Source organism: Gopherus flavomarginatus, chromosome 8 (genome assembly GCF_025201925.1).
Source record: "Gopherus flavomarginatus isolate rGopFla2 chromosome 8, rGopFla2.mat.asm, whole genome shotgun sequence".
NCBI classification, from domain to species: Eukaryota; Metazoa; Chordata; order Testudines; family Testudinidae; genus Gopherus; species Gopherus flavomarginatus.
The window spans coordinates 21,524,009-21,668,187 of record NC_066624.1 but is presented as its reverse complement, the minus strand read 5'-3'; the positions used below and the strand labels follow the sequence as shown (position 1 = coordinate 21,668,187).

The following is a 144,179-nucleotide window of genomic DNA, read 5'->3' as shown; positions in this document are numbered from 1 at the left end:
GGGTCCCCATATTGAGATGCCTTGTAAAGGGATCTGATTTTCAGAGGGTGGGTGCACTGTCTGAAAATGAGTCTCCTACCAGGTCTGTAAAGCTGGGCATCCAAAATCACTAAACACTTGGCAAATGTATACCAACCTTTCAGTGTGCAGTACTGTAAGCTCCAGTCCAGCTTAGTTATCCTTTCTGAAGTATTCAACTGGTCTTTTATGATTTTCTCTTGATTTTTGTGAAACTGCACATAAAATATCATTTCATTTATGAATTTCTGAAGTGGGTCCTGGAGCTGTTGGCTGAAGCATTTACTGGGCAAGCCCCTCAGGAACTAGAGACTGAACTTTTGCTTTGGAACCATGTTGACTTAGATACAAGAGCTCTGGCTCAAAGGAGGCTGCAATCTCGCTGTCTAAATTGCAGCTAAGGCCTATTATAGAGAGAATAGAATGATTTGAAACACATAAGGTCTGGTACAGTGTTGACAAGATCTTAGATGGCAGTGTCAGTAACAATGATAATCTTACTCTTGTATTGCAACTTTCATTCAGCTACATCCCAAAGGAGATTTACAAATAGATGTTCAAACAACTAAATAGGAATCTCTGTAAGCAACCACTGGAGTGCAATGTGGTTAAACATTGTATGGCAGCCTACAGGTTAGTTCCACACGGATCTGCTACATCCCTGATGTCTATCATGGTTTTGTGCCCAAAGGACAAATTCAGCTTGGTCCAGTTTGTTCCATAATGACAACAATTGGATGGCTGGAGAAACTCCAGGTCATTAATCAGGGTCTCTCAGTGCCATGCACGTTTTGAGTTACAAACTCTGGAGAGCAAGACATAAACTGAAAAGACATTACAAAGCTAATACACTAACAGATCTGTGCTCTATCACTGCTTCACCCTGGAAAATGTGGTTCATATTAAACTGCTTGAAAGCATCACTTTACTCCTGATGGGGCTTACTTTTATATTTAGACAGATCACACAAGTGTCACTTCATAAGGCCCAAGCAATGGCTTGTGGACTGTTTGAAATTATTGTTTGTCACTTGTGAAATTTTCTGACAGGCCACAAGAGACACAGATGACTACAAATGTCAGTCACTTTCTGGTTGTGGGAACAGGAGTTTTCCACAGAAGACTGGATGAAGATAATCTAGACTCAATAATCCATGGTATAGGATCCCCCATGGATCTGCTCTCAAGGCTTTAAGTGTAGGTGTCTTTCTGTGTGACTTGTCTGTCACTACTGACTGTTTTCCATTCAGACAGAGAATGTGAGGATATGTGCAGTGTTTCTTTTAATCTGTAGAAGGAAACCCCAGGCAGAAAGAGCGAGAGGAGCTTTAGAGGTAATACTGGGTTTTTGATTCTAATTAAGACACTTGTACACTATTAGAACCATCTTTTTCTTCTGTTTGTACAGCATCTAGCACAACGGGGTCCTGGTCCTCAATTCTGGCCCCTTGGTGCTACAGAAATACAAATAATCATAAGAAAGTGATTCATTCTGTGATTATTTGAGCCTGTCATATGACAGTAGTATTGTTCTAAGCTTCCATACAGCATGACCCAAACCAAAGAATCTGTAAGAGAGGAGATAGGTGGCAGCACACTGCCTACAACAAAATAGGCATTATGCAGCTGAGTCTCCTGAAATGACAGTTACTCCAAAGGACTGGGAAATACCAGATGATTTGTGTAATTCCCAGAAGGAAGAGGATGGGAAGCTACACACAGGTCTTGAATCTGCCAGCTGAGATGAAATTACTCATGAGTTGCAAAGCCAGAAATGAATTATGCAGGTCATCCCAAGCAAATGCCTATAAATCCTGCAAAACACATTGCCACACCATGTGTCCCGCATGTGCCACCTACTTGACAGAAGAACTATTAAAATGTTTAAAGAGTCATATAGAAATGTGTTGCGGTATTGCTTTTTGCATCCATCCACTTGTAAAACCCTATTGGAAATTCTGGATGGCTCATTAAAATTCTTTAACAGTTTGAAGAGTTTCTTTTGGAGAACCAGTAGTCACAGAAACCAGAAGTCCAATAGCCCCTCCATTCCAATATCTAGTTGGCTAACTTGAACTACCAGAAAGCGTTCACTAGAAATTTCTGTTAGGGAACCCAAACTGTCTTAATACCATGATCTTAATGGGATGAAATCAAGGGGCCCAGATAATCTTCATCCAAGAATATTAAAGGAACAGGTACATGAAATTGTAAGTCTATTAGCAAGAATTTTTAATGAATCTGTAAACTCAGACTGGAAAATTGCTAACATAGTTCCTATCTTTAAGAAAGGGAAAAAAAGTGATCCGGGCAACTACAGGCCTCTCAGTCTGACATCTTTATTATGCAAGGTCTTGGAAAAAATTTTTGAAGGAAAAAGTCAAGGACATTGAGGTCAATGGTAATTGGGACAAAATACAACATGGTTTTACAAAAGGTAGATCATGCCAAACCAATTTGATCTCCTTCCTGGAGAAGGTAACAGATTTTTTAGACAAAGGAAATGCCGTGGATCTAATTTACCTCAATTTCAGTAAGGCATTTAATACAGCTCCACACAGGGAATTATTAGCTAAATTGTAAAAGATGGGGATCAATATGAAAATTGAAAGGTGGATAAGGAACTGGTTAAAGGGGAGACTACAACTGGTCGTACTGAAAGGTGAGTTGTCAGGCTTGAGGGAGGTTACTAGTGGAGTTCCTCAGGGATCGGTTTTGGGACCAATCTTATTTAGTCTTTTTATTACTGACCTTGGCACAAAAAGTGGGAATTGTGCTAATAAAGTTTGCGGATGACACAAGGCTGGGAGGTATTGAGAAGGACCGGGATATCACACAGGAAGATCTGGATGACCTTGTAAACTGGAGTAATAGTAATAGGATGAAATTTAATAGTGAAAAGTGCAAGGTCATGCACTTAGGGATTAATAACAAGAACTATTGTTATAAACTGGGGAGGCATCATTTGGAAGTAACAGAGGAGGAAAAGGATCTTGGAGTGTTGGTTGATCACAGGATGACTATGAGCCACCAATGTGATATGGCTGTCAAAAAACGTAATGCAGTCTTGGGATGCATCAGGCAAGGTATTTCCAGTACAGATAAGGAGGTGTTAGTACTGTTGTTATACAAGGCACTAGTGAGACCTCATCTGGAATACTGTGTGCAGTTCTGGTCTCCCATGTTTAAGAAGGATGAATTCAAACTGGAACAGGTTCAGATAAGGTCTGAGGAATGGAAAACCTGTTATATGAAAGGAGACTCAAAGAGCTTGGCTTATTTAGCCTAACCAAAAGAAGGCTGAGGGGAGATATGATTGCTCTCTATAAATATATCAGAAGAATATATACCAGGGAGAGAGAGGAATTATTTAAGCTCAGTACCAATGTGGACACAAGAACAAATGGATATAAACAGGCTATCAGGAAGTTTAGACTTGAAATTAGATGAAGGTTTCTAACCATTAGAGGAGTGAAGTTCTGGAACAACTTTCCAAGGGGAGTAGTGGGGGCAAAAGACATATCTGGCTTCAAGACTAAGCTTGATAAGTTTATGGAGGGGATGGTATAATGGGATAGCCTAATTTTGGCAATTAATTCATCTTTGACTACTAGCGGTAAATATGCCCAATGGCCTGTGATGGGATGTTAGATGGGGTGGGATCTGAGTTATTATAGAGAATTCTTTCCTGGGTGCTGGCTGGTGAGCCTTGCCCACATGCTTAGGGTATAGCTGATCGCCATATTTGGGGTCAGGAAGGAATTTTCCTCCAGGGCAGATTGGCAGAAGCCCTGAGGGGTATTCGCCATCTTCTGCAGCGTGGGGCATGGGTCACTTGCTGGAAGGTTCTCTGCACCTTGAGGTCTTTATTGAGGCCTTCAATAGCTCAGACACAGGTTTGATACAGGAATGGGTGGGTGAGATTCTGTGGTCTGCATTGTGCAGGAGGTCAGACTAGATGATCATAATGATCCCTTCTGACCTTAGAGTCTATGAGTCTCAATGCAAATAGCTCAGAAAAAGAAGAAAATTTTAACTAGTTTAGAAATCACTAACTGTGACCTGTGGCATAGTAGAGAGAGCATTGGATCCACATAGGAGAGCTGGGTTCCATTCATGGCTCTGCCACTGGCCTGATGGGTGACCTTGGGTAGGTCACTCGCCTCCCTATGCCTCAGTTTCCCCATCTGTAAAATGGGGATAATAATTTATTTCTGTGGTAAAGCACTTAGAGATCTACAGGTGAAAATGTTACATAAGAGGTAGGTATTATAATTATATATGAAACTGACAAAGTATCTGTATCTTGGGATCTTCCAGGACTAGACCCAAGTGCTATACCATTAAGAAGCTGGGAATCTCCCCTTTTAAATGGTCTGAAGTTCCTGTACACTTGAGGCCTGATTCTCTGTTGCTATGCACCTTGTATAATCATTGAGACGAGGGCAAAGTAGGTATAAAATATATTCTACATATTCATATAAATCAATTTTCATATTATAACAGCAGTAATGATCTTTGTGTAGGGCACTCCCTGGGGTAAATGGTCCAAGGCATTGCACTCCTTCCATCTAGTAACAATTTCTTGGGCAATTATTATTTTGTTTTTTATATTATGGTAGCAACTAGAAGCATTAAACAGGTGCTTTTGTGCTAGGTGCTGTGCAAATACAGCCTTGCCAACTCTTGCAATTTGCAGGTCTCATGATATTTGGTGTTTTTTTTAAAGCCCCAGTTCTTGGAGTCATGTTATTTCATAAGAACATTAGCTTTCGCTTTTGAAAAACAAAGTTTCTAGCCACTGTTGTTACAGAGACAAGCTATATAATGTGTCACAATCCTATGTTAATCAGAAGATAAGTAAAATATTTTTAATCTTATGATTTTTAAGCCAATTTCATGATTTGGGAGGGGAGAGGGCTGACTCATGATTTTTTAATGCTCAGGGTTGGCCATACTGCAAATTTTTAATAAATTACAGTTCTGGTCTCAAATAGCTTACAGCCAAAGTCCCCAATCGTACAAATATATATAGATATATATACATGCTTAACTTTAAGCACAATTAGTGCCACTGACTTAAAGTTAAGCATGTGAGTAAGTGTTTGCAAGATAGGGGCCAGAATTCACTGTGCTTTCATAGTTATTTCTCAAACAATGGTCAATACTGATTGATAATTCTGAACCAATGAATCCTAAATGCAGTTACACAGTGTGGCCCTGATCCTGCTAGTGGAAATGCCCTACCAGATCCTTGAATCCTTGTGAAGGCTTGATCAATTTCAGGGCTCCACATGGGTACAAAAATCCATTGGTGTGGAGCTTCTTGCAGGATCTAGTCCTTACATAAGAAAGTCAGTGGAACTATTCATGTGTCCAGATACTCATGTGTATTAATATTGGCAAATTTGGGCCGATTGATGCCAAATGCCTCTTAAATTGTAAGCTCTTTGGGGGCAGGGACTGTCTTTTTGTTTTTTTGTGCATACAGTGCCCCCCAGCAGGATGGGGTTCTGCTCTATTATTAGCAGGGGCGGCTCTAGACATTTTGCCTCCCCAAGCACGGAGGGTCCACTGGTCCTGCACGCCGGCAGGAGGTCCACCGAAGCCGCCAGACCAGTGGACCCTCCACAGGCAAGCTGCCGAAGGCATCCTGCCTGCCGCCCTGGCGGCGACCAGCAGTGTCCCCCGCAGCTTGCCGCCCCAGGCACGCGCTTGGAGTGCTGGTGCCTGGAGCCGCCCCTGATTATTATCCCCCCGCCCCCAATGTGCTTGGGTGATTCCAGCTGGGAATTCTCTTTCCCCAGCCCGCGCTGCACAGCGCGCGCCCCGTGGCCTTAGCAAGGCTGCGCTCCGGGGACTGGGTGGCCAGGACCTCCGGGACGGTCCTCACCCAGCGCGCGGGCTGGGCCCAGAGGGACACGCTCCCGATCTCTCAAAGCGCCAGAGCTGTAACCTCCCTGCCGGCGCGACCGCTCTCAGCCCTGAGGCTCGAGGAAGGGACCAAGCCCCGCCCCGCACATGCCCAGAGCGAAGCTAAGCGCCAATGGAAAATTGGCGGCACGAAAATAGAGGGCACAGGCGCTTCACTGTGGCTTCACTTTTCCCACTGCACAGGTGCTTAATCTCCGCGCATGCTCAGTAGGAACGCTGGCCGCCATTTGCTCATGCGCAGTAGCAGACAGAACGCCGCTGGTTTGGGATGCAGAACGCCTTTTGTTGATCCCGCGGCGGGGCTGGGCGGCGCTAGGACCCGGCGGATCCGGCTCGCACGCGGGTTTTTCTTCCTCCTCCTCCAGAGAAAGAGCGATGGCGGCCCGTTAGCGGCGCGTGCAGGCGGCGGGGCTGGGACTGCGCCGAACGCACCGGGGCCATGGGGGGCGGCGCGGCCTGGCCCCCTGCGTGAGGCGCGCCGGGCCCGCGCGTCCCCTCCGAGCGCGGCGCGGCCCTGTGGCGGCGAAGGCCGCCTGCCCTCCTCCCGCCCGGCCGGTGCCGGCGCATCCCCCGGGCCAGGGCGCGGCGGCCATGGCCACCGAGCTGGAGCCCCCCGCCTCGGGCGCGGCGCCGCTGGAGGCGGAGGAGGACGAGGAGCACTGGTTGTACGGGGGTAGGTAATCGGGCGGCGGCCGTGCCTGCGCCGAGTCGCCGCGGGGGATGCGCTGGGCGAGAAGCGCCCAAGCACCCCTCGGCCGGCGGGCGGGCGGGCAGGGTGCGGGGTCTGTCCGCACTGCACCTCACCCAGGCCCGGCTCGGCTCTGGGCCCAGCCCGCCCACAGTAACCAGCCTGAGTGGGGCCAGCAAGCGCTCATGACCCTGCCGGGGGGTGGGTCCCAGCCCCGCGGTGACTGGGGTCGTTCGGCAGTGTGGACGCAGCTCAAGCCGCAGACCCGAGTCTGTAAAGTGCAGTGTGGACATGTTAGCGCAGCTGTGAGACTGGGGTCTAGCTAGTGTAAAGCCAGGCTTAACGATACTGTGTGGATGTACAAGTGCAGGCTTGGAAACACAGAGTGCATAGACCCAGGTTTGTAACGCTGTGTAGGCATATCCTAGGAAAGCCCTCACTAGTCAGAAGGCAAAGTAAACTAGGATAGAGCACAGGCGCTCTCCAGATTATGGTCTGCCTTCCCCTGAGCTTCTGAGCAGCCACATTCCCTTCGCCTCCTGGAGAGGTGATGGAGTTGACTAATGGATTTGTAGGTTAATCAAGGAGCCTCTCCATATCCATCAGTACATGCCTATGTGATGGTCTTGTATTAGATTCCACTGACCATTGCAAGATGTTATGTCGGGAGTGGAATAGGGATCGTGGGAATAGGGTTGTGGCACTGCTGATAGACCACAATCAAATGAAAGACTCTTACCTATTTAACCTGTCTAATCTATCATAGTTTTTTTTTCTATAGACTCCATGGGGTTTCTGTAGATTTTTCTCCTTCCCTTTGCTGAAGTTTGTGTGTATGTACACACATATACCCTACTAATTTTCCTTACTTTGTTGTCCTAGCCATTGTGTGTGATACTACTGTCATCCTTTACTGGCTTATGTTTGTTTCAGCTTGTAAACTCCTTCAGGGTAGAAACTTGTTACTTTCAGTTGTTTGCAAAGGGTCACGCATGCTTATGGCACTATATCGATAATAGTAAGTCTGAATCCACTACCTCAGCTGGGTGAGCTGGAGTTGGAGTTGACCTTCCATCAGAATCTTTTTCTTCTGTCACAGTCTTTGATGCTGTTTAATACAGTATAGGATTTTTTGGCTTGTATATGATCACTTTTTAACAGTGATAAGATAATGAAGTAAGTGGGGCAGAATGAAACTCTAATAGCAAGACATTGGCGTGCATAATAACTTTTAAAATCTGTCAGGTAAATGCATATTTGGGCCCCTGGATTGATGCAAGTGGACCCCTGTGCCACTTGGGGCTCCTTATGTATCCAAGTGAAGGGTCAGAGCCTGGGTTTGCTGGCAGAGCATTCTTGGAACAGTTACCAGGCATCTTTTTCAATGCTCCATCACTTCATGCGTTTCCTACCATTGTGAGACCTTACATTTTTTTGGTCAATTAAGGTCAGTATATTTTCTGGTCTCTTGATTTTTGCTTTTGCAAACTTCTTGACTTGAGGTCGTGTTCCCACCTAGCCTGGTCTCTTTCTCCCACAGAAAAAAATGTGTGAAGACTCTTGGAGCCAAGATCCATACCTGGCTTGATAGGTGCCTTTATTCATTCTGTTGCATAATCTGGGGTCTGGCATTCAAAGGCCTTTTTTAATTCTGTCAGTTGTCAAGGATGTGTAATCTTACTTTTTCATTGCTTTATTTCATATTGAGCTTTGCTTGGAAATAATCATTACTTATAATGTGTGTGTGTATATGATAGTTTTTTTTCCCCAAAAGGCCCAGACTGTGTTATAAGTTCTGATCACTTTGGGTTTTGATTTAATACGTTATTTTTATCATATTTGCAGATGACACCACTGGTAAGCAAGAAGATGGACCAATTGCTAGGTAAGTCTGTAAACTAGTCACTCATAACTGTATCTGCTGGAGGGGAGAACGTTGTCTGAGCATCAGGCTTGTAATTCCTAGATACTTTGAGCCTAGTTTCAGATCTTGACAGAGTCAACTAATCCCCTTGCATCACAGCAAATTGATTTGTATGTATGTTGTACTGTTTGGACATCTTTTGGATGAGACCTTAAAAACAAGTTCAGTGGTGATATGAAAAGTTACACTGGATTCTTAATAAGATTAGAGGATTCTCGCAGTATCCTTGACCAAAATCCCCACCCTCCCCATACTTGTGCAGTGTGGTATGCACCAGCTGTGCCTCCCTCCACCCCAGAGGTCTCTGCATTTGAATATTTTTTGTATATGTACGTATGATAGGAATTTCAGGATTGTTGAACAGGTGCCATAAACTGGAGTTCAGGGTGTTGAGAAACGCAGAAAATTGAGCCCAGTGTTTGCTGCACTTTGGGACCATTACAAATATTCTCCTCTTTGGAGCAAGAATCCTAATTCAGCCAATATGAACACACGCAAGCAACCTGTGGACTATCTTACTGCACGATTACTTAGCAAACGTAATATCAACTATTCCTCATGACAAGGACAGTCTCTGATTTTAGACATAAATGTACTGCTAACCTACATAAATAGTGTTCTTGTCTCTTTATGATTTACATGAGATTATCAGAAATTCTCCATAAGATAAAGGAGCTACATCCTTCAATTTATTAATGTTTGCAAATCACTTTAAAACCTTGACTGCAAAGTATTATTATTATTATTTTGCTTCCTGCTATTATTTTCCTTATAGTCCTCATTTTGAGTCTTTGTCCCACATATAAACTTTGTATGGGTTGTGAGATGTGCCAGCAAGATGATTATTTGCTAAACTCTTTGTTAACCATTGAAATTCCAGTATGATGATCTCTGAATATGTTGTCTATCCGTGAGAAGACAGTGTACACCAAATTACATGTCTTCAGTATCTCTTGACATTCCTTGATGCAGAGGATTTTGTGAAATTATAGCAGAGCTGTAAAAGGGCTGTTTTATTACTGCACAAAGCATTATGTTGGGATTCAGGGGGTGGAAATAAAATGCCCAGGAATATTACCAACATAAAAGTGATGACACTAATCCTGTCAAAGTGATTGTTTGTTCACTCTTCTTAAAACTGTAGGAAAATGGCTGTTACTTTTATATATGTGTACTTGAACTTTCAATTCACAAATTGTAATACGCATCCACAGATACTTCCTGTGATTTGAAGCTGAAGGTAACATTTGTTGCTTTTCTTTAATTTGGTGCTGGCTGATCGATCAATCTTGGATTCTGAGACAATTCTGTGGTTTAAGATCAATGCTCTTAATCGCTTTTGATTTGGTGAAAAGAATACCAAAGATTTTGGGGAGCTATCTGTGGCAGTTTCCTCCCGTGGTACTTCTCTTTATCTTTGCACAATGACTTGATGCCTGTGACCTTGGAGTTGTTATGGAGTGATCTTCTTTTTGAAGCCTGTTATGCTAATTCAGTAACTAAAGTGCTTTTGCTACCACCTCAGGAATTTGACCATAGTGGTACCTATGCTTACTAGGACAGCTGCTGAAATCTTTGTCTGTACTTTTTGTTTGTTCTTGGCTTGATTACTGCAATTTTTTCTTTGTGAAACTTTCCACTACCTTTCCTCCAACATGACTGTGCAGTTGATAAAGAATTAATTTAGCCTGCTTGCCTAGGTCTGTCCGTCTCTCCATAATCTTGTCTTCCTAGCCTACTAATAAGAGAGCTCCACTGGTTTACAAAATTGCAGTGGGTTGACTTTTATTTTATTTGATTCTTGGTAACCACTTCCAAGATTTTGTATTACTGGGCTTCATTATGTCAGTGTGATCTTTGGCTTCCTAGTTTAGAAGGTGTCTCCTTTTGTGCAGCCTCTAAAATGGCTTTAATCTGTTTAGTGTGTGGCCTCTGTGTGTCATGTGTTTGCAGGATCTAACCCCAAAGGGAGCAAACACTCACTAACAGGCATGGTGCTTATCCCCATGAGTATCTTCATTGACTTCAGTGGGAGTACCCCCAGTAATAACCTTTGCTCAGATGTAAGTGTTGTCATGTTTGGGCCCTTAAGTCCTCAGTTAATTTAACTTTAAAAAAAGGATTCTATTAGAATTTCAAAATAACTCTTCCAGTTCCATGGCTAAATATGCCGCCTTCTGATTTTTAGTTCCATAACACATAAGGTACTTATGATTTTTGTTGAGACTGGCTTGCTTGGAAAATGCAATAAACAATACTAACATTTGCTCCACAATCTTTAGTTAACAGAACAAATCTGAAAGGTCAATAATGTATATTAGGATTAATTTGCAATGAATAAGGAAATGGGATGGTCTATGGGATTGTTAATTACCTGTCCTTTAATCTCCATGTGACTGGTTAAAATTCAGCCCAAGTCCTGAATAACTGAATGTTGTTGATGTTTGGTGGCTTGTAAAAAGGGAATCAATTGATCTTAATCTGATTCCTACTGGGCAGGTGTCCTCTTCACTTAAAAATGCCTATATAATTGGCAGTCTTGTTGGCAGTCTCAGGGAAAGGCCAAGGATTGAATGGGCTATGGAGACTGAGCCACATTCATACCCTTAGAAGTAGTGGGGTTGAGGCAAACTGGGAATCTTTCAGAGCTGCTGCAAGTACCTTAGCTGATCTGTGGATAAATAAGTGTTTGGTGTGCAAGGTTGCCCATCTGGCATCCTTCAGGAACTCTAAATTGCCTTTCACCAATAAAAGCAAAACCTACTGAGATTGAGTTTGCGCTAACTACTCTACTACCAGTCACCAGAATCAAATATGTCTCTTGATAAAACTATGATCAGAATGTTATCTTGATTCTGTACTGATGGGCACTTTAGAAACATGAATAGGTCGCTCCATGGGTCACGTGTATTTATTTTGATCTGTTATATTTGGTAGACATGCAGAATCTTCTCATCCTTTGCAAGATGCTCCTCAGGAGAGCCGGCCTGTCACCAGTGAAGACCGAGAGATGTCACAACATGTATGTGTTACAGCTATAACTGTTGGATCTGGCTGTTGCGGTACAGTGCATGTTCACGACTTGTAAATATTAGTGTATAACAAGGCTCAGATAAAAAGGGACTACTACTTGTCATCTTAAATATAGCTTATTACACTTATACCATAACAAATTATTAATTAGCAATTCTGGGTGCTAATTACAGCATGTAGTTTTTCTACGTAAAATGCCTGTGGTCAGAGTATTAGGTGTTGGGATTGCCAAGGTCTACTTCTGACTCAGCCACTGCCTTCTGAGATTACTCATTTTGAGCCTCTCAACTCCTCTGTACCTTAATTTCTCTGGCCCTGATTCAGGATAGCATCCCACTGAAATTGGTGGGTGTTAAATGTATGCTTAAGCACTTGCCAGAATCAGAACCTAATGTGCAAAACTGGTGTAGTAACACTCCTAGGCAACTCCACAGGGCTGTGGTGGGAGTTAGTTTGAAAATAGTTCGGACATCCTTTGGATGAAAGGTGAAAAAATTTTTGTTTAAAAAAAAATAAATTAAATAAAATTCTTGATTATTAACCAAGTGGAAAGGGAAGTCTTTGTAACAGAATCATTCTTCCTAACCTGTACTACTTTTTTGAGCTTTTAAGACTTGCGTTCTCATCCAGGTGAATTTCTTGAGTGTAAGTGTCAATGAGTCCCCATGTGTCTGTGTTACTGTTAGGCCCCCCCGAGTGGTGAAGATGAGGAGGAAGACAGTGATAGCGACAGTGATGATGATGATGATGTGAAAGTTACCATTGGCAACATTAAAACGGGAGCGCCATCGTACATGTATGTATTTCTGGTTACAGTGCCTGCTGCTTGTTTTAATAACCAACTTTCTTATTGTGATTCAGGGGGGAAAAAGCAGTTGATTTTACCATTTTAAGAGGCAGTGAGTTTAATGGCTAATGCCTGTTTCTGGCATTGGCTTACTGGGTGACCCATCTGTAAAATGAGGCTAATACTCCAGATGTCAACTGCCGTCATGTTGAATAATTAATATTGGTGGCGCACTTGACTAAGTGAAATAGAAGGTGGGAAGTAGTGCAAGTTCTTAAAGTTACTTTAATTCTTGAGGTTTTGATGAATTTAAATGAAGAATCAAACTAAACAGCAGATGAATTAAATGGAAGCCCTGAATTCATTAATTGTTTCAGCTGTCCAATTCTTCACAGCTGAGGTATGGTGAGACCAGATTTGCAAACCAGCCACCTGTCACTGAGATGGTTAAGAATCTGAGTCTGAATAACATTTACTATTCTGTATTAGATGGAAATAAGGGGGCAGCATTTCTGGTTGCTGCTGGCAACCATCATCTTAAGGAAACCTTTTACCTGTTCATTGCAGCATATTCTAATCCTTCGTTGCAAGGATAACTCCCCTCTGCTTTTGCAGGAAGGATTTGGGGTCTAATGGATCATTCTAAAGAGTGATGCCCCATTCATGCAATCGCTGATTCATTAGAATTTTTCAAACATCCTTTTTTGGATTCTGTGTTTTTTCATTGTGAAACAGAGTGCTCCCTTCCTTTCTCATATTCTGTACAGACTTGCTGCTACAATTCTTTCCCCCATTGCCCAGCTCCATCCTAATTCTTAGTCACAAGTATGCTCTCTGGCAGGATGGTACCTACAAACATTGGGGAAATCATCAGGCTCTGCTTCTGAGTCCAGACAATCTTGTGTGTTGCTGCTTATCTAAATGTACACTGCTGGATATCCATTTCAGTATGCTGCTCTCTTCACCATCAATAGCTTTACATGTAAAGTGTAATCCTAATTTTTAAAGTAATGGAGTCTTAAGTAATATAAATCACAAAGATGCTTCAGATAAAGCAAAGGGCATTGCTGGTTGGGACAACACTTTATGTTCTTCCAGTCTGCTGGGGTATATTGAGGCTAGAACGTACAACAAAAAATTCAACCCATATATTGAAATACTGATGCAAATCTCTTCTCATTCTTTCCTATCTAGGGGGACTCCTATGAATCTAAACTTAAAAACAGGCAGAGGCTATGGAACATCCTCTTCAGGTATTAATAATCATAATATTTATTTTACCATCTGTATTTTGGGGTATTTCAAACTTCTTGCACAGGCTTTTTGCTGAAGTCCCTGGCATGAATGGCTGGGCCAGCTAAAAATATTGCTTACTGTCTCAACCCTCAAAAAAGAGAATCTTCTTTAAAGCAAGTATGGGCTCCGTGCAGTTAGTTTCTTAAAGATTAGTGGCTGGCTGGGGAGAATTGATGGCCCAACATGTGTTCGAGGAACAGCCAGCTGGTAATTGATCACCTGGAAATGCCAGGCAGCCAGGTTGTAATTGCTGTTTTAAACTGAAAATGGAAAAAAAGACAATCCCTGTGCAACACAGCATCTGTTCAGGACAGGATATTACTAGAGAATTAATGCTTGGGGCTGGATTCTACTATCCTTGCTTGCACTGAGTGTTGCCTCACTGCATGAGTAGGCTTACTGAGATCAGTGGGGCTACTTGCAGTGTAAGATATTAATCACCAGGAGTAAGGGCAGAAGACTCTGGCCCCTGACCATTAACTAATCAGTTGGCTGGAATCAGCCCTCAGTACCTCTGCCAGTTTTATATTTTACATCATATGTTGGGTTTAAAATATCTCTTCAATATGTCCTCTCCCCTTATACCCTTCTTTTCCTTTCTGTATGGGAAACTGTCTTTTTGCAAGCCCTGTTTTTCCCTTTTCCCAGTCCCTTTGTGGTGATTATCTTCCCTCTGGCTGAGGAGAATTGAGGAGATGTAGTTGCCTCCAGAGTCCTTTTCTTCTTGCAAAGTGCTGAGCACCGGGGACTCCTATTGGCTCCAGTGGATTGTTGGCCTGTTGTAAAATCAAGCCCAAAGCTAACATTAAAAGTAGACCTGTCTGCGTCGGTTTTAGGGGGAGGGGGATTCCACTGAATGATCTTGAGAAAAGTTAATATTTTCTTCTGAGCTAAATCTCATAGTTGCCTAAATGGCTTATTTGGTTCATCTACAGTGCTGGTATTTTGGGGGTCTTTTTTTCTTTGCCTCCCAGCTCTCCAGGTTTAGTAGCTATAACACCATGGCCATCTATTCACAAGTCACTGGAAGTTGTTTTTTTACTACAAAGTTAGATCTGGTTACGTTTGGAAAATGGCAAATGCAGAGCTGATGTTAAATTCATAGCAGATAATAGCTATTTTAAACTGAATAATGCGCTCATCAAATTGGTGGATTAGAAACATTACATTAAAAGCAGTAACAATTTCTCTCTCTTTAAAGCCAAGTTGCAGCCCAAAGGTATTGATCTAGATGCCACAGGGAATATAAATGGATTGCCTGTAATAGAAGTGGATTTAGATTCATTTGAAGACAAACCGTGGAGGAAACCAGGTGGGGCCTCAGAGTTTCTTGTGGTAAATATTTTCTGCAGTTCTGTTTTATTTTGTTTTTCATGCATAATTTCTGTCAAAGTGTTGCTGCCCTGGGGGATGGAGGGAGAAATCCAACAACCCTTACTGCTCAACCTCTGACTCCTCTTCTGAGCAATTAGTGATGCTAACTAGAGTTACTGAGCCATGTGCCAATTTCAGCAGTGATCAGAAGAAATTGGGCTAGACTTGTATTCCGTTTCTTACTTTCCTAAAGAAAAGTAGCTGGTCTTTATATTAACCTCTGTTTCTTAAGACATGAGACTCTGGTAGCAGTATAATAGCATTTGGCCAAATCCTGAAGTCAGTTGGAATTTTTGTTAACTTCAGTGGGATCAGGATTTGGCTGTAGGTGAGAGGTGGTCTCTTGATGCACAGCCACTGGTATGCTTTAGCCCATCATGGCTAAACTCAAGGACACCCTTTGTGCAGCCTTGTCATTGGTGCTCCTTTGGAATGTCAGCGCTTGAGCTGGGAAGTACCAGGTTCATGAAGGAGCATGGGGATAGACAGTTTGTTCTTAGCAAGTTAGCATTCAATCACATAATTCCCATTGTTGTCAGTGGGAGTTGGGGCATAATCAATGTATATCATTAAGGAAAGCAATCACACTCAGTTCTTGACAGGAACATCTCTAATGTGAGTTGATGTATCAAAAAAGCCACCAAACAACCCAGTAAGGAAAATAACTTGATTTACACATTGGAAGGAAATATTGGTTGTTTCCTGCCAGTGTGCAACAGGGCAAGAGTATCTGAGTCAGAAGATGGGTTCTGCTCCAGGGTCTGCCACTGGCTAACTGTGTGACCCTGGGCAAGTTAACTCTCCATGCCTCAGCTTGTGTCTCTGTATTATGTGGATAATGATACTCACCTTTGTAGAACGCTGAGATCTATAGATAAAAATTGCTATGTAACATGCTAAGATTAAAATATAGGAAGTTTCTTTTATCTTCCATTTTTATTGGTTTTGTACTGGGGAGTTTTCTACATCAAAGTGACTCTTATGTACAAACTATAACATACTTGAAGTGAAGTCTTTCCATTTTTCAGCCGTGTTTCATACAAAATAACTAAAGTCCAGAGAGATCCAAACACTTATTACAGCAGCCGTGCAAAATTGGCATGAAAATCTATCAGTCTTGGCATAAATCTATTCACTTGCTCCTTCATATATGGCCGGGAGCTAATATTTTATTTGTCCTTCAAAAATATGGTTGTGCTGTGTAAGTAGTGTTTTTGGAAGGCGGTGCATGAGATGTGTTTGATACATCTCACCCACCTGAGATGAAGGGCAGTAGGAGACACAGTGGAAAATTCAAATCACTGTGTTACTTTTTTTAAAGTATTGATCAGTAGGCACTTTGTGATGAAGGGATATTGGTGTAGATGTAAATAGAAAATTTATCCTTTTCTTCTGCAGGGGATTTGACTATGAAGTGAAAGAGAGACTAGGAAGAGAAGAAGTTAGGAAAGAACAGAATTAGAGCAGTGATACCAGTACAATCCAGAGATACGAGCGTGGGGATCATTATTGTCCTGCTGACCCATCTCTGGACCAGGAATGATCTACATAGTCATAAAATAATATTGATTTTGAAGTATGGATTGAGGTAAAATTTAAAGCACAAGCTCAGCCCATATTCTTTGTGCTACTTCAGTAGCCTCTTCCTTAGCAGCCTTCTGGGCTATGTCCTAGACAATAAGATCAGTCAGCAAAATAGTCTCTCCTTAATAAGCCCGAAAATTATCACCAATGTCATAGCGGGTTAATACAAATTGGGAGATCTCAGTTCAAATCCTGGTTGAGATCACAACTGAACAATAAGTCTGTGCGGTTTAAGCCATGTTATAAAGGCTGCAGTTTAGCACAGTGGGCAGGCCCTGGTGTAGAGAACCTCTAATCAGAACAGCAAAGGGCAGTCCAGCTCGGAATAGAAAAGCATTGGCAGAGCAAAGATGGAAAAAATCTGTGCCACTGACAGTTTTCATCAGCATTAAACTCCTCCATAAAATTATGAAAGGACTAATACAGGATACCACTATGAAAAACTAAATCAGTGAAGAACTGTCTGTGAATTCACATAAGTTATCTATCTCTCTTACAATATCCTGAATTTGTGTTGAACTTTGCATCCACAGGGTCCCAGAGCACTTCATATTTTGGCCCCTACTAAGACGTACCCACCTCTTACGAGGAATGCAACAGTTTTGAAACTCTCACACCAACACTATACAAAGTTCAGAACAGAAAGTGAAGAACAACCCCATGTCTAATTCTCCATTGGAAATTTTAAATTCTCCATGTAAGCACTTCAGGAGCGATTTGAGAGTGCACGTGTTCTCCGAGTCACTCTGTTGATTTGTGGCTTAATTTTCAGGTGCTGACCTTTCTGATTACTTTAATTATGGATTCAGTGAAGACACATGGAAAGCTTATTGTGAGAAACAGCGACGGCTTCAGCTTGGACTGGATCCCTCTCCACCTATCAGCAGTGAGAATAAGATCACAGTAAGTAACCTGCTATCCAGTGTGTGGGTGCAGCACAAAAGCCTGCTCATTTTGTGGGCACATAAGTGCAAGTCTAAAAATGGAAGCTGGTTTAGCAATGTGATCCTGGAATGTTAACTGAAAGGCAAGCTGTCAAGAATGATGGACCTGGACATTTTTTTAGTGGAGGTGACAATTTTAACTCTTCCCCCAGCTAATAAATTGTTCTCTTGCCTGGTTGAATGATGCACTCCAGCAAACATGGAGATTGTTGACATGATGGCAAATAAAAATCCCCTGGGATGGTGAGACTTAGGTGTATTCCCAGAGAAGGCTGTACCCTCGAGATTGTCTGGCTGTGGAGCTGGGCTGGTAACACTGCCAAAGCCCTCAAGTTGGTGGATCCTGTGTGTGTGAATTTAGTGCTGGTGAGAGGTGTAGAGTTGACAGACCATTGACTTAAGTCTGATCTGAGGAGCCAACTGTGATGCGAGGGGCATTGTCTCCCTGGCCTATTTGCTTCTTGGCATCTCTGCTGAGACTTTGCCAGTTTTGTTGCCACTTCTTGTGATGTGGATTCCTGTCCATCATGGCCACCAAACTCATTTCACATGGGCCACCGAATGGCCTCAGATGGTAACAGCTTTTGGTCACTTGGCAGGATTTGAATGGGTGAGCTAGAGGGAAAAGCCTCCATATCCAATTTCTATTCCCTGAATTAAGGACTGGAAAAAGAGGACCACGGTCAGGTTAGGTATATCTTGGGGCTTCTAATGGGAATTTAAAAATGGGGACAGCAGGCCAAGAGTGGAAAAGGCATTCAACTTGCAAAACTGTGAGATTGGCTGAAGATTGGATCTTTATTTTGCGTGAACCTATGAAGAGCAGATCTTCATGACTTATTACTCAGCTGGTAACCAAAGACAGAAATCTTTTTTTTTTTTTTTTTTTTTAATTCTTTAGGTTCAGCAAGGAAGGACAGGAAATGCAGAGAAAGAACCAGAGAACAACATTATCAAAACAGAATTCAAAACGGACTTTGTGGCTCTGATAGGAGGGCGGATGAAGGCTGGGCCTCCACCTAATAGGTAAGGGAGTGTATAGAAACTGCATTGGAGTTCTCTATTTGAATGTATTAAATAATGGGACAGATGATATCCTGCTATTTCTTTGTCTGAGTCTCTTATGGACCCCAAACAGGGCGGCGACTTTTAAACTATGTTGAGTGTTAATCTGAAAGTCAATAGTTATCACCCTTCCCAATGACACTCTGCTGTGTAGTTATGGAACCGCCCCACCCTCAGCGCCATTTCCCTACCCTGTTGGTGTTCCCACTGTTGCACTGTGTGAGTAGGTAGGCCTGGTGCCATGCTGCATGGTCCCAGCCTTACAAAGGGGAGCTTTGCAGGGGAGGGCTAAGACAAGGAAGTCTTCCTGCTATGGAGCTTCCCATTGTTGGGCTGCTGATTCTTCCAGAGCCTGGTCCAACTCCCACTGAAGTCAATAAATCATTCCGTTGCCTTTAACCAGAGCTGGCTCAGGCCTTGGTAAGGGCCAAGAGGAGCTACGTGGTATTTGAACTGCCTGCTCTGCAGGTAGCACGAGTTACATATGCTATCAGTTGGATGTCAGTTTGGTGTTTTTTCCCTTGACTGTAAATGGTTCAAAGCCTAGACAAAGTAAAATTGCTTTTAGTAATTCTAACTGGAAACCTGTACTGGACAACAGTCACCTTCCTGACAATATGGCTCTGATTATTTTTTATAAGGCGCTTTGGGAAACCTGGTTACAGGAAACCAAAACAGATTTTTCTTTTTTTAAAACTCCATGGTTTGCACACCTCTGCTGATCATGCTTAGGAACCAGTCCTGCATCTGTGTCTCACTCTTTTCAGTGGAGAGTTTGAGTAAAATTAGAAGAGGATCTCTGGGTTAGCTCTGAATTATTCAGAGCTGTATTAAATTAATTATTCTGGATTAAAAAAACTTTAAAGTTGCAATTTATTCATTTCTGTCTAAGCAGTTAGTTTTTTTTGCATTTCACACTTTCTCGACAGAGAAATCAGACTGATCAGCTTTACTTTCCAGCTCTCGCATGTGATGCTATTCTTTCTAAAGTCTGTGCAAATCCAACCTGCTCCTACTGAAATTAATGAAAACTTTTCTTTCCTTATTGGGCTTTGTAAAGTTTCTTTTTCTTTAAGAAAATACATTCTAGCCCTAACACATTTAGCAGCGTCCAATTTAACATGGAATCAATATTGGCTTTATCTAGAGATTAACCTGGATTAAAATCAATGTGTTTAAATACCTTTGGTGCTATAGTCACAGCACGTCTCTCTGTTGGCACTAAGATACATGCCATGAAATTGGACATCTGTTGTGCTATTGTATCTCAACAATCAGCAGGTAGTGTTTGCAAAGTCTTGTTTCCTATGACAATGAAAATGGGAAGGACAGTAAATTTCACTTGTTTTCTGTTTAGCTCTGGCCCTTCCGTAACTCACTTGTCCCACAGTAGAAGGTGTAAGGTGTGATCCTACTTCTCTCTGGTTGGATTGCAGCAGAAGCTGACTATGGCAGTGCTGTTTGCAATGGTTTTGTCAGGCAAAAGGTGCAGAAGTCACAACCTGGGAGGGTGGGGAGAATGCAGAAGTTAATGGGATCCCATTATTTGGAGTCAAGTATCCTTTATTAGTTAAAATACTGTGAACGCTTTTTAGTAAATGACTTCAACAGTTAATTAAAAGCTCATGTGGCTTTCCAGTAGAGCCAGACTGAAATTTCCTGGTGGAGTTTCACTCAGTAAGGGGCAGGCCAGAATGGCCCAGACTTGGGTTTATGTCCTAACATCAGCTACTGTCACAAAAGTCATGGCAAATTCACAGCTTTCAGGAGGAGGGAAACTCTGCATCTTTTAAAGGATCAGACCCTTCATGAGCTGCTGTCTCTGGACAAGAAACTCTAATCTGTCTATTCAGATAGAGAGTCCCAACTTTCTTGCCCCTGGGTCTTTATTACTGAGAATATTTTCATAAACGTAGAATGTTTGATTCCTTTAACTTCTCCTGCTTCTCATTCATCCCCCAAATCCTGTGCTTGTGACATCACAGCTGTGGAAATAGTTGTCCCCAGTATAGGATTTTGAATAAGCAACAAGAAGATACAAATTCTTGAGAAACAAAGATCCTGATCTAACTAGGGTAACCAACAGCAGAATCTGGTCCCCTGTTTATATGCAAACACTCTTTATTAATATAAGGCCCTGTCTTGCTCCCATTGAAGCCAGTGGTAAAACTTTTACTGACTTCTTTGAGAGGAGGACTGGGCCTAGGGATAGAGAGGCAAAAAATGTGTCCTACAGTCAGAATTGTAACCAAAGAGAGTGCTTAGTTTAGAGTGGTGGTCCATGAGAGTTAGCATGGGTCCGTCATGAAATGGTGCAAATTTTGGGCTGTCTCTGGTCTAAAGTTCTCAAGTGCTGTGCACTCTCCACTCCTACTAGATCTGTTTGTAAGGGCATTGGGCCTGATCCTGCAACCTGAGTAGTCTTATTGATGTATAGGTGAGTGACAGTTTTCAGGGTCTGAACCTGAGAGATGTTCGGCACCCACCTTCTCCCTCTGAAGCCAGTAGAGTATTCTTCACATCTCAGGATCAAGCACTAAGTGGTGTCTAAAGAGACCTAAATCACTATCTGCAGCCAGAGCTCAAGTTGTGCATATGCACTAAAGGATTCCCCACCCTTCTACTGTGTTTCCCTGTCAGTTGGAGCTCTGCCTGGAGTGATTTGCTGTGGATGGAAAAGAATGTACTTGGACTTTTTGCTTTAGGTCTCCCAGCATGAGAGAGAGCTCTCTGTCGGGGGGAAAAGAAAAACTGTTACTTCTAATTTCTGTGCCGAACCTGAGAAGATATATCTACTTTGTACCAGGAAGCTGGGTGGGACAATTGATGTGATTGGTGGACAGGCAGGCACTATTAGGAGGGTAGAAGGAAGACGCCGCGATAAACACGCCTCTGAGGAAAATCCCATTCAGGTAAACAGCTTCAAGCTGTCTTCAAACATTTGATATCCTATGCACTTTCAGATGAACCTTGAGCAATTGTCTGCACTTTCCTGACTGTCTACTTCTGTAAAACATGAGGTTTTGTTTTAAAAGAACACTGTCAAGATTGCAAAATAAATCACCAATCATAACATATGCACATACCAGTGCCCCCCTAGCGGGTGGAATGAGAACTCAACTGTATCAGCCTTGCACTGCTAATCGAGAGTTTCTCTCTCTCTTCCCCCAGCCCCACCCCCCCACACACACACTGGGACTTCTCTTTTTTGAGCAGGAGGGTCCAAGCTCCTAACTACTATCATGATGTTCAGCAAATGTTAACTGTGAAGTTCCTAGATGGATTTGTTAGTGTTTTTTCCCCCTTTTTTTTAAAGCCATACCTTGTTACTAGTGTGTTCTCCTATTTAAATCTGAAAGAATTGTAACAATCCAATTTACTTTCACTGTTAATTGCTCTCATTTACCTTTCTACATTTTTCTCATGTTGGACAGTAAAACTAGTCTGGTTATTTTCTCTAATCTAGTGCTGTTGTGTGGGGGTTTCCAACACTGCAAGGGAATGTTTATGTATCTTTTTAAAAATGACAGCATTTCAAAATAACATTCATGTCAGTTGTTATTAGACATTCTTCACCCTGCAGTGTCTAAGTGTTGGGACTGCACAACTTGTCCCTTTTTAAAGGCATCGAAAAAATTAAGTTACAAACTGTGGGCCTGTTCTGATCTCACTTCAGTATAGCTCCACTGACTTCAGTGGTGTCATCCCATATATAACCTAATGCCCATATTCTGCTGAGATTCTCAGCAGACAGAAGCTAGGGATTTTTAGAGTCCCCAGAACCTTCTGACCAGAACAGTTCTTTTCTAACTGCCTCCCTCCAGCCCAAAAAACTTCTTTTATAAAGTAACGATGTTGGGAAAGTGCAAACAAACCTTTTACTAAGGGTAGGCCCCAGTGGTGCATCAAGGCTAAATCTGCTTAGTAAATTATTTTTTATTCTTCCCCATCATGAGTGCTGGTGTCTGCATATCCAAATCATTTTGGTGTATGCTGTATACTGAACTTGAAAATAGTGGCAATGTGAACATAAACGGCCAAATTCTCTTGCCAGTTAGACTGGTGTGACTCCAGCAGCGCTCTGTTAATTTTGATGGTGGGTTTACACTGATGCAACTAGGAGCAGAATTTGACCCCATGTTGTATTGATGAAGAAAGCAAATTGGATGCACTTCAAAAACAAATTTTGACACACAATTGTCTGTTTAATAAGAGAGCATATCACCACTCGAATGGGGCTGCTCTTATTTTGAGGGCTGTGATGTGGGGCCTGATCTCAAGAGTGGCTGTGCCCAACCCCTCTTGAGATCAGGTTTTTGGCTCGTCCTAAGGGTATTAAGTGCAAGTGACCCATTCAGTCATAATTCTGTGCATCCCTTGGGGAGGGGTATCTCGCATAGCAGTAGATTTGTAGCTAGCTTGGACTCTACCACTTGTCATGTTCATGCTTGCGAAGATGTTTGTTGACAGGGCATTTCCTTGCATGCCGAGCTTGTGACATCTCCCCGGTAGTGCGTCTAAAAGGCTGAGACTGTCCCCGACTTCCTCCCTCCCTGTAATGTTGGGGTGCTTGGGTTCTGTGGCACATGCCCCTTTTGCCAGCACTAGGAGGCACTGATTGCAGGTTCCAAGGGGTAAAATACCATCTTCTATTTTCTGTCTGTCTGTCTTTGTTTTGAAGGTTCTTGGAGATCATGGAAATAAGCCACAACCCCCACAGCAGCCTCAGCAACCATCACAGCCCCAGCAGCCACCTCAGCAACAGCCGTTTGTACCACCAGCAGGTCCCCCACCTCCCCCAATTGCTGGGCCACCCCCACCACACTTTCTCCATCCTCCCCCTCCAGTTACTTCTGTCCCACCTCCTCTGCATCCTCCAGGTAGGTATTTGCTTGATGTGTTAATCTGGGTGTGTGAAGTTCAGGTACCTGAGGCTTGGGGAAATCAAAGGAATCTTTAGTATAATTAAGAAATGTTAAGGGGCAAGTGAGCAGCCATGTATCAGGTCACTGAGATAACTCAGACAGCTGGGGAACCTCCCCTCTCTCTCTCTCTCCCCCCCCTTCGCCTCCCCCCCCCCACCTTTGGATATATATGCCTTCAAACTCTTCAGGGCTGCTGTTCCCTTTGAATGGCTCTGTGTTTTGTTGCAGTCGCTGATGTCACTTGGATACCATGGTGCTTGGCCTCTTACACATGGATAAGTAGACTAGCAATTTCTCTTAATCTTTGAAGGAAGGTAGGAACATAGGAATTGCCTCACTGGATCAGACTAGTGTGCTATTTAGATGCCCCAGGATCCTGTCTGACAGATACTTCAGAGGAAAGTGAGACACCCTGTAATGGACAGTTCTGGAATAATCTGCTTAGAGGAGAAGTTTCTTCCTTACTCAGGTTGGTTGGTGGTTAGTTTGTGCCCTGAAGTCTGAAGGTTTATATCTCCTCTACATGTGTATCCTATACATTTTATCATACCTCGTGTCACTGTGAGATATTACTTGTATAAACATCTGAGAGTGTAAGCAGGTATTAGAGTTCTGCCCATTTTATTTTTCACTTTTAAGACAACAGTGTGAATGTATGTGCAAATGAGGGGCCTCCTATGGACTCCTGGCAAGCTGTCAGTGTCCCTCAATGTTGCCAAGTTTGTGCTCCCTTACAGATATTGAGAAGGTAGGCATGGTGCTGAGTGCACTCAGCACTTAAGAAGACACACTTAACTTAAAAATTGCATCTCCCAGAACACTTTTTACCTACGGTATTTATAATGGCTAGGAGGCTAGAACCTGATGAGATGGAGGGAAGGGGCCTCTATTTTGGTCTGGGTATCCCCCCCTTTATGTCTTTGGCACTATTTTGCATATAATCAGTTTCTTTCTCCTGCACAGCTAGTCACTCACCTTCTTCTGATGTTTGTATGGGTCTTATACAATAGCAACTGAGGGAGAGAAATGTTAACAACAAAAGGAAAAAGCGCTTGTAAAGCCACTCAGCAGGGGGACTTAAGTATTTGTAGACCTGAAACTATTAAATTTATTTTTAGAGTGACTAGATTTTAAGTGGATGGTGGTTCCTTGTATAACACATGTTGTTGTGATGAATCGGTGTATGCTTCGCACCTAACTTTAGAGTGCAGCTGATTAGATAGTGGGATTGCATTGTATTCCTGAAGGGAAGAGCATTGTCTAGTGGTAAGAGCAGGGCTCTGAGGGTCAGGAGTCTCAAGTTCTACTGCTATTTCTGCTACTTGATGCACTATGTGACACTAGTGTGCATGTGAATTGGGGTTAGATTAGTATTTATTTTCTAGAGAAGAACCAAAATCCTCTCTTTAAAAACATCTGGTTCTGCAGTGTGTGTTGATTCAAGTCCAGAGATTAGATTAGAATATTTCCTCTGAATGGAGAGTTTGTCATTCATTTTCTCTTGGACCTAGTGTTGCATGAGTCAGTGTCTCAGGTGAAAGTTAATTAGTCCTTAAACTCTGGTGCTAAAATCACTGTTAGACTCAGGACTGCTGTGGTTTTACATGTATATCGGTCATTGACATCAAGTGGAGTTTTGGATCAGCCTGTTAGAAAAATGTGCAGGCAAAGACCAAGAGGGCTTGCTTGTTCATGGGCATTTAAATGCCTGCTGACAGTCCAGGGCATGCACAGTGTCAGAATCCTATTGATTCCTTTTTCTAACTAAGCAGCATCAGCAATGGCCTGAAACACCTTTTTCCATTTGCTACAAACAAGGCAGTGCCTCTTCCACTCAATCAACCTCATCATGGTGATCAGTGCCTTTATTACTGGTGCGCTGGAATACTTTGGACTTTACCTCGTCCAGCTAGTCTCCTGCCTGGAAGAGGTCAGCAAGAGCATATTATACTAGCGCTTCTCTCTTCGCTGGCTTCCTTTTCTGAAGATCCCATATAAATATGCTTTCAGGGGATCTAATCCATGGAGAACATTATTGCATTGTCTGAGTGATGGATGAAATAATAGCCTCCTTGGTCTTTACTGCCTCATTTTATGATGACTACGGGGGGGCGGGGGGAGGGGAAGAAGTGAACAGTTTTTACTGTATATTCTGTTTGCTGAAATATACCTGGCCTCAAACAAACTTCTTGAAGCGGATACTACTAAACCAGGCTCATTAGCTTGTGGTAACAAAATAATGTTAATTTCTTCTTGTTCTCACTAAATTTGTTTTCTTATTTCCATAGGCTTGCCACCACCAGGTCCCATTCCAGGTAGGCTTTTGATTTGCCTTTAACAGTGGCGGTGAGTCAGAATAGTCCTATCTGAGCACTGAAGTAAAGTATGAAATGGTGTGGCTGCATCTTACCTTGAGGTCAATCAGACTTGGGCTAACATAAGCACTGATAAGCAGTGCAATCTCAAATTTCAGCTGTTTAGCTTATAGAGCTCAGTAATGATCCATAGGGCCACTTAAAACAATCATTTTATCTTGGAAGAATAATCCAGAAAGCAGCTTTGGTTGGCAGAGGACATCATGAAAGCTTCTTGGTTAAATTTCAGAAGACCTAACTTGTGCCATCATGGGATCTCACATAGTGATGAGTCTTCTGTCAAATCAAAGTGCTTCACATAAGATTTCAGAGAGAACATGAGAACAAGGGGGCAGCAATGGCTGTTTTCACTGGAAGTTTTCTTTCCCGTGATGTACAGTGTAGTTGGTGAACATTAACAAACCAAGTGTAACAAATAAGCTTGAGCCCAAGCTGGAACAGCCCCAATTTTTGGAGAGCTTCAGATCCTGATTGGAACTTCTCATCTCAATGTAAACAATATTGCAGAATGGATTCTTTTTTGTTATCAAATGGACCCTGCTCATAGTGGGCTTGATCTAGGGAAATGCCACCTCTAGCAAGCAGAGTACAAATCCCGACCTACTTCTGGGCACTGCTGCTGCCAGTTGCAATTCTGGTTCCATCTAGATTAAAGTTGTGATGGGCTGGAGGGGAAAGAAAAGACTTTAGCTACATTGGAAGCTTCATATATAGTAATTGAACTGAAAAGGGTAATGTGTGGAAAATACCCTGTCACAATTTTTGCTTCTGTGGTAATTAGAGGAAAGTGCATGACACACTAAGTATCAGTGCTTTCTCTCAACAATAGCAACTGCTCTAGAGGGATGAGTTTCATAAATGTTACTACTTTCTCTAGTCATATTATCTACAGATTAAAAATCTTTCAAAAATAGGGAAGGGAATTTTGATGACTGAGTGTCAGAATAACTTAAGAAAACACATTCTTTTAAAACATCGAAAACAAACGTTTACACTGGAACAAACTAGTAGTTCACTTAGCATGATGTCCTTGCCATTGGTAATGGCTTAACCAAGAATTTCTTGGTTGTTTGAAACTGGTAAAATTTTCAAAATCACTTAAGTCTCATTTTCAAAAGTGATTTAGCCACTTTGAAAGTCAATTGGATTTAGAAGCCTAGGTAGGTATGCAAGTCACTTTTAGAAAGTGGAAAGAGATCATGTGGGGGACTTCTAACATCCATTTAACTGTCTAGTTTGTGTTCTGCCCTACTATGGTTTCTGCCTTCTACAGTGTAGTTATAGTCAGAAAAGTGATTTTTCCCAAAACAGTAGGCTTCCATGTTGCATGTCACATTAAATCACTGTACAGATAGAACCATCACTCTATTTACAGTCAGCCCTAGGGATTTCAACCTGGGATCTGAGAGCCAAGCCTTCAGTCTTCCATGGGACTGCACAGGGTTAATGTAGGGGGAAATTTTCACTCTGTACTTGAGTTGATATTTTGTTGATGGTGCGCAAGCTGGAATAGAGTCTGGCTCTTTTTTCTTTAGCTGTGCTGTCTCTGTAGGGCAAATAGGATTAAAAAGCAGTAGAGGATCAATTGTAAGGGCATATGGCTCTGAATACACTCAGGGGTGTGAGTTTGTGGAATTAGAAGGTGCCATTTCAACGTAACTGTTCAGAGTAGAACTGTGCTTTAATTGCCTAATTTCTGGGGGAGTCTAGCCCCACACCGTAAGCTTGCTGCGACCTCATCTTGACACTCTGCTTTTATTTATAGGGCTGTTCCCTCCACCTCTGGCTCCTCCACCAGCTCTCCTCATTCCAACACTTGATGGGTAAGGCAGAAGCTTCCTTTGAGTAAATAATTTTCCATCCTGGTTTTACACAGCCAAGTGCAGCTAGACAGTAGAATGGAATTACTCTGAGTGGGAGGCATAGGAGGGAAATAGGAGTTATCCTGTTTTTCACAGTTTTAAGAAACACAAAGAATCTTTAAGAAGTGCTAAGAATCAAGGTAGCTTAAGGAGCAGGATGTGGGGATACTATAACTAGGTGTGCTACGTAGTAGGGGACCCATCAGCATGGCCACATGGTATCGGGAACGCTAGGTTTGTGTTTAGAATATTTGTAGAGTAACTTACAACCTGCATCTGATTTGGAAGGGGAGCATGAATTGCCAGGTTTACAGTGAACTCTTGCTCCAAGGCTTTAATCTGTTGCAGCAAACTTTGCCCCCGGTTTGTCAGTTTACTGGTATCTTGCCATGTCTCACACATATTAGGAGTATGTTCGCAACCAGTATTCAGAACTGTATTGTTGCTTTCACTGTGTTCTTAATAATACCATTTTGCATTTCCCTGGCAGTTTCCATCCAAGGATCTTAGAGCACTTTGCTACTGTGAATTTATTTCTTATGAAGCATTATTAGCCTCATGCAGATTGGGGAGGATGACGGAGGACTAATGCTCGTGGAGGCAAAGGGTCTTGCCCAAGGACACAGAACAGGCTCATGGCAGAGCCAGGAATATAACTTAAATTGCCAGGCTCCCAGTCCACCACACCACGTCTTGCCTCAGGGAACCATCTGTGAGGTGAAAGGATGTGACCTCTGGTCATCTTGCATAACTAAAGTTACCAGATTGCTGCCTCCCCCCCCCAAAAAAAAAAAAAAAAAAAAAAGAGGTTGGAGATCCTTGCATGAAAAATGCTATGGAGGGCAAAATGTGATTGTGTAGCATAACACATGGCTTTATAGCTATTAAAGAAAATCTTTATCATTTCATTCGTCACCACTCCTTCCTTCCCCAAAGGATCTTTGTCTGCCACCATCAGCTAGAGATGAACTAACTCGTTCCTATATTACATGAATTTACACAATGTTTTGCCCAAAACATGAGTGAACCTAAGTAGAACCTTTCCTTAGACCCTGATAAGCTTTCCTAACTTCTAATTTTCTAGCATGATCTTCTGTTTTTACACTGCCTCTGGCCTTTTCAAGACTGACCATTTTCCTGAATTTTGGTATAGCCACTACAGGGCATCATGGCAAAGAGGAAGGAGGATCTGTGACTAGAGGGAGGGGAGACTGTCAGGGCTTCTGGCCAGAGCCAGTCCCTCCCTTCTGGTCTCCATCCTCTCAGCAAGACCTTCCACTCTGTCCTGCCTTTCCCTGCTGCCAGATCCCACATCCAGCCTCAACCCAGGACCATGGAGGGAAAGTGCAGCAGCCAGGAGTGGAAACTTGTTGGCCTGGAGACCAGGCAGGTGTGAAGAACCCAGCTTGGATTTCAGGAGTTGAACAGAAGGAAGGGGGTTAGGAGGAGACTTGTGGCATCTGGGGGGTGGGGAGGGTTCCTGTCTTAATTTCTCCATTGAGTTAACAGTAAGTGTATTGCAGGTTCCCGCTCTGTGTGCTAAGCTGATGGCAGGTAACTGATGTTAGTAACTGGTGTCCTTGTGTTCTCTCCAAAGCCAACCTGCCAGCTACAATAACAGGCAGCCTCCACCATTTGGATACAACTCTGCAGGTGAGCATGGAAGCCGCAGGATGGTGGAACTGATTGGGCATGGGGCTGGCCAGAGGGTTGTTGGTAACTTACCCTTGTGCTAGTTTGACCTATGCCTCTGTCACTGTGACCTTTGAAGCTGTGTCTGCGCTCCAGCCAGCCCAATCGCTGACAGTGGGCGTTGGTAATGAGCCTAGCAGTAAATGTTCTAGACAGTCTTAGATCAACTGCACTCTCTGAATTGACTCTGACCCAGGTAATGCTTGTAATTAAATAGTTCTCATTCCTATATCAGCTGCTCTCAGTACCCAACTCCCATGTCAGCAACAGAGAAGCTTTCTAGTGCAGCCATGGGTCCCTGGGTCCCTGTGCCCCTAGTCGTGATCCTGGCTTTTTCCAGGGAAGAATGTGCCCCCAGCGAAATTTCAGACTTTTCCTGCATGAGCCTTTGAATGTCTCTGATAGAGCAAGAACCTGGGATTTACCTGCTGCAGGCACCAGTCCTAACCCTGCAAGGGGTCAGGGGCCAGACCTCTTGCTCTCTGAGCTAACAGAGCTGGCTAGGAATCTTGAAGACCAAACCATAGATTCTGCTGGCTGATCAAAAAGAGAGAAACTGCCAGGGCATCTCAGGATCCTTTATCTTGTCTTCCTTCCCCAGCCAGCATCCTCTGAGCAGGAAGAAATGATAGGACTTCCTGTGGGAGGACCAGTAACATGGCCAAGTGGGCAGCTGTGATCCACAGAGGGCAGGTGTCAACAGCTCCTAATTGAATAACCTTAATCAGTGCCTGGAGTGATTGCAGCAACATCTGCCTCTTTCTGGCCTAGATGATGCTTAAAACTCATTAGAATATCATACATGAATATGCAAGGAGGAAATCAGGGGCTCATGGGTAAAGAGGTGGGGGTTGGGTTAGTGGTTATTCAAAGGGAGTAGTGTCACTTCCTGATCCAGCAGTACCACTAACTAGAGCACCTACATGTTACTGGGTGAGTCCCAATCCCAGACCTGACCTAGGCCAAACCTGCTTAGGTTGCAGGATCTGACGAAATTGCTGCCCAATGTGGCCTGGTTGCAGGGTGCAAAGAAGCATGTTTTCTTTCCCCGCTGGGTCAGCACTAACCCTTCAGACAAGTGAAGGTTCTACTCTCTCACTGCAGATTCTGGTTTCATCAGCTACCCTCCTATTTCCACATCCCACACGCCCTGGGTGACGACCGTGGATAAGGGTACAAGCAGCTCCAGCAGCAGCCACTGGGAGTACTCTGGCTCAAGGCGTGAGAGAGAGAGGGAGCGGGAAAGGGAAAGGGAGAGAGACAGAGACCGGACTCCAACTACCAGTGAATACAACAAGTAAGCACGGTAGTCCACATGACACTGCAATGGCCTCCCAGGGAGGGGGCTAGGCTGTGCCAGATGAGAGCATGAAAGTTATTACCACACTTAGTTGTCTTATTGAAGGACTCAGTGCTCACATGTCACCACCAAGTCCTGCTGGGAAGTTACAGCACTGATCAGTAGCTAGAGCACAAGAACAAGCAATAGGACACCTGGGTTGTTCTCGGCTGTTGACTTGTTATGCAACCACATAATCTCCATGCCTCAGTTTCCCTGCTTGTAACAGGGCTAATGACCAATTATATATCCACCTTTTGTGTAAGGCACTTTGGTCTCTGGATGACAAGTCCTATACAAATGCTGCTATTCTGTAGTTTCAAGATGACAGTTGAAAAACTGAATGTAACAATTTTGATGGGAAACTGCCCCCTTTTGCTGAGCCCCATGGTCTGAAAGCTTGTGGGATAAGGAGCATTGTTCACCGTGAACATGCCATGCAGTGTAAACCCTTAATGACAATGGGCATTTCTCTGGAGACAGCCACCTTGCTGGGAATTAAGTGTGATTTAAGGGGACAGTAGCCATGAGAGAGCTCAGCGCAGAAGGCTGCAAACCGGAGACACAGGGAAGATTAGACGGTTGCTGTTCTTTCAGTGCAGTTGCTTTGCACTCTCCACCATAGGGCTCTTGTGATGTTACTGTTGTCACAAGCACTGTTGATATTTTTACAAGCGTCACACCCAGCAATGCCAGTAGTTGCTGAAAACATGACCAAAATATATGTATATTCCTGGCAAAGGGTGCTGCTTGCTTTGGCAACTTCCAGGCCACTGAGCTGAGCAAACAAGGTAGTTTTCTTGTAACAGAGAGCTTTTTTAAAAGGCTTCAGGCATTTTGGAAGGTGATCAGGTAGGGAAGCAATGAGGATGTTAACATACTGGAATTTGTAAGGCTCCTGTAATTCTGGGGACATGAATCATGTGATCTGCTTAGCACTCCAGGCACTGTGCTAGCATTTTTTGTTGCTGGAGAGTATGTTGGCATCTAGAAGCTTAAATTGTATTCACCAGGTAGGGCAAGTCACAGTAATCAGTCAAACCTTTTTGAGGCGATAGTTCCCAGATGATACCTCTGTCTTTGATTCCGTCTGATTTTCTTCTTTAACTTGTTTGCGTAGGTTACAAAACAGCATTTCAGGCTTTTTTCCCAAATGTTTCATTCTTGTTTCCAACTATGGGACTGGGGATCTTTTTGGGGTTTAGTATTCAGTATTTTTATGGGGAAGGGGAGTTATAAGACAGGCATAGGGGAGAAGAGAGTGGAAATTCTAAAATGTGTCTGCATTTTGGATATGCAGTTTTATATAGAAGAGAGTGAGATGTTTAGGCTGGAGAAAGGGTGCAGACCATAAGCTCATGTGGTCTCTGTGTGCATCGTACCGTTTTCTTAGGCATGTGTACATGTGTGTTTATATATCTGTGTGTAAATAAATAAAAATAGACTCAAGCAAAGTGATGTACAAGTAGCCTGAACAAGAGTGCTGCAGTGTACAGTCCTGCACTAGCGGAGTGCAGAGATACAAGGACTACGTTTCTGGGCCACTTTGGTCATTTCTTTCTAGTTTATGGAAAATGTAGAGCAAGACTGAACAGTGGTGAGAGGGCGCGTCACAAATGTGTTCCAGAAAGCCCACCTGGGCAAAGGCCAGGTTCTCTGCCACACACCCACGTATAAGAATACTCCTCAGACTCTTTTACATCCTTATAGAAACTCTAAACCATTCTCTTTAGTTGAGATCTCATACACCTTGTGTAGGAGGGGTTGGTGTGTGTTGTGGGAGGGCCATGGATGGGAATAGGCAATGATTATTTCTATGTTTATTATTACAGATATTTGCATTAAAGTTGCATGAATGTTTGTTGAAACGTGTGTGTTGATCTGAACTCCAGTGTTGCTTCTGAGCTACTATAAGCAAGAAACGCTAAGCTCATGGACTTGTTTTTCTTTTTAAATATCTATTCTGATTGTGCTAATAGAGAATTGCAGTCTAAATCAACATTGCACTTTGCCAAGAGGTGATATTTCCCTTGGAGGGATGGGGGTCTGCATATAGATCAGGTTGTAAGTAGATGAGGCCCTCGAGACCCTGGGATTTCACAGGCTCCACGAACATAGCTCATAATGTATTAGAGGGCAGGCTCAAGTGTTAATGAGTAGCATATTCCCCCCTCTGTCTAGCAGCTCCCCATGCCTCACTGTACGCTTTTCTCTCCCCCGAAGTGATGACGAGCGATACCGCTACTACAGTCGAGAGCGAAGCTATGATTTTGAGCGGGATTATCGCAGGAGTAGAGATCGGAGCAGAGAGCGGGAGGATCGCCACCGGGAGCGCAGACACAGAGAGAAGGAGGAGAGCAGTAAACATAAGTCTTCAAGACGGTAAGATTCCTCGTTGGTGGAGCGGGCCCTTTAAGTGGGTGTGGATCTTGGCTCAGGACAGAGGCTGGAATATCCACAACAAACCTGACCTCTAGTCCATTCTGGCATTGCCTATGCCTGCGACATTGTTCAATATCTGATGCTTCAGAGAGAGGCAAAATCCCTATAAGTAATGCATCTGGCAAGCGATTCAGAGCCATCTTGGTAGGGGAAGGCTTCCTTTGTATTACTGTGTGTTCATTTTGTACATTCTAGAGGAGCAAGGCTAGCTCTGGGGATCTGGCAAAGTGCCATCTGTAGGTTCCCTACATTGGTTCCCAGCAGGGATATTGCTGGTCATGGACTCTGCACCAGGAGACTCGCTTCCATGAAAAGAAAATTTCAGTTTAAAATAGGAAGGAAAACCTCAGCTGTGCTCTACTGGAACAATGGACCTGTCCATTCCAAGGGGTGTGCACAGGATGGAGGGTTCAATCCACTGGTCTGAACTTCACTCCTGGAGCAGGGGGGTAGTGTGCTGCTGGGCTATGGCACTGGCTTAGCAGTCAGGAGATCTGGATGGTGGTCCCATCTCTGCTGGTGAGTGATACTGCCTGAGTCACTATCTCCCTCAGGGTGCCCCCCACCCCCACTAAAATGGAGCTAGTGATGCTCTGATAAAGAGGTCACTCATGGAGCAGATCAGTGTGTTTGTGAATCTCCACTCCTTCAGAGCAAAATGTAAACTACTTCTTGAACCAATCTTCTCAAAATAGCACTCCCATCAACAAAATAACAAGCCTAAAATCCAGCCTCTGACTTCTGAATTAATACACTTCAGAATTCTGGGAGCTGCTCAGATACCACAGCGATGGGCATCTTGTTAACAGTGTAGATAGATGTTTAGATCTAAGGGCATGTCTAGACTACAATGTTAAGTTGACCTATGTTATGTCAACTCACAGCCTTACTGTGATGGTTCATGTTCACGCTGCCCTTCTAGTGTTGGTGGTGCATGTCCTCTCCAAGAGCCCTTCCACTGACTTAAGAGGGGCAGTGTGGGGGGCCGAGAGCCCGGGCTCTTGGCTCTCTGCTCCCTGCCAGGAGCATGTCAACCACCCTGGTTCCCAGCTGGAGCCCCCCCACCTGCCCAATGGTGACAGTTGAGCTGTAAGCAACAATTGTCAAGAATGGCAGCCAACAGCTGATGTAAGTAACTGACAGTGTGTCTATATGGATACTGCGTCATCCTGACTACACCGACAGAAGCCCTAGGTCACTCGTGGAGGTGGAGTTATGTCGATGTAGTAGGGCACTTACATTGGAGGGAGCAAGGCTGCAGTATGTACACTGACATAATTACGTTGATGTAAGCTGCCTTACGTCAACCTAACTATAGTGTAGACCAACCAGGCCTTAGTGTTTCAGGCTGGTTCTCTGGAGGAGGGAAAAAATGCCTTCTCTTCATCATGTAATTGATGTATCAGAAAAACCTTCTCTCTGAAGACTGGAGGTAAAATGCTGTTCTGATCTTTCAGGATGCACATTAATTTCTCCAAGAGGTACTGATTGCTCTCGGTGTAAAGGAAGAGTTAGAATCTCACAGGAGGGTGGTAACCACAGTGAAAACCAAATTGAAAACAAATGGAAGCTGGTGCTAGATAAATAACAATACTCCTGATACCCAAGAGGTTTGATGTTGTAGTAGAAATACAGCAAATCGCGTGGCTGTACAAGCAGCGTGGACTCCATTGAAATGATGCCAAAAGCTATTAGAGTGCTTAGATAGGGAATTAGGATACAGAATGCCAGCTGGAAATGAAATGCTGGGATAGATTTTCCTCTTGCTCTCTTTAAAAGCAAGCACTCCCTTGTTTGAGCAGCCCAGAGTGCTTGGATGAGAATTGTTTGTTCCACTGAGTAAATGGTGAAATCCACGTAGAGTTTTTTTAAAGGTGGCTTTGAATTACAATTGCATTTTGGAGCCTAGTGCTTGAGGTGATCATGCTGGTAAGATCTGATGTCATTTGGGACTCTTGCAGTGGGAGAAGGGGCTGCAGTGCAATTTTCAACCTGCTTTAGGTTAGATTTAAGTCTGAAGAAAACCTGTCATGTTTACAAACAAAGCCCCCATTTCAAATGTTCAAGACCTTTGAGACAAAGGATGGTTGTGTGGTCAGAGCGCAGGGTTGAAAACAAGCAGAAGTAAGTTCGGTTCCTGGCTCTGCCATTGATGTGTTGGGTGACTGGCTAGGAGATGATATCTGTCTCCCAGAGTGCTGGAAGGCTTATCTCCCTGTGCAGGAAATGCTGTGAGATCCTTGGAGGGAAGGTATTAAGTTATCAACATGCCAAGAATGGTTTCTTTTTATGATAATGGAACCATGATTAAAACAAGTTAGAAACTGACTTGCAGCCTTGGGATTTTTACACAGGACCTCAGTGCTCAGCAAGAGGTGCACCTTCACCACTGGGCTTGGGAATGCCGCTTGTAATAAGAATGTGCTCACATGCTCTGCGTGAAGGTATCCATGTGCTAAACTCCATTTACACTCCCCTGGGAGCTACTCATCTGCACTTTGTGCCCCACACAACCCTGCTGCATTGGTTTGTCCACTCTTAACCTGCAGAGCAACTGCAGTGCTCATTTTCTCTTTTGAAAAACAAAACCTGGCAGAGAAACCTTCACATATTTGGGAAGCAAGAAAGAACCTTCCCACCTAGTCCTGTGGCCTGAGACCTAGGATGGGGAAAGTTCAGTCCTGGGCCAACACCTGGCTTATTAGAGGTAGAATTGGACTGTTTTGTCCAGTTAGGAAGCCAGCAGTTCTGTGCCAGTAGGATCAGTCTTTCCTTTCCAGCCTGGGTAAGTCCCAAGAGATTCTGTCTAGAAAAACTAGTGTAGGTAAATTTTCAACAGTCTCTCAAATTTATTCTTGTCCTTTCCCTCATCACTCCCTACACAGCCTGCATTCCCTCCACTCCACATATTACTGGAGCCTGGCTTTTACAGGTGGAGGAATACCAAAAATAGTCCTAGTAAAAGCCACAAACTGTTCCTACAACAGCCTCTGTCAAATATGTGGCATGTACAGATTACCATAATGGTGCACCATGGCAGAAAGGATTTATCAGCATCCAGTTGGGCCAACCTGCGTAACTCCCTCATGGTTTTGACATTTAAGAGTAACAAGCGCATCCCGAAGGAGTGCTGATGAAACCTTTCTGTGGCATCACATTCTCTGTATATGTGATTTCTATATATGTGATCTCTTATCACATTTATTCTAGGTCAAATGTCATCCTTTGTCAGCACCTTTTGTCATAGGTACAATTGAACTTCCCTGGCAGTTGGCTGTGCTGACACTTGATTCTGGTTTCTCTACCTCTTTCCCCTCATTACAGTAAGCAGCATGAGAGTGAAGAGGGTGAAAGCCACCGGCGCCACAAGCACAAAAAGAACAAGCGCAGCAAAGAGGAGAAGGAGGCCAGTGATGACGGCGTTGCAGAGGGAGATGAACAAAATGCTAAGGAGTAACAGCTCCCAGCTGTCCTTTAGAAGGGACTTGCTCCTTTGCAAGCAGCATGGCATCTAACTTTATGTTCCAAGGGAAGCAGAGATGACTCTGGTGGCCAAGTATTGAAATGCAATGTGACAGCTCATGCGTTAAGGCTGAACACACAGTTAAACTTGGATACGAGACGAAGTATGGCAGTAATAGTATATACAGCACCGAGCTATTCTTCTTGTAAAGGACCCTAGAAGAACTTCATTATATCAGATCCTATGGTTTCTGATGAAAGACAGCTTCAGCTGAAACTAATGTATTTAGGTGATAGGGTTTTTTTGCGCAACCATGATTCCTTTTTTTAAAAAGTAGGACAGTAACTGCAATTTGAACTCTATTGTCCAAAGAAAAGTGTGATTTTAGGTCCTCTGTGAGCCAGCTTAGAATCTGGTGTCTGTTAGTGAAAGTCTCATCCCCGGATCCATTTCTTTATAGCTATGAAAGTATCTCTCATTTGTCCGTGGCAGGATTGGCAGCATGTGGAAAGGAACTACTTTACAGGTGTGTCATTTGAACCTGCTTTGGTCTAATGGCTTTTAAAAGGTAGGGCATTCAGAGACTTCAAACCCAGCTTTTTTTTGTTATTAAACCCATTGAAAATGTAGTTCTACTTACATGTTATACCTGTAAATGGAAAGTCACATTCCGTGGAAGACTGTGATGAGAGCATGAGTTTCTTTTTTAATTAGGTTGGATTATTTTTTTTGTAACAATTGAGATAAATAATCTAACACCTTAAGGAACATGAAGCCCCAGCCAGCAGTTTGACATTGTTGGGTTTAGTTATATTCAGCATCACTAATACACCTGTGCAATGCATTTCGCTCTGCCTCCTCCTATAGATCTCAGAATAATGCCATCAAATTCCATGCTCTGTTTGATTTAGGGTTTTGGGGTTTTTTTTTTAAACAGAAATTTCTCAGTGGAAGGTGGGGGTTTGTTGTGTATACCTGGTTCTTAAACAGAATACTGCACTTGTTTGTGTGAATCCACAAGTATCTCATTTTAAATATCTTCCACTTCTATGAATTGATATTTAAAAATGTCTTAAATCCTTCCCCAAAATAAGATGGTTCTGAAATTTTACATGATTTTTTTGTACTGTAGTCATGCAAGTCTGAGTGTTGTGTGAAGCTTACAACCTTTGAAACTTGAGCCCATCCAGCATGATATTAAGTTGTATGCTATGACACTGCATTTGATGGGTCATTAACTACAAAACCTGTGGGAAGCAGAATAAAGCAATTTTTTTTTTGTAAATGTGAGTTTTAAAAACTTTCCGTTGTCTTGAAGCAACAGAATCGTATGCAATGCATACTGAAGGCAGAAGGGAAAAAAAAAAACCCAGACTATGCTTAAATGTATTTCCTCCCTTTTCAGTACTCTGTGCAGCCATGCCTCAACTTTAACAGAACAATTGGGCTCTGGTGATGAGATTTATGGAGTATTTCATGTTACCATTTAGGAGTCAGACCAGGTCAGTAGTGATTAGCTTTTGTGGTGACATCTGTCTAGTTCTTAATGTACAAGAGGCCAGGTTGGCAGAGCAGCCCAGCACTTGGAGTTCAGGCATACTGTGGAAAGCAGTGCAAGGATCACTTTGTACTGACACTGCTCTGGCTCTAGAGCAAAAGCTTCATTTTTTGGAGAGGAAAGGTGTCCTTACTATGATTTTGGGGGGGGGGGGGGGTGACGGGGGGAGAGAGAAGCCATACCAAGAACACTTGCTTATAACGAAGAGGGTGTAAAAGGTATTCAACATGTACCCAATATATAAAAATGTAGGGTTGTCAAGTGGTTAAAAAAATGAATCGCACTGTTAAACAATAGAATACCATTTATTTAAATTTGTGGATATTTTCTACATTTTCAAATATTGATTTCAGTTACAACAGAGAATACAGTGTTCACTTTATTTTTGATTACCGGTATTTGCACTGTCAAAAAAAACAGTATTTTTAAATTCACCTAAAAGTACTGTAGTGCAATCTCTTTATCATGAAAGTTGAATTTACAAATGTAGAATTATGTACAAAAAAACCTGCACTCAGAAATAATGTAAAATTTTAGAGCCTGCAGTCCTACTTCTTGTTGAGCCAATCACTCAGACAAACACATTTGGTTACGTTTGCAGGAGATAATGCTGCCTGTTTCTCACTTTCAGGTAACACTAAACAAGAACGGGTGTTCTCATGGCACTGTTGTCACAAGATATTTACATGCCAGATGCGCTAAAGATTCATAGGATGCCACCAGCAGAAGGTTGATTTTCTTTTTTGGTGATTTGGGTTCTGTAGTTTCCGCATGGGAGTGTTGGTCTTTTAAGACGTCTGAAAGCATGCTCCACACCTTATCTCAGATTTTGGAAGGCACTTCAGATTTTTAAACCTTGGGTTGAGTGCGATAGCTATCTTTAGAAATCTCACATCAGTATCTTTGTGTTCTGTCGGATCTGCAGTGAAAGTGTTCTTAAAATGAACAACCTCTGCTGGGTCACCATCAGAGACTGCTATAACATGAAATATATGGCAGAACGTGGGTAAAACAGAGCAGGGGACATAGAATTCTCCCCCAAGGAGTTCAGTCACAAATTTCATGAATGTATTTTTTTTTTAATGAGCATCATCACATGGAAGCATGTCCTCTGGAATGGTAGCCAAAGCATAAGGGGGCATAAGAATGTTCAGCATATCTGGCATGTAAATATCTTGCAATACTGGCTACAGAAGTGCTATACAATGCCTGTTCTCACTTTCTGGCAACACTGTAAATAACAAGCAGGCAGCATTATCTCCTGTAAATGTAAGCACACTTGTTTGTCTTAGCAATTGGGTGAATAAGAAGTAGGACTGAGTGGACTTGTTAGCCTCTGAAGTTTTACATGGTTTTGATTTTGAGTGCAGTTATGTAACAAAATTTGTAAGCTGCACTTTCATAACAGAGGTTGCACTATGGAACTTTAACCTATTTCTTAGCATTTTTACAGTACAAATATTAAAAAAGTTACCTTTAACTGTTGTTGTTTGGGATGTGTTGCTTGTATCCATTCCAATTAGGTGTGTGCGCGCTGCGTGCATGATCATTGATTTTTTACCTTAGCAACACCTGGTGGGTCAGCTGTGGAGCCCCCTGGAATGGCGCCTTAATGGCACTGAATATAGACCTCTGCCAACCCAGCGCCCCCTCAGTTCCTTCTTATCGGCTACTCCGACAAAGGGGAAGGAGGGCGAGTTTGGAATGGATATGAGCATCACATCTCAAAGAACAACAGTTACAAAGATAAAGTATCCATTTTTTCTTCGAGTGTTTGCTCATATCGATTCCAATTAAGTGACTCCCAAGCCTTCCCTAGGCGGTGGGGTTGGAGTGAGACATCGCTGAGTGCAGAACCGCTAAACCAAATGCGACATCGTCTCTAGACTGCTGAGCTAACGTGTAGCGAGCGGCAAAGGTATGTACCGATGACCAAACTGCAGCTCTACGGATCTTGTGAATTGGAACCTGGGCCAGGAAAGCGGCCGATGAGGCTTCAGCCCTCATGAAGTGGGCAGTGAGGCATGGGGTTGGGACACTGGCCAAATCGTAGCAAGCATGGATCATGATCCAAGAGCAGATGCGTTGCGAGGCGACCAGTAGGCCTTTCAGCCGGTTGGCCACTGCAGTGAAGAGCTGGGTCGTTTTCCTAAACAGCTTCGTATGCTCGATATAGAATGCGAGGGCCCTATGAACGTCCAGAATGTGCATATGTTGATCCTGCCGCATAGCATGCGGCTTCGGGTGAAAGACCGAGAGGAAAATGTCCTGGTTCACGTGAAAAGCTGATATCACCTGGGGAGAAAGGCAGGGTGGGGGCAAAGCTGCACCTTGTCTTTATGGAAAAAACTGTATATGGCTGCTCTGACGAGGGCTCTGATTTCAGATATGCATCTCGCTGAAGTGATGGCTACAAGGAAGGCTGTCTTCCAAGATAGGTAAAGGAATGAGCAGGTGGCCATTGGCTCAAACAGGGGCCCCATGAGCCTGGAGAGGACCAGATTAAGGTCTCATGCCGGAACTGGTTGTCGCACTTGTGGGGAGAGGCAATCTAAACCCTTCAGAAATCTAACTACCATCAGGTTGGAGAAGACGGAGGAAGCAAGTTCTGGATGGAAAGCCAAGATGGCTGCCAGGTGCACCCTGACAGATGGTATCACCAGGCCCTGCTGCTTTAGGGATAAGAGAGAGTCTAGGATGAGAGGTATCAATGCCTGCAATGGGTGTGTGTCACACTGCTCGCACCAACAGGAGAAATGCCTCCATTTAGCCAGGTATGTGGCTCGAGTCGAGGGTTTCCTGCTTCCTAACGCAACCTGCTGCACCGACTGTGAGCAGAGTAACTCCGACCGAGGTAGCCATGCAGCCACCATGCTGTAAGGTGGCGTGATTGCAGGGCGGGGTGACATAGTCATCCATGGTCCTGCGAGATCAGGTTCGGCCACAGTGGGAGCATGATCGGAGGCTCTGCCGAGAACCCCAGGAGTGCGGTGTACCAGTGCTGCCTGGGCCATGCTGAGGCAACCAGAATCATGTGTGCCTTGTCCCTGCACAGCTTGAGTAGGACCCTGTGTACCAGCGGGAATGGAGGGAAGGCGTAGAACAGCTGGTCTTTCCACGGAAGTAGGAAAGCATCTGATAGGGAACCCTGAGAGTGCCCCTGGAGAGAACAGAACACTTCCGATTGATGCGCGAGGCGAATAGATGGACCTGGAGAAACCCCCACCTCAGGAAGATGAAGTGGATGGATATCTGGACAAAATCGACCGCTTGTGAGGCTGCAAGGACCTGCTGAGGTGGTCTGCCAGCGTGTTCTGGACCCTTGGGAGAAACAATGCCAACAGATATCAAGTGGACTATGCAGAATTCCCACAGGCGAATGGCCTCCTGGCATGGGGGATGACCGAGCTCCCCCTTAATTGTTGATATAGAATGTGGCCATGGTGTTGTCTGTGAGGACTGCCACACAATGGCCATGTAGGTGCTCACGAAATGCTTGAAACGCTAGGCGTACTGCCATCAGTTCTCGTACATTGATATGCAGAGTCAGATCGGATGTGGTCCACAGGCCCTGTGTTTGGAGTTCCCCGAGGTGGGCACCCCATCCCAGAGATGATGCGTCTGTGACCAGGTATCAGGAGGGTTGTGGGGTGTGAAATGGTACCCCATTGCACACCGATGTGGGGTCCAGCCACCAACAGAGGGAAGTCAAAAACTAATCACGGACAGTGACCACCATGCTCAGGCTGTCTCAACCTGGTCGATATACTGTTAATAACCAGGCCTGAAGCGTGCAAAGCAGAAGTCTGGCAGGCCTGGTTATGTAAGTGCATGAAGCCATGTGCCCCGGAAGGCCGAGGCACCTCTTTACCGTGGAAGTCGGAAAGTTTAGGAGGCTGCCAATGATGCTCGCCATCGACTGAAAGCATGCATCCAGCAAGAGAGCACGGGCGAGTCTGGAGTCCAGGACTGCCCCGATAAACTCTATTCTCTGGGTTGGTTCCAAAGTCGACTTTCCATTGTTGAGCAGGAGACCCAGCCAGTGGAACATGCTTAGGGTGAACCGAACATGGGATTGAACTTGGTCCCTGATTTGGCCTCGAATGAGCCAGTTGTTGAGATACGGAAACACCTGGATCCGTTGACGAGGAAGGTAGGCTGCCACGATGGCCGTACACTTGAACACCCTGGGAGCCATGGAGAGGCCAAAGGGAAGGACAGCCAATTGGTAGTGTTCATGATTGACCACAAAGCGAAGGAAGCGCCTGTGTGGCAGGTAAATCACTACATGGAAGTACACGTCCATCATGTAGAGGGCGGCGTACCAGCCCCCAGGATCCCGGGAAGGAATAATGGTCCCCAATGAAACCATGCGGAACTTCAACTTTACCATAAATTTTTTGAGTCAGCTCAGATCTAGGATGGGTTGAAGCCCACCCTTGGCCTTGGGGATTAGGAAAAGTAGTGGGAGGAAAACCCCCTGCCCCTTAGCTCCCTTGGAACCTCTTCGATCGCTCCTATGGACAGGAGCGTTTGGACCTCCTGTATAAGGAGTTTCTCTTGAGAGGGGTTCCTGAAGAGGGATGGGGAGGGAGGATTGGAGGAAGGGGAGAAAGAAAACTGGAGAGAATATCCCTTTTCCACTGTGTGAAGAACCCACCAGTCTGAAGTTATACGGTACCACGCACAATGGAAATGGGAGAGACGATCTCGAAATGGAGGGGAAGGATACTGAGTGGTGACTGATATGCCGTTCTCAGGCACACCTTCAAAATTTTGCTTAGGCCCTGCTGATAGTTTGGGAGGGCCTTGGTTCTCACCAGGTTGGTGGACAGTGGATTTCTTTGTACCACCTTGTCCCTGTCTTCTGTAGAAGTCCTGACGAGGGAGAGGGTAAAACCATTGAGGCTGCGGCTTAAAAGGCTTGCGCTGGGTCACTAGGGTGTGCATACCCAGGAAGCGCATGATAGCCCTGGAATCTTTCAGACTCTGTAATGTAGAGTCCGTCTTGCCTGAGAACAGGCCCTGCCCATCAGATGGCAGGTCCTGCAGGGTCTGTTGCAGCTCTGGTGGCAGGCCAGATACCTGCAACCAGGAGATGCGTCGCATGGCTATGCCCAATGCCAGGGTCCTAGCCACAGAGTCTGCTGCATCTAAGGAAGCCTGTAAGGAGGTCCTAGCCACCTTTTTGCCCTCCACTAGGGCCCCAACCTCATCCCTGGACTCCTATAAAATTAACTTCTGAAATTTCCCATGGAGTTCCATGAGTTATAGCAATATCAGCTCAGGAGCCCTTGTTGGTTTGTGATCCTGAGCTGAAGACCTCCTGCTGAATAAATTTTGCGCCCACTAGTGGTGTCCTCGGTGAATGCAAGGAAACGACATGGTCAACAGGCCCCAGCACCCTGGCGTCTTTTGATTTGGGCTCTGGGGCCTGTTGACCATGTCGTTCCCTTGCATTCACCAAGGACGCCACTAGTGAACATGGCTGAAGGTGAGTATAAAGGTACTCATACTCCTTGGAGGGGACAAAGTATTTCCTCTCCACTCCTCTAGCCGTCGGTGGGATAGAGGTGACGGTCTGGATGGTGCAGATAGGCAACGCTACTTGGGACGGGGCCTCCGCCGAAAGGATGTCCACCACTGGGTCCTCCAACTCCAGTATCTCCTCCGCTTGGAGGTCCATATTACATGCCATCTTATGTCAAAGGTCTTTTTGGGGAGGACCTGAGGCTGTTGTCCCCGCCACTGCCTCATCTGGAGATGATGACAAAGATGCCACAGAGTCCAGGGGGTCCTGTGGCAGATTGTGTAGCGAGGAGTCCTGTTGCCCAGGATCTGCTACACTGGGGCCTGTGTTGGGGTAGATGCAGCCGCTTCCATACTCCCTGGAAGGGGACGACTTATGGTGGCTTCTGGTACCCGGGGTTCTGAATGGGCAGAGCGGGAGGCCCCGACAGAACCCCTTGGGCTTGGTGGTACGCCCACGGTGTCCAAAAGGACCATCGTGCAGGATCCTGATTAAGGTCTTGGCCTTCATGCCATTGACCCACATTACCCTCGCCCTGGCCTGAAGCTGGATAGGCCAAGCGCAAGGCACCCTCAAACTTCGATGACCATGAGGTGGAGCACGAGGGCCGAGACGGTGCAGAGTGCGTCTGCGTCGACTCTTCGGGGTGCAGGGCGGACCAGTACCGGGTTGTTGGAGAGCAGTGCCAGCGAGGCGTCGGGGACTGGTACTGGGATCGAGAGACGTCGATGACCGACCCAGTACTGGGATCCAGACCTTGATCGCAACGACGAATGTCTGCGGGAGCAGTGCCAGGATCGACTCTGGGAAGGCGATCGGTGCCGGAAGCACGACCGGCGCTGGGATCAGTAGTGGTGCCGCGTCTCAATGCCAGGAGATGGCGGCTGTATTAGGGTAGGCTTGCCCCTAGACTATATAACAGAAGTCAGAAGCAGTGCTGCAGTCTGCGCCGGTGCCAGCTCTGTGAGGGCAATGACATCTCTAACTGTTGTGAACGTCTCTCGTGTCGATGGAAGCTGGGGCTCAACCACGGTCCAGGTCAGGGAGCCAGTGTGCACCGGACTCAATGGCTCCTCCCTCAGCGCCAGACTCAATGATGCCGATATTGGCGCTTGTACCCTCAATCGCTGCAGTGCCGGACGCGACTCCGAGGTTAGCAAAGGAGCAGCTAGCGCCTGTTGCTGCAAGGCAGTCTCTTCTGTCCTGGAGACAGGGAACAGCGCTGAGCCACTTGCACTGGACACGGTGCTGGAGAGGTCTGGTGCTGCAGGCCTCTATCTGAGTCTGCCTGGGGTGCCATACCTGAAGCCACTGCCAGGGCACTGCAGACTGACGTGCTCGGTGCTAGAACTTGGCGTGCTGACAGGGGATCCGGGCTAAGATCTGCCTCCATAAGGAGCTGCTTGAGCCTAAAGTCCTGCTCCTTTTTGGTTCGAGTTCTGAATGCCTTACAGATCTTGCACTCTTGGCCTGGTGAGACTCCCCGAGACATTTCAGGCAAGAGTCGTTGGGGTCTCCCGTTGGCATAGGCTTTGAGCAGGTTGAACATGGCTTAAAACCCGGAGCCTTGGGCATGAGCCCGGGCAGCAGGCAGGGAGGAAGGAGTAGGACCCCTTCCACCCTGCTAAACTTAACTATGAGCCGAACTTTATAACACTATCTAAAACCAGGAAGCAAAGGCTAGGGAGAGTGGAGGACAGCTACGCCACGCTCCACAGTTCCAACAACCATCACGAGTGGTAAGAAGGAACTGAGGGGGTGCTGGGGCAGCAGGGGTATATATCCACCACCATTAAGACTCCACTCCAGGAGGCTCCACAGCCAACCCACCGGGTGTTGCTAGGGTAAAAATTATCCAATGGTCGTGCACACGGCACACACACACCTCACTGGAATCGATATGAGCAAGCACTTGAATATACACGTTGGTTTCAATTGCAACACAATACAAAATATAGAAAAACATTCAATTAGTCTTCTATTGTTTAACAGTGCGATTTTAATTTGAGTTAATCGCGTGAGTTAACTGCGATTAATCCACAGCCCTAATAAAATGCACTGAGGAAGTCATTTGGTAGGACTTCAAGACTTTGGATTAGCAACCAGTCTTCACTTTGCCTGTATAATATTGCAACAGTGGTGGTGATCAACCTTAGAGAGGGTGATCAGATGTCCTGATATTATAGTGACAGTGCTGATATTTGGAGCTTTTTCTTATATAGGTTTTTATTACCCCCATCCTGATTTTTCCTCCCCACTTTCAGCTAAAATGACAGGGAAGAGCAAACCAATGGAAGTCATTCACCTGCCAACCCTCCCCACCCCCCACAATAAATGCTTTACAATTCTGAACGGGGTGGTAGAAGTACTATTATTATTGGCACCAACAACGGTGTAGCTCAGTCATCACAGAAGGAAATATGCCAGTGCTAGTGCCTAGAGACTTAGGGAATGTCTACACTGCAGCTGTGAGAATGGCTCCCAGCGTGTGCTAGCTCTGCTCAAGCTAGTGCATAAACGAGCAGCATGGATGTTGTGGCATAGGTTAGCCACCTCAGTCAGATAGACTTTTAGCTGGGGGAATGAAAGGGGTTAGCTCAGTCACTGCCTGTGCCACAATATCCACACTGCTAGTTCTAGCATGTGCATCTGTTGAGCTGAGCTGGGCTGGCTGCACTTCCAGCTGCTGCATAGACATACCCATATGATTATTTTAACATGGTATAATGCCACTGACTTAATCCATAATTTTGCCCTGTGTCTCCTTCAAATTCCTCTCCCTCCTGACTGCATACAGGATGCTTAGGGACAGAGTGGGGGTATTAGAGCGATGGAAGCTAATACAGAGCATGTCCATACCTGGATAGGATTTCTCCTCCATACCTACTGCATTACTGTGCCCTGCACTCGTATTGATTGGCTTCAGGGGAAGAGGATGTGGAATCTCATAACACTTACTTACTGCCCTAAGTTCCACTCGCGCCCTAGATCACTGCATGTTTTTGTAGAGGTGTGGCCCAGTTAGTCACCTTACCATTAGATGGAGCTACTGAACCAGGGAGGCAGCTGGCCTATGGCTTGAAGAGAGAGACTCTTGGTCTTCTCTGCAATGATAACTTGGTGTCAGGAGAAAAAAAATTCTTGTTAGCTGATGAATGCATATTTTATATAAAATTTTTAACAGGAGAAAGTGCAGAATCCCATCTTCTGGCCAAAGTAGTTTAACCATTTCACCTCGTGTGAGCACCTTATTTGTTTGCCTGTTATACACAGTGGGTCTGTATCTGCCATTGTTGAGATCAGGAGGTTGAAAAACATTTTGCATAAAATTTTCATAACTCAAAATCTTGACCGCTTTTAATCCAAAATAATTCCAGTGTGTAAGTGGTGTAAAGTCAGAATCTGGCCTGGTGTATATACTAATGGATGTACAGGACTTGGTGCTAAACACTAGGACGAGATAAGAGAGAGGATGAGTTTAACAGTTGGAAACGGGCATTTTGCCAGAGCCCTCTTATCTGCTTACCAAAAGGAAATGTGAACTTGCCTCACTTGAAGAAAAGCTTTAGAGGTTAATGCAGGGAGCCAGGGATGATTTAGAAAGGCATCAAGTTCTGTTTCACAGCCGGTGGAACCTTTGGCAAGTCATTCCATACCTGTAAAATAGGGGTAGTAGTGAGGGTGGTGGTAAATGTGGTAAGTACTTGTATAGCTGTAGTCAAGGACACCATTGGTTAACAGATACTATTCTGATTTGGGAACATTTTATACGCTCTTCATATTCAGGCCAGTGGAGATGCAGGCCCAGGTCATCTTCAGCTACACCAGCTGTCTTCCTGGGAGATACAACATGACAAGCTTATATCATTCCGCTGGCAGTGACTAGGATGCTCCCTGTCTTGGTCTAGAACAGTAGGACTGTTGGAGAAATATCCAGTATTGATCAGGCATCCCATTTTCAAATCCTCAGGTAAGAACACTCACCATATTTTCTAGTCATTTTGGAATAACTTTAAGGCATCAAAGCAATTCAACATTTATTAAGATGATTCTACATGTTCTTGTGTGCAATACAAACAGTATGTACTAAGACTTCTTAGTGATGCTGAAGGCACCTAGAAATAAGACGAAATAATGGTAAAATCGCAATGCCTTTTGCAGCATCCCCTTCATTTAAAAACATATCCCACCACCATAACAGCATGGCTGTTAATAAGGGACAAATGTTACAATAGCAGCGCTGCTATTGTAAGTTAATAGTAACTAGGCTTTGAATGATTAGATTTATCAGTTAGTATTGGTATGCATCCACGTCACCATAACCACACAAACTGATGAACAAAATATTTCCATTGGTAATAAATTTACAGAGGCAAAGGAAGAAAAATGCTGCTAGATAAATCTGATTTAAGGATATTTGCTTTGTATCTTCACACCTGATTGACAGTTTGTGTTGTAATGGTTACAAAGCTAACTTTTTGAAATCAGCATCTACTGGTTAATAATTCTGATCCCTTCATAATTTCCCACAACTGAAACTTTAAATAAAAAATTTAGACCTATAATTTTGCACAACTCATTTTAAAATTCATTAAAATTTTAAACAGTTGTCAATTACAAAAAAAACAAACCATGGAATTCTGCCAAGCCTAACAATCTCTCAGATCTAACCAGAGGTCAGAGCTTTGTATGGTCCAAGGCTCTGCTTATGTATCTTTGTATGGAAAAGAAAGACAGACACACAGACACACACACACAACCCACTCCTGAAGTTCTACATTTCCTTCATTTCATATAGAGGCTGAGTTAATCATACTAGTTTTTTCACAAGCAGCTTGCTGACTTCTGAATTTTTACTCCTGCTGTTCAACATGTCAGGAGTAAGAGGCCTAGAAGTCCTGCTGGTCTAGAAAAACTGCAGTCTAAATCCACAGTAAATGTTTTATCAACTGAAGGAAGTGGATGCATAATGCACCACAAAAGCTTTCACAAGAATTAGATCCTGAACTATTTGCTCTTAATGAGCTTTGATAAGAGTCCTTACATATAACCTTTAGCTAAAAGCAAGTTAAGTCACTTGAGGTATGGCTACACTTGCAGCTGTACAGCGCTGGGATTTACAGCTGTCTTCGTACAGCTGTGTAGGGAAAGCGCTGCAGTGTGGCCACACTGACAGCTACCAGTGCTGCAGTGTGGCCATATTTGCAGTGCTGTTGGGAGTGGCTGAACAGGCATTCTGGGATACCTCTCAATACCTCTGGAGGCCAATTACAGCACTTTTGGTGGCCACACTGGCGGAGCAGTGCTGCAGTCGTTATACCCCAGGCAGAGCAGGAGTACAGCTAGTGCTGCAGCCAGGGAGATGCAGCGCTGTATGTGCCTTGCAAGTGTGGACGGTGAGTAAGTTGCAGCACTGTAAACCCATCACCAGCGCTGCAACTCTCCAATGTGGCCAAGCCCTTAGGGTGTAAACTGTTAATCTAGCAAGGACCAGAACTCTCATCTGCTGTAATGGCTAATTTACAAGTAGCCAGCTCTGTCCTGCAAGGCTCTGCTTAAGAAGATGGGAGCTCCTACTCCATTATGTTTTTAAAAAGAAATCACTCTAGCTAGTATTTGTACAGGGGGAGATGTAAGAAATGAGTTTCCTTTAATTTCTATTATGGTCCATGCTGGTCAGAATGAAAGCTGTAGAGAGAGCATATCTAAAATGGTTTTCTGTTTGAGAGTTTTCACTGTTAATCATTTCTACTAGGGATTAGCATTAAAAGTAATATATAATAAATGAAAATATTTGAGGAATAACTACTATATTCTGAATTTTCCAAAAAGCCCAGCTTATCAATGTCTGATAGCCAAAATAGCTTTATACCTCAGGCTTCTAAATTCTACTATATAGTTAGGCTTGGAAGAATCTGATCATCAGTAGCTATCTGTTTCACCATACACAAACACAAACTGACAACATTTCCAGCAGTAACTGTAATTTACAGATAAGCCATGAAAGAAAAATGCTGCTTGAGAACTCTAGCGTACATCTACACAAAACAACAAACCACAGCAGAGAGTTTCAGAGCCTGGTGCAGCTGACTTAGGCTCACAGAAGGCTAAAAATAACAGTGTAGATGTACCCCTGGGATCTGGAACCCAGCAAGTTGAGAAGAATATTTTCTTTGTATATTTTGACATGTGCTGTTGACAATTGGTGTTTAAATGGTTTATAAAGCTTTCGTTTTTTAAATCTGTGTCTGTCATTAAATTATAAGCCTTTTCCCCCAGTGTCCTGCAACTGAAAACTGAAAGATTTTTAAAAAAGCTTAAACATCTTATCTGTTGAAATTATAAAAAAAAAAAAAAATAATAAAATTCGGCTAAGCCTAAATATACTGCATGAAGACCACAAACCAAAATGGATACTGTCCTTTTGGAGGTAGTTCATTTCACAGTGGCTGAAGTGTGGCTGGAGGTGGTGGTATATAATTTGGTCATGTCATTCTACCCCATTCTTAGCTCTGCTGGGTGGGAGGGAAAAGTGGTGAACAGGAGAGGCAAAAATCATCACTTTCAGACTATCAAACTATGCATAAAAGCAATGGGGTTACTTCCTGGCGGCAGACTTTTCTGGGAATAAGTGAGCCCATTATGTTCAGACAGCGCATTTCTACATAATAAAAGATGGTTTTAGTAAAATCACAAGGCAAGGAGAGCAGAGTTAGAAATCTAACAATTCACTTAACTAGCACCAGGAGTAAGGATTTCTGCACAACCCAACACAATGCGTTAGCACTAACAGGAATTCTTAATCTACCTGACAACAAAAGGGTTGAAAAAATACTAGACTTCTATGGGCAAGAAATGTAAACACCATGCTTAATGAACCATTTTATCGGTCCATGTATTTCGTTTTATTAGCGGCTTTTAAAAACAGATAGAAAATGGCATGTCCAAGTACACCAGCCAACCAGTGACACTTGACCAGTGTGTGAAACATTGCTCTTATTTTAGGAGATTAAGTAAGTTTTAGTTACAATCATTGGTTTGGCACAGCTAAAATAGGATTTGGAGGAAAAAAGGAGACTGGCTCAAAATAGAGATGCACGATTCATATAGGACCACTGGAAAAATAACTGTCCCCACACTAATCCTGTACTGATTAGAACTCCATGATGAAGGTAGTGAAAGTGCTGCTCCAATCTGCTACGATGTTGGATCTAAAATTTAGATATATCAACAAGCTACATTTGCCTTCATCAAGTTCTGGAAATGTTTTCTTCAAATAGGAAATGAAAGCCTACTGGATAGTACACATTATATGACAAGAGTTCAGCATTTCCTTGGTATGCCTGCCACATGTTTTGCTATCCCATCAATCTAATGATCTTCTGGTCCTAAAGAGGCTCATAAATCAAGTGAACATAGATTTGGCTTTGATGTTTACACAAGACTTCCAGGCCAAGACACAACTGTAAGAGTGACTTTGTTCTTCTGTTCTTTCAGCATGGGAATTAGCTCAGAGTTGCTCATTCCTACAGCAGATACTCCATTTACTGCCACTATTTCATCTCCGCACCTAACAAGGCAAGAGGAAACTTGTGTCAGGACAAAACTCGAACCCCCCATTATCTGTATTACAGTTTCACCTAGGGACCCTGACTGATCAAGGTCCCATTGTGCTAAGCACCATACAAACCCAATAAGAGACAGTCCTTTGCCAAAGAGTTTACATTCTAAAATCGACATCACTCAGGGGTGTGGGGACAGAATGGTCCGCAAAGCTCACATTAGTGCCATTATTTGCTTTTTTTAATTGCTGGGGTTGGGAGGGGATTAGCCAAACAGAGATATAGGGAGGCAGAGGGGACAAGTGAAAGGAGAAGAGGAGGTATTTGAGAGAGGCAGAAATGAAATGACTGAGGGAAAGAAGAGAGCCAGTCAGCACAAGTGAAGACAATCCAGAGGAAAACTAAAAAGCAGATGGATGTGGATGATATAATTTGTGTCCCAAGGTCCCTGCTGCAGCTTCTTATTTAGTAATAGCTATGGGGAAGTGCTCACAGGCCTCATGGAAGATGCTGTCATGCTAATAGTTCGTGAGTCTGCTTTACATGCTGGGATTGGACACACCCAAAGTACCTCATAAAAAGGTCCTTGTTACAGTTTACAAAGTAGTCAGAGCTACAGACCCCAGCTAAAGCATCTTGGAAACAGACCAGGAAAATGAATGCTCTCCTAAGAGAGGGGATAGGATATCCAGGTAACAGCAGATCCTGTCAACAAGGCACTAATTTGAGATCAGAACATAGTTGCTAAATAACTGAAAAGTCCTTAATTGGATTAATGCCTGCACCATTCACTGAAACTCAACCCCTTGGGAACAGTGCCAGATTTCTGCTCTGACAGTATCCCTGGCAGATGGGCTGAAAGAGCAACACTGACAGCTGCACATGTTCCTAACTGGAGAGGAAGACACTGTAAAAGGAGTTTCACAGGGGAAGACAACCACAGAAGTTAAAGAGCCAGTGTATTTCTTAGTGTGTCAACCAGATCAGTTTAACATCCCAAGCAACAGGACTTCTACCACGCCCCTTGAGAAACTATTCACAATTTAATAAATCTCACTGTCAAGACTTTTTTCCTGATATTCATCTTAAATATCCCCTTAATTTCATCCAGTTAATCCTAGTTATAGCATAATCACCACTTGTAGTATCCTAACTGATCCCTCTCCCACTTGATAATTACACCCTTCACAAGGTAGAAAAAAAGTGTTAAATCACTCAATCATTTCTAAGCCTGACTCTTCCATCATAATTGTAGAAATAAAGACAGCTGGTTGTGTGGTTCATCCTAAGAGCTAGGATGAAAAGGAACTTGGATAAATCATTAAATTTCAGCCAGGCTAATTGTTAAAAGAAGCACAATAGCTCAATAAAATTATACACACTGCATCTAAGCTCAGTACTTCTGGAATAGACACACATAATGGAAGAAACACCATACATACTTTAGTCTTCTGTCATGGAAGGCAGGTGTTGCAGGCACTATGGTTTTAATGAAAAATGGTTGGTTTCCTTTGCCTTCTTCAAAGCCTCCAACAATGCTGAATCCCCAGCTTTCTGAGTTACTTTTACGAAGGACAATATCTTGACAGCAGTGAAGGTAGCTAGAAAGACAGGTACAGTCACAGAAGAGGCACACACAACTTGTTCTTAAGCATCTATTTTCCAGCTAGAATTAACTGCTTGACTAAAAGTCTTCGTTTTTCTTGGTGATGTGGGAACCTGCTGCAATAACCCTTGTTAGACTACCTGTATCCATTGGGGGACAAAGTCTTATCCCACCGCAAGTATTGTGATGAGAGTAGGAAGCCAGGTAGGGAAGATAACTCATGAACAACCCTGACCTATCTTACATCATCATTTTGTTAAAAAAAAACAAAACAAACAATAATAATAATAATTGAAAGCAGTACTTCTGCAGCCCTTATAATTAATCTGGAGTCAATTTTCTGGTTTCGCATGTATTATGGGAACTTGGTACAATGGCTGCAGTTAGCACCCAGATATCACAGTTGGAAAGCAAACATTACGTTGTTAGGTAAGACAACCTTTCTTCTACTAAATGATTCAAACAAACAATCAAATCAGTCAAGGTTTGTTTGTGAAGGGTTTTTCATGCAGGACCTATCATAAAAAGTACTGCACAATAAGATATTACAGTCCTGTGAGAGATTGTTCATAAAGAACATAATCCAAACATTTTGAGATATACCTGCTTCTTGATTTCTAAAATGTCTGATGTATTATATCACAAGACCAAGCCTGCTCGACAGACTTCTTCAAAAGATGACAAATACTAACAGTATTTGCTCCTGGAATTCACTGCTCAACAGAAAGGGAGAGCCTGGTAACCTATATTAGATATCCAAAAGGAGTGACTGAAGGGCACCAGAGCTGTGTGAGTAAACATAGCAGCCATAAATAGGCACTCAGCAATATTCAGAATGCATGTAATTAACTGTGGCACTCACTACCACAAGTTAACTGAGGCAAAGAATGAAGAAGGATTAGACATTTATATGGACAATAAAAATACCCCCAGTTATGTTAGAGGGGAAAACAATGAACATGGGATATCAAGCTGCCTGCTTCAGAACATAAGCCAGCCACTAACTGCCTGGTAGGTAAAACCAGTCCAGTGTTACTATGCAGGTGTCTTACATCCCCATCTGCAGCATCTGGTATTGGCTACTGTCAGACGTAAAATGCAAGACAGACCAGATGGCCATCCATCTGGTCATGTATGGTAATTCCTGTGTGTTTAATAGCTCATACACAGCTTTGAACAACAGAAAGAATCTGTTATTGTGAGGAGAAGACTGGCCAGTACACCTGGGTTTTTTTTCCTACTCTAACTTCCATTCAGGCAGCTCATCAGAGACGGGATGGAGCCCTCTCATGTGAAAGGCTGTCCTGGCAATGCAGTGCAGCAATGTCAGGACAGTGTGTAAACACAAAGACAGCATACTACTAAATGAGCCAGGCTGACAAACTACATTCAACACAAACAATAAGCCATAAGTGCAAGTGTAACAATAAAGAGTGGAACTTTTAAGCATTGTGGACAGAGGTGTTGAAAAGGATTGAATATACCAGTAAGGCTTTGAACATAACCTTTTCAGACTCTGCTCTTCCAACACCAAACTGCTATTTCAGACTAACATGTGGCTTTCCTCAACAAAACAGAATGCAAGAGAATAAGCACCACAGGAGCGATCTTCTGTATTAAGCATTTACCTGAAAAAATACTGAGCATGTGCTAGCAGTAAACTTCAGATTTTCATACTGGATTTCAAACACAGCTGTTGGAATGTTTCGAGAAAGCTATACTCAGTGGTGGCTCAAAAATTTCCCAGCAGAGGTTAAAAACACAACCCCCCCCCAACTGTGTAGTGCATAAAAGTCAGCATGCCAAAAAGTCTGAACACCTATGTTTAGCTGAAGAGGACAACGAGGAGCTCAGCACTGATCTGCAAGAGGTTTGTTTTTCCTCAGTGGTTTAGTGAAATTATAACATACAGAGCCAACTAGTCATTATTGGCCACCACTTTGGGCAACTGGGGAAATTAGTGAGGAACTGCAAGGAAGGACTTATTACCATTTATATTGTTTGGAACAAATGATGTAAACATTGGCAGACCGCAAAATTAAATAGCTCTGCTGTGTGCCTCTCAGACCATATCCTAAAACCTCCCCACATGAAAGCATGTCAGCAGCCTGTGGTGCTAATATTCTATAGTTGGGAGATTCCAGAATTCTGTTCAGAGCAATAGAAGGAGATTACTCTCCAGCCACTGCTTCAGTGCTCCCAGGGTGCTTCTGACATGACTGCTCTCCACCTCTGTGGGAAAAGCTGAAATTGCTGCATGGGGTCCCACGGGGGAGGTATACAGCCAACACTACTTTTTAAAATGAGAGCACATGTTTATTATCTTAAAGTTGGCAAATTTAATTATGAATTCAGCTCAGGTCCTCAGCCAGTTACTGTGAGTTAGGGAAGGTGATACCAAACAAATACATTTGAGGCAAGGTACTTGGTGGATGCTAGCTCCGAGGCCTATACTTAAAACAAAAGCAGATGACTGGAGCGCTAAGAGGCTGACCTAATGGAAATGGAATTTTGGAAAGAATTAAGAGTCTCTGGAGCTAGGAAGTCTTTTGATAGAACACTCTTCACTTTCCCTGGCACAAGTGATGAGATGTAAAAGGAGCTGTTGCCTTGCAGTCACAATACACCTGGCCCAAGAGTGACCCCTATGAGGAAACTCCATTGCACCAGATAATGGCATAGAGATTTGGGGGTTAAATCCCAGCTTCCTACAAAGAAGCTGAGTTAATCAGGTGCAGCTGAGACTAGTTAGTCTCAGAACTTCAAATAAATAAATAAATAAAATAAAATAAAATAAAGCTGGATTCCTTTCAAGAAAAAACAGGCCAAGACTCTCTTGACAAGAAGCCCAGACATAATGCTCTGGAGGAATAAGATCTGCCCTCTGGTTTTTGTTCTGGGAGTTTACAAACTGATAAATTGCATGAAGGGAAGGTAGCCACAGGCTTTGTGTTCCTTTGGTTGCACCAGAAAACCTGTAAATAAATCAGAACCCTTAGCAGAGAGCATTTTGTTTAACCTGAACCTCATGTAAACTCCCTGTCCAGCCACAAACCTTAACTCTGACATAATCTGCACCTCCCTGGGTTGAACTCAATCCAAATTGACTTTTAGCAGAGACCAGTAAAGAGGAACACCTGCTGCATCTCTCCAGAAATTAGAAGCTGAAAAGTTCTAAACTTTTAAATGCTCACCACATGGAACCCAGCAGCACAGTTCCCACTACCTTTAGCACCAGAAACATGGTAAGCTACCTTCTAATTCATTTTAGCAAGAAAATTCAGAATTTGGCATTATTTTCCTAAGATTAAAAATTACACAGCTGAGATGAAGTTTAAAAAAAAAAAAAAGACTGCTTGCCTTAAAAAAAACCATTAGACTAGCTGCTAAAAGGCAGTAGCAGTGCCTGATCATTGACTTCTGTTAAGTAGAATAGCTGAAGTGGCTTGGGTTCATCACATTTTACTGAGGATTGTTTGCAGTGCATGTGTCACAATTCAAACACAGGCTGTGTAACAAAACACCCTCTCTCACACCCCTACCCCTGCTCCCAAACATACACTCTTGTTTTTGTTCTCAATTTCTGTGACCTATTCAGTTTGTGAAAATGTTCAGTGACCTCTGTCAGATACCTAGGGACCGACCATATTGCAAACAGGAGGGGCTCAGAAATACTGAAATGCAGTGGGAGTTGCTTAATTTATTTGAACACAATTACAACTGATATAGTCTCTTTTGCTTTTGTTTAAAGGGCTTGTCGCCAAGTTTGACTTTGTTCAGAGTCAGCCAGTGATTCACTTTACTTAAATGCCAGATGAGGTAAAATACCTGACTCAGTGGTTAATACTGAGGAGAGAATTGACCAAACCAACTTACATAGGTAATCCGAGCCATGTAATCCAAAGGGGTGACCAACTGAATCCGTGTTCCCTGATATCAGAGGAAGGGTCTGTGGGTTCTGGCACCCTCTCTGGTACAAGGATTTCCAGGGCTTTCAGCACTACAGTGTGGGAAGCTGCATTGGATTTCAGTGCAGAGACAGCTTCATAGTAGTTTAGATGAGTCAAATCGATGCCATTTATATTCAAAAGCACATCTCCTGTGGATTAAATAAGTAGAATGATCATGGCCGCATGGACTTACTGATCTTTTGCAATATAGACCACCTCTGCCTCATCCAGGTCTTAGTGCTTCAAACTTCACTGGTGTTTAATATCAACTTTCCCTTAAAAACACTGAAACCCATTCACTGAATTAATTAGCCAAGTTATAAAAAGGGAAACTCGGTCTGGAAAGTCTCCCTACCTCTCTTGATCCTGCCATCCCTGAAGAGGCATCCAATGGGTTGCACGCTAGTTACATAAATAGGAAGTTTGTTTTTATTGTCCCTTCCACCTCCAATAGTTATTCCCAAAGATTCCTTTAACTCCTTTTTTATTGCGATGGTCTTTTCCTGGCTGAGGTATCCCTGAAGTAGATCCTACAAAGAGACAGCAATGGATTATATGGGTTAATCAACGCAGCAGAATTTAGAAAGGTCCATAACTAGAGTAAGACGCAGAGAACTCTAAAAATTCAGGGCTGGTGAAAGATGCCACATTAACAGCTCTGGAGTTTGTTTAGGCACAAATAGCAAAGGCAGCAGAAGCTATAGCACACAGTACTCACAAGGCGATTCAACCCTGACTCAGAAGGGTTGCTGCTAGGGATGTGAGGCTATATGCCTGTCTACATGTCCATTCGATCCTTTGTCTACATAGAGGCTCTTTGATGAGAGTTTCCCCACCAGGAAGTGAAAAGAAACTACCAAACATATCAGGTATTGCCAACTTTTTATCTTTTGAACTTTGGTTAAATTGGGATGGGTTTGAACCAGTGACACAGAGTAAAGAAGCATTTCCAAATCTATCTACAAAGGCTGAGCTATCCAACCTCATGCATGTTTTAGAACAGAGCTTGTTATTAAAATATATAATGTTTCCATTGGAATGATCACAGTCCTCATTTGTTTCAACAAGCCCAGTATACAGCAGAATTGCAGAGTTACGAACACCAGAGTTACGAACTGACCGATCAACTACATACCTCATTTGGAACTGGAAGTACACAATCAGGCAGCAGCAGAGAGAGACCAAAATATTTTTATATATATATAGTAGAGTACCGTGTTAAGTGTAAACTACTAAAAAAATAAAGGGAAAGTATAAAAAAGATTTGACGAGGTAAGGAAACTGTTTCTGTGCTTGTTTCATTTAAATTAAGATGGTTCAAAGCAGCACTTTTTCTGCATAGGAAAGTTTCAAAAGCTGTATTAAGTCAATGTTCAGTTGTAAACTTTTGAAACCACCACCATAATGTTTGGTTCAGAGTTACGAACAAGCTCCATTCCCAAGGTGCTCATAACTCTAAGGTTCTATTGCACCATAAGGCCAAGAAAGAAAGAAGGCAACCAGCAGATATTTTTGCAAACACAAGATAGAGAGTATGAAGAGGAGGAGAAACTTATTTCTGAAGATGTCCAGCATCACTGCATGGGATGAAAGGACAGTTTATAGTGACTCAAATAGCGTATCTACTTTAAATGAGAATCTAAAGGTGAAATTTCTCAAAACAGATCAGCATTATCCTAGCTCTGCTCTCCTTGAAGTCAGCTGCAAAAAACTCTTACTGACTTTGATGGGAGCAGAATTAGGCTGATGTTGAGTGCTTATGAAATCCCACCCCTAAGCTTAGTGAAATATTAGCACATCTTGTCCTATAGATCTTAAGAGGAAGAAAGGGTTAGAGTCATAGAATAGAGTCACAGAATATCAGGGTTGGAAGGGACCTCAGGAGGTGATCTAGTCCAACCCCCTGCTCAAAAACGATAGATTTTTACCCCAGTTCCCTACATGGCCCTATAAGGATTGGGCTCACAACCCTGGGTTTAGCAGGCCAATGCTCAAACCACTGAGCTATTCCTCCCCCTGCTCTCTCTTAGAAAGAGAGTGTGTGCATGCACGTGTGTTGCAGAAACAGGAGACAGTGGACTGCAGTTTATAAAGGAAAGAACGGGGCTGAAACTGCATACGATAGCAACCAACTCAGATGCAGTAACCTGGAAAACTAAACAGAAGTCTAGGCAGTTCATATTTCAGGCAGAATTTCTTCACACAAATTTTAGTTTAAATATGGAACAACCTGCCAGAGGCAGCAACATAAAAGCAAATCTGTTCAAGTTCACAGTTTTCTAGAGGAGGGAACCAGAGTGTAAAAGTAACTAGTTAAGTTGGAGAAGTTGCAAAAGCATCTTTCTTTAGCTTCATTAGTACAGCTCTCACCTTCAGGCCACACCTCCATACCGTGACATGGAGTCACAGGCAGCGTTAGCATTGCAATTTAATACAAGGGGAAAGCTGTGCTTGATGTGCTTGTTGTCCTACAGATAGGGAATTAAACCCAATGGTTGTTTTACTGGTTTCTGGTGGCTGTCAAATGCCCAGTGACCCTTTCTAAAGGAGCAGAGATGAAATGCTGGCCAAAACAGCAGAGTTATTCTCCCCTTAAGACAGGCTTTAACCTCAAAGGCTACACAAATGATGCTGCATTGCTCTGTAGATAACAGATGCTTGGTCTGACTGTACAGTTCACTGTTCTGCCAGCTCTCAACTCCTATTGCTTTGCAACATTTGGTAAAGAAAAGGTGCTATATGGGACCAAACCCTACTCTTTATAACCCTGCAATATTCTTTGTTTATATTTTCATAGCACTCAGTGGTAAAGTAATAGATTTGAGAAACAATGAACAACTGGCCCAGCAGAAAATAGCACTGCTATTACTACAAGACTTGCTTTTTGGTAGTTTGATTTTCGTCTGTAATGATTCTGGTCAGGTCTCCTCCGATGGTGCACTGGACTCCCTCCATTGCTGCTGCTGCTGCTGCTACTGTTTGGTGTGCCACCATCTTCAACAGCTTCTGGCATCGGTACATCAGACTGCCTTAGGACCACAAAGTTCACTCTTTCCTCACTGGTCTGCCAGAAAAAAACAAAAGGAGAAGCTTAATAATAATAATCCAGTAATTTAAATGAGTGAAGTTTCACCATGGCTCATGTAGAGACTTAACCTTGTGACTGCTGATGATATCTCTGAAAGTTACATGGCTCAGACTTTGCGTAGCATTCTGAAAAATGTCATAGGCATGCACACACCTCTAGAGATCAGACAGATCTATGAAAGGAGCTGATAAGGAGTGTCACATGTAAGATACAGGAGGTAATTTTTCTATGCTACTCAGTACTGGTGAGGCCTCAGCTGAAGTGCTATGTCCCGTTTTGGACACCACACTTGAAGAAAGAGGTGAAGAAATTGGAGAGAGTTCAGAGGAGAGCAACAAAGTGATAAGAGGTTTACAAAACATGGTTTAGAGCCGTGGTTCTCAACCAGGGGTATGTGTAACCCGGGAATACTCAGATGTCTTCTAGGGAGTATATCAACTCATCTAGATATCTGCCTTGTTTTACAACAGGCTACATAAGCACTAGCAAAGTCAATACAAACTAAAATTACATATACAGAGCAGTATAAACAAATCATTGTCTATACTGCTCTGTATACTATACACTGAAATGTAAGTACAATATTTATATTCCTATTGATTTTGTTTTATAATATAATGGTAAAAATGAGAAAGTAAGCAATTTTTCAGTAGTGTGCTGTGACACTTATGTCTGATTTTGTAAGGTTTTAAGTGAGGTGAAACTTGCAGGTGCACAAGACAAATCAGACTCTTGAAAGGGGTACAGTAGTCTGGAAAGGTTGAGAGTCATTGGTCTAGAGAAGACTGGGCCAGGAGTGAGAGGGGGAGGGACATATGTCTCCAAATATGTAAAAGGCTGTTGAAGAGGAGTGTGATCAATTGTTCTCCGTGTCTACTAAGAGTAGGACAAGAATTAATCATCTTAGGGTACGTCTACACTATGGGATAATTCCAATTTTACATAAACCGGTTTTATAAAACAGATTGTATAAAGTGGAGTGCAAGCGGCCACACTAGGCACATTAATTCGGCGGTGTGCGTCCATGGTTCGATTCTAGTGTCGATTTCCGGAGCGTTGCACTGTGTGTAGCTATCCCATAGTTCCCGCAGTCTCCCCCACCCCTAGAATTCTGGGTTGAGAGCCCAGTGGCTGATGGGGCAAAAATCATTGTCACGGGTGGTTCTGGGTAAATGTCGTAAGTCATTCCTTCCTCCGGGAAAGCAACGGCAGACAATCATTTCGCGCCCTTTTTCCCTGGATTGGCCTGGCAGACGCCATAGCACGGCAACCATGGAGCCTGTTCAGCTTTTTTTTTTCCTTTTTTCTTTTTACAGTCACCGTATGTGTACTGGATGCCGCGGACAGAGGCGATACTCCAGCACTACACGGCAGCATTCATTTGCTTTTGCATGATAGCGGAGACGGTTACCAGTCGTTCTGTACCGTCTGCTGCCATTGTAAATTGGCAATGAGATGACGGTTATCTGTCCTTCTGTGCTGTCTGCTGCTATCATGGGTGCCCCTGGCTGAGATCAGCCGGGGGCGCAAAAGCAAAACTGGGAATGACTCCCTGAGTCAATCCCTCCTTTACGGTTTCTAAAAATAGAGTCAGTCCTGCCTAGAATATGGGGCAAGTGTACTAGAGAAGCAGTGTATCAGAGAGCACAGCTGTTCCATGTCAGATCCCACAGAAATGATGAACTACATGCCATTCACGGGGGGGTGCCCCTGCAACAACCCCACCCCTTGCTTCCCTCCTCCCCCAACCTTCCTGGGCTACCGTGGCAGTGTCCCCCACATTTGTGTCATGAAGTTATAAAGAATGCAGGAATAACAAACAGTGACTTGTTAGTGAGATAAAATGAGGGGGAGGCAGCCTCCCGGTGCTATGACAGTCCAGGCAGGACATTAAGCGGTGCGGAGGAGAGGAGCCCAGCATGCCGCTGCTATGATAGTCCAGGCAGTACAGAATCTTTTCTTTACACAGGAAAGGGAGGGGGCTGATGGAGCTCAGCCCCCAGTTGCTATGATGAGGATGGTTACCAGCCGTTCTGTCCCATCTACTGGGAATGACCAGGAATCATTCCTATTTTTACCCAGGCGCCCCTGAGGCCAGCCAGGGGTATTCAGCAGTTATCAAACATGTACCGTCTGCCACCAGGGAGAGAAGAGGAGCGGATACTGCTCTTTACTGCCGCAGCATCGCATCTACCAGCAGCATTCAGTAGACATAGGGTGACATTAAAAAAAAGTCAAGAAACGATTTTTTTCCCCTTTTTCTTTCATGTGGTGGCGGGGAGGGGGTATACTGACGAGCTATTCCCTAAACCACGCCAGACAATGTTTGAACCTACAGGCATTGGGAGCTCAGCCAAGAATGCAAATACTTTTCGGAGACTGCTGGGGACTGTGGGATAGCTGGAGTCCTCAGTACCCCCGCCCTCCCTCCATGAGCGTCCATTTGAGTCTCTGGCTTCCTGTTACGCTTGTCACGCAGCACTGTGTAGCCTGTAGATTGTTTTTTCCAAACGCTTTGGCATTTCGTCTTCTGTAATGGAGCTCTGACAGAACAGATTTGTTTCCCCATACAGCGATCAGATCCAGTATCTCCCGTACAGTCCATGCTGGAGCTCTTTTTGGATTTGGGACTGCATTGCCACCCGTGCTGATCAGAGCTCCACGCTGGGCAAAGAGGAAATGAAAATCAAAATTTCGCGGGGCTTTTCCTGTTTACCTGGCCACTGCATCCGAGTTGAGAGTGCTGTCCAGAGCGGTCACAGTGGTGCACTGTGGGATACCGCCCGGAGGCCAATACCGTCAATTTGCAGCCACACTAACCCTAATCCGATATGGTAATACCGATTTTAGCGCTACTCCTCTCGTCGGGGAGGAGTACAGAAACCGGTTTAAAGAGCCCTTTATATCAATATAAAGGGCCTCGTAGTGTGGACGGGTACAGCGTTAAATCGGTTTAACGCTGCTAAATTCAGTTTAAACGCGTAGTGTAGACCAGGCCATAGTTTGCAGCAAGGGAGATCTAGGGTAGATATAATGGTTAGGAAAATATTTAAGCTCTGGAACAGGTCACCTAGAGAGGCGGAGATCCAACATATTAGATTCTATTCTATACACGCCATCCTCGTGATCCAGCGCTTAGACATTTACCAACTTGAACAGTATGTTTTTGGGCTTTGCAATCAGTCCTCAATTCTAGAAAGTTGTTTATCGGGAACATTTGTTGACTTACTTCTAATATTAAACATCACTGCTTAGGTTCAAATATTTTCTATGTAAGAACACAGCCTCTCCCATAATTATCAAAACTCTTCCCTTTTTCTCTCTCCCTTGGCAATTTGGTCAATTGATGGTGGATTTGTTCTCTTCTTATCTTTGGATCTTTTCCAAGGTTTAAACTGTAAGGTGAAATGCCCTTGTGTTTGTCATGATCTTTGGGCAAAATAAGAAACCCAGCTACTAGAAGCTGGTGGGCACTGCCCCATAAGACACAGCATTTGAAACTGATCTAAACAAAGGCCACTGCAGTTTTAGTAATCTTTACACAAATACTTTACACCAAATGTTCAGCCCATTAAAATGAGACAGATTTCTATCATGATGAGAATGACCATCTCTCAGCAAGGGCCTCAAACTGACTCTTCCAAATGCAGTTTAACTGTGAATTTTACCACTAGCATCCTCATCTAAATAAAAAATGCTTTGTTCTGTAGTGCCAGGCCATGCAGTCTCTATTCAGACCTCCCTAGTTTAGCTCTCGGGAAGCCTCACATGCTTTGCTTCACATACTCTGTCCCGGTATCTGTCACAGATGTATGCCTTGTGTCTGGAGATTTCTCTTGTAAAAAGGCTACACCTAAAGATGATCAGTTTGCCTTTGCTGCACTAAACCACCGTAGACAGCTGACTCACTGTGGTACTGTCAGCGATGATTCATGGCATATTCCCACCTGTGTATTCATGATTGCTAGGAAACAGTAATCCCCACTTCTGTAGGGAAGCTGCTCTCCCAAAAATGGTTACTTAAAGGTATCCACATTGCTCAGGCATGTTTTGTTAGCCCTTGGGTCAGAAATGGAGCACTGCGCTAGTGGTGCAGACAGTCACAGAGTTATCAGACAGACGTAAATTACCTGTATTATCTGTGCAGCTGTCTCAGGTGTTCCCTGCCTCAGGTCCTGGCCATTTATAGAGAGAACTTTGTCATTCCGACTCAGCTTTCCATTTTTGGCTGCCAAACCTCCATCAAGCAGGTCCAGAATAAAAATCCCTGCCTCATCTGTCTTCCTAATCAGTTTGATTCCCAGGGGTTCAGATGGGTCTCTCTTAATCAGTGTAACGTGAATCACTTCCCGGTTAACAGCAGGGCTAGAATCCTGTTTGAGAGTCCTGTTGGAAAACCCTTTTTCCTGCAGGACCATAAGGTGAAGAACAGGACCTGGATGGCGCAGCAAGGAGATAGCTTGGCAATGAGTCACGCTGCTGACGTTGATACCATTTACCTAGAAAGAGGAAGGAAAATGCACCATTTAGATCCTGGAGAGCCTATGGGTCTTCCACTGTACCTAATATCACAAAGTTAGCAAAAAACACATGTGGATCTTCCATGCATGAGGAGCCCTCTCTGAGACCATTCCACAGCTCTGAAGCCTTGAAACTCTCCCGTATACTTAATGTATGCTTCTCGTTCCAGTGGCGTACCGGAGTTGACAGAAGAGCGATAAGCGATCGATTTAGCAGGTCTTCACTAAGTGATAAGTGGAGACAAGCCCTAGGATCTTCAGTCTAAATCTTTCTTTTTTCAAGGTAATTTTGGTAACTATTATTCCTCCCCCAGGCGGTAGTCATGTAGGATTCCATCCTGTCTCATTTTAGTGTGCATATGGGACTACTGGAAAGGTTAGCAAGGAGACACGGGCAACAGCATCTTCAGTATTCTCATGACACCCAGCCAGTGTTCCTGAATGTCTTACTTCTGGCTGAGACTGAGAGGTGGATGAGGCTCAATCAGATAAGATGGATGTGATATTGATTGGCTTGGAGACGCAAACTGAAGATATGACCAAGACTGTATCTGCCACTCTGAATGCATTGGTCTGCCAATCCTTACTAGAGTGTATAATCAAAGGAGATGGCTGGATTTCCAGTTGTTGGATTTGTCTGGCCAGGAGGATGTAATACAACAGTAATGAGGTCCAGATCTTAAAGAAAGTATGTGCCTTTGTCACCTCGAGATTAGACTACTAACAATGCACTCTCCGTGAAGCATTAATTCAATTTGGAAACAAAGGTTGCAGTACAGAATGTGGCAGATCAGTTGCTTGGCAGGGTATACTGCTATGAGCATATGGCACTAGTGTTCTGTGCTCTGCACTAGCTGCCAGTTAGTTTTCAGGGTGAATTAAAATGCTGGTTTTGACATGGAAAGCTTTCAGTGATTTAGGACCTGCCTGTTTGAAAAAGAGCCTCTCTCTGTGCAATAGTGCTGTTAGAGAGATTAAGTGAGGTAATATCTTTTATGGGACCATGGCTACAATTATACTCCATACAAATCTCATAAAAAGCTGTCAGATACATAAAGTAAATAAAACAGACTGAAAAGTTCAAAGAAAAAATTAATCTAAAGGAGATCTGTAACAACAGGTGATAAGAGTTTCACACAGAAGAGGTGTTTGTCAAATTGAGATTAAATTAAAAAAAAATCCTCTTTATTACACCTGCTTCCACCACTCAAAACAATTCTATTTTCTCTCCTGCACTTGTACCCTTTAAGTGCTGGATCAGGTAAAAATAAGAACCAATCCAAACCTTCTGAGGTTAAAGTGTTCTGATTCTTTTTTAATATTTTATTTCTTATTTACTTCTTACCTCTCCCCAGCTGGGCTCAGAACTAACCAAACACTATAAAAGAGGCTGCTGTCAAGGCATTTCTGGCCTGATAAAGCAGGAAGGGTCAGAAATTACATGAGACAGCCTGTTTTTTTAAGGCTCACAGCCCAGTTTCATAGAACCAAGATATTTGGACAAGTGTCCAAAATTTGGAATGCTTATCCAAATCTCTTGAAGTTTGCCCAGCATGACTTATACTTTTGCTATCCACTATCATAAAAAGCCTTCTTAGCCAAAGAAGGGTGGTAACTTAACTTCACTACTAACAGAACAACGTACCTCAAGGATATGGTCTCCAGGTGCTATTTTTCCATCTGCAGCAACAACAGAATCCCGAAGGACTTCCTGAACAACAATGTTCCCTAAAGGGGTGTCTTTGCCCCCAACTATCCGCATTCCCAGTTCTTCTTCTGGATCATCTCGATGAATTTCAATCATACTTGTTTCAGCCACAAGACTAGCTTTCTGAGGCAGGTCTGATTGTGAGAATCAAAGAAGAGAAAGCAACACATGAGTACAGATAATATCCTCTAGTCCTTTCTCGATTCTAGTTTCACACAGAGATCAGGTATATAGTACTGGTAGTGCTTGTATTGTTTGGCACTTATGTGCTCAAAATTGGTATTGTGGGTGGGGGGAGGGGTATGTAGGAGGGAAGAGAATAGATCACAGACTAAAAGCAGAAAAGTTAATTCTCCCCATATGTTCCCAATGAGTGCTCACTCAGTGCAAAGCTGATTGTCAGCTGGTGTAGCAGGAATGGAAACAAAGCATTTTTGAGGTCTTTTGTAAATAGATGCTTAATTTGCCATTTCGAGATTTTTCTTCTTCTGTATCTACTGCCAGGTTATTTAAAGTCAAACTACTTAGAATTTGGGGCTTCTTGGTTTCCAGACTGATGCTCAGACCGTTAGAGAAAGGGACTTAATTTAGTGCTCTGATCAAACAACTGAAAGCCTAGAACTCTTGTGTTCTAATCACGGGTCTGACATTGCTTTGATGTATCGTCTTGGGCAAGTCATTTAACCTCTCTCCTTCAATTTCCCTTCCCTTTTGTAAAATGGGAGTAACATTTACCTACTTCAGAGGGCTGAGAATAATTAATAAATACTTCCAAGCCATTCTGAAGATGAAAATTGTTAGCGCTCTCTGCACTTTTGGCAAAGTATGTTAAATCTATCATCACTGCAGCATTTGTGCACGCCAGGCATGCGTAACACGCCAGGTGTTGTAATGAAGGCAATCACAATGTCAGCTAAGTACAGCTGTAGTTCTCGATCACACAGTGGCTTTAACAGAGAGATTGACATATACTTGGGGAAACTCCAACACAGAACCAAGCTAATCTACATGGTAATTATTAGACAGGTTCATTAGCAGACAGACTTGTCTCCCCCAGCACCATCTAAGCACGCACAGGAATTAAGAAAATCATTTTGAAACATGCTATCAAGAGTTTTATGCTACTTATTGTCATTCTAAAGATTAATGAAGTGGTGGTATCTTTGAATGGAGATATAGCTATTTTCATTTGTAGTGTGATGGGATTTGTTTTCTTACTGATGATTAATTTCAAATCCAAGCACTAGCAAAGGCCATAAAAATGCTTCTGTTTAGTATCAGTAGGGAGGAACTAAAATAAACAACCTGAACAAATAATTGCCTCAAAGGAGTAAATATAAAATAAAGAGACTGGCACAAATTCCTGGTACTGATTGCTTGGCATCTTCACAATATGTTTGGTGCCCTGTTCTCATGGGGCTGGTGCATGCACTTTGTTTTCACACAGCTGCAAAAGAACATTGTTACTGAAAAGCTTCTGATTTTTTTTCTTAAATTGGTGCTTGGTGTATTGCTCTTGTTAACCTAGGGTTTGTGAAAGAATCTTGCTGTACTCTGTGCATGTGGCCATCCTGAGAGGGGATAAGGGAGCTGCTACTCTTAGTAGGATTGCCAATTTTGGTTGGATGTATTCCTGGAGGTTTCATCACATGACATAATTCTGGAGACTCCAGGAAAATCCTGGAGGCTTAGCTCTTAGTTAAAGAACTTTTTGTGTGTCAGTGGCAGAGGTTTGTGTTTTTTGGAACTGAAAGGCCAAGAGTAAAAAGCAAAAGGAGAAGCTTGAAACTATTGAAGGTTTCCAAGTGTTTGTTCATACAGATATAAGCAGAATCTGTGACAAGCTCTTTTAAACAGTATCCTTAACATTATTTATTTGGTTTTTTTTGGTAAAAGGAGATTTGAAACTTAATTGCATTTTGTGCTATTCAAAGTGGTGTGAGACACTGCTGGTAACTGCAGAGAGAGACATTACCGCCTTCTTCACCCTCCTCAAAGGCTGGATTAATGAGTCCAGGCTCCACAGTCCCCAGAGATACCACAGCTGCTACAGAGCTTTCTGCCACCAGCGATGATGCTCTGTCTGATAGCTCTGCCTCTCTGGCAGCATTCGTTTCCTCCCTGGTAATGGGATCTTCCCTGCCTCTGAAATGTGGATTTTTTCTCCTTTCTATATCGGATTTGTATTTCTTGAAGCCAGGACACCTAGAAAGGGTTTGGAAGTCAGTCATCCACACAAGTAGCAACAATCTCATCTTACATAGTAAACTCAGCACATAGAAGCGCGGGGTAACTAAGGTGCTTCAGGAAGCATGATTAACTCTTGTCAGTCACACATTTTCTTTCCAGCAGCTGGTGCTAGCAGAGATTCATTCACATCTCAGCCTCAAATTGAGGCTGGAAGAAGGGAGAGAGAAACTCCTTTGTGAACCTTTTTGTTTTGTTTTAAGAGACCGATTAGGTTAATTAATCTGAGAAAGGGACAGTAGGAAGGGGTACTCCTTGTTAAAATATTTACCATTCAAGCCCTGCTACTCCCAATGAAGGAGAGAATACGTTTTGTGAGGCGTGAGCAAATACTTATTCCCTCTGCTCTTTCAGAACCGAAGTAAGAGTGTGAACCACACATTTGAATCACAGAAGTTTTATAACCTTGAATATGCCATGCTTCTACCAAACCAGCAACATACAAGACTGAGTGGGGCAGCATGAGGAAGTTTGCACTGTTGCTGCTGTACCCATGTTATAATAAATAGAAGTATTTTCTCACCAGGCCTATCCATCTAGTTCCTCTCATAAGAACCAAACTCAACATTTAAAAAAGAACCCCCAAACCCTGTACCCAGCAACACAACAATCAATGTTACAGAAGAAGCAGGGGAAGGAAAACAAACTCAGGCTACTACCACCTTTGGTAAGAGGATGGATGGCAAGTTCGGTTGGTGATACAGAAGTGGTATTGGAGGCTCAGTGGCAGATACTATTCCCTGAGTCAGTACTGAACCAGTGCTCCAGAACAATGATACAGGATATGAGGTGATGGGTGGTGACCACTGTGTCCAAATCAAATTCCATTTGGAGTATTTATATTTTGGCTATTAAAGTCCCTCTGCAATTTCACCTACTCTTATTTCTTCCTGGTCACTCTACTCCCAAGCGTAGGGTGGCCAAAGATACCTCTCAGACGCACAGGGCAATCAAACCCAATGTCCAAAATACGTCTGCTTGTTGACAAACTGGAGGCCCAGGAATGACCCTCAGAGCTATTTCAATTATTAATATTGGCATCTCCCCACTACATTTTTGAGATCTCTGTAAAATTAACACCTCTGAACCCAGACTGCAAAGTGCAGGGAAAAATGCCACAAGCCTAGTCTCTAAAATTTGCTGCTTTTTCTTTTTTAAATGCACAGATGTGGCTTAGTCACTAAAAATCATCACAAATCCTGATGGAAAATAAATACTTTCAATGTGGTGGTTTTATGCCAGTTAGAATTTAGCTTGAATCACCTTTATGTTAATAATCCGTATATTAAAAAAATACCAAAACATACTAGATTATTGGAACTTGATTTTGGTACTGATTAAGTCACAATGGACTAAACTGCAAGCCATCATGTATGGTCTGAAAGGTTAACCTTCCCATATGTGACTGGATATCCACTGAAGCTGAATGACATTTCAGCCAGCAAAGATAAGATATAGGTGCTTTTAACTCACAGTTACAGGGATCTGGGAAGTGGAGGAAATAAATTATTCAGTGCTGACTGTGTGTGTGTAAGACTCAAGTAAAACAGTCCCAGCCCTTAAGAGCTTATAGTGTAAGAAGCAGAAACAGAAGATGGAATGCACTGGTAAAACTAGAGAATGGAATAGGTTTATTTTTTGAAGAGGAGCAATGTTTTTAAATAATTGTGAACTCTCAACTTGTATGCTGAAAGTATGGATAAAGATAGAGAGCACCTTAGCCTCTAAATACCACAGGAATATGCAATAGAAACACAAATGCCTGGCTAAAATTGCAAAGATTTCCTTAGCTCAACCACCACCTGCACATTGTTGACTTTGGTATTGCTATAGACAAGCATGATGTATTTGAACGGTATCAAATCTACTGTGTACTACCCAGTACATACTAACAAAACATGCTGCCACTGAAACTTGCCTTTGTTTACAATATGGCTTGCTCCCAGCTCCATTCTCAGCAATGATTAACTAGGAACAAAGGTTTTTCAAACTCCATGGAAAGACTCCTTTGTTGTGTGTGCTTTTCTAAAACCACAGTTCTTTGTCTGTTCCAGCTCAGCTAGTCAGCAGTGGAAATGCCAAAAACATCTGTGCTGAGAAGTGCAATGATCAGGGTATGGCTACACTTGAAATTTCAGAGCGCTGCCGCGGCAGCGCTTTGAAGTGTGAGTGTAGTCAGAGCGCCAGCGCTGGGAGAGAGCTCTCCCAGCGCTGCACGTAAACCACATCCCTTACGGGTGTAGCTTGCAGCCCAGCGCTGCGGCACTGATTACACTGAGGCTTTACAGCGCTGTATCTTGCAGCGCTCAGGGGGGTGTTTTTTCACACCCCTGAGCTCGAAAGTTGCAGCGCTGTAAAGTGCCAGTGTAGCCATGGCCTCAGTCCCCCTTTCTCTGTAGAACCTAGTTTCAGTTGCATCTATGCTTGTGAAAGAATGAGGGCAGATAATGGCATTACAAATATGTGATTCAGCAAGTGCATAATGCACTGAGTGAAGTGACTTCCAGTATTTGGATCAAAGACTTGTGTGTTACACATCTTAATTGGACCAATGAAGCTGGCAGCACTGTATTGTACCCCTTGTCTCTCTCCTGTAAATACTCAGGAGACATGCACTGTGTTTGAAGGTATGTATGTTTATAATTACTTCGAGGAAGCAGGTGCATAAGGACTATTCTGTGAAAATGAGCACTGTATTCAGAGGCTTGTTACATTCAGTTGGGCATTGCTTCTGCTTATCTGTCTAGGTAGACAAGTAGTTTAACCTGTATCCTCAACACAGATGTACTAACCACCCAAACACACAAGCATATTGTCTTCATCCTCTCACTTTACTGGCCCCTCCCTTTGTCATCTCTGCCTGATGTTCTAGTTTGTTCTAGGTAAGGAAACCATCCTTCTGTTTGCTAAGGCACCACAGACAGTGCTAAGTTACTAACTAACAGCTATGTGATGTAAACATATATGCACCTGTTCTGTAAGTGGGCTTCTAGTTCACACCTCTGCATAGTCTGCTGACACTCCTTCTGGAAGGGACAGAGGATAGTCAACTTATCCAGCAGGTTTCTCACTAGAAGGCTAGACTTCCGGCAGTGTTGGAAACTCAGTTTTTTCCGATCCATGGGACAAAAGTTATACTCCTGCATGAAGTTCTCAAGGCACTTGAAACAGTATGTGTGTCCACAGGGTGTATCCATGGGCTGGAGCAAAGGCTGAAGGCAGATATGGCAAACCAGTTCATCATCTACTTCATCTTGGAAGTTATAAAGATGATTGTCCTGTAACAGGTGGCATTGGCCACATTTATGGCAAAGTTCACTGATTTTGGAGACCTGCTCTTCCACTGCAGGGTCAGCCATGATATTCAACATCAGAAGAAAGTTTGTCAGTTTGAAGGCCAGGAGTTAGTGGTCTGACAGGACTTCTGTAATTAAAAGGGGAGAGAGGGAGAATTAATCACTCAAAATTGTCTAAAATGCAAGTTAAGAGGTCACTGTCAACTTGAAATCTAGTCAGTTAAAAATAAGTTAAATCTAGTTTCAAGAAGCACACCTGTCCCAAGTCCCCCTGCCAATTTTTGTGATTTTGCATTTTTCTATTCCTCCCCCCCCCCCCCCCACACACACACCCTTAATTTTTCCTTTCCAATGTAACTATGAGAGAGACCCACCCAGGCAGCAGGGGAAAGTAAGGCCCTAATTCAACGAAGCATTTGTGCATCTGTTTAAGCATTTTGGTGATTTGGATCCCGAAAGATTATGCATGGGAAATAGTGACACTAACTAGACACAGTTCTGTCAAATACATAAAGTGAAATGAACTGAAATTCTTATTCTTTCTAATTACAATAATAAGTGCAAGAGAAGTGATTTACAGTTTCCTTATCTGCCTTTCTGGTTGGTATTGAATGTATTTGTCTTAAAGAGATGGGGGTTAGTGTTTTGTTTTTTTTCTTGGGGGGGAGGGGAGGGAAGAGAGTGGACGGAAAGAAAGAGAAGGTTGAAAGGAAATTTTAGATCTAAGAGGCATTTCCTTCCTCCCAGTCCTTTCCTTCCCAAAAAGGAAACCCTGTTAGTTTTAACCATGAGTGTATGGTTCACTACTCACACAGGTACACATTCTGTGCGTGTTTGAACAAGTATTTTATGGAACTAAAAAAACCAACTGCTTTATAATGAAGGACAGAAATACCCATCCGGGTTACTACATAATTCACTATAGTGTACCCAAAATGATTGAACTTCATTGGCTTTGTAAATATATCTCAGACTTGTGGAGGATGAAGATAATGGGACACATTCAGCTCCCTGCAGCTGCAACTATATTGATGGAGTTACATTCTGAACATTGCCTTGCTTGGCAAGCAGAGACAAAATTGTCACATTGAGGATTTTGTTTTTTAATCTTGCAGTTATAATATAGTGAGGCATATGGTACCGCACCAGGCTGGAATTCTACATCCTGCACTTTTCAAAAACTTTCATAAAAACAATTAGGACTGAGATATTTCTAGTGTCAAAAGTGCATGAAGATAAATTTTGTACTTGGATGAAGTGTCCTGAAACAATTCCTTTACAGAATGTGAAAAAAAGTTTAAATCTTGGTGAAAACTGGTCTATACAAATGCCTGGAGGAGAATGTACAGAGGAACAGTAACTTATCAGGAACAGTAAGCAAAAGTCAGTCAGGAGTTTCTAATAACAAATAGACACCATGCTACTTCAATTCCTGTCAAACACACAAAAGTCAGCTTTTTAATTAAAGGGCTCAAATCACAAATCAGACCATTTTGTTCTGCATATGGTTACTTTGTCATGGAAACTTACACACTTCAGAAGTCCAACAGGTGCCAGGGTACAGGGAGGACGGAAGTTTAAAAAATTAAATAAATAAATCAGGCAGTAAGGAGTGTTTTCCCCATTCAGTCGCTCTGCCTGAGAGCCAGTGTCATCCCATGAGTAGGAGTTTACATGGGATATCTAGTTCAAGTGCTTTGCTTATGTCTAGTCTTCACTATGAGTGGGAAGTGATACGAGTCACTTTAGACAAAACAGGAGGCATATTTCAGATAATGGGAGAATGTTAACAATACACAAGCCTATGTAGTACAGATGAAGGATTTTGTATCCCACGCTCCAGTAGAAGCCCCTGTGTTGTGCCAGCTGCAGCAGGCGGGTACATATAGTACATCTAAAGCACACAAGCACAGCCTCTCTTGCCATATATTTCATACAAAGGGACATATTTTGATTCTCACTTATCTTGAAAGCTAAGAGGTAATGTTACAACTTCAGACAAGCCCCGGACACCACCTAATACTTGCAATCAGTCAGCCCAATACCATCAACTTAACACCCCCACCTGTCCACCCCACGCTTTCCAAAACCCAGTAACTATCAGTAAGACACAGAGGCACAGCTGTGCTTTTGGGTTTATACTACATTTTAATAGTTGCATAAAACATTTTGGCAGGTGATTGAACAATACATAGTTTCTCAGTGAAAACCAAGATTTCACTCCTACTTTCGCTGATAAACCACTGCAGGCCTTTTCAAATGTATCCTACAAGGTTCATTCTCTGCTCTTTGTGCTACAACGTGAGGAGATAAATCCCATATGTCATTTCTAGACTAATGGGAAATAGACTTCCGAATCTGAATCCTGTAAATATATTTCTTATAAATTCTATATCCCTATAATCCCACTGTTAACTCCAAATCTAATTTTTGAAAGTTCCATATTTAAAAACAGGAAACTGGACACCCAATTTGTCTAACAACTCCAAGTGCTCAGATAGGATTTACCTTATATTACCATCCTTTCAACAAAGAGGAAGTTGCTTCAGACATTTGGGAACCTAAACCTGTCACATCAGTGATGAAACCCAGCCCACACCCATCGGCAAGGTAGTAGTTTGTGAACAGCACTAGTGAGGTGGCAAGCCTCAACATGCCAACTGGCTGTTCGGTGATTTCAAACAAAAAGCAGATGTTCCGTGTAAGTAAAATTAGTAAGAAGTTACTAAGCAAAGACAACTGCTTAAGAATCAGTTTTGTTACACTAAAGGTTTGGAGGATGCAGTTCCAGCACTGAGGGTTTGGTTCTACTCTCACACTGGTCTGAGTGCATAAGCTTTTACAGAGTCACTCTAGTCTAGTCACTCTTATACCAAAAGTGAGAGCACAATCAGGCCCTGTAAACTCAGATTCAAGTTCTAAAGATGCAATTTAAAATACGCCTGGAATCGTCATGGGAGGCTTCTTTCAAGTTTAAACTTCTCATCTTCAAGGGCCAAAAATCAACTCTGTCTCCACTCCAACTCACAATACACTCTTGTTTCTTCTGTCCTGTTTCACTGCAATTATACCACTCTCAATGCCACTTAGCTTCCTTCCCCTGCTTCCACTTTTTTGACTTCTTCTGGGTTGTGGCTTAAGACAATGTGCCAAGCCCCCTATGTTATTCAAATCTGGCCCTAAGACTCATTCTTCGCACAAACACCAACTACATCAGTCAAATGCCTTGTCTACTCTAACACTAAGAAAAATGTTATCTTTTACTCTTTGCACCACACAAACACACAACATGAAGAAGCCACAGGGCAAAATTAGGTCCTAAATAACTGTGTTTACTAAATACACACAACCCTGTAAGACCTAGCTCAGTGGTCTCCAACGCGGCACGGGCACCATGGCGCCCACCAGGGCATCTATGTGTGCTCCGTACTGGCCAGCGGACAAGCATCTGTCGAAATGCTGCTGAAAAGTGGCATAACCAAGAGGCGTCGCCACCGAAATGCCACAGAAAAGCAGTGTCACCAAGAGGCATCACCGCCGATTTTCAGTGGCATTTCAGCAGCGATGCCTCTTGATGTTGCGGCTTCTAGGCGGCATTTTGGTGGATGCTTGTCCACCGGCCACGGTCCTCAGAGGCTCATCGTCAGGCGCCTGCCACCTGGAAAAGGTTGGGGACTACTGGCCTAGCTACATGCTATTATTGCTCTTGTCTATTTTCTGGGTGCTTCTAAAACACAGAATATTGTGAATGTTCAGACTGTTTAAAGAGATAGTACCCTATTCACTACAAAAAAGGAAGAGGATAAAGTGGGTGGAATAAATCCAAGAAAGCAAAAACTTTCCTCTAGATTTCTCAATATTTCATGTCCTCCATGTGCTAGAGTGCAAATTCCTTAGGAAGGAACTGCAAAAGCAGCAGAGTCCTGTGGCACCTTATAGACTAACAGACATTTTGGAGCATGAGCTTTTGGCATGCATCTGACGAAATGAGTATTCACCCACGAAAGCTCATGCTCCAAAACGTCTGTTAGTCTATAAGGTGCCACAGGACTCTTTGCTGCTTTTACAGATCCAGACTAACACGGCTACCCCTCTGATACTGAGGAAGGAAATGTCGTGTTTTGGCTTTACCACACCAAATACATCATGGGTTCTTACACACATACACACACATAAAAGTACAGTGGAACCTCAGAATACGAACACCCTGGGAATGGAGGTTGTTTGTAACTCTGAACAAAACATTATGGTGGTTCTTTCAAAAGTTTACAACTGAACTTTGACTTAATACAGCTTTAAAACCTTACTCTGCAGAAGAAAAATGCTGCTTTCCCTTTTTTTAAAAGCAGTTTACATTTAACACAATACTGTACTGTATTTGTGTGGGATTTTTTTTAATTGCTGTTGCTGTCTGATTGTGTACTTCCAGTTTGAAATGAGGCGTATGGTTGACTGGTCAGTTCGTAACTCTGGAGTTCATAACTGAGGTTCTACTGTATATCCTATTGTCTTGTACCATAACACTGAATCACAGAATAATAGAAATTAGGTCTCTTTCTTTCTCACTTGGGTTGTTTAGTCTGCCAATGCAAAACTATTCCCTGCAATATGTTAGTGGATTGATTATTCTTGTTTTAATTGTGTCAAGTGATGGAGCTTCCAACACCCTCTATATGATCAGCTGCAGCATTAATAATAGCACTAATAAATTATGTAGTGTGTCAAGAAACACACAAACAATGAATCTTTCAGTACCATTTCAGGCTATGGAATTCCAATTAAAATTAAATTCAGATAATACAAACTTGCAAATACTGATTCAGTACTCTCATAATCGGGATATTTTAACAAGGAATGCTAGTCTAAAAAATAAACACACACACACCTTCCCAAGGTTATACTTCTGACTGTACTAAGCTTCTCTATATTACTGTAGTACTTCTTTTAGAGAAAAATAATTGTGGTTGTTCTTGAAGTACTCAGATATTAAAGCATCACTGTTTGCAATGCTATCATTTGAAATTCTGTCATTTCCATTTCCTGTTTTCAGTACTTAGCTCAATCATAAAAAAAACAAAACAGTCTGGAGCACAGATGCACAAAATCCAATCCAGGTCTATCTAAGGTTTTTACATATGCTCCCTTCCCTGCAATTCTCACATCTAAACACCTGACAATCTTTCATGTATTTATCCTCACAACATTCCAATGAGGTAGAGAAATTGTATTATTCCCACTTTACAGATGGGGAACTGAACCACAAGTGACTTGCCTAATGTCATACAGGAAGTCTGTGGCAGAGCACAGAATTGAACCCAGGTCTCTCTAGACCTAGGTCCAAGACTATGCAAAAAACAATTATGTATTAGTGGGAGAGTGGGGAACTGAGGTGTTGAGATAAGCCATTTTGGTTTTGGTTCATCTGTAATTCTGAACTAAAAGCTGATATAGTTATGTAGAAAAACTTCTTTCTACCTTCGTGAGCAAAATGGTCAGCGAGACCTAGACAACTTTACATATTACAAAATAAGGGAATATACAGTTACTACTTGTACTGTAGAAAATATTTTGGTAGTTTAAAAGTTTTATATTGTGAATTAGAGGAAAGTGTTTATGTAACACCAACAAATGCTTGTTGTCAGGATCGAACTTGACGTCTCTGGAGCTTAGTGCATGAGCCTCTACCATACGAGCTACAAGCCAGCTGGCTGTTAGCTAAGGTTGTAGAGCAGACTCATTTTCTCTCTCTTTCTCTTTCTCTCTCTCTCTCGACTGACAGGCAGAGACCACCGAGCACTCTCCTGTTGACTCCAGTAGTTGACGGGAGAGCGTCAGCCATCGACTTACAGCAGTGAAGACATCACGATAAGTAGACCTAAGTATGTCGACTTCAGCTACATTATTCACGTAGCTGAAGTTGCATAATTTAGATCAATTCCCTCACCTCTGCCACCCCCCAGTCTAGACCAGGCCTAAGTGGTCTCAGTGCCACTAGATGGGAGAGAACAGCACACCCAGAAGGTATGTGGGTTACACTTACATGCTACATTGATCCCATGGAAAGCCCCAAGATAAAAATCTCAAAATGAATTTTTAACTAAATACATACAGCGCATGCCTAGATTAGGTAAACTATGCAATAGTTCATTGCATTAATATTATTTGACTTATTAAGTTTATGAACACTCTTCCCTGGGAGAGTGGAAATGCAACATTCCAATTACTGGATAAAAAATAAGAGCAGCGACAAATAATATAAATTCCTTGGATGGCCAAAACACCAATCCAGAGCATGCTGGGTTGGCTGAGATCATGGATACAGGTATAAAGTTCTTGTAAGCAACAACACTCTCCTGACTGCTCAGAGCAAAGATGACAAAGAGCAGCCAGTGCAACATACATCCAAATATATCTAGGACAGTATGAAAGAATGGGAAAATAACTGTGAAACTTCTGCAACTTTGTGTGACCAGTTTTCACACAATTGCAGAACTTTGCATCTTCATAAAATGGTGAATTAGCTGGAAAAAACATGCAGAATTTTGCTAATTTTCACAATGAAGAGCTTTGGTTTTTTAAGCTAAATTTGGGCTCCATCTTGAGTGAAAGTTTGGCATCCAGAAAAGGGACCAAGTTCATGTGAAATACAGTAATGCTCATATTTTAAGCATTTAAATGTTGCTAATAGGTTTCACAACCCTAGTTCAGTTGCTGTCCAGCCATGGTGCAGAAATAATTGTTGCTGTTATTGCTAAGCACAGACTACTTTAAAAAAAAATGTTGGGTTTAAGAACAAAACAACACACCACACTTAAGTAGGCCAACTTTAAATACACAGGATCAACTCCAGGAATAGTTTTCAAAGGGGACAACATTCATTCTGGTGTTCTATTGCTGTTCCTTACTGTTCTTTGCTTACTGATATTGCCAAAGATTAAACTACCAGAGGTAAAAGCACCAAAGAAAAGCAGCTACAATCAGCATGTCTTTGTACAGCTAAAGAAAAGGTGATCTTTTTAATGATTAACTTTAGGAGTTATAATAATAAGCCATCTCTGAGAGCATTTTTAATCCAGTCTCTAGTAAGTTATTGTGAAGCTCTGTCTAGTTCTAGATGTACTGACCAGGGAAAGCCACATTAGCACTCCTTTACCACACTAAGCTTAAAGAGATACCACCAATTTAAAAATCTTTCTTCTATCCTGATGGAAAAGGCCTAAGAATTAAGAGGCCTGAAATTCCGGCTTCTGCTTCTAGCTAAAAGATGGGCCTAGGGATTTGAATGATAGACAGGACCTGAGAATCAAGGACAGGACATGCATTTAATCTTATATTTAACCATGTCAGCTATTTGCTAATTGGCCCGCTTGGCACGTAAGTATATGCAGCTGTTTTCTCATGTATCCCCAAAGACATTTAATGCCAGGGGTCAAGGCATGTATCTTACTCTCCCTTCAAAATGACAAATGTATCCGCAACAGATGTTTCTTGTATCCCCCTCCCCAAAATAATACATGTATTCTGTGTAACCTGTTATCTATAGGTCAGCATAATGACGTAAACAGGATAAGAACTAAAGTTGTTTGTTGCTGATTATAAAAGGGGCCTATGTCGCCCATGTAAGGTGTGTTTTTTCTTCTCTGGCACTAGCCGAGGAGAAACACCCGCTCAGCTGAACGAGAATAAAGGTGTGGTACCCGTCTTCTTGTCCTCCGTGCCTCCTTGGTGTAATTAGGTAAGCTCCAGGGGGAAACGGGCCCTATTTGGCCAACATATCCCAACCATTTTGACCCACTATTTAACCAGTAAGATTACAATATTTCTCTTTTAAGTTAGTTCATTTCACAGAATTGTGTGTGGATATTTCTTACAGCAACAAATAGAGAAACTAGTTACCAGAATAATAATAAAATGATTGTAAAACCATAAAGAAGGCAGGGGACATCAGGGGCAGGTGTAATATCAGAAATTGTTTTAAAAATGAGAAAATAGTAGACTTCAAAATGAGTGTCTATTAAACATTATACTTATTGGAGATGTGCTAGCATGGTTTGACTGGCCAATGTAGACAGAAAAAAAAGTTCCTGGAACAAGGCTTAACAAATTAGGAAGCACGACAGCCTTAGGGCCTGTCTACTCTGGCAATTTACAGTGCTGAAACTTGCTGCACTAACTGGGGGTGCTTTTTCACCCCCCGAGCAAGGAAGTTTCAGTGCAACCACACAAGCCACGTTAAAGTACTGCCGCGACAGTGCTTTAGCATTGCCAGTGTAGACTAGCCCTTAGTCTAAACAAGGGCCTCAATTCAGCGAAGCACCTAAGCATGTGTTTAAATCCATCCCTATTCAGTAAAGCACTTAAGTATTTACTTAAAGTAGGGGACTAAGTTTCTTTCCTGCTTTTATTTATATGAATTTTGCAAACTGGTGTGAAATGTTATACTAATGAAATCAAACACAGCAGTAGGCCCCATTCCCCCCTCCCCTTTCACTGATTTTACACCATGTGACTAACTTCAACTAAAAGACTCCTGATTTACAGTGAACATGAGGAAAGAATCAGAACACTTCAGTATTGAGAAAATGCTGACTTACCTATTTATCTACAAGTGCCTTACAAGCCAGAATTATATGAATGCCACAAATTTCAGTGTAGAGTACTTAAGGCAGGGGTCAGCAACCTTTCAGAAGTGGTGTGCCGAGTCTTCATTTATTCACTCTAATTTAAGCTTTCGCGTGCCAGTAACACATTTTAATGTTTTTAGAAGGTCTCTTTCTATAAGTCTATAATATATAACTAAACTATTGTTGTATGTAAAGTAAATAAGGTTTTTAAAAAATGTTTAAGAAGCTTCATTTAAAATTAAATTAAAATGCAGAGCCCCCCGGACCGGGGCCAGAACCCGGGCAGTGTGAGTGCCACTGAAAATCAGCTCATGTGCTGCCTTCAGCACACGTGCCATAGGTTGCCTATCCCTGACTTAAGGTATTCCCAGAGAACAAGAGCAGAGGACTAGACCTAGCTGTTTTACTGCAATCAAAGTAATTCCATTGACTTCAGTTGTGTTACTTCCAATTTACACCCGTGTAAAAGATCAGAATCCAGCTCAGACTCTTTCAAATATCTAGACAGTACAGTACTGTTCATACTAAAGATGTGTCAGCATTTCTATTATGCACCATCTCCTCTTCTCACTTTAGAGCTATCCCATGGAAATTCTCTTCAGAATGAGCTGTACTACATCAGGTCCCCAATATGATGCAAGTTTTTTAATATTACAGCATATCAGTTGCATTTGTTACAAGACCATAAATTTTTTTTGAAAGCTAGTGCCTGTGAAATGACACCTTTACAAAGCAGGATGTAGCTGACTTGCTGAATGGCACTCTACTGGGAAACAATCAGTACCTTAGGCTTCCTGGGGAAGTAAAACAAACCAGACAAGGCTTGCAAATAAAATATCCACTTCTTGGACCAGTTAATGATACAGCAATATCATTGATCTAACAATTCTAACATTCTAAAGCAACGGAACTCTATGCTTGAATCTCTTCTTTCTTACAAGAGTGTAATTTGATTTGATTTTTCAATAATTATTCCTACTTCACATCCATGTAACACAAAGAGAATCTAGCCCTGTCATTAAATGAACATTGTCTGGGTAATAATTCCAAATGGGTTCCCCTCCCACCACCTGGTTTATTAAAAAGGTACAATACATATTTACAGAAGTGTCTAAATATAATTATCTCAAAGACCTAAACAATGGGTTTCTTGAGGGCCAAATTTAACAGAGATTCAGTGGTATGTAAATTGTTCAGAAGACAAGTTTAGGTGGCTAAGTAGTTTTAATTTGTGATTATTTTAATTCAAAATGTGTAAAATGAATGCCAGGAAAGCAGAAGTAGTGTTAGGTATAGGAGAAAAAGCAGCTAGCAAGTTGCTTTCTCATTTTCCCTCTAGACTGCCACGCATCTTATCTATTATACATTTGTTAGATGTTTTTTCTCCTACACCCATCTCCCCCTCACTTCTCTCTTTGATACACACTTTGAATGTGGAAGCCATGTTTGTCCAAAAAAAATAAGTTTATAAGGTTGTTACTCCATCCTTAAATTGATGTTTGTGTAAGCAAGTAGTTTTGCGGAGAGGAAGCGACCAGGCATCCAGTGGTGCAATTTAAGGATCAAGCATCTAAACTTTAATTCATAATCTGAACTTCTCCTGAAATTAAAACACAAAGTCCAAACCAAAACAAAAAGACTAGGAGACCTGAAGTTAAGACTCAGGCTTCATCCAAGTAGCTAGTAGAGAGCTTCCTTCCAAGGTTCTGATATGCATTTGAGAAGAAGAGATGAAGAACGTGTGTCTATCGACTACATGAACAATAGGCATTCCTAATACACATCCTCCTGTGTCTCTGTAAATTCCATTTATTTTCAAGAAAGGAAGATAATACTAAGTCAGCATTGTGGTTTACGGGATCTTAAATGTGTAATGTGCATAGGCACATCTTTGGCATAGGCCTTTGTTCCAGTAAAACCCTGCCAGCTACTGCAGTAGCTTGAATAAGCACATGTCAATGCTCATATCATATCTGGATGTTGTCCATACAATACACATAAGAAGAAAGCAGCACTACTTTCCACCCACCACAATAATCCCTGAAGATTTCATGGTGAGCAGCATTCCTCACATTATACAACTGTATTTGAAACTGGGAAACTTTTATAAAATTCAGCATTAAAGACATCTACCCATTGTCATATACCAGTGAAAGTAGTATGGGGTGAGGAATAGTTTCAGGTTGCAGTTCCCATCCTAGTTTTAAAGGGGACTGATTCTGGAGAGAATGTTTATTTTAAAATTAACCCATCTAAACATCAATCCACTTATGGAATCCCACTATTTGCAATTGCTGCTTTTGCAGATTATATGGCAGTTCTATATTGACCCCTTATTTCTTATGGGAAACTCCTCTAGACTTTAATGTGATTAAACTAATATCTTAATATAAATTAATCTAAAAAGCTTAATTTCTATAGATTTTTTACAGTCCTACTTCAGAATTATATCCCTGTGCTAGAATTCTCTATTTTCCGTAGGATAGCTGAAAAACCCATAGCAAGATTATTTTCTATATATGACAGTTGCATAAGGGATTAATTTTTTTTTCCCCACCACAAGTGATCTGGCGATATAGTAAGGAGATTCTGCCCTCTCTTATATCAGAGATACACGAAAGCAGAATTTTAGCCAGTGTGGTGGAATGTGTTTCATCCCAGTCAATTTCATAGCCACAGAGGGAGATGTCAGATGCTGGATTTTGACTTTTTTTTACTGCAGGATGAAGCAGTGAGGGAAGCTGAACTGTGAACGAAAGTTCCTCAATAAGACAAATTTTGCTCTGTTCTACTGGTGTAAGTCTTGACTTATACCAGAGTGCCCCAGCAGAGTTTGGCCCAACGTACATTCAATACCTTCTTGATACATTAGGGACTCAATCTGGCTCAGTGTGCTGAAGTTAGATTTATCAGAGGCAACCCAAGAGCATATCTGGAGGAGACAAGTTTCAAACTGCCCTTCTGAGATTCCCCAATTCTGGGCCCTCACTACACTGGACTGATCCTCCAGGCTGCTCTAAGCTGTGCCAGGTGACAACAGCAGTTGTTGGCTGTGCTACTATGGCAGATCTATGCCACTCATGGACACCAACCACCGACAGTGGGTTGTTCTGCCCAGGTTAGAATTTCTGGAGGTAGAGGCCAATGTGGAACAAACAAACAATGTGGAACAATCTCTTTTCCATATGTAAACTACAAATGGTCTAATTAAAGCTTTCCCCAATATTTTAATTGAATGTGGGGGAGAAAAGTGAAAAGCAACTCATCATTATGTAAAACTTCAAAATTCTAGACAGTAGAAGCAGAAAAGACCATTGAATTATCCACTCTGCTACCGTCTGCCTGTTTACAGGCAGAAATGCATTCTGACTTTTAAAAATAAATATTTAGGATTGTATTCTGTTCTGTTACACCTATGCAATTTCACCAGCTTTAATATGGTTATGTGGATGTAATTTAGGGCAGGATTTTATCCTTTCATGTAAGAATTTTCTTGGCTGTTTCTTACTGAATTTAGAGACTAGCAAAAACAAAACTTGTTTCCTTTTCCTCTGTTTTCTTCCAGCTGTGCACTTTCTTAAATTTGCTAAGATAAGATCAGTCTGAGCCAATATCAGAAATATCAATAGCTTCTGTAGAACCGTTGTTACCCTATGCTGTGTTCGTGCATGTACATATTTACACTGTGTGTACGTAGATATTTATCTTTAGTTTATTCTCCTTTCTGGTTAAAGTTGCTGGAGTGACAACACAGGAGACAGAAGTCCTCTTTTTATCCACAAAAACAAGGCAGCAACAGCACACACTTCCCCAGACTGTCAACTGCCAATACTCCTCAAGTTTGCCTTGATAGAATACACAAGAGAGGGAGAATGTTTTCTCTAGAACTATTAATTTCTTGCCCTTTTCTCCAAGACTGCCAACAAGGTGGCCAGCTGGCAACCACTGTGTGGTTTTTAGTCACAAAGACTAAAGACATTGCATTTATTTCATACAGGCTACAGAACACCCCACCAGATGGTAAGAACTTTTGGTAGCTATCAACTGAGCTGCTGGATTCAAACAGGATACTTCTTCACACTAAGGCTTGCAGGTTAGGGACTGTCCCTGTCTATTCCTTACAGACAATGTCAGCACATAACAAATCCCTAAATTCTCCCTTCATCTATTATGTAGGGATCTGGAGCCCATTGCAATCTGAGCCGATATAATTCCTGGTAATGATTCACTGAAGTTCTAATAGATGCAGAATTAAGGCCTAGCATATGAAATCTAGCTGCAAAAAAGAAAAGAATCTGGTCAAGTTTTTTCAAAAAAACAAAACAAAACACAATAGTCCATAGAAAGGATTAACTGCCACTGAAAGATATTTTAAAGAATAAGCCTGCTCTAGTTGTCAGAAAAAAATAAATCTTTATAATTAGACATGCAGTATTTTATTCATAACTTAAAAAACTAGAAGGGACCTCCTGGATCATCCAGCCTAGCACTTCCACTTCCCAAATAGTTCCTTGCATGGGTCCTGATACTGCAACTTTCTCCACATGAGCAGTTCCTCAAATTCATATGGAGACCCTTTGAACTCAGGGGGATTCTGTGCAGGTGCAGAGATCCACCCACACAAAGCAAGTCGCAAAATCAGGGACATAGAATTGAAGTCTAGATTTATCTCTGGATTTTTGTTTTTTAAACTCAGTTACTAATTTCCCCCCTTAGTTCCTAAATGTTACCTCCAGATCCTTCCCTGACCACCTTAGTAATTCTTACTATTCGAGAGTTGATGATCACTTACATCCCCTCTATCAATTCTTCTAAACTCTACACATCCAGTTATCTCGTGCCTTTTAATACTCTGGTCACTCTTGTAGCCTTCTTTTGGACTATTTGAATGTTTACAATCTGAGGTGAGGGAGCTTGCCAGGTGTTTCCATATTTTGTGAACCCACTCACTCCTGTGATGAGACCTCATGTGTCAAGTTTTAGTCCAGAACAAAAATGTTTTGTCTGAATTACAAACCCTATAAAGTAAGGATAAGGGACTGACAAGCGTTATGCTCAACTATTACAGGAGTGGCAACACTATAATAATCTAACCAAGAACAGGCAAACAAGAGGGGGAGGCTGGATGCCTGGCACATGCCTGGTGCAGCAAGCTGCGGGAGGCGCCATGCCAGTCCCTGCGAGGGCAGCAATCAGGCAGCCTTCGGCAGCTTGCCTCTGGGAGGTCTACCGGTCCCGCGGATTCGGTGGAAATTCGGCAGCAGGTATGCCAAGGCTGCGGGACTGGCGGACCTCCGACACACAAGCTGCCGAAGGCTGCCTGACTGCCATGCTTGGGACAGCAAATAAGCTAGAGCCACCGGTAGCTGCAACCACTTTGGAAAGACATATAAACCAGGATAAAATGATGTGGTTTAATTTTCTACAGTTTTAAGTAAAATTGGTGGAGCAGTTTAGATAGTGATTTCTTATTGAAACAAAGATTCTGTGTATGAGAGTGTTGAGTGAAAATCTGATGAAGATAGCAGGGAGCACACAATGAGTAACAGAAATGTCAAATGGTTTTTGTCCCCTTCTATCAGAATAATTAACTGAGGACTCTATCATCTCCAATTTGCCCCATTAACTATTTTTCGCAAGCTTACAGAACTATACATCATCTGTAGCATAACTTTCAGTGCCCCAAAACCAACAGCTGCTCCAGTAAGTGGGGAAGGAACTTTAAATATTTCCAAAATGATTACACACTGGTCAACATTTTTAATTTTAAAAAGTTACTGGGTTCCCATTTTAAATGTAATATCACACGGAAGGTTTAATTAGCTGTGCTTGCAGCACATCCTTTAGAAATCTGAAGATAGAGAGGCCTGTTCGGTTAACAGATTCATTCATGGCATTGCTAGAGACATTATCCAGCTGTTTCTTCCTCTCTTACAATACCTATTTCCCAGGCTTTAAAACATCCCCTCCACACACACCAACCTCTCCCAATAACCTCTCTGCATGGCTTAATGGAAACAAAAATCCACTTTCCTTACTGATTCCCTCCGCTCCCCAGGATTGGGTACATTGGACCCGATTCTCCACTCCATTACAGAGTTTCATGCCACAGTAATTCCATGATTTTCAGTCATTAAGGATGAGGTTCTATGCAGCAGTGTAGTCAAGGGTAAACATGGCTGAACTGAGTTTACCCTCTTCTCATTTGGGGAATGTGGAATTTAGAGTAGTTTACCCACATCTTTTTATACCACTATGTTACTAGTGCTGCGTCTTAGGGTATGTCTACACTTTGAGCTGGAGGTATCATTTCCAACTCAAGGAGACATTCCTGTACTATTCTGATGAAACCTCATGTGCTAAAAATAGTGGGTAGCCATGGATGTGTGGATGGCAGGAGGGGTTAGCTGCCCCCGGTACATACCTAGCTCTTGGATGGGATTGTGTTCCTGGTGGCTAGCTGCTCACACTGCCACAACTACATATTTTTAATGCACTAGCTCAGTTGGAACTAGCAAAGGAATGTCTACTCAAGCTGGAATCACACCTCCAGCTCAAAGAGCACATGTACCCTTAAAGGTACAGCACATAATTGGGAACCCGAAGGGCAGAGGGCGTCTATGACAGATTTAAGCTACATTGTGCCCTTCCAACTACAGGCTTCTCTGGGGACAGCCGCTGCCACCAGCGTAACTTAGATAAATCTGGGGTGTTGTCAAACTTATGGCAGCCTCCCTAAGCCATCCAGAATCTCCATAGCCCCCAGGACACCCCCTACGTTAGTGCTGTCAAGGGAATCCTCAGGCAGGATTATTTCTCAGGCAGGATTATTTCAGCTAAATGGCAGCCCTCAAACGTTCCTTTTAGACATCTTATGCTAACTTTTCCAGAAAGACACTCTTGATATTGGTAAGTGAAAAAAGTCTTAACTCCGACATCTCTCAATTTGCCACACAATCATGTTGTCCTCTCCCTTGTCTTTTCCTTTTCTGCCCATGATCTTGTCATCTTCTGTTTTATTTATAGGCTCTTCTATTGCACTTATAACCATAGCATCAATATATGTCCTATATAAATGAATTTAACTTCCCTTTGAGGTAAAGGAGCATTTCTCTATGAATTATATTGAGTTCAATTGGCTCTGCACAAGCCCACGCAGTTTTCTTTGTAGAAATGGGGCTCTGGATGATTTAGCTCTCAAGCAGGGACTCCATCTTCACTTGTATTGCAAAGAACGATTCACGTTTATAGTGCTATATAAGAAGAATTTTACTTTATCTCCTTTCCCTCTTAATCATAACTGAAAACTAGAAAAAAGTCCAGCTAGAATAGATGTGTCTTGATTCTGTACCTCATCTCTGGAAGCTGTGGTCCATATGCAATGCTCAATAGAAACAAACTTTGGGCCCTCAGATAGCTACTATGCCATCCCTACTTTCAGCAGCTCACAAAATGAGCAAGACTGACTGACTATTTCAGACTACAAGGTGTGAAGCAAAACTGAAACAGTATGTAGAGCAATAAGTGTCTTTTCTCATCAGCTCCATTTTTTTTCCAAATATTATCTGAAACCTTTTTTCTTCCTTGTTTGTCAATAGATCACATTTCTCTGTTCCCTCTATTATTCACCTATCACTCTATTATTGTATAACAACTCAAGTGTTCTGCATAAAGAACGCTATTCCAGCTAAATTGCTCTTTGAGATCACTGTCAAGTTAAAACTCAATTCTTTAAAATAATTTAAAAAAAAGTATAATTCTGAAATTCTTAGTGCTTTATGTCCATAGATCTCAAAGCACTTAAAAAGGTGAGTGAGCACATTACTCCTGTTTTATAGAGGGGGGAACTAAAGTACAGAAAGGATGAGTAGCTTGCCCAAAGTCTTATAATGAGAAAAAAACAGTCAAAAATATAACCTAGGTATCCTGACACCTATGAACCACAATGCATTATTTCTGTTAATAATAACACCTAATGAAAAGGAAGACTTACTCTTTGCATTTCACCTAGGCTGGACTGTTCAGTAGATTGATCAGTTTCCTTTTTGTTTACAGTCTATTTCTACAGGCTCTCTTATTCTCTCTCACAACTAACAACCACCCAGTTCTGCAATGTTCTCTGGGACCATACAGCCACAAATAACCCCAAAACTTCGAACTGACTTTTAAATGTCACTTACACACCTCTGGCAAGATTAGCTGTATTGTAGGGTTCATAACACCTACATTTTTGGGCTAATCTACCTGTATGTGCCCAGAGGATGCCCTTTCAATTCGTATTTAAGGGCACTCTTTTTTTGTTGTAGCTTTCGAAAGTCAGACAAGTTCTAACACTAAAATTAACAAATCCTAGTCACCTGCAGAAGCCGTGGTGTCACTAACCGGACTGAGCAGAGTTGTCCGCATGGAAGAAGCCTAACCCCCCCTGTGTGAGGTGCCCCAGCATTGCTGCCTAAACATTCCTCCCACTTGAGTCCTAAGGATCACACTTGCTAACTGGTGGCTGTTTCTCCTGCAGGTCCCAAATGCAGGTGTGATGCTCCTGGCATAATTTGCAGCTGGTAGTAGTTACTGACACCTAGGTATTCTGTTTTGCTGCCCTGTTAAAATTTGCTGGTTTGCCTTTCTCCAGCCTCTGGTCCAGGGGTACCAAACTTTGACAGATGGGGGCACTCCCATCACATTTTGTTATCATTGTGAAATCTCTATTTTAAACGTGGACACACAAAGATATTTTTGTGATTTAGAAAAGCATTCTACAGAGTTAAACTTCAGTGCTATTGTAGGTAAAACTCTGAATGAAGGTGTTATTTCTTTACTAGTCTATTTCCATTGCAGTTTAGGTCTGCATATATAACACTGAAAATATCAGACAGCATTGTAAACAGTTTTGAATACGTATGAATACCTTTTATATACCAGCTATTAAGCAGAAAATCCATCTTGTTCTGTATTAGTCTCTCCACCCCATTGTCACCATGACACATATTGAAAAACAAGTTTTCAAAGCAAAATATGAACTTCTGTACTTTGCCACGTACACGCATTGCCCTGTGATCTTATTTCAGAGATATTTTCTCAGGGCTTTTTATCAGTGAGGAAACTGAAGTGCCTTGTCTTTCTTTCTTTCCTTGTTTTTCTTTTAAACCTCAGGACAGTTCATATACCTTATCCACTCAGATTTAAAAAAAAACAAAACATCTTTGTAAGCAGTGAGGAAAAGGCCTAAAGGCTGGATTCAGAAAGGAACTAGGCATTGTGATGCTGAATGTTGCAATGCCCAACTTTTAGGTGCCTAGGGAAAAAAATAAAAAGTCACAGGAACAACAGTATGCTCCATAAAGCCTCAGTTAAATTCCTAGGCTCCCTATATAACGAAAGGGGAGATAGGTGCCTTAGACTGTAAACCACAAAGCCAGCACATTAAGCAGGGAAATGCCAAACCTAACCAATGTGAGATGCCCATGAGGGATGTGTCCTAACCTCACCCTGCTCTGAGTTCAGAGCCTAAATGGAGGCTGTAAGGAGGCACTTATCTCTGCTAGCAATTCACAACCAGGAATCCTTCTCGTGGAGTCAGGCTGTTTAGGAACCTAAACTAAGCTGTTTCTTTGAGAAAGAACTAGACAGGCACACAAAACAGCAGCAGGAGGTGGTGGTGATGTCACTGCCTTCCTTATAACTTTTAGCTCAGTGTTTAGGACACTCACCTGGGATGTAGGAGTCCCCCTGTTCAAATCCTTTCTCCCTCTCTGCCTGAGGGGGGAACTGAACCCCCATCTCTGACATCCCAAGCCAGTGCTCTAACCACTGCACTATAAGTTATGTGGTGGGTGAGAATAGCACACCCATCTCCTCTTCCAGCCAGATTTTGAATGGGACCTGATCCAGTAGACAGGCTTTGAGCATGCCTGCTACATCAGGCGCTATACATAGGCATTTACCCACCTGTCTTATCCCTCCTGGTTCGTGAATCGGTCTGGAGCATATGCAAGAGAGAAGCCTAGAGTAAGGCAGCAATGCACATGCTCAGAAAGGCAAAAACTAAGGCAGCATGGGCACTTCAACTCAGAAAATGTAGGTGCCATGTGAATTTAGGCACTTACAGAGTTCATCAGAAGTTTTGTGAATCACAGTGGAACCTAAAACTGAGGAACTTAAGTCTGAAGTTTAGGTGCTTAAGTATCTTTGTGAATCTAACCCTAAGTCTCTATAATGTGGCCATAATATGGAGTGTACATGCCTGACTAGTTCAGATCTTGCTAAGAATGTCAGCCTCCTTCTTTCCAAAACATTTCTCCATATTGTCAGCAGATCTATCCCTTACAGCAGACGCATGCTCTTGCACTGATCAGCCACTGATGTGAGGTGGCTGTTTTAAGCAGATATAACATTTCCCCCCTTGAGCACCGACTGGCTCAGCTATCAGATGAGTAAATAGGGAATGACCTGCCAGGTGTGTTGCCTACAATGAAAATATCCTATACAGCTGCAGAAACAAATGCAGAACATGTCTAGTAACTGCCACACCCTGTTTCTGGGCCAGGTGATCAGCACAGCACTCTGCACCTGTGCTGAGACACAACATCACAATGTTTTAAGTAAGCTGAAAATATTTTTCTTGTAGTCTAACAGACCGTTTCCTCACTCCTTTGTGGACGTGACAGTCATGGGCTCATTAATATTACCACAATAATGTAAGAAAGGTGTAAGATAATGCTGGGTTTGTAAGTTAAATTTTCCTGAGAGCACACAGTAAGGGATAAGGTTTACATCATGTTTGGTTAGCGAGTTGGTAGACGAGATCAAAAAGGAATCTTTACAGTTTAAAGCATGAAAAATGTGGGTCAACTGGTTAACTCTAATGGGAGAGGAGTGCCACCATTTCACATTCATTGCTTATAGAGGGGGCCTAACTGTACAGTGATCAACACCCTTTGTGTGCACTGCAGGATCTATCCACTGTCAGGCCTTCAATTTCCTCATCACAAAAGATGTCCTGACCAGCACAGGGCAGGCAGAAGTGAGATCACCTTAAATCTGAATCTTAAACCACATATAAATTTTGGTCTTATAAAATTTAAATCTCTGTGAAACATTATAAAGGCTTCGCTGCATAGGGCAACCCTCAAGAAAGTTAAGACGAGAAGAAGGCAAGCAGTCAAGCACTTCGGACTTAAAAAATGAAATGTGAGTTGCACCTGAAGTACACAAAACTTTTAAAATGTTCAAGCCAGGTCAAAGACTTGATGCTTAATAATGTTTTGGGGAAGGACTCCTGCAATCTTCCATGATTGCTCTGACTGCCATTGTCAAAACTAAGGACACTTGTCTGGACATAAAGGGAGTCCCCACAGAGGTTTAATGTGCTATAATTTATGTGCATTAAATCCACACCTTTAGTTTGTACATGCAGTTGATTCCTTAGTAAGTAAAAAGAAGGGAATAAGGGAAATTTTTTGGGGGGAGGGCTCTTAATTTTTTTCCATTTAAAATGCTTTAACTAGACACCGACAGAAATTGCAGATATTCAGGGGCAATTACCTCTAATGGCAAAGGAGCAGTGTTACTCCCATAATCGCTATCAGAGTCAAGCTATGAACAACATCTGCATTTAACGTCTGAGTCAGTATTATAGTCTGTCTCCTGACTGCTAAGAAAGTGTTTTTACCACAGAATAACTAACATGCATTAGCTATCCCACTGTAAGAACACAGGAGACATGGCACTGTACTTTCACCAAAAGGCAAAATAGGTGAGGTACGTGCTATGCTCCCCTCCCAAATAATGCAAAGGAACGACAGAATAATTCATTTTTAAAAAAACCTCTTTGATTTTGGCAGCACAAAACAGTAAACTCGTCAGAATGAAGATCATCACTGAAATGACTCATAACAATGTCGCATATAAGACGACATAAAATTAAAATGCAATTAGAAATATAAACAATTCAGTAGAAAAAAGATGTATGCAACAAGTGAAATAATAGAAGAGTAAGTATGTGTTTCAGTGTTTGCAGGATGAAGGACTACTTACACAAATATGGATCTGTAATAAATTTTCAATTAAAGTGTGTGTGTGGGGAGAGTGGAAAAACTATGTCCAAATGGTATTGAATATTATAAGACTGTATTCTTTGGGAGAGGTAATAGTACATGCATGTAGCTAGTGCACCCTAAAGGCTCCAAAAACAAAAAGGCAACAAGAATCTAACATTTATTTATTTAAATTTCATAACTTTAGAGTTCATAACACATTTTTTAATTCTTGCGGTTGTCAATCTTGGTTGTGTATCTATGTTTAGTAAAAATTATAGTAGAAATTTGCCTTTGCAAAGGATTTCATAGAAGACAGCACAGTATCCTTAGGCCAGATTTTTAAAGGTATTTAGGTGGCTAGTGGGATTTTCAAAAGCATCTAGGTGCTTTCAACCTGGCCTTTAGTGAATACTTGGGAACAAAGTTATATACGCAAGTAATGACATGTGAAAAAGCACTAGAATGCTGCCCAGAGAAGCAAAATAAACTGAAAAAGGCAATCCCCTTGGCAGATCAAAGGAAACTGAAGGAAAATTTGACACCAACCCAGAAACTCAGCCAGCCTTTAAGTCGTATAATCTTAAAGAATAAACTTGCATTATAGAAGAACAAAAATGTAGAATTAAAAGTTGTAATTACAAAATCCCAATATAAACAGGAACTGTTTATATTAGAAACAATGTGATAGTATTATTTACTATTAAAATATAAATTAAATAGCACACGGCCATTCCTCTGCACCATGTTTACACAGGAACACGATGAAGAGTAATAAAAACAACTATTTAAAAAGTAAATAAAGGAGACTCTACAGTTACAGGGGACTGCCTGAGTGGGACTTTCCTTGTCATCAGACCAGTGAGCCAAGCCACGTCTGTTAATTGGGATAAGACTTTAGTTATGCAGCCCTGTAAACTAACTGAGAAGGGATTATTTTAAAAACCCTACAACGATATGTGTCAATTACTGGGGGTGGGGGCGGCGATCTGTACAGTATTTTACCCAAGCCAGGTCCCTTTAGCAGCTCGGTACAGAATTGCCCTGTGCCTCTCCTCCCCCACCCCGGCAACCAGCTCCCCCATATGTGCCACCTCCTCTCCGCACCTCCCTGCCCCGGGCCGGGCACCACAGGGGGACCCTTCCTCCAACAAGACCCCCCGGCTGGGACTCACCTGGCGGCGCAGGCGGGGGCGCCCAGTTCCGGCCCGGCCTGTGGCGGAGCCAGCGGGGCGGCGGCGAGCGCAGCTCGGCCGGCGAGTTTCCGGGCGGGGGAGAAAGTCGAAACCCGCGTGAGGGGAGGAGGCAGCGCAGCCGCTCAGGTGTCTGCGCCCGGCCCCTGCTCCCGCCCAGGCGCACCTGGCTGCTGCCGCCGCCCTCTCCCCAGCGCCACCCTTCGCTTCCCCCCTCCCCTTTGCCGAGCCCGGGCACGCGGCACTCTGGGCTCCCCAGCACGCGCCCCGCCCAGGTACCTGGCCGGGGGGGGGGGGGGGGTGAGTGACAGGCCCCGCTTCCATGCCGCGCGCACCAGCCCGCCTGGCACCGCGCGCTCAAACTTGGGCACGGCGCCCCTCCCCCTCTGCCGGCTGGTGTCACTTTCCGAGGCGCGCACCGCTCGCCCGGACACGCCCGGAGCACCTGGGGCGGGCCCCAGCCGCGGAAGTAGCAGGCCCAGCTAGGCTTCCCCACAGCTCAGCAACGAGGGGGGCTGGGCAGCTCGGGTTTTCCTCTCAGCCCCTGTCTAGACTAGGAGGAGAGAAGGCTCAGTCACCACTCAAGCTAGTGCCTGTCCCTCGGGGGGATTCCTCTGCCACTTCCTGTCTTTCCTCTCTCCTGGCAGTTGGCAGCCAGGGAGGCGAGGGAGATATGCCCTGCAATGATAGCCAGGTGGTTTGCTGCCCTGTGCCTATGCAAATACCTCTCCGTCCAGTCTCCCCTCCTAGACTGTCATTACGCTGCTGCCACTCCCCAAAACGTGCCCGTTTATTATAATGAATGGAAGAAAGAAGATTGGCCTGAGATCATAGAAAGCCGCTGCACACATAAAATGGGCCATATAGTCTGCATAACAGCCTGAAATCTGTCCCCATTTTAAATCCTACTTCCATTGTGGGGAGTCAGTAATTGGCCAATTAATAATGCATAGACTGAGAAGCAGTTGGACATCACTGTTCAGCTTGTATGAGTGCGGCCAAATGTAAATAAAAATTATACATATTTGGGCTGTATCCCTCTCCTCCTTCCTTCATATGTTGCTTGTCTTCTTAATCCCCAGTCCATTCAATGAGACTGTTTGTAGAAGGTAAAGTTAAACTCATGCCAACTAAACACTTGCCATTTTTGCAGGTGGGAGCCTTAAAGTTAAGCTGTTTGGTACAGGGACTGTGTCTTCATATCCGTGTATGCGGACAGTGTTCTTGGGCAGTGGTTCTCAATGGGTCCACAGCCCCTTCGGAGGCCATGAGCAGGTTTCAGGGGATCTGCCAAGCAAGGCCAGCGTTAGATTTGCTGGCACCTAAGGCAGAAAGCCCAAGCCTGAGCTCTGCCATGCAGGGCTGAAGGAGCTGAAGCCAAGCGCCTCCGCATGGGTGGAGGGGCTGTGTTGCTGTATAGGTCACCTGGGTGGCAGGCTAGCTGGTGGAGGGGTTGGGGCTGTGCAGGTCAGCCATGACATGAATGAAAACAAAGTGACCATGACGTGCACGTGCTTGTCGAAGATACCTCTCAGGTCCTGACAACTATTGATCAGCACCAGCAACAAGATTCAGACTGAGTAAGTAAACCAAAAATTATATTCACTTTTTTATTTTTGTACCTATATTATCCTTTTCATTTTTATATTCTATATGTATGTGTTTAACTGTATGACTATCAATTTAATACAGTTTTTAATCTACTGGGTATGCATAAAAACAGTTTGGCACAGGTGGGCCATGGAGTTTTTATAGCATGTTGGGGGAGGAGGGGCTCAGAAAGAAAAAGGTTGACTGCTGTTCTAGGGTATTCTGCAGGTGCCTAGCACTGGCTTAATTTAACTTTTAAGGTTGTCTCTAATCCTGCCTCCTTGATTCTTAGACAATCATCTGATATATTTAAACTATCTATGTAAAAATTCCACCAAATACTGTGAAAATGTATGAATCCTTTAGCTTTTTAAGACTGGGACAAAGGTGATTGATTGGCATATGCCACTTTTACCCAGCTGTACTCAAAATACTCCATGAAAGAGAAGAAAAAAGAGGCTTTTAATAAAGCTAGTTGAAAAAATACAGAACAAATTTTGTAAATTACTTTTGCTGAAATTTCAATTTGTTGACACCTTTCAGCCATACTAAAAGTTAGTCATAAACAGCAACATTTAAAAAAAATGTTCATGGAAGTTTCTGAAAATTCAGTAATTTTCAAAAGGCTCTTGTTCTTAATTTGGTGACACAGCAAATCCTAAAAGTCTGTGTCTATACTAGCCAATTTTGTGCTCATTTGCCAGCTCCAGGGCAGCTGTATCATTGTTAGTAATAATACAAACTCTAGTGTAGACAGGGTTCTGGAGGTTCCAGTTTTGGGCCCTGGAAAATCAGACCAAGGCTTCAGGAGGCAATGCGGGAAATGCCTGAATTCTGCCTGCACTAGCACTGAGAAACTGGCACTAAATTTGCTAACGTAAACCCTGTCAAAGAGACAGGGGGCTTGTCTACATCACAAAGTTGCAGCGCTGGTGAGGGGGTTACAGCGCTGCAACTTAGGAGGTGTACACATCTGCAGGGCATCACCAGCGCTGCAACTCCCTGTTTGCAGCACTGGCTGTACTCCCGTTTTGTCTCAGGTGTAGAGGATCCAGCGCTGGTAATCAAGTGTAGACACTTACCAGCGCTTTTCTTGACCTCCGTGGAATAAGCAGGTATCCCAGCATACCTGAGGAAGCCTCTCCTTCAAGCAGGTCTCTTTCCCTGCGGTTTGCAGGGGGGTCCGGGGAATGCGAGAGCAAACCGCGGGGAAGCTGGTCTCCTTCCCCGGTTTGTTCTCGCGTTCCCCGAACCCCCCTTGAAGCCGCCCAACAGCGCTGCAGTGTGGCCACATCTAACACCACTTGCAGCGCTGGTTGCTGTAAGTGTGGCCACTCTGCAGCGCTGGCCCTATACAGCTGTACTAATACAGCTGTAACAACCAGCGCTGCAAAATTGTAGATGTAGACATACCCTAATGCTTTAACTACCACCAGTATTACCACTGTGCTACAGTGGGTTTAGATGAGATTTAGGAAAAAAGATAAGATCTAGGAAAAAATCTTGCTACAGAGAACAAGGATAGCCTTTTAGTTAAGGCACAGACACCCAGGTGATGTAGGTTCAGTTCCCAGCTCTGTCACAAATTTCTGGTGTGACCTTCAACCGTTCACTTAATCTCTCTGTGCCTTGGTTCCCCATCTGTTAAAATGGAGATAATACCGCTTACCTCCCTGGCAGAACAGGGTTATGAATGGAGGTTGTTGGAAATATTCCAAGAAAATGTTTTTTTATCTGACTATGCCAATTGATTGAAACTGTCTCACAAAAATATATTGGTTTCAGAGTGGTAACTTTTGTCAAGCCACAGACTGGATTTTGACAGAACCCTGCCTGGTTTTCTGCCAGCTCACCTGGCAGGCTTCTGGGGAACTCAGGCTTTCAGGGTTCACAGCTTCTGGGTAGCCCTAACAAGTGAGCTGTTCTGGTGCCAGGGATCCCAGAGCTTCCAGGGTCCCTGGCTCCATGATAGCCCGGTCATGCAGCCTGCTCTCCCTGCCACAGAGTTGGGATCCTGGAAGTCTGAGTGTCCCAGTTTGAGATGCAGTTCTCAGGATGGAGATGGAGCTCTGTGTTCCCTGCTTTGTGGTGGGAGATTCCCCTCACTCTTCAAAGTGTCAGAATTTCCATGGAATGGAAGTCCTGACTTTTGAGCAGCTCTAGTCATGTGGTTACATTCAAGAATTTATCAGAGGTTCTCACATAACACAGAGATGGATCCATAGTATACAACATATAATGAGTGTGCACTAAAACCCTTCCCTCTTTATCTTCAGAACATTTCTGTGAATCCACAGGCTGTTCCACAAGGTATGCCAGCAACAATCTTTTGTTCACCAAACTGTACCCAAACTTGTTTTTTTTTAGACTGTAAGCTCTTGTGGGTACTTTTTGTAGGGGTCAAATGAGAACGCTGGTTTTTCAAAACCACTTCTGTACCATTTCAGCTCTACAAAATCAGTACCTGGGGAAGATCTGGGTTTAATTTTATCTGAAATACCAACGTTCAAGGGGATAGAGAAGGACAGTTCACATATAAAGCTCTGGTTTTGGTGTATTTCTGTTTTATTGTTCAGCAGACTTACCAGTTGCAAGGCACATGTTTAGATATCTCACTATATACATAAATGAGTTGATTTAAGGCTGCAGCTTGCTCCTATTACCTGAGGTGGGGGTTCCAAAGAGGATGGAGCTAGGCTGTTCTCAGTGGTGGCAGATGAATGTTTGTAATAATCCTTCACATGGATACAGTATTTCACAAGGAGATTTAAAAAACAATTTAGTGAAATTCAAAACAGAAGAATAAAATAGATAAAGTATATTGGGAGGAGTGGGGAAAATAGCCAAATTGAAGGGAGAAGCAAAGTCAGATCACCCAAAGTTTTAATGATTAGTTTAATTAACCTTGAGTTTTCCTATCATCATCTTGTGGGAATGTACAACAAGGCAATCGTTTGGGTCCCAACTTTGATATTTCATCACAAGGAAACCCAAACTTCCATCCAATCCCACAGTGCAAGAATGAAAACAAGCTTCAAATAAAAATGATTCTCACAAGTGAGGAGTGGGGGTTGTCCCAGGAAATTACAAGTAGGTGGCTTGGGAATGTCCCTTTACTAGAAAGTGGAAAAAAAAAATACTGGTAAGAGCCCATGTGAATGCAGACACTGCTGATTTGATTAAAATCAGAATCACGCGTATGTTGGTCAGATTTATTCTTTCAGCTAGTGCTGCAGACTTGTTCATTTTGCACTGTTTTATTACAGATTTGCTACAAATTAGCTCTATGTACAATACATACAGCTTCTATGAAATGCAGTCACTTCTGGGGAAGGGAAGTAGTGGAAGTCCTATTGCTTGAGACACTAAAAGGTAGAGTGGACAAAACAATAAGGTTAACATAGAAAATCATCTTGCATTGGCCAGAGATGACTACAATACCTTTTCCATCTCCAACTTCTATTATGCTTTTTATTGTTAATATTATATTGCATTAGTTATTAGTGCTGGAGTATTTGGGCTGATAGGTCTTTAAAGTGTTTTCATTAGAAGTAAACAGATTGATCCTCTGTTTATAGAAAAGTATGTGTTGGAAGATAAAGGACATCTGGCTTCTCTCAGCAGAGAAATCCATCTGGCTTTTCTCAGTGGAGGAGGAAACTATAATATTTGCTGTAAGCACTCATACACTTAATTATAAAAACTGAGGCGCATAAAATGAATAGTTTGCACTAGATCCTTCCTTAGCTTACTCCATTGAATAATTCTGATGGCTCTTTTGTAATTTTTAAGTGATGCTTACTCTTCAAATGTAGCAACTGCTTTTTAATGAATATTGCTGAAGTGTATGAGAGTTTGGACAGTGATTTCAATGGCCCCTGTATTTGGCCTATAATGCTGGTATTTTTACATGTTTAGAACTTGATCCTGTGCAGTGCTGAGCACCCTTAACTTTCCTTAAAGTAAAGAGGTATTTAGCACAGTGTCGCCTAACGCATTCAGAAAATAGCGTCCATTGCCTTTCTCTCATTTCCATATATATTAGCTGGCATTAACTATATTTGAATCAAATTCAGGATGTAATCTGTGTAATAGTGCCCCAGTGAAGTGCTACTGTTATATCAAATATTGATTATTATTAATTAATTATGTGTGTCTGGGTTGTGTGTCTGGCTTATGGAAGTGATCATATTATGGTGTGAGTGGGTCAATGGCTAAGGGCCTGCTTCTGTCATTAGGTGATTTCCTGCTACTCTCCCCAACAAGAGGCTTTTCCTCAACCTGAGTCCCTAAAAATCACAAGTGTCCTCTGTCCAGTTTGAGACTGTACCAGTTGGCTTCACTTTCTCTTATGGAGCAGGAGTTGCAGGCACCACTATATGCAATTTGCACCGCTATTTCCCCCACTGCAGGCAAACTTATCGTCACTGACGTTTGGTACCCTGGGCAATGAGTATATCAAGGCCTTGGAGTCTAGAGCATGGAGTGATATTTCTGGATTTGTGTTCAAGTTTTGCACATGGTTTCACAGTAGAGATGGGCCAAATTCTACTTTTAGCTACATCAGTGTAAATCTAGCGTATCCCCTTGACTTCAGTTTGTGGATTTGCAGCTGCCATTCACTTTGGCCTCTCTGAATGTTAGTGGATGCTCTCTGTGTGACCATAAACACCAGCTCCTTTCCAGTGCCACAGGATGTTCTGCTTGGGTAATTTGAATTTCAGACAGATTATTTACAGAACAAAGGGTGTCTGTTTTCTGTTTCGCCATACACAATAGCACTTTTTGTTTGCTAAAAAGACATTTGCAATCAGGAAACTAAATCAGAAACCTGGTGAATACCACCTTAGAAAAACAGCGTCTTTTAAAATAGCAGTTCTTTCTGACTAGTCCTCCATCTATACAGATGTGGCATTCTCCTATCATAAATCACATTGTGCAAGGATGAATCCAAGAAGTTACTGTGTCAAATATTATGAAGAAAAGTTAGCTATCACCAAGGGATGATTGTATTTTGATAGCTATGTAAGAAATAATTAAGGTACAAAAATGAAAATCCTAGAAACCACAAAGGGGCTTATATGTCTTCTTGAACAGGTAGGTTACACCCACCAATTCCTCATCAATTGATTTGTGGAGGAGATAATGGGCCTTTCATCCCAACAGATCCCAAAGCAGAGTGCAACCCCCATTTTCCTAAGGAGGAGGCCCAGAGAGAGGACTCCTCCCCAGAAGGGCACCTGTCCCAGGATGGAGAAGATAGTAGAGCACAGGGTGCCACATGGGCATGGCTTAGCTTGGCACACAGCTTGCAGAGGGCAGATCCAGCTGCAGACAAGTTTGCGGGGTTGCAGCCAGGGAAGGAAACTCTGAAATGTGCCAAGCCCTGGCCTTTGGTACCATGGCAATGCATGGAAAGTGCAGGGGGAGGTACCATGCAGCCCTGCAGGCCCCAACTGCTCCCACTCCATGTAGCAAGCAGGGACAGCTTTAGGAAGTGCAGGGCCCAATTCGAACAGTTTCAATGGGGCCCCTGCAGGGATGATTTAAAAAAAAAACCACACATGTGAAAAAACACGTGGGGCTTGTACTCACCGGGCAGTGCTCTGAGTCTTCAGCGGCACTTCGGTGGTGGGTCCTTCACTCGCTCCAGATATTCGGCGGCACTGAAGAACCTGCCACCGAAGACCCAGAGCAAGCGAAAGACCCGCGCCAAAGTGCCGCCAAAGACCTGAAGCACCGCCAGGTGAGTAAAAATTAAAAAGGCGCCTCTAGCCAGGGAAGGGATTCTCACTGGGTGCGGGACCCTTTTAGGCGCGGAGCCCAATTCGGGGGAATTGGCGGAATAGGTCTAAAGCCGGCCCTGGTAGCAAGTCCCAGAATGCAGCGTGCAGCCCCTTTCCACTGCTGTCCTGCTGGGACAACAAGCTCAGGGAAGTGCCAGACCTCCCTTCCCAGACTGCAGCACTGGGACTCTGGCAGAGGCTTCCCCACTGGGCAACCCAACCCATTATCTCCTGTGTGGGTGGTGTGTCCCCAGCCAAGGGGCCACTACTGTCTCAGGCATAGCTGGGAAGAGGTGGCATCTACAGGGCCTCTGCTCAGAGCTGGCCAAAGGTGGGGAGGGAGTGTATGGCCCCTCCTCCACATTGCACCCCTGTCCCAAAGCACTTTAAAAACGTAGAAAATGTATTCATAGGAATTTCTCCAGTGTCAAGTGAAATACAGCCATCTCTAGGTGGGAGATGCTAACATACAGCAACACTCCACAACACATTAGGACAGCAAGTGAAGAAGCATCTTACTATCTGGGGAAATAGATAGAATGGAAGTACCCGCTTTGGATTTTGGCCATTTCTGCTGTGGTTTGTAACTACTGAAAGTGGTTAGCACACTTGTGGCAGGGTCATAAATAATAAAATTGGAAGATTTGAAAAGATGCATGAGAGCTGGTTGCAAGGCTCATCTGGGAAAAATTTACCATGGAGCTAATCCCACATTAGGTTGGTAACACCCAACCAATTATTCTTCAAAACATTATATAGGTGAAGTGACACATTTCTGATAAAAAAAGGAAAAGTCATGAAGAAAACTGAGATCCAGCTGGTAATTAATATGTGCTGCAGCTGGATATCCAGTAAATAGGATTATATATCAACAAGATAATCTAATAAAAGTTCATTCTGTAACATCTCTTGTGAGACAGCAAAGGAATAAGGGGTGTAGCCATTGAAAGTCCACTTGTACCCTGACAAGTTATGCTCCGAAAATGCCATTGTGTAGTTCCGTGTTTCTTGCCTCTCATTGACTCCAAGTCAAATTTGTTCCATTTCCAAGTCAAAAGTTTAATTTTGCTAACTTCCAGGGAGATGGAACCTGTCTTTATACCTCTTACAATTTCCCTAGTGATACAGGGAAAGAATAGTGTTGTGGCTAACACACAGGAGTGACAGAAAATTAGGGTTCCATTCCCTGCTCTGACACAGACGTGTTGCATGACTTTGGGCAAAATTATTTGTGTCCCAGATTCTGTAAAATGAGGATGATGATACTCCCCTCCTTGCATGGACCACCTTGATGTTAGTATTTGCAAAGCACTTGGAGATTCTTGGATGGGGTACATGATAGAAGTGTAAAGCCTCATTATTATTATTTATTAGAGCTGGGAAAATATTGCAAAGCAATTTATATGACTATTTACTCAAGTTTTTAAATTAATTCTGTCATAACTTGGCCCAGTTTCTCTTTAGACCAATACGTCTGTTGTCAATGGACTCACCACTGAATTCCATGTGCTTCTAAGCCAGCGGGGTCTAGGAAGAGACAGGTCATTGTTCCAAGCTCTGGTTCTGCAAGGCACACTCCCAGGCTCAGACTCCTTCCTTGAGATATGGGACTCCACAGTCCTGCTGCTCCCAGACTCCTGAACTTGTGCATCAGACCTCCCCAACCCACTCTAGGTGCTTTCATATGCTCCCTCAAATTTCTACTTTGGCTATGGTCAGCTTGGGTTTCTTAGTTTAACCCTTGAAGGAATCCAGTGGAAGGATGGCAAGGAATACAGGCTTAACAAATGAATTTCTTCACCACAAGAAACTTTACTCTTAAAAATCACTAGAGAGTTACAGATCTTTGTAAAATAGCAAACACCCCTACACCGTACCTCTCCTATGAATCCGAGGTCTTGTCAGGGTTTCAGGCTAGGCAGAGTCCCTCCTATCTTCTGTCTCCAGACAGTTCTTCCATGGGGCAGTGGAGGTCCCCCCATCAGAGAGAAGCACCAGATCCTTCGTTAAATAGTCTCTTTCACTTTTTTTGTCATGAGCCCAGGCTGAAAAATTCCAGGCCGTTCCCCAGTCAGGTTTCTGTGTAGCAAGTCGATTGCTCCATGGGATTGGGCCAGCTGTTGAGACAATCAAAGTTGATGTCCTCATTGCTCTGTGACGGCTTTTCAGTCATAATAATTCAGCTAGGTGTCAAGCCCCTTTCTTCGGCCAAGCACTTGTCCGGAATGTATTACAGCAAACTGCCTTGGAGTCATGTGTTCAGCTCCAACACAAAAAAGATGTCCAAACCCAAAACTGAGGTTACAATACAAAATGGAGTTCATAGTTCGACCTGGTCACATCCCACTCATCACAATTTCTTTAGCATTTTTTGTGTTCACTTTTCATGAACATTCAAGTCACCAAGTTTTACTGACACAAATATTGCAGAAACCAAACTTTATATTTCTACTTACTAGTTTTCAAAACAAGTGATTTGATGAATATTCAGCCAATCACAGAGCAGAGGCAATGCTGTGTGACTTATTTGACCCCTCATAAAGAAGCAACAGTGCTTTAATTTCTTATATTTATGAAATATGAAGAAACGTTGTTAAATAAGTTTGAACCGTGAGTTATGGATATTCTGAAAGCAGAAAAAAGAAGCTATATTTTCCATCTTACTAATTGTGAATATTTTTTTCTGCTCTAATTATTAAGATTTTGCAACTGGAACTTAGCAGACAATTTTGGCAATCATACATGAACCAGAGGTAGTGAGCACCTACCATTCCTATTGACAATGTCCCTCTCTCTCAAATTAGATGCACTAGTGCATACAATGGGACAAATCTCTAAGTCTGTACTCGGCAAAATTCCTGTTGATTTTGCACTAATATGATTATTAAGATAGTGGGTGCAAGCAGACAGACATATAACGAGGCATTAATTAATTTAAAAAAAAAAACAGATAACCTGTTGCCCCTGAAAATTAAAACCACTCCCTGGGTCATGGCATATACTCACCTACACCAGTAGATAAAAGATGGAACCTTCATCTCCATTCATAAGAATTATGATATTCATAATGTTGATACTCCTTGGAGGAGATTTGGTTAACAGCCTCATGTTTTGGAGATGCTGTCCGTTGGTCATTTAGGGTCAAATTCTGATCTCTAACTGATATACTCCTGTTAGTCTGTTGTTACTGAGAGCAGATTTTCGCCCTTATTTCCAGTGCTGTTGTCCTCCTTACCTAACTGCTAAATGCTTCTTAGATCTGCAGCTTTCAACTTAATGATTCTTTTAAAAAAGCTACAGTCAGCTCTGTTTGTCTATCTGTGAGGGACATCCAAACTGGGGAGTTTGTTACATGGGATTTACTTGATATTATTACACTGATATATATTAATTTAAAAATTATAAGAAGAGTCTCTCAAAAAGGCCATAACTCCCTTCTAGGTGCAGCTTTATGGATGTGTGCACCCTCTTGTCACTCTCTTACAGGCATGTGCGTGCAGAGATACACACAACACATACTCTTCTCAAGCAGTCGAAGACACTTTCCTTTTAGGCTCACAGCCCACAGGACACATTCTGATAGCTGGTCTAATGACATTCCTCATTGTGCAGGAAAGTTGCACACAGCTGATGAGCACATTCAGGGCCCGCCCACAACATTTTGGCACCTGAGGCGGGGAGCTCAAATGACGCCCCCATGTCCCCTCGCTTGGGCCAAAACTTTGAAAGGTCTCAATTCTGCCTTCTTCGTGTTCTACTGCTTTCATGGTACTGTTCTGCTACCTACCCCAGTAAAGGAGAACTAACAACTTAAAATTCCTTGTTCAAAAATTTTAAGTAACACTTAACTTTCAAACGCTTGAACAGCAAATGTCACTTTTCTTGTCTGAATAGTAAACACTGGCATTTTTATCTGTTTGAATAATCAAAGTGGTGCTTTCCATACCTTCTTGGTTGCAAAGATTTGAACCGCTTCCTGAAGGTCCACAGTCTGGGCCAACTCATGCTCTGTTGAGATGGTTGCAAGGCCGACCAGCCTCTCCTGTGTCATTGTGGAGTGTAGATGTGTTTTTATTAACTTCAGCTTGGAGAAGCTGTGTTCTCCATTGGCAACTGTTACAGGAAGTGTTAGAAGTATGCACAGAGCAACAAAAGCATTTGGAAAGAGGGTGGTCATCTTATTTGTGCATATATATTCCAGAACAGCCTTTGGAGTTGATCCTGCTGAAATGTATCTTGAAAGTGCTTTCAGTTCATCACCTAAATCACTCGCATCAATATTGCATATGTCATCGTGTGTCAACACTGTCTCTAATGCCCTGCATTGCTGGTGTAGGTCTTCTTCAGGTATAGTGAGGAGTTTTGGAATATCATACAACATCCCAAATATACTGCTGTGTTCCTCGAGCTGCATGAAACATTCTTCAACGGACTGTATTGCACAATCTAGTGCCTGGTTAAATAATTCAACTTTGAATTGTTGTTTGGGGTCTCTTATGGGATTATCCCTTGCCTCATAATCAAAATGTCTTCTTTGGTGACTCTTGTATTCTTGAATGGGTGGGAAAATAGCTTCAGTGTGAAGTTCCTATGCCAACTTCTGTGCGCTCTTCAGAACATTTTGAAATCCCTCCTCTGACCAGTAAGACTTTGCTTTGTCCAGTTGTTCTATTGCTCCAGGTATATCAAGATCAACACCGTGGAGTCTCTTGTTTACAACATTTATTTCAAACAGTATGTCATGCCCCAACACTAAGCCACACAGAAATTTGAAGTTATGTATGTTTCTGGTGATTCCATTTCCCTCCGCCACTGTTCTCTCACGAACAGTTCTTGTCATAGCATTATCCTCCATAATGGCAACTATGGCATCATCTTTCTTCCCAATTTGGTGTTTGATAGGCTTTCTTGCCTCCACTTGATTTTCCCATCATGTGGCACTCAGTGGTTTCAATGTCAGAGAGGATGTTCCCAGTTGTTGCTTCAAAATTTGCCATCAATGAGTTGATGCAGAGAAAAATACATAGATGCTTTGAATTACATTAAAAAATTCAGCAGCCTCTTTGGAAGCTGATGCTGCATCACTGACCACCAAGTTCAATGAATGAGAACTGCATGGAACAAAAAAGCTTGAGGCTTTAACTCTTGGATCTGTGTCTGCACTCCTCTGTTCTTTCCTCTCATGTTGGCACCATTATCATAGCCCTGGCCTCTCATGTCAGCTATCACAATTCCTGTATCTTCCAGCTTTTTAAGAAGCACATTTGTCAGACCAGCTCCTGTAGTATCACCAATATCAATACATTGTAGAAAATGCTCTCTGACAGTCACCATTGTAGGGACGTTTTCACTAGGTTTTGTTGTTGTTACAAATCACACCATTAAAGTCATTTGTTCCGTATGGCTGATGTCAGGTGTGCAGTCCAGAATAATAGAGTAATATCTTGCTGACTTCAGATCTGCCACAATCTTCTGTTGTTGCCAGTAACTGTATGGTCTCATTTTGAATTGTTTTTCCAAGGTAGTGGTGTGTGTACATTTCTTGGGTGGTGACTTTTCTTAGATGCTCCTGGAGTACAGCATCAAACTCAGCCATCAGCTCCACAATTTTAAGGAAGTTTCCATTATTTGGCACGTACAGATGATCTGAAGTGCCATGCAGTGCTAAGTTTTGGGTAGTACGCATTCTCACAATGGCAATGAGCCTTTCAGAACATTTTGCCAGTAAAGAGACTCTGATGCAATCTTCTCTTGATGCTGATCATCTATGGTGGCCTTTAACCTTAGTTTCATCTCAAGCTCTTTCCACCTATGGAATGTTCTCTGGTGATTTGCTGCCTTCTCATGGCATGCTAGATTTCTAGTCAGATTTTTCCAGTCCTTTGTTCTTGTAGAACCCAGTGTGACTGGAAAATTAGACTGGAAGAGTTTGCAATAAAAACAGTATGCAGCATTTTGGGGTTTTGAGTACATAAACCATGGAGTCTCCTCTTTGTCACCATTGGGGATTTCACTCCAGTAATGTGTTGGATGGAAACTTCTATTTTCATTGTCTTTGGGAAACATGAAGTTTTTCACTTGCAGTGGCCCATGCAGTACAAAGAAGTCCCTGAGGCTACTGCTCAAGTGGGTCCACAGTTCTGGATCATCTAGACTTAAGGAACTAAACTCAATAACAGCTGTTTCTTGCGCCTCCACCACACTCTTCTCTGATCTACACTATTCTTCAGGAATGTGCATGGTTACATCCATTCGAGATGGAGAGATGGATGCTGCAGTAGCTGCCAGGTCACCTGCACTCTGACTAATTGGAAGATCAGGCATCTCCTCGCCACTCACATCCTCACTGGGGCCAGAAGGCTCACCGGGAACATTTGTCTCTATGTATCTCAGGAGAGCTCCTTCCTGCTTAGATAGAAAAGCTTCCTTTGCTTGCTTTCTTTTTCTGAATGCTGCCCCAGAGGGGCGTTTTCTTCTTTCACTCATGACTGCTGTCCTGTGCCAGCTACAATGGCTCTCAACACTCAATTGAAGGGGATAAATAAGCAGGCTGGTAGCAGGGCCTGAGTGAGGAAAGATATCAGCGTCTTAAGGGCCTAACTGGCTCCTACTACTTCAGTTGACTGCCTGTTCTCCTCATGTGGATTCAGGGAAGCAGCAGGAAACAGGAAGCTCCCTGAGAAGCTAGTGTTAATCAGTCCAGGCTCCTGGGGGTGCTAGAGAGGTACATAAGAGGCTCCTCCTCCTCCTCTCTCTCCCTGCAGCTCCTGCTGCTTTCTGTTATTCCCGCTCACCTTTTCTCCTGCCTGCCTGTCAGGGCCGACTTTAGGGCAATTCAGCCGATTCCCTGGAATCGGGCCCCGCACCCCTAAGAGGGCCCAGCAACGTCCCGAAGGAGCTGCTGCCAAAGTCTCGCCACTGTCTTCAGCAGCAGTTCAATCGCTGGTGCAGAGGAAGGTCCCTCCATCAAAATGCCACCGAAGGCACCGGCAGCCAGTTGAGCGGCCGCCAAAGTCCCGGCGCTGTCGTCGTCGTCAGCTCAATCATTGCAGCTGTCTTCAGTGGCATTTCAGCAGAGAGACCTTCCTCCGTGGCAGCTTTTGAGCTGCCGCGGAAGACAGCAGACTTCGGCGGCAGCTCCTTCGGATCGGGCTCCGCGGTGCCTAAAGCTGGCCCTGCTGCCTGTTATGTCTCTTGTGCCCTCCTTCCTCCAGCACAGCACTCCACCATCTTTGTGCAACTAGAGCAGAGAGAATACATATGCACCAGCAGCAGACACAATTTTCTAAATTCTGGGTCCTAGTGGCACCCATCCCACAGTTTAGCACCTGAGGCGGCTGCCTCAGTTGGCTTCATGGTAAGGCCAGCCCTGAGCACATTACTAAATTTCCCTCCCTAATCTATAACAACACATTGCCCTCCTCCTGCCCCTTTCATCTGAGCACCTGAAAGTACTTTGCAGACATCAGCGAAGCCTCACAGCACTCCCCTATTTAGGATTTTCATTTTTCAGATTGGGAAACTGAAGCACATAGAGGTCACAAATGATTTTTGCAGCACAGCATTGAAAGTCTGATAGATCCAGGAATGGAACATGAAAGGGCTGATTCTGCTCTCATTTACATGGCTGAGTGTTTGCAGATTCTTTTGGTACATATATGAGGGAGAGAAGGATTGACTTGATTCAGCAATCTTCTCGCCTTCTTCAGGCTGCTTATCTGAGGAACATTTTAAAGAGTTTGCAATGTAATGCTCCGGCCTAGGCCAATTGGGATTAAATTTACCAGTGATGTGACTCTAATGACGTCATTGAAGTTACACCAGGAATAAATTTTGCATCTAGGCTGAAAAACAAGGCACAGGTATGTAAGAGTCATAATAGTATTTATCTGGGTCAGGGTTGTGAAACATATATTGTGAAATTCCCTCTTCCTATAGAGCTAATTAGTGGGACTATGAGCGGGACCAGATTTCTTTTTGGATTCATGACTGGATAATGTTGCACCTTTGTGTGAAGGTGCATTGATCCCAACACACGTTTGCCCCATCCATAGGAAAAACAATTTAAAAGTTTGTGGCAAAGAAAATGATGGTGTGAGAAAAAAAGGTCAGCTTTCTATAATAAGGGACATCCAGCTATTCCTAGAGGGATTTGGAGATATATCCTTGCTCTCCTTTCCAACTACTACATGATGTAATAGAATCATAGAATCATAGACTTTAAGGTCAGAAGGGACCGTTATGATCGTCTAATCTGACCTCCTGCACAACATAGGCCACAGAATCTCACCCACCCACTCCTGTATCAAACCCCTAACCTATGTCTGAGCTACTGAAGTCCTCAAATCATGGTTTAAAGTCTTCAAGGTGCAGAGAACCTTCCAGCAAGTGACCCTTGCCCCACGCTGCAGAGGAAGGTGAAAAAACTCCCAAGGCCTCTGCCAGTCCACCCTGGAGGAAAATTCCTTCCCGACCCCAAATATGGTGATCAGCTAAACCCTGAGCATGTGGGCAAGACTCACCAGCCAGACACCCAGGAAAGACTTCTCTGTAGTAACTCAGATCCCACCCCATCTAACATCCGATCACAGGCCATTGGGCATATTTACTGCTAATAGTCAAAGGTCAATTAATTGACAAAATTAGGCTATCTAATTACACCCTCCCCTCCATAAATTTATCAAGCTCAGTCTTGAAGCCAGATATGTTTTTTACCCCACTGCTCCCCTTGGAAGGCTGTTCCAGAACTTCACTCCTCTGATGGTTAGAAACCTTCATCTAATTTCAAGTCTAAACTTTCTGATGGCCAGTTTATATCCATTTGTTCTTGCGTCCACATTGGACTGAACTTTAATAATTCCTCTCCCTCCCTGGTATAACTATATGAACAAAACCTCATTTTCTTTTAAGATGCCATAAGGAAGAGGATAAACACAACTAAAATTTAACCCTGCAACTGATCTAAGTGTTCTGGTGGACCAGTTCACTAACAGCAGGATTATATGCGTCACTTTGATTTTTAAAGATTCCAGGGAAAATTTACATTTTACGCTAACTTTGTTGTAACCCATCATCAGTTGCACAGCAAAACTGTGTTAATATCAGCTTAAATCATGGGAGACAGTCAGGGAAAACCAAGAAGTTGTGTGATTATAAAGGAAAATTCAGAACTGCGTACTACATGGAAGCTCTCTTGATACATTTTCCTGTTTTCAGCTAAGGATTTGCTTTGAAGTTGCTTCCGAACAGCATCCTTAACAAAGCACCTCAGAACCCAGTTCTGCATCTGCAAGGTGTGCCCGTTCTCTGTGTGACTGACAGTATCAAAATTATGCCAGGGCACAGCAGTGCCTCAAGCAGGCCCAGGAAAAGGCCAGGCACCTGTCTTATTATGAGTCAAATGGAGTAAAAGAGGAGCTCCCCTATAATGTTCATGCTGGATAGCCAGATTATACTACATGAAGCTGAGGTCCCTCTGCTTCCAGCACCTAAACTCCAGCATGTTGGAGATACAGAATGTAGAATAACTGAAATGTCAGCTTCCCTCACTGTTCTCTTCTATCACAGTTTTCAGGAGTTAAGGAGTTTTCACCTCTGACACCAACACTCTCCAAGCCCCTGGAGACTAAGCCCTGGTCTAAACACAGTTTTTGTACCAGTATAAATATCTCAGGGAGGGGTCATTTTTTTTGTTAACCAATATATTTACACTGATACAACCTCTAGTGAAGATGTAGTGATACCAGTATGAATGTGCTTATACACATATACTTATTCCCCTTCTCATGTGGGAATTAGCTGTGTTAGTATAAGCACATTTATACTGGTATAAATGCATCCACAGTTGGGTGTTTAACTATACCAATTTAATTAAACCAGTACTGGTTCTATTTGTAAGATAAGATAGTTTAGTCTATCCAGCTGCTTTCACTATGTATGGCCTAGGGCACTGAAAGGCATGGAATAAGAGTCAAAGACCAATTCTTTGTAGACAGCTTACATAGCCCCTGCCTTCAAAAACCATTTGCCAACATTTACAGTTTGGTTTTTTGTATTCTTTTCCTTCTTACACTTACCCACAGCTATGTAATAATGAAGCACTTCAGGGACAGCAAAGTCATAAGCAGCTATGGGTTCTTTTAACCAATTTTCTGATCTCTAAAAGTCCCTCTATTCTTCTCTGGCTAACTATGAGATGGGAAAAGCGGAAGTTAGTTCTCTTATCCTGAGCCACATCAACTCAGCAGAAGTTCAAAGTAATGGCGGCCTCTGCTGGAATTCTTAAGAACTAAACTCTTGCCCTACTATTGATTACAAGATTCACATTCCAGTAGTACATGTCTGAGTCTTCCTTATGCCCAAATATTTACCTTGGAAATTCATTCCATCAGTAACATTTTTGTATTTCTTTTTAATTTTTAAAGCATTCATTATGGTAAACTGTTTCCCTTTTCAGCAAGAGATCTGATGACAATTTATCTCTTCATTATAATCTACAAATTAAAATGTTTCAAAATACCAGTTCACATGGGTCTAGTGAATTGACTTGCATATTTCAGTATGAAAGATACCGTTCATAATGAAAGTGTTGTTAATGTTAGGGGCTGCGAGTGATGTTAGAGCTAGCGCTCAGGATTTTCACTCTAGTAGATCTTGATCCAAATCCTGGCATAGGTTATAAAAAATCAGTTTCATGGCATCGTAGAAATTACAGCTAGAAACGACCTATTTTGTTATACTTTGCACACACTCTATTTCCTCCAGAAAGTTCAGGATGGTTTCTTACAGTTGTTGTGCTCTAGGGCTTCCTGAACTGGAAGGGTAGGGTCAGGAATTTAGATCTGGAAAGAGGTACACTGGCAGAGCTATGTAGAGACCCAACCCAAGACTGGGATTAAGGTGGATACCCTGGGATTCTGGCTCTGCTGGCAGAAGGGTTTTGGGTACAGTAGTGAATCAGAGGCTGTGCTGTAGTCCATAGCTGAAGGGTGCCAGCTGCCTGCTAGGGTAGGCTGGGTTATCTTACCTTGCAGGACAATCAAGGACGTAGAGGTGGGAGTGATCAAGAGACCATTTCTTGGACGCTGTGAGGAAGAATGTGGCCTGAGGCAGTGTAAAAAAAAAAAAAAAAGTTTTTGCAGTCTATCTGGGCTTGAGGTGGCTAGACAGAGAAGAGGAATTTATCTTAAGAAGGAAGGCTGAGAGGACGAGTCCAAGGCGAGAGGGGGTATAAGGCTGGGGGATCCAGGCCCTGTTCAGTTTTAATCTACTCCTGACTGAAAGAGTTGGGTGAAAGGAGGGGCTGCAGGCCAAGACTGGGGTTCATTGGAGAGCTAACGGAGTGGGGCTGGAAATGATCCTGGCATCCACTTGCACTGTGTCTGGCTCTAACCATTCACTTTCAGGAACACCATACCAAACATTTTTAAAGAAAGAACATTCCAGTTCCTTTGGACGGCTAATTGTTCTGTTGTCTATCACTTGCCTGCTGTCTGTGTGTCTGCAGCACATAGAAACCAGCTGCCTATGTTGGGTCCTGGCACACACATTCAGTGAGCTGCTCAATAGCTGGGCAGCTGTTGGAGCCCATAAAATTCCACATAAAACTATGATGGCTCTTTTAAAGCTGGTTTAGCAATGATCTTCTGGAGCAAAATCTGGCTGCCTCTGGTGTCCATAAAACATCAGGCCCTTTCAGACTATTAAAGCCATTGCTCAGCTGGCATCACAGAAAACAGACCCCAAAATATCACTTTGGGTTGATACAGAGGGTAGGAGGGGAGTAAATTAATTCATCTAGTTTTCTATTGTCCTCCTCACACATTCCTTTGGAGGCCTGAAACAAGCAAGGCAGCACTCATGCTTTTGGAGACCCTTCAATAGTCTCAGCAGCTTACCCAGGAATTGGGTAGCCGTAGAACTGGACAGAAAGCAACACAGCTTGATTTGCTTTTCTGTCCTTGGTAGCTTGGAGCTCTGTTAATCATTAGCTTGACCCTGCCTGGAGGTGTCCTGGGCTGTGCATGTCATAAGGAAAATATTATATGTGTGCTCTGCACAGGGAATGAATACAGTGCCCTTCTGTGGGCCAAAATAATAGTTACATTGGAGATGAATTTGTTGCAATGGGTCTGTTCCTATTGGCCAAGATTGGCTGTGAATGCTCAATCACAATATATTTTTGCAACTAATGTTCTAACTTCCACGTGTCATACACCCTATACTGCTAACAGCTAAAAAAGCTCTTCCTTTAGCTCATGTCAGAGTGGGGGTCTGTGCTTTTGTAGAAGTAAGAGTTCAGTTCTTTCCCTGGTATCATTGTGAAATTCTGAGACGCCATGGTGTTCAGCACATGGGCGAAGCACTAAGTGGTCACAGATTTTCTACAATGTTGAATTGGTTTTTATATCAGCTATATAAGTACTGCAGTCAAAGAGGTTTATTACACCAACAGGTGGCTTACATTTTCCCAGATCAGTCTTGAAGGCAAACAGGTTTGCTTTGGTTTACATGGTTTTATTAGCTTTGCTGTACTGATCCATATACATAGCTACTCAGTCTAATCTTCCTTAGCCCCGTCCCCTTTCACCAAATGTGTGCTTGTGTAAAAACAGGATCTTAGGGGAAAATTGGGCCATAGTGTCACAGGCTTCTGAAGGAGGGATCAGTCCACAGAACAAGGCTTGTTTTTTCCAGGGTGATGGGTGTTCTAATCTGATTAATTTGATTTGTTTTCTAAATTCTAAGGCTTTATCTGCCTTTAATTGTACTTTGTAAACCCAGTGGCCAATTCCAGTAGAGATCAAAAGAATCCCATCAGATTAAGGGGGCTTCCTCATAAACACGCATTCTGGGACCTCTTTCAGGATTCAGAGACACAGACAAAGCTGTGTCATTAGCCACACAGACAGTCTCCATGATTTCTCCACCCCAACCTTCTAACCACTGCTTTCGTTACACTTACATGCAGATATCCACACAGGCCTTGTATCCCATTATGATGCTAATATATGCTCTCAGCATCCTGGGGTCACTAAAGCTGCATAGCTACAGAAGAACTTTGTAAAGTTTGTTCCTTGGAGTTACAGAAATTAGATCTGGAAAAGACCTATTAGATTAACCAGCCAGTGCAGGGCTATTCCTTACAGCACATTTTATAGTGGTTTTTAGGCATTTTTTATTAGCTCTAGCTATCGTTTTTCACAGGACATTTCTTCCTTCCCTCCAATTTCCTGTGAAAATTGTTTAATTTTTCAACCAAAACCTCCAGAATTTTAGTTTTTTAAAAAATGTTTTTGTTTAAAAAATGAGTTGTTGATTAAAATGTTGCTTTTGGCAAACCACAATACAAATAGATAATAATATTAATAATTTAAATAGAACACAAGTTTTTCCCCTTTAAAAAAATTTTTGCAAGAAGAAAAAGGCCATAAGATTAAACTTGGCTTATACTCTTCTGTTGCTGTCCACAATCATAAGATGAACAGTCAGGGCCATATTTTGATACTCTTCTCAGTTACAATATATTTAATATTTGTCTTAGAGGTCTCTGCACTTCAGTTTTCCCTCTTGTAAAATGAGGATAAAAATGCTCACCTGCCTTTTTAACATGCCTTGAAATTGTTGGAGGGGGGATTTCCCTACACCCGCCCCCCAATTCCCCCATTTTCCCTTCCCCCGTTCCCCGTCGTGGTCAACTCAGTGTCGCCAGTTTAATCATTTTCCAATCCTGCCTCTGTATATTTGAACACCCCCTCTAATTTTAATTCTTGGGGAAAACACTGTGGAGGCTATATGGGAACTAAGTGTTAAATCACTATTTTATGTTAAACTTTTGACAAATTTTAGGCGTACATGACTGTACCATATATCGCCTAGGAGCTATGAAAAAATAGCCCTAAATCCCTTACAATGAATAAGTCTAATTCAGGTTCCCCTCTTGAGATAGAAAAGTGGGAGGAGGGGAAAAGTGGGGGGAGGGAATATTCATGTAACTGCAAAAATTCATGTTGTTAGTTACAACTACATTAACCTCATGTCAGGAGTCATGACCTTGTGCTGACCCTGGCTGGGAAGCAACAGCTCTCTGCAGTACAAAACATGAAAGTGTGGGAGGTATAAGTACAGTAGAGGAGAAAGGAGTGGCTTTCATGGAGGAGGCTTGCAAACCTATTCAGACAAGATGCCTAACAATAGCTGCAGAAGGGCAATGCAGAGGCCATCTCCACCCAGCCACTCACTTACCACTGGAACATTTTCACGCTGTGCTGGAAAAGCCTTTCTTACCCAGCTGCAGACTGACCTGACCTTTCAACTGCATGATTCCTTTTAAAATAAAGTGCTGTGATAAAGCAAAAAGAAGAGGTTTGAGCTCATACAGGCAGCAAGTCTTTAGCTCTTTCATTTCTATGCATCTTCCTCCCACTGCATAAGGCCTTGTCTGCACAAGTTGCTGTGGTTAACACAACTAGAGATAGATCTGGAAACTCCTCTCTAACCCGATCTGCATTTCAGAAGGGAGAGGCAGGGTAGTAAGAAAAGTATTTCACAATTTCAAATCTTCAGAGTCAAATGCACTCTATATAGTTTATTTTGCCAGAAAGGGCCAATCGAAGATGGTAGAAATCTCTGCAAAGCAGGAGATCTAGCTTTACTTCCATCATTTTGGGTTGCGTTCTCATGAGAGCAGCTTGCAAGATTTCCCAGACATCTAATCTGAACCCTTGGTTTGGTTCAGCCTTCATAAGAACCTGAATTTGATTCTAAAACTAAGCCAGTTCTGAATTCGAACATTGCCGCCTCAGTTGATGTCTACTGACAACTAGTATCATCCAGCTATAATCTTGACAATGCTAATGTAACGCCATTGCATCATGCAAGGAACCAATCTGGATGTGCTGAGCAGCAGCTTTGGGTTGGTGACTAGATAGAACATGACTAATGGAAAATGTCCATCTTCGTAGCACAACTCCTATCCCTTTATGCAGGTTTAGGGTTCTTTAAGCAAATGTACGTCAAGCATCAGTATGGCTACAAAAATAAAAAGGCCCATGTTTTTCCACAGAAGTGAAGTTGTCACTGTGGGAGGTCAGAAATTATAAAATATCAAACTGAAGATGGGAGAATATCTTCAGATAAAATAGGAACAAACTGGATTTTTTTCCCAGATACTCATTCAAACCTATTCTGGGGTTCTAAAAATAGGTCTAATTTTCCATTGTCATATAGTGCTCTGCACTTCTTGGTTCCAGCTGAAAGCCAACCTATTGCATATAATGAGAAATGTTGTTTTAATGAGATTTCGAGCCTGGTTTCTAAGACACAAAAGTTTGGAATAGTTCAAAGACACTTCAAATAAACATGTGAATGTTGGGTGTTTATTTGAACCGTATTGATTCGCAAACCTTCTGAAGATCACACATTTCTGTGCCAGACACTTTAGGAGCATAGGAATTGCTAAATCATCAGCCCAGTGGTTCACCTAGTCTGGTTTCTTGTCTCCAACAGTGGTCCATGCAAAGTGCTTTCAGTAAAGTCCAAAAAACCCCATAATGGACAATTATAAAATAGCTTATTTTAAGAAGAAGTTTTTCCCTATCTTCAATCAGGGAGTGATTGGCTTATGGCTTGGAGCATTTGAGTTTTTGAAAGCTTGTCTTTTTAAGAACTTGCAGTGTAAATAATGACAAGGTTGCTAACTGCAAGCATTCAAAACCCATTAAGTCAGGCCTCCAAAAAATCATGATTGGCTTAAAAATAATAAATGTTGGGTTCTTTTTATTTGCTTTCTGATTTTTGAGCCATTAAGAGTCATATTTCAAGCTTTTTCTCCATGATGGCTAAAACATACTCTTTTTAAATGAAGGCTGGAATTCTCATAGAGATGCAGGACTCCAGGACCTGGGCTATTAAGAAAAACGCTAACTATTGTGAGACTCACAAGAAAATCATGGCAATACCATAGTGAAGAAGACTCTGAAATGAAATTCCATACAGTATCTTTGTGCCAGGCCAGGAAGGTACCAGATGTATATAGGCATAGAGTCTCAAAGGAGTTGTATCTGTTGTTTGATCTCCAGAGGTCAACACTAGATAGGCTTCCCCTTTGAGAACAGCCAGGGCCAGCTGTGATTGAGCCACGCCCACTTCCCTCTGCAGCCCATTCATTCAGCTCAAGACTGCTGGCCCAGTGTTCTGTTTACACGTTCCCAAATTCAAGGAGGAAAAGTGAATATCAAACAGGCCTGCTCTCTTTTGATGAAGCCAAGGGATGATGTCAGATCTGGGTAGAGAGGGGTGTGTGTGTGTGCCTTTGAGGCTTGTTTGTCTTTCCCTGGTCCTTCTGTGCAGGCCTTTAACCAGCCATCTGAATCTTCAAAGACTCCCTAAGCCCAAAGCTGCAGCTTCTTGTGAGCTGGCACCATTATCAAGCCTAGGTGTGGGGTGAAATGAGAGGGAACGAGTGTTCTTTTTCCTCTCTGCGTTTATTGAGTCATATTTGTGTGTGGGGTTGTGTTCATGGAGATTTCCTCTTTCTTTTGAAACCAGCACAATCTAGTTGGCATGGCTGTGGTAACTGTCTGACAGAGAGTCCAGAAGATTCTTTGAAATGGGAGAGCTGGTGCAGGCCAGTCTTAGCCTCTGGTATTAAGATTCTTCCTTACAGTGGAGTGAAGTTTAAAACATGCCTCCTCTTCCTTCATTTGGGACTCATAAATACAGATTTATGAATGGCATTGCAGACAGAGAGGGCAATAGCTGTATTGTTTATAATTTTACGGGGGAGGGCAGATGGAAAACACTTGTATGTTTCTGAGAAGTGGATTAGCGCTCTGGGTTTTCTTCTGAACCAGTTTATACAAGTGCTGTTTGAGTGAGTTTATTATTTTTGATCTAATAGCTTTGGACTTGTTCCCATCACTTACACACATTCATACACACAAGCGCACTTACACTGGAATGGGAGTGTAGTTTAAGTGACTGAGTTTAGGGATGAGTGCCTGTCACTTCAAAATTCTAATAACCCCAGTTCTGCCTCCACTTTGCTCTGTGGCCTGAGGAAATGATCTAAAGAGACACTATCTACTTGAAGTCTACTCAAACCCTCAGGACTTATTTTTCCTTGTTATCCTAGTTCTTTCCATGTGTTCTGTGTAGAAAATTATCTGTATTAGGGAGTATCATACAAAAAGTCTTTTTTAAAAGAGAGACTAGTCACCCCAACTTGTCCTTCATGTCTCCCCAGGAAGGGGGACCACACAGTCTAGGAAACACTGATCTAAAGTATTTGTCATGAAAGGAAAAAATATTAGTTCATTAGAGGGATGTGATTATGCTTCCACATTAGGGATGCTCTTGAAATATACCCTGGACCTTCCTTTCACAGTTTTAACACCATAATTAAATCAAATGCCAGCTAGTGATTTTGTTGCTACATTCCCAAATGTTGTCAGGCTCTGCCCTCTACAGTTAAGTGGCTGCTATTACTGCCAGAGGGGATGAAATCATGATGGAAGGCAAAACCGGTCAGAATATGCAGGGATTTTTGCTTGGTTGGTTGGTGTTTTTTTATTTTTTTATTATTATTATTATTGCTTTTTGAAAAACAAGGCCATTGCTAAGTAAAAAGTACTTCGATTCAAAGTTTGGAACTCAAATTGTGAGATATGACATTGAAATCTTCATGTTTTTGAATTTCACCATTTAATTAAAAAAAATGAAAATTTTTGCATGAAATTTTACAGAGGTCTTTTCTCTAGGCACCAGTGAGACTTCATCTGGAATACTGTGTGCAGTTCTGGTCTCCCATGTTTAAGAAGGATCAATTCAAACTGGAACAGGTTCAGAGAAGGGCTACTAGGATGATCCGTGGAATGGAAAACCTGTCATATGAAAGGAGACTCAAAGAGCTTGCCTTGTTTAGCCTAACCAAAAGAAGGCTGAGGGGAGATATGATTGCTCTCTATAAATATATCAGAGGAATAAATACCAGGGAGAGAGAGGAATTATTTAAGCTCAGTACCAACGTGGACACAAGAACAAATGGATGTAAACTGGCTATGGGAAGTTTAGACTTGAAATTAGACGAAGGTTTCTAACCATCAGAGGAATGAAGTTCTGGAACAGCCTTCCAAGGGGAGTAGTGGGGGCAAAAGACATATCTGGCTTCAAGACTAAGCTTGATAAGTTTATGGAGGGGATGGTATAATGGGATAGCCTAATTTTGGCAATTAATTCATCTTTGATTACTAGCGGTAAATATGCCCAATGGCTTGTGATGGGATGTTAGATGGGGTGGGATCTGAGTTACTATAGAGAATTCTTTCTTGGGAGTCTGGCTGGTGAGTCTTGCCCACATGCTCAGGGTTTAGCTGATCACCATATTTGGGGTCGGGAAGGCATTTTCCTCCAGGGCGGATTGGCAGAGGCCTTGCAGATTGGCAGAGGCCTTCCTCTGCAGCGTGGGGCACAGGTCGCTTGCTGGAAGGTTCTCTGCACCTTGAAGTCTTTAAACCACAATTTGAGGACTTCAGTAGCTCAGACATAGGTTAGGGGTTTGATACAGGAGTGGGTGGGTGAGATTCTGTGGCCTGCAGGAGGTCAGACTAGATGATCACAGTGGTCCCTTCTGACCTTAAAGTCTATGATTCTATGATTCTAGTGTCACAGTTTTATAGTCGCTACTAATGAATACTCTGGATAAATAGTGAATTCAGTTCAATATCAACAGCTGTTGTACTGTTCCAGCTTGTAGGTTACCATAAAAAAAGAAAACAACTATACCTTTCTGATGTACAAAGAAGGGTTCTTGTATTATTTTTCTAAGTTTTAGATTTCCTAATTGTTTTTTACCTTAGAAATATCAGAAATGTCAATTCTGTCTATGCTCTCATGGGAGTTCCACTAATGGAGAACTGCAGGATCTGTTCCACTATGTTTGTTTGTTTATTATTTGTGACTCAGCTGGGAAATACCAGAAATTTTGCAGTAATGTTCATTTCAACATAATTTTTCATTCTAGACAGCTCAGTTAGGCATGTGACATCTACAGTGCTTTTGTGAATAAAATATGTCTGAACTTTTTACTTCCAGTGCTGAGCTATGTCTCAGAAGAGCAGCCCTGGTGGGGTGTGGGCATAGGTGACTCTAAGCCACCTGTATGTTCTCTGAATTCTGGGATCTGCTGGACCACTAGCACAATTTAGAGGACCCAATGGAATGTTTTAAGTTATGGTAGCCTTAAACAGGCACCTACAGGCCACTCCAAGCCCAGTGGATTGCTCCATCCAATGCACATTGTCCTCTGGCCAAGCCTCCTCATGTCCCTGGACAAGTACCTATGCTGAAGCCTGCCCAGAAGTGTGTTCTGTGTGGCTAAGGAAACCTGCCCATGTTAAGGAGATTCCCCTGTGGGAAGACTTGCCTAGGTTCCCGTCTCTTGATGCTGCTGGAGCAGTGTATAGCGACCGAAATGTGGCCCAGAGCTGAGGCTTTTTAATTTAGTCCATTACTAGGGTATAAACTGGCCTGTGTATTGTAAGCTCCTTGTAGCAGGAGCCTCGTCTTTTTCTTCACATGTCAAATGCCTGGCACACAAATGCAGGGGTTAAAGTAGGAGAGGGGCAGCTCTCCATCCTCTGATAAAAGTTCTCCCTTGCTTAGATAAACTGTGCTATCTCAGTTCCCTGGCTGGTGTGGTAAGCAGAGCTTTGTGAATAATTGATTTTTTCGGTGCACTGGCTGAACCAAAAAATGGTGAATAAATAAATAAATATTAAAATTCAGGTCAAACTTAAAACAAAAGCCTTTCACATTTTTTTGGTGAATGAAGCATTTCATCTGACCAAAAATGAATTTTTTTGTTTCATTTCTGAGGGCTTTTATGCCATTTAAAAATAGAGCTGAACTAAAATTGGAAATGAAAAGTCATTTCTGAATTAAAAAAAAATCAAATTTTTTGACCTTTGGAATTTGAGGGGGGGGGCATGGGGAGGGATAGACCAAACCAATTTGGTGAATTCAGCATGAATTCATTATATGTTTTGATCAATTTAAATCTGATTTTTCACTGAAAAAAGTTCTGTCTGAAAAATTTCACTCTGCGTTAGTGGTGAGAGTTCCCCCCTTGTTTCTGTCTATTTTCATTGCTGCACTAATAGTCCTATTTAAGGCCATAATCCCATTATTATTATTTGTATTACAATAGAGCCTACGATTTCCAGTCATGGACCAAGACCCCATTGTGCTAGGTGCTGTACAAACATGATACAAAAAACCAACAACAGTTCCTGGCCCAAGATGCTTACAATGTAAGTGTAAGACAAGAGACAACAGATGGGAGAGTACAGGAAAACGATGAGAAATGGTCAGCATAATTGGTCAGCACGACAGGCAGTGATTTCTTCTACAAGTTACAATGCATGACCAATCCCCCATGGACTTCAGCGGAGCTCCCCATAGGCACTGGGATCCTCACATGTGGGGTAATTTGCAGTATTGGGGTCTAACTGATCAGTAATATTAATATACTCTTAGCCTTCTTTATCCAGACTTCACTGTATGACACTAATGATGAAATACTGCAGGTCTAGTTTGAGGTAGGTTGGCCACTCATAGCTGAATTTCATGACAGCACTGCTTCAAGCTGTTCTGTTCTGATTCCTGCAAGAAACTTGACTTTTATTGAGATTGCTAGCTGGGCATGTCTTTCTTTCTTTAGAGAATGGACAGAGGCTATAATGTAAAATCCTTAACTGGGGGCCTTTAAGGGTGCCAAAATACTATTTGGAACTTTTTGTTTTCTTTATCCCAGGTGACTGAAAATATCTGTTTAAACCAAAGCATGCTCCCTCCATTTCCTGTTGTTTGTCATGAAATCATAATCCTATACTTAGGGACATGGTGATAATTTCCATGGCAACTCAGAAGGATTCTAGAAACAAAGAACTCTGACTACATTGTATGGAGGTGGTGCAAAAACAGAACTGTAGAGGGCCTCAACATCAGTAATAGCCTTGGGAAAAATTCATGGTTGCATTTTAGACTGTCCCCCCACATGTGAAACCCTAATTTTCCAAATCACCATAAGCTGAGGATCTGTGGACTTCAGCCATGAACTGCAGTGCTCTTATAGAAAATGCACACCAATGTCCAGCTAGTAAAACCTCATTTTTCTTGGGTGAACAAATATCCCTAACTAGTGCTTATGTGCTCTTAATTAGTAGCAGATCCCTCCCTTAACTCTAATATTCCTATACCCTCAAAATATAGCTTCCTAAACTAATCCTAAACTGGACCCACTCACACCTAAAATAATAGACATAGCAAATATCTGACTGTAGTTTAAGATTTTAAAAAGATGGATATAAATACTGGAGATGGACCTGGATCAAAAACTTGATCCAGATTTAAAATCTAGGTTCAGATCCAAGTTTGAGTTTGAATCTCTCTATAATGGGCAGAATCCAAGCATCTCAATATTGGGAATGTTTGGGTTGGAATCCAGATTTCAAACTGCCTATTTCATAAGTATTTGAATTTGGGGTGTCAGCTCTGATCATTCCAGAGACATTAAATTTTGGCCCAGATCTGGAGTTTCTGGTTTAGACCTATCTCTAAGAAATATTGGGTGAAATCCTGTCCCTATTGACTCAGTCAGTGGAATTTTTCCCGTTGTCAATTATTATTATAATTGTCTTTGATTTCACCCATTATCATTTATTATTTGTTAAGCACCAATGGTGTGCTCGGCGCATTACAAGCCACAGATAAAGACAGTCCATGTCCAGAATAGCTAAAAGCCTAATGAAGAAGGAAATTCACTGTGTCTTGGCCAAGGACTGGATCAGGGTCAGTTTCATGTAAAGCTGCTATGTTCTGCACTATAGCTACAGTGCTGACCCATCCTAATATGTATCAGTTGATAGATAGGAAGAGACGCTCACTGAAACTGATCTTGATCATTCCCAACTCCCTGCATACACCCACCACTGCAAGTAACAACTGCTCATTATTTGAACTAATAGCCTTTCAAAGGAAAAAAGGAAATAATTGCCTCTTTATGCTGCATTGCTCTTTTGTTGCGGTTCTTTTTTATATATCAACAATCATACAGCTGTGCATTGTTTTTTAGAGAGAAACTGTTCTTCCTACCTCCCTGCAGATTTGATTAATGCTTTATTTGCATGGTAAATAATGTTACTGAATTTTTTCTTTGCCGATTACAGCGGGGGGATTTTGTTTTGTTTTTTCATTCTAAACATGTTGATGCTGTTTTTGTTCACTGGTAGACAGAAGGGATGAGGAGAGTTTATACTTTGTTGTTTGGTTTTGTAGGATTTGCTCATGACATAGTGGGACTTTTGGGTGCTACTGTAATATGAATATTAAATAGTGAGAATCCATATAAAAATCAGAATCTCCTGGAATGTGAAGGCTTTGGCTTATCTCCGATGCCCTCAACTTTCTCCCCTTTTCATAGATCAAAAATACAAACAATTTGAGAGATTGAGCTGCGTCAGATCAAGTGCACATGCTGTTTGGTACTCAGCACTCAAGTTTATTGCCCTGCACTGTGTGTGGCTACTTGCACCTGAGCAAAGTGGGTGCAAAATGTTACCATTCTGATGTGTTAACATTTTGCACTCACTTTACATTGGTATAAATGACTACACAAGGTGCAAGGCAAAGGGAAATCAGGCCCTAACCCCCTCTGCATCAACTCCTACATCCTTCATTCCCATCAAAAGCCAGTCTGCATCATCAGTGGAGACCATGCAGGAAGACTTCAAAGCTCCATGGCACATGTCTGTGTAGAGTTGTAATCAGACTAGGATACAATGGGTCAAAACCACTCAGCAGCTTGTGTGACCAGACACCCCGATAGTAGAGGCTTTGTCTTACATGGGCAACTATTGCCTCCCCCGCCCTTCCCCCAGTCGCAGTTTTTCACACTTGCTATCAAGAGGTCATGTCCACTACTCCATACATGGTCTATAATATATCTGGGTGAAATTTTTCAAATAAATAGTTTATTTGACAGAAATGCAGAAGACCTAACTTCAAATCCCTGTTCTGAAACAGACTTCGTTGATTCACCAAAAATTTCAAAGCATTTTAGATTCAGTTCAACCCACACTGATTTTTTTTTTCTCCTTGATCTTTCAGAACTGCCACCAAACCAAAAAATCAAGTATTCGTCCAGCTCTACTCCATAGTAACCTTGCTGGAAGTCTGGCTTGTTGAGGCTAAGAATTCCATCCCTCAGCCCTGTAATATTTTAATGCAGAGCAAAAACTTTAAAAATTGTCTTCACTCTTCATTCCCCAGTATCTGGATCTATAAGTTCATTGTACCAATGTCAGCTCCTACTTACACTCATGCAATCCAAGTGAAGTCCTGTTGGGTCTGCAAAAAATCTTCCTTGCAGTATTTCAGTGCTTTTGCTTTCTTGCTGCAGCTGAATCCTGAATATTTCGGGGAAAGAGAAAATGAAACATAATGGGGCAGGGGGAGAGTTATTAACTTTTTAAAACTCAGAAAATCATTTAGTTTAGATTCACTTTTAGATAAAAGTCTTGCAACAGGTTTTTGTTTGTTTGTTTTTTACCCACATTGCCTCACCTGTCCCTAGAAATTAATGAAAGCTGCCCAACTAAACTGAGATTCTTCTTGCTATGCTTTTGACTGGATGCAGATCCAGTAACAAATACTCAGGCAATACTCCCATTGGAATCTATGGGGTTTTGGACTGTGTCCTTTATTTTGGAAAAGAGCGGGCCTGATTCTTACCTTGTGCACACCAGTGTAAATCAGAAGTAATACCAGGAGAAATCAGTGGAGTCACACTGGGGTACATGGGACAGGGCTATCTTTACAGCTGTGCACAGCCAGGACAGAAGGAGGGTGACCAAGATCCTCATTTTCGCCACAGCAATGGAAGGTGCTCCTGCTGGGTGCAGACAAGCTCTAAAGCGATCAAACCATTCACAGTGAGAAGGAGAGCTGCCCTTGCTGAGATGCAAGAGAGTGGTTGGGTGGGGTGTGGAAGCCCTCTGATTTATTGACTGACATGTTTTTGTGCCCCTTTCCTGGCACCCCACAGAATTTCCTGTGTGATGCAATTTGATAGAGTCAGTCTCATCACCAGGGAGCCTAGAAAGCTGTTTGCCATGGAAAAATGCAGAATTTGTGTTTTTACAGAGAATCTTTAGTTTTTACATTGTGTGAAAAAATAAAAACATGTATAGTGGAACCCCATTATTGTCTGATCTAATTGGGACCGGGGCCGGATCGGATAAAAAAAATTTCAGATAAGCAGGAGAATGGGCAGGTCTCTGGCTGTCTGCCCCAGGCGGCAGGGCTCCTGCTTTCAGCATAAATATTGTAAATATATCAATAAAACATTGTTCAATTTATATCTATATTAGGGCTGTATATTAATCGTGATTAACTCAAAAAAATTAATCGCAGTTTAAAAATTTAATTGCAATTAATTGCACTGTTAATAGAATACCAATTGAAATTTATTAAATATTTTGGATGTTTTTCTACATTTTCAGATATATTGATTTCTATTACAACACAGAATAAAAAGTGTACAGTGCTCACTTTTTATATTATTTTTTATTACAAAAATAATAAAATGTAAAAATGATAAAATAAATACTATTTTTCAAATCACCTCATACAAGTACTGTAGTGCAATCTCTTTATCGTGAAAATATAACTTACAAATGTAGTTTTTTTTTGTTACATAACTGCACTTAAAACAACGTAAAGCTTTAGAGCCACTCAGTCCTACTTTTTGTCCAGCCAATCGCTAAGACAAACAAGTTTGTTTACATGTACAGGAGATACTGCTGTCTGCTTCTTATTTACAATGTCACCTGAAAGTGAGAACAGGCGTCCACATGGCACTTTTGTAGCTGGCATTGCAAGGTATTTACATGCTAGATATGCTAAACATTCGTATGCCCCTTCATGGTTCGGCCACTATTCCAGAGGACATGCTTCCATGTTGATGCTCATTAAAAAAATAATACATTAATTAAATTTGTGACTGAACTCCTTGAGGGAGAATTGTATGTCTCCTGTTTTGTTTTAATCGCATTCTGCCATATATTTCATGTTATAGCAGTCTTGGATGATGACCCAGCACATGTTCGTTTTAAGAACACTTTCACAGCAGCTTTGACAAAATGCAAAAAAGGGGCCAATGTGAGATTTCTAAAAATAGCTACAGCACTCAACCCATGGTTTAAGAATCTGAAGTGTTGTCCAAAATCTGAGAGGGATGAGGTGTAGAGCAGTGGTTCTCAAAGCCAGTCCACTGCTTGTTCAGGGAAAGTCCCTGGTGGGCCGGGCCGGTTTGTTTACCTGCCGCGTCCGCAGGTTCAACCGGTCGTGGCTCCCATTGGCCGTGGGTCGCTGCTCCAGGTCAGTGGGGGCTGCGAGAAGAGGCACGGGCCGAGGGATGTGCTGGCCGCCAGGGGCTTTCCCTGAACAAGCGGTGGACCAGCTTTGAGAACCACTCTGTTACAGCATCACCTAAAGCCTCCAAGTGAGATCATGGCCCCACTGAGCTAGGCCCTGCATACAGATATGGTAAGAGAGGTCCCACCCCCCAAACAGTTTACAAGGTAAATGGGCAAGACAAAGGCTGGGAAAGGAAATAGAAGTGAAGTCACTTGACCAAGTGGCAGAGCCAGGAATTCTACCCAGATTTCCTGAGTCCCCACTCCACTGTCCTGTCCACACTGCCCCTTTCAAGGATGAAAAGGAGCCACAGATGAACACTTAAAAAGGGGATAACCCTGTTTAACATTAAATTCCCCACAAAGCAGGGACTTGGGGATTCCATAGTAGACTCCCCCTTGTGACTGCTGAAATTAAAGAAAAGTCTGCCCTTGCTGAAAATAACCCTCAAATGCTGAAAGGCCACCTGTTTGCAAGATGAGACAAGACTGGGTCATGGCTAAAATGTTTCCCTGAATGATGAGCAGGTATTCATGTTTTCCATGATAAAAATACACAGTTTTCCATGATTAAAGTGAAACACTGAACTTTTTAGTTTCCCTAGCCACAATATATAGAGATTAGGGCTGTCAAGAGATTAAAAAAATTAATTGCACTGCTAAACAATAATAGAATACCATTTATTTAAATATTTTTGGATGTTTCTACATTTTCAACTATACTGATTTCAGTTACAACATAGAATACATGTACAGTGCTCACTGTATATTTATTTTTTATTACAAATATTTGCACTGTAAAAAACAAAAGAAATAGTATTTTTCAATTCACCTAACACAAGTACTGTAATGGAATCTCTTTATCATGAAAGTTGAACTTACAAATGTAGAATTATGTACAAAAATAACTGCATTCAGAAATAAAATAATGTAAAACTTTAGAGCCTACAAGTCCACTCAGACCTGCTTCAGCCAATTGCTCAGACAAACAAGTTTGGTTGCAATTTTCAGGAGATAATGCTGCTCACTTCTTGTTTCCGATGTCACCTGAAAGTGAGAACAGGCGTTTGCATGGCACCATTGTAGCTGGCGTTACAAGATATTTACGTGCCAGATGCGCTAAAGATTCATATGTCTCTTCATGTTTCAACCATCCTGGTGATGGTTTCTGCTTGATAATGATTCAAAGCAGAGCAGACCGACGCATGTTCATTTTCATCATCTGAGTCAGATGCCACCAGCAGAAGGTTGATTTTTTTTTTGATGGTTTGGGTTCTGTAGTTTCCACATCTGAGTGTTGCTCTTTTAAAACTTCTGAAAGCATGCTCTACCCCAGTGGGTCTCAAACTAGGGGCGCCGTTTGTTCAGGGAAAGCCCCTGGCGGGCCAGGCCGGTTTGTTTACCTGCCACATCTGCAGGTTCGGCAGTTCGCCGGTCCAGGCCAATGAGAGCTGCAGGAAGAGCGGCCAGCAGATCTCTCGGCCCGCGCTGCTTCCTGCAGCCCCCATTGGCCTGGAGCGCCGAACTGTGGCCAGTGGAAGCCGTGACTGGCTGAACCTGTGGAAAGGGCAGGTAGGTAAACCAGCCTGGCCCTCCAGGGGCTTTCCCTGAACAAGCAGCAGACCGGCGTTGAGAACCACTGCTGTAACATAAGTAATAATAAATCTCAAACATCTTAGTGTGCAAACGGAGTCTGGCCCCTCTGTGCATTGCTCCTAGCCTTCATTTTCAGATTGTTGCTGTTTGAATGTTAATGGTGATACCATGTGATCCGTGCTCAGCCAGTGACACCATGCTTGTGGTCTCTGTGTGTTTTTTTTCATGCCTTCCATGAGGAACAGCCATTCTGAGCTGGTCCACAAGACTACTACCCCCTTCTCCTTCAAATCCTCCCCTCCTGCCATGACACCTACAAGAAATGAGCTTGTGACATTGCTTTAGTTTTACGAATGACATTTCTTGGAGGGTGGGTGTTTTTGTATATGTAACCTCCTTTGCGGCACCATCTGAGTATTAATAATTGTCACAGCCCTAAAACCTATGCTCAAACATGGCGTCTGTTTAGCCAATTGTCGGTCAAAAGGTCACATTGGTACCGTGTGCAACACCGTAGTGCGGTGTGCAACATTATAGTGCCGTGTGCACCGGGCCGACTCTAGCATTTTTGCCGCCCCAAGCGAAAACAAAGAGCGCCGCCTCCCCCGAGCGTCACGTCACATCGCCCTGCCCAAGTCCCCGCCCCCCTGAGTGTCGTGTCGCGTCGCCCAAGTCCTCGCCCCCGAACGTCGCACCACCCAATTCCCCCCCGAACGTCGCACCGCCCAAGTCCCCGCCCCAAGCATCCCCCAGAACCCTACCTCCGAACGTTGCCCCGCCCAAGTCCCCGCCCCCCGAGTGTCACGTCGCCCAAGTCCCTGCCCCGAGTGTCACGTCGCCCAAGTCCCCGCCCCCGAGTGTTGCGACACCCAAGTCCTCGCCCCCGAACCGCTCATTGCCCAAGTCCCCGCCCCCAAGTGTTGCGTCGCGCCGCCCAAGTCCCCGCCCCTCCGAGCGTCGCACCGCCCAAGTCCCCGCCCCCGAGTGTCACGCCGCCCAAGTCCCCGCCCCCTCTGAGCGCTGCACCGCCCAAGTCCCCGCCGCCCCCCAGCACCACCCCGCCGAACCAAAAATAACAAAAACAAACCCCGAGTGCCGCCCCAAGAACGTGCTTGGTAGGCTGGTGTCTGGAGCCGGCCCTGCGTGTGCATGTTCTCGCTCTTTTTCCCTGGTCAGCTAAGGGTCAGACTAGTGCCGTGTGCAAAAATACCAGTGTGCCTGCTCTTGAACCTTCTGTCGGTCAAAAGGTCAAGTTGGTACTGTATGCAAAAGCATAGGGCTGTGTGCAAAAGTAGTGTGCCGGGTGCAGCTCCCATTGACGTAGAGGGCACCAGCTCGGAACCTGGTTGGTGAAGCAGCTAGGGACCAATCAGATGCTGACACAAGTAAGAGTCTTTGAATAAAACTAAGTGTCATGCCAAAATCTGCAGGAGTATCCGCGGGCTAGCTGAAAGGCCTGATCACCCTTTCAGCCAGGGTTTCCTCCGGATTTAGCCAGCTTGGGTCACGTTGATTCGCTTTCTTTTTTTGGATTATTTTCCCACCAATGCGTCATGCCCTTGGTGTCTGTATTGCTGGTCAGCTGCGCCTGGAGTGTGCTGTAAATACTCTGTTTAACTTCTCCCCTTTTTCCCCTCCCTTACTCAGTACCAAGTTGTGTATATAGTATATGAGAGTCAAATTGTTGTATTAATTGCTATTGTGGTTAATTATTGTATTTTACAATATTCGGTTAATGTGTGCACAGTTTTGTGTCTCTGTTCTGGATTTTAGTAAGCAGTTGATCATAGATCGTTTGGTTTTTTGTTGTTGATTGTGAATAGACTGTTTCAAGTTGTGTGTATATTCATGTTCTGATAGTATTGTTAGTTGGTAAAAGTGCTCCTCCCCAGCCCAAGTTGCAACTGATTCCCCATTAATAAACAACCACTTGGTTTTGAATTACAATCTGTTTTCGTTTTAATTTTCCTCTCTCAATCAAAACTTACTCGAACCTGCATTGGTCTCGGACAATAACCTTTGCCAAACAACTAAACCTTCTCCTGAATGTCTCCCCTGACCTTCCTTTGCTAGCCCCTCCCTGCTGCTTTGTTAGTGGCACTCCTCCTCCTTGCATCCTGTCTAACTAATCTGAAAGCTTTCTGGAGCAGGGATTGCATCCTCTTTTGTAGGTGCCTAACATGCACTGGAGCACTATACAAAAATAAACAATAGCAATTTTTCCCTTTAATTTTGTGTCTGTATGTAACTACTAATACCATATGACAGCCCTTGAACTTGACGTCCTCTGTTTATTCACCAGCCAGATGCAGCAGTGGTAATAGGAGTTTTGTGCCTCATGACTGATCCAAAGGGACCCCCTCTAGCCATAGAAGTAAAAAGAGAGTAGTTTATTCACCTTTGCTTTTTCATACTTTGGTGCTAATTGCAATGGTGGGTTTTGTGATGAGAACACTCTTCTACTACGAACTGCACCGAGGCCCCCAAACTCATGTCTGGTAGGTCACTGAACAGCCACAACATGATTTTCAATCATTACTGACAAGGGTTGGATTGAACCATTGCTCTGAAGTTGAAAGGCTCTGTATTCAACTGCCTGTCTCCTGAGACAGACAGCCCCCTAATAGGTTCTATTTTTATGGTAGCTGTTTTCCCATGTATTGTTTAACAGATAAACCTGTTTCCCACATCTGTGTAGTAAGTGTGCTAAAACAGAGCACTTTGCAGCAAATCTTTGGCCAGCTAGTCATCTCTATATTGTACTCAGAAAATCACGGAAACAGCTCCACTCAGACATCTTCCTCCTGCTTCTGCAAAAGCATAGGCCCTTGCCACTCACTGCACCCAGAGCTATGCCAATTTACATCAGCAAAGGACCTGGCACATTATTGTTATTTAAAATGTTACAGTAGTACTGAGAGGCTAGGGTTATAATCAGAGAGCCCTGTTAGGCTTGGCAAACACAAAGGCAGGCATGATCCTCGCGCCAAAGAGATTACAGTCCAAGATTTGAGCTAACAGAGAATCTTCTTAGCTGAGTGCAGTAGTGGGTTCTTGACACATAAGGGACCAGTTTTTATTTTACCCAATAAGGGACAGTGGTAATGATTTCCAGAGGGACAGCTCTATACTCAAGAGACATTTGCTTACATCATAGTACAAGAGGAAGACCTCACTCTCAACACACCCTCTTTACACTTCCTCACTACTCCTTACTACCATTTGGGAGAAGAATTGTGTTTGATTCCCAAGCTGGTGCTCACTCCCTGATTTGACTGGCATTGTTCTATGGAATGTGTAAGGACTGAATTATTATGGAGGCAGCATATTGAAACCTTCTAGTGCAACATGGACCCCTTCTGGCTGTTACCTAGCTACAAAGTCTGCCTCATCCAGAGCTCCATGGCTTTGCTGCCTCCTCTTTCATCCCCATCCCTCCCCTTGAATTATCCATCTCTTTTCACCCTGCTCTGGTTCCCCACTACCTGTCCAGCTTGATCTTCCTCCATACCCATCTTCCTTATTCCTGGCATCACTGCTTTATCTGCTCATGCTCGCTAGCTGCTCACCTGACACCTTCTGGTAGATCCTGCTCGCTTTGCACAGTTCTGTTCTGTATTATGATTCTTTGTGACACTTACAGTGTTTGTCTGTGGAGTTGTCAAACCTGAGACAGTGCTTTCAAGCTAAAGTTGCTTGGTGACAACAGATTTAGACCAAGCTGACTGAAAACGGGATGGCTCTCAAACTGATTTTCCAGCTCATATTTTAATCCTATAGCTGTTTCTATCCATAGATCTTAAGGGGGGTTACAAAGAAGGGTAAGTATCATCCCCCATTTAACAGAGAGGCAAAGTGACTTACTAGAGGTCACGTGGCAAGTCAGTGGCAGAGCAACTACAAACCACAAATCTCCTGACTTCCAGTCTAGTGTCCTGTCCACTTGACTGCACTGCCTCCCATATCGCCTCTGCAAAGCACTATACATCAAAACTAAACTTTTAAAATTGCTATCCATACCTGTAAGAGTGTGTATCCTACAAAGAGAAACTTATTTTTGCCACGAAACAGGTGGTTGGGGCATTCTGGTTGATCTAGGCCATGGTTTTTGTGGGGAGTTTTTTGTCCTTTGAAAGCCGGTTTATGGAACTTGGAGCCTTTCATAAGGCTTGGTTTAGTGACCGCATTTCAGGTAGATGGGATAACACATATTGCTCTTCTCCCACCATCCAAGATGCCACAAGGTTCTGCTATTGGGAGAATTGTAGCTTAAACTGAGGTCTATAACATTGTGAAAATCCATCATCATTTTGGAAAAGACTACCTTTAACCAGTCTTTGGGGTTTGCAGAGCTGTAGAGAGCCTTGGCTTAGACTCATGGACCCTTTTCATTCCCTAGCAGCTTCTGGAATTAGAGATGTGGAACTGCAGAGGGCTACATGGACCCTGTTACTCTAAGCCAGGGCTAGGCAACCTATGGCACGTGTGCCGAAGGCAGCACACAAGCTGATTTTCAGTGGCACTCACACTGCCCGGGTCCTGGCCACTGCTCTGGGGGGGCTCTGCATTTTAATTTAAATTTAAATGAAGCTTCTTAAACATTTTGAAACCTTAATTACTTTACATGCAACAATAGTTTAGTTATATATTATAGACTTATAGAAAGAGACCTTTTAAAAACGTTAAAATGTATTACCGGCACATGAAACCATAAATTAGTGAATAAATGAAGACTCGGCACACCACTTCTGAAAGGTTGCCGACCCCTGCTCTAAGCCAAGAATGTATTAGTGAGTTGTATCTCCTGCCAAGGAATTGGTTCACCCGAGTCATGGACTTTGGCCTAAAAGTGTTGTAGAATTCCATGGAATCAAAGAGCAACAAGAGAAAACATTTCTAAGTGGAAAATTATAGGGGGTAAGTGGGAGGAAAGTTCTTGTTTGGCTGTATCAGTGAGGCTACCATGTGGCACGAATAAAAGAATTTCAAGAACAAAGGGATCGTACTTAACTCTAATTAATCAGAGAAGGTTTTATATCCTGTGTATTATGTAAATAGTTTGTCTCTTTTATTGTCTGTAAAGTTTTAAAGAGAAAGTGGGTGCTCTTCTTCAAGAACTCTGTGTAGCCTGGAAGCTTGTCTCTTTCACCAACAGTGATGTTGGTCCAATAAAAGATATCACCTCACCCAGCTTGCCTCTCTCATATCCTGGGACCCAACATGGCTTCAGCATCGTCGTAAAGCTGTAGTAAGATATATGTATTACAAAAATCCTGATGCTGAAAAAACCTCGAAAGATGTAGTAGATGTATGTTAAGGTTTTATGCACTGGGGCCACATGCAGGAATTGAAATTATTATTCAAGGTGGCATTTGCTGCAGTTCAGAGATGGACAAAATTCTGCATTGCATAGCCCTGTCTTAAGGGCTTAAATGGTGAGAAAGGTCTTGCGTGAGCCTTCTGCAGTGGGTGGCATTTGCTCCTCAATGGATAGCACATGAGCTCCCCAGAGCAACAGGGTCTGTGTTTAGTAAAGAGAAAGGAAAATATAGTGTTTTTAAAAATTGTCCTAGACACGTACAACTGGGGCTGACTTCAGAGGCCTGGTGCCTCAAACAAGAGAAGGCCTGTGCTTTGAAGACACCTTTACTAAGCAGTGGTCTGGCAAGAACTGAAAATGGCAATGGTGATGGAGGTAATATGCACCTTAGCAATTTTAACTCATCATTGGCCACAGTTGCCTGCACTTTGCCTAGAAGTAGTATAATGCACATATACTACTGTCTGATTCCATTTTGGAGCCATTGAATTGACAGAAGTCACTATGAGCTTTGAGCACCATCTAATGGACAGTTTATAGTCAGTCACGTGAAATTTACCAAGCTCCTGAGCCTTAAGCATGAACTCAGAATTCAGAGGTCAGGGTCATTTTGAGAGCAAGATAATCAGAGAGGTTAAAGTAAACTTTGAAGGGTCTGGAGTAATATACAGGACTGATCAGAAATTTTGGTTATGCGTGTACATGTACATAAATTCCCACTGTCTGCAAATCGACAATGACACCTACTGGTACACAAGGATTAATTAAAAGCTGATGTCTCTGCTCATGAAAAAATCTAGAGGCTTTTTGCTTCTTGACTTAAAATACATTAAAAGGTTTTTATTTTTATATCATGGCTTTTGTCACCAGGGGAATCAATGAAGAATGTTCTACTATGTCATAGTTCAAGCAGCGGGGCTCTGCTTAGTGTGTGTTATCAGTGGCTGGCGTACCGGCCCCTAATCCTTTCTGTCTGATTCAAGGTTCTTGAACAACCCTCCCTCCCTCTGGGTAATGTCTGGAGATGGAGAACTTCAACTTATAAACCCAACATATGCAGACTTTATGACCCTCTTTGTCCCTGTGTTCCAGAGCCAAGCTGATCAGCTATGTACAGTATGTACCCTTCATGCTCTGCTATTTATCACGGTGCTACCCTAATAGCTGTCTCATCATATAGAATTGGACTTGGGCTCAATGGTTCCTGAATGTGGGCTTAGGAACCTAACTTTAGACATCCTTCTTGAAGTCTTCCCTTCAAAGGATATTTTAAAGTGGTTGATAAGAATTTATCAGGGAACAATTGGGGAATATAAATTTGAGCAGCCCCGTAGCTGCTCTACTTTAGCTTAAACTGAGGTCTATAACATTGTGTATAACCAGCTTTTTCCTACCTTCCTCCTCTTAAACTGCAGTTTAGAACTGAGATTAAAGTCTAGTGGCCTGATTCTGCAAGCACTACCACAGTCAGCCCCACTGAAGTCAAAGGAACAACACACAGACAGGTGTTGAGATGCTAGAGCAGTAATACTCAAACTTCAGTGGTTCAGGAGCCAAATTAGCAATCAACATTACCCAAAAGAGCTACAGAGTGTGAATTCATTGTTTAATTTACTATAGCTTCTCGGCTCTCTGAGATAAGATGTGAAAACATTATCTAAAAGTTGTATTCATATTTAAACAGTAAGACGGGAAATATTTAGTGTGTGTATGTGTACATATGGTATATATTATTCTCACAGCAAAATGACTGCTCAAGTATTATTTTATCAACTACAATTGGTTAAGAACATAGTAAAAGTATCCTGGTAAAAGCACAGTGTTTTAATATGCGCTGCAAAGAGCCGCAGGAGACGTGCTAAAGAACCGCTTGTGAGCCTCAGTCTGAGTATCACTGTGCTAGAATTAATAAAGGCATGACATAAGGCACGAAGAGTAGTGGGAGTAGAAGGGAAGGAGGTTTACACAATATGAAGTGATGAAGTTACTTGCTTTTACCTTGTCTACATCATGTTCCACATTCTTATGAGTTATTTTAATTTGATTTGATTAAGCTGGTGCTAGATTTATGCTGTTTAGTTTCCTTTTTTTAGCAATTCACACAACTGGGATTGGGAAACTAGACTGATCAGTTACACTTCCTGGTTATATTTGGTTTCACTTTCTGGTTCTTACCTCATGCATAATAATAGCATCCTAAACTGAGAATAAAATGGTCAGCTTGAGCATCAGTAGAAGGAGGAAAAACTCCTAGGCATCAAAGATCTTGATTTTATGTAGCTGTCATCATTATTAATAACATCAGTAAAACACACACACAGAAATATAAATTAAAGAAATAACACAGAAGCAGCACAGATCTTAAATAATATGATCTAAGTTTTCCAGGACTGGTTTCCTCAGGGTCTCTTTAATTGTTTTTATGTCCTATTAAATAACTGGACTATAGCAATCAGTTTATTTTAATGTGTTAGCTCTTTTCCAAACCTGGATTTCTGGGCATACTCAGCGGTGCTTCTGCTGCCACTGGTATGTTATGATAAATTAACATGCTCTGGTGAGCGTAGCTGTTTGCAGTACACTATGTCTGTCATTTCTCCAGTTGACAGTGCAGCCTCCTGCCAGCAATTGCAGAGGTTATCCATGCCAAAAAGCACGGACGCAGTTTGGGAAAGGAAAGGGGGCATTGCCCCTCAAAACTGAAAGCCCAAAGCAAATGCGGAATTCTCCCCCAACCCCACACACACACGGCTCCATGGACCTGACTGGAGCTGCCCCCCACAATAGGGAAGTCAAACTGCGCTTGTGACAAAAAAGTTTTAATTAGATGCTATTTGGAGTTAGAGGTGAGTAGATGATTAGCTGGTGAATTTAGCCTCAGTTTTGCTTATCCAATATCCATGATGAGATTATACCCTCTACCTTTGTTGCTGTTCAAAAGCATTAGGAATATTATTTTAATTATTTTGCCGTCTATTTCTGAAGTGATAAGCAGTTCTCTGTGAATGTTGAGGCTGTATTTGGTTAATTGTCATTGGTTAGAAAAAAACACATGGCATTGTTTCTGTTCTCCACATAGTTGTGTGCACAAGTCTTTCCAGCACAAGTCTAAAATTCTCGATGTGAATCCTTGTGCGCTGCTTCGATGCTATCATTAGTTATTATTTGTATTATGGTAGCACCTCAGAACATCAGCCATGGACCCAGACCTTGTTGTGCTAGGCGATGTACAAACACAGCACAATAAAACAGTTCTTCCCCAGAGAGCTGCTTATTTAACCCTTTCAATGCACTTTTGTACCAGTAAAACACAATCACTCAGCTGTTCTTGGAAAATGAAGGCAAAAGAGGCTTGATGAGACTAAAGCAAATTAATTTCAAAATGCTATTGAACATTTACCCTGTTAAAATGCCCAGGTAGATGAATTGTTCCCTTCTAATGTGATATTTTAGCATAACTCATTTTGAGCTCTGCTGTTTTTTTCAGGTTGGCTGTCTTTGTGTCATGATCCATAGGTCTCGAACCTGGGTCTGCAGGAGCAGCCAGGCTCCGACCCTCTACCTGGTAGCATACTGACAGCTACTTACTTAGGACCTACAAAGCCCAGCCCCAGTTTGAGGCTGTGCCGCTGAGGTCCTATTAGCAGAGTGTCAGAGCAGCAAATTGGCTCACAGGTCCTACTTAAGTTAACAGCTGAGCTCCACCCTGCTCTGGATTGTGTGCCATCCCACTTCTGCCCCCACTCCCCTAGCTTGACTTCAGGCATCTGACATGTGGTTCTTGACCTCCAGTTTGTCTCCTGCATCTGACCCCTTAGTATCCTGACCCAGCCTGACTCTGGTTCCTGACTCGTGGTTCTGGTCTCCTGGTACCCTGATCCTCCTGACTCGTGACTTGTGACTGTGGACTCTGGCTCTGACCATTAGGTATGGCTGCCCATGGCCCAGCCATCACATTTGTTTGTAACTTTTCGAGAGTGTTGCTCCACAATGCAATATCATCAGCAAAGTCTAGGTCTCCTAGCCTTTGCCATCTACCCATGCAATACCAGTGTCTATGCTGCTAATACACTTGTTCATTATTCACACTTTGGCAATGCCAAACAGCACAAATGAAACACAGCCCTGTTTCACTCCAGTGTCTATGTTGAGCAACTCTGCTGAACATCACACTTGTCCATCTGCCCACTGGAAAACTATTTTTCTATTCAGCTGATCTGATTTTGTCATTCACCATTCCAAAGCTCATGACAGTAGATGTCAAAAATGTCCAGTTATTTAGATCTAAAATCTAAATTATTTGTCTCCTGATGACAAAACATTCTGACTGAGAGGTCATAAGGATTTCCTGCTATGAAGAGACTTGTTTGCTTCATGCAACTTGTTTGATCATGAGTTTCCTATGCACAGTCAGACAGAGGCAAGTGGTGTTGAGCAAGAGAAGTTGTATGTTGACTCCTTCCTTCTATTTGTTTCTGTTCAGTGGAAAGAGGTGGAATGTAATTTTCACATCATTCGGGTGATCTGCCTAATCTATCCATGCCGCTGCACTCATCAGGGTGGTATCTGTTCACCTCCGCACTGAGAACAACTGAAATTGTCTGAGGAAGTAGAAAGGAACAACAAGAAAAACATACAGACACTAACATATTGGTCATTGAAATGGAGATATGTGGTTTGACAAATAACCTGAGTTGGCATGATTGTCTGACTGATTACAACCCATTATAGGAAGGTCTTCAGATTACCTAGAAATAGTTCAGGGTCTCTTTATGTAAGGAGTAGTCAGAGATCAGGTTTGTTTAAAATAATCAAAGTAATTTGAAATTTCATGGGCATGGCTTTTCTAAGTTGTCTGTTTCATTTTTTATTGCAGCACTGAGAGTTCTTTGGTGTTGTAAATGAATCAGATAGAATAGGAAAGAAATCCATGCATGCCAGAAAAGCAAGCATAATCAACAGTGACCCCAATATCCTGAATATATAATATACATTAGCACATCCACAGTTTATGTCCAGACAGAAACTCTATGAAAAACTCAAGGAGTATTTTGCAATATAGCGTGGGAACCGTGCCCAGAGCAGAAGCACACACGCATGAGAGATGTGGAGCCAGTTTGGTGCAGGAAGTTCTTAAAGTTACACACACTCTTCCAGCAGGGCTGAAATTGTTTCTGAGAAACTGTCCTTTGGATTTGTGTGTGTGTGTTTCTATTAGTTTAGTAGCTCCCCCGGTTTTGACCTCGCACTATGAAACTGGCATAGCGAGAAACATTTTGAGTTGAAACATTCATTCCACATTACGTGATTCTTGATTAAAAGGCCCATTCGAAAAATATTTAACCCTCTGACTTCCTCCCTAAGAATTCTAGACAATTCTGAATTTTAAAGACTAATAGCAAATTGTGTCTAACTGGATGTGAACACAGGCACTTCCTTAATCAGAAATAACTAACAAGTACTCTTGCTGACAAGCCAAAGTAGTTTAAGTAGAGAGGCCAAGAACTGATTGATTGGGCAATGAAAATAGAAAATATCCTCTCAGTCCTAATGATGGTTCTTCTAAGTCAGGGTTGAGGCATAGTAGAGCGTGGGGGAAGCTTGCATTGCCATGTGTATAAAGACATGACTTCAGGGCTGTCATCCTCACCCAGCACAAAAGTTCACATGGGAAAAAGATTAAATTTAAAAACAGAAAATAGATAAAACTGTCATTCTTAATCATCAACACAGCAAGGATTTGTTTTGTGGTTTTTTTAAAAAAACCCTCATACTTTAAAACAAAGTACAATGAAAGCCATCTAAAGCCGCCACTCAAAGACCTAACAAAAACCATCTGATTGATAAATCCCAATAGATTGTTTAATAAACAAGGAGCAGAATGGTACTCAGTACATTGGGGGTTCTTTTAGAGTGGTATCTAAATAAAGGAAGTTGCCAAATAAAGGGTGATCATCTGTGTAGGTTTGTGACTCTTCAGAATCAGATTCAATAGCATTAATAACCTCTAACAGAGCGAGCAATGCTGCTGACTGATCTCATCAGGGTGATAGTGGTGGTAGTAGCTCTGGTGGTGGCAATGTTAAACCCTGTATTTGGCTCTTGGCAGTTAAAGGGATATATAGGAATTGTTTCACTGACCAGTGACATATGTACTCTCAGTTATCATAGCAATGGAGTCATACAAATATCTGACAGATCACAGAGCACTGCTGCAACAACCTTTTTGGACAGGAAGTGAAGAATAGTTTGAGGTGAACAACTGTCTGAGTTGGAATGTGGCTAGGATACTAGAATCAATGCTGCTCCCCTTCCTAGCCCCCACAAGTGGTCAACTGAAACCCTGAAACATGAGCTTTTAGGAACGTAAGACATAAATCAGAAGTAAGCTCCAGGGCTGATGAGCCCTGCCCCCCACCATAACAAGGAACCCTGTCCTACAATCACACTCATAAATTTGTTTCATCTCCCTCTTAAAACAAATAAAGTTTTTTGCTGCCACAATTTCTATTGGGGGGGTTTCCAGAACCTCTCCCCTCTGATGGTTAGAAACTCTCTTCTAATTTCCAGCTGGAATTTGTTCATGGACAGTTAGTATCCATTTGTTCTTGTGCCAGCATTGCCTTTAACTTAAATAGCTCTTCACCTTCCCTGGTATATACTTGTGATGTATTTATAGAGAGCAATCATATCTTCTCTCAGCCTTCTAGACTAAACAAGCTAAGTTCTTCCAGTCTCCTCTCATAAGATAGGCTGTCCTTTCCCCTGATCATTCTAGTAGCTCTTCTCTGCACCTATTCTAGTTTAAATTCACCTTTCTTGAGCATGGGTGATTAGAATTGTACACAGTATTCCAAATGAGGTTTCACCAATGCTTTGTGCAGTGAAATTAATACTCATCTATCTTTACTGGAAATGCCTCATCCCTACATCCTAGGATTGCATTTGCCTTTTTCACGGCCAAATCACATTGGTGACTCATAGTCATTCTGTGATTGACTCGTACACCCAGGTCTCCCTTGTCCTGTGTCACTTCCAACTGATGAGCCCCCAACTTGTAGGAGAAATTCATATTGTTAGACCCCAAGTGCATGACTTTGCACTATTGAATTTCATCCTATTTCTGTCACTCCAGTCTTCAAAGTCATCTGGATCTTCTTGTTTAATATTCTGATCCTCCTCTGTATTGACAATGCCTCTCAGCTTTGTATCATCAGTACATTTCATTAGCACACTCCTACTTTTTGTCCCAAAGTCATTAATAAAAAATTGGTCTCCAGATCAATCCTTGAGGAACCCTACGCGTGACCTCCATCCAATCGGGTAATTCACCTTTCATCACAACCCATTGCCTTCTCCCCTGGACTCCAGAATCCCCAGGAGCAACTTTGAGACACACTTTCTTGTGCTTCTTCCCTTTCCAGATGTTTTAGGGACAGGCTTTCCCCTGTGTAAAATGAAAATATATATGGCAGCATATTTGGGGGAGGAGGGTCCCCTCCTCTACGGGATGGAAACAGAACTGTTCAGCCCTCTGTGATAGAAACCATTCTGCTGACAAATAATTGAGGTTCTTTCAGGTTAGGTGACTGGGACTTGTGCTTACAGAGCAGGAAGCTGTGAATTCTATCCCTACAGTTGCCATCAAGTGCTGAATGACTCTGCTGTGCAGTAAAACCATAACCCTGACAGATTTGTTACAATAATACTTTAAAATTGTGTGCATGTTTTGGGAGGGGGGAGAGGTTCCACTTTAATTTGATATTCAAAAATTCTTGACCCTTTTCAGCATGATGTAGCAGGATCTTGGGAATTTTAAAGTGAAATAACAGTGTGGCACACAGTAAATTACTGGAAACCTGGATCACGGTCAAGCATGACATAATTCAGCTCTTTGTGAGAGTTCAAAGACTGTGTCTGAAAAGGCACAACCCCCATTTATCTAGTGAACTCTCTAAGCAACAGAGAAAGTACAGTTTGTCCTCCAGATCCAGTAAGCAAAACTCACATCTTTCCAAAATGACCAGCTACGGATTGCTAGCATTTTGTGTTATTACCCAGAATGAAAAAAAACATTGTCCATAGGAACAGTCTCCACAATCATTCACTATAACAGCACTCAGGGCATGTGTACTTTTCACCCATCAAATTTAGAAAATGTGCAGCTTCCCCTCAACTTGCTGTGGAGTAAACAGTAAGTGTCTGTGAGACGAGATCCAGAGGCTTTGACTTGAAACCCATTTGGATAAAATGGAAAGTGTGAAAAATATTTTTTAAAGAAAGAAGGATTGGTCTAACTGCTCTCAAATAAATCAGCTCATAGGTGTTTACCAAATCTGTCAACTCATCTATCTGCTTCACATTTTGTTTTTCTCTCTCTACAGGAACCCACACTGATATGCTATAATTTAAGATAAACTGTGTCCCTTTGTAACAGATTGCTAAGGAGATTAATGGCTGAAAGGAGAGTAGAACTGAGTTTGAGAGCCCTTTTCATAATCCAACAATCTCAAAATCTTTAAGAATCTGGCAGAGCAGGGACTGTGCATTTTAATTCAACAGCTCTTCTGTGCTCCTCAGTAGCTTGCACAGGAGTTTACAAAACAGAACCTTCCTGATAAACTGGAGGGAAGTCAGAGAAGATCAGCTAAAATGATCAGGGTGTTGTAGGGACTAAGATGTATGAGAACAAAACAGGTTTAGCGAAACACTGACTAAGCAAAAGATTGGGATGTAACTGAGCTGAATGATCTGAGCACAAAGCAGGGTGAGGAACTGTTAAACTGGTCCTTGAGAGTGAGAGCAAGTAGGAGAGATGGGGTGAATCTAAGGGCTTGTCTACATGCAGAATTCCATTGGTTTTACTCAAAGGGTGATTGTAAACTGAGTTACTTAAATTAGAGCAAAGGGCTTAGTGGACATTCCTATTTTGGTTTAAAGCAGGCTTTTTGGGATTAATTTAAATCCTTTTGGACTAGGTTTTAAACTGCAATCAGCTACTCTTAAACCTAAATATGAGTATCTGCACAAGAGATTGCACTAGTTTAACTAAACTGGTTCAAATGTGTATATGGAAAGGTCTAGAAAGGGAAAAATTAGGCTGAAAAATTCAGTCTCTAGGTTGTGAATAGTCTCCCAAAGAAGTTGTGGAATTTCCCTTGCTTGGAACTTCTAAAACTAGACTGAATGAAGCACTAGGAAAAGTTCTGTAGGGGACAAGCCTGGACTGGCCCCAGTGGAGATGGACTGGATGGTTTTTTCCAGCTCCAAAATCTGGGGTTCTCTGAGTTTTAAATGAAACATGGGATGTTTAACTTTAATATAGACAGCTCACCTGTGTAATCCACAAAAATAGCTATCAATGAATGAGGTTAAGAACTGCCTAAAAATGTATGGGAGGTTAGGAACTAGCATGTGTGCCACCTCCATTCCAGGGCCAAACTCAGACCTAGCATATGTAGCTGCTACTCCAGTGAAGTCAATGGAATTGCAGTTCATAGAATTGGAAGGCACCTCAGGAGGTCATCTAGTCCAGCCCCCTGCTCAAAGCAGGACCAATCCCCAGACACATTTTTATCCCAGTTCCCTAAATGGCTTCCTCAAGGACTGAGCTCACAACCCTGGGTTTAGCAGGCCAATGCTCAAACCACTGAGCTTTCCTTCCCCCCAGTTGCTTGTGGCAAGTCTGAATTTGATCCACTGTCTCCAACCTTGACATTGGATGTAAGGAGATCCAATTGCCATCATCAGCTTGGCAATTTCACAATATCTTTCAATTGGCTCTTTTTGGCAACCAAGTGGCCATTCCAGATTATAGACAAAGTTTGTTTGTTTTATTTTGTTTGGTGTCTTGGAAATGGACTGTTTCCCTCTCATTCCAGACCTGACATGAATCACATGCAGAGGGAGATGATCATCTGATTTTCTTCTCCCTTCACAATCCATTTGATATGCATCTGGGGGAAGTTCAACCCCTTATGGGAACAATGCTAACAAGGTCTTTTTAACAGGTTCACCATGCATCATTTCCAGTTCACATCAGAACTCTGGATAAGACTGAAGCCCACACAACTCAGCATAAACCCCATAAGCTAGAGACAGGCCTGAACCAAAATGCTGAATACAAACCCCTTTGAAATGTAGAGGGTGTTTGAAATCAAGTTCTGAATTTCCTGTGTGGTTCCCAGCATTAACACTCTCTGAATCTAAATCCTGGATGCCAACAGCCCTGAGCTTTGGAGTGCTGGGTGTTGTGGTTTAAAACCATCTCTGTCGTCAATGGAAGCAATTCCCTAGTGTGTTTCATGTATAGATCCAAAACCACTTTGCAAAGGTGGGTAAATATTCTTGTTATTTTACAGATGAGGAAACTGAGGCAGAGAGAAGTTAAGAGACTTGCCCAAGCTCACACAAGTCTGTGGAGCAGTTTGGGATGGAAACATGACAGCCCTATCCAGTGACTCATGTTGCCTTTGCAAGGAATTACAAAGCATTTACAAGAAATGCAATTGATAAAACTACAGAAAATAACACTCATTTCATAAATATCTTTGACAGCCCCAGGCCCAGTCTCAGAATTATTACAATAGTGCATGGTGCTAGCAAGTGTGCCTTGCTCAGTCAGCGTATAGCCTAGCTTGTCATTTGGACAAGTTTGCCCATTGTTAATTGTGTTCTCTTCCTGAAATTATGATGCAGCTCAGCTCATCATGCTTTGTATACAGATGAAGGAGGGTGGTGGGGGCTGATGG

At 42.6% G+C, this 144,179-nt stretch overlaps 2 protein-coding genes across 6 annotated transcripts; one reads left to right on the top strand and one right to left on the bottom strand.

Moving 5' to 3' along the window:
* Positions 1–6,513: 6,513 nt before the first annotated feature.
* On the top strand, positions 6,514–38,029 carry LOC127056601 (pre-mRNA 3'-end-processing factor FIP1-like). 2 transcript variants are annotated; one of them, XM_050964663.1, is made up of 16 exons: positions 6,514–6,624; positions 8,485–8,524; positions 11,501–11,585; positions 12,283–12,392; positions 13,578–13,636; positions 14,881–14,991; positions 17,410–17,540; positions 18,483–18,607; positions 21,453–21,558; positions 23,328–23,526; positions 25,860–25,886; positions 27,712–27,769; positions 29,406–29,461; positions 30,605–30,797; positions 33,063–33,221; positions 36,606–38,029. In XM_050964663.1, exons 1-16 carry the CDS (start codon positions 6,543–6,545, stop codon positions 36,736–36,738), a joined length of 1,674 nt encoding a protein of 557 aa, XP_050820620.1. In that variant the 5' UTR covers positions 6,514–6,542; the 3' UTR covers positions 36,739–38,029. The 2 variants fall into 2 exon arrangements, with proteins under 2 accessions (XP_050820620.1, XP_050820621.1); XM_050964664.1 differs by lacking the exon at positions 6,514–6,624 and adding an exon at positions 9,778–9,803.
* An 11,705-nt stretch (positions 38,030–49,734) lies between these two features.
* LOC127056595 (ligand of Numb protein X 2-like) lies at positions 49,735–124,496 on the bottom strand. 4 transcript variants are annotated; one of them, XM_050964646.1, is made up of 11 exons: positions 124,412–124,496; positions 102,915–103,154; positions 71,484–71,937; positions 68,242–68,471; positions 66,204–66,400; positions 64,169–64,537; positions 59,832–60,014; positions 57,306–57,480; positions 56,877–57,099; positions 52,837–52,995; positions 49,735–51,402 (listed from the first exon to the last, which is right to left on the bottom strand). In XM_050964646.1, the coding sequence occupies exons 3-11, from the start codon at positions 71,882–71,884 to the stop codon at positions 51,267–51,269; spliced, it is 2,073 nt and encodes a 690-aa protein (XP_050820603.1). In that variant the 5' UTR covers positions 71,885–71,937; positions 102,915–103,154; positions 124,412–124,496; the 3' UTR covers positions 49,735–51,266. The 4 variants fall into 4 exon arrangements, with proteins under 4 accessions (XP_050820603.1, XP_050820605.1, XP_050820604.1 ...); XM_050964648.1 differs by lacking the exon at positions 124,412–124,496 and adding an exon at positions 104,984–104,998; XM_050964647.1 differs by lacking the exon at positions 102,915–103,154.
* Between the last annotated feature and the right edge of the window lie 19,683 nt (positions 124,497–144,179).

Coding starts and splice junctions, on each gene's coding strand:
- LOC127056595 (XM_050964646.1), bottom strand. CDS start 71,884: ATGTTGAATATCATGGCTGACCCTGCAGTGGAAGAGCAGGTCTCCAAA. Junction 66,401..68,241: donor TGAGGAGGGTGAAGAAGGCG/GTAATGTCTCTC, acceptor TCTCACAATCAG/ACCTGCCTCAGAAAGCTAGT. Junction 51,403..52,836: donor TTCCATGACAGAAGACTAAA/GTATGTATGGTG, acceptor TTGCCTTGTTAG/GTGCGGAGATGAAATAGTGG.
- LOC127056601 (XM_050964663.1), top strand. CDS start 6,543: ATGGCCACCGAGCTGGAGCCCCCCGCCTCGGGCGCGGCGCCGCTGGAG. Junction 21,559..23,327: donor CTGAGGAAAATCCCATTCAG/GTAAACAGCTTC, acceptor TTTGTTTTGAAG/GTTCTTGGAGATCATGGAAA. Junction 33,222..36,605: donor AAACATAAGTCTTCAAGACG/GTAAGATTCCTC, acceptor CCCTCATTACAG/TAAGCAGCATGAGAGTGAAG.